At 41.4% G+C, this 101809-nt stretch overlaps 1 protein-coding gene across 3 annotated transcripts; it reads left to right on the plus strand.

The window, feature by feature from the left end:
• The first annotated feature begins 25556 nt into the window (after window positions 1–25556).
• Window positions 25557–78072, plus strand: ASPG (asparaginase). Of its 3 annotated transcripts, XM_054067488.1 has the most exons (16): window positions 25559–25785; window positions 32065–32194; window positions 35762–35873; window positions 38654–38779; window positions 40252–40335; window positions 41402–41528; window positions 49503–49615; window positions 51107–51292; window positions 54250–54363; window positions 56988–57107; window positions 60804–60899; window positions 61798–61961; window positions 68620–68706; window positions 74973–75072; window positions 75394–75452; window positions 77174–78062. In XM_054067488.1, the coding sequence occupies exons 1-15, from the start codon at window positions 25620–25622 to the stop codon at window positions 75445–75447; spliced, it is 1779 nt and encodes a 592-aa protein (XP_053923463.1). In that variant the 5' UTR covers window positions 25559–25619; the 3' UTR covers window positions 75448–75452; window positions 77174–78062. The 3 variants fall into 3 exon arrangements, with proteins under 3 accessions (XP_053923466.1, XP_053923465.1, XP_053923463.1); XM_054067490.1 differs by lacking the exon at window positions 68620–68706 and having other exon boundaries at window positions 25558–25785; window positions 77174–78072; XM_054067491.1 differs by lacking the exons at window positions 74973–75072; window positions 75394–75452; window positions 77174–78062 and adding an exon at window positions 62244–62406 and having other exon boundaries at window positions 25557–25785.
• The last annotated feature ends 23737 nt before the right edge of the window (window positions 78073–101809 follow it).

Genomic DNA, 101809 nt, shown 5'->3' on the forward strand with positions numbered 1-101809 from the left:
TATAACGAGGCAGTTTAAGTAGCGGCTTATAAGTTGTACTTCCTTAGACCCATTTTACTAATCCTTGTGAATTATAAAACATGGTACTTCATAAAATGAGATAGGTTTAACAGAAAAATTGCACCTCAGGTGGCTTAGACAACAATATTTCTCAGCTGAGTGTGTTGTATGCAGTTAACCATCTTGGGGGAAAAGAAACAGGCAGAATGGCAAATCTTTGCCATGAATGATGGGAATTTCTGTAGGAGATAACTTGGTAATACCAAAAGGCATGACATAAATAATGGAACTTACTGTGGTTCCTCATAAGCAACACTGAAACTAAGACTCAAGAGGAGCAGAATGTGTTTTCCATATTCCTTTTCAATTCTACCGATACATCTTTGGGTTTGTTCCTGGGCCTGGGCTGCCATCTGGTGGGGGGTCAGTGATGTGCCTCCTGTGTTGTAATGCTTTCAGAAAAGAAGAGCGACTCTAGTGGCTCACCTCTTCATAAGACAGAAAGGTTTCCTCTCTTGTCCTTAAGGTGAGAAGAGTACATAATGCTGACTCCCCCATAATAACCCGTAACTTGCCACTGGTCAGCTGGGAAATGAGAACTGTGTATTAATTCTTAAGAGCTCTCAGTTTTGTCCTGGATATGTAATAAGTCTGCAGACATGATACATGATATATTATACTTGAAGGCAACAGAACATCCTAGAAGTTAGCCATGCTGGGAAATGTTTATTGCCAGATGAAAATACAGTACTAAAATTTAAAAAGCAGCAGTTGTATTTTATTGTTTGATCTAAGTTTTAAGAGCATTGCAAAGTCACTGGAGTTTAAGATTAACAGCTTCAGGATTTCTCCATTCAATGTTAGTAGTGTGGCCCACTGGAAAAAAAAGAAGTATTGTAAAATAGTGTCTTTAATAGAATCACTAGGTTGGAAAAGACCTTTGAGATCACCAAGCCCAACCCTACCTGTCCACTGCTAAACCATATCCCTGAGCACTTCAACTATCCATCTTTTAAAACCTCTAGGGATGGTGACTCAATCACCTCCCTGGGCAGCCTGTTCCAGTGAGAACCCTTTCGGTGAAGGAATTTTTCCTCATGTTCAATATGAACCTCCCCTGGTGCAGCTTGAGGCCATTCCCTCTCATCCTGTCATCTCTCACTTGGGAGAGACAACGAGACAAGAGACCAACACCCACATTGCTACAACCTCCTTTCAGAGAGTTGTAGACAGTGATAAGGTCTCTGCTCAGCCTCGTCTTCTCCAGGCTAAACAATTCCAGTTCCCTCAGCCACTCGTCATAAGACTTGTTCTCCAGCCCCTTCCCCAGCTTCGTTGCTCTTCTCTGGACAGACTCCAGGACCTCAATTTCTTTCTGGTAGTGAGAGGCCCAAAACTGAACACAGTATTCGAGGTGTGAGGTCTTGGTGTGGTCATAGCCCTGAGCCTTGTGCCTTTCAGGGGTTACTTCCATAAGTAAAAGGCCATCACTGCTTGTCAAGATGCTTTTTATCTCCAGATATCCACCACCACCTAACAGAATCAGATTTCACTTACCAGAGTTTTTTAGTGATCATCCACGTTTATGTATTTCTTTAGTCACTGAGTCCAAGGTAGGAATATTTGAATCTATGATTGGTTAGATTAACCCTCTGGAAGGCCTACAGTAGTAATGATAAAGTGACAAGCTGTATTGATAGGTAATCTTCAAGTCTGAAAACTGTGCGTTCACTATTATTCATAATTTCCCCCATAGCTACAATGAAATCAGATAGCAGTTTTGGATCGAAAGGAAATTTTTTTGCTGTTACATGTAATTAACTTTAGAATTTACTGCCACAGAAACCAAATGCTAGATACCAAATATATAAACATACACAAAAAAGAATCGGAACTCCAGAGAAGGCAGATCGTTAGATAGCTGTAAAAATTGAGGAACTCAAACTCCCTACCCTACTGACTTCCAGAATCTGAGAAAGGACACTAAAGGAATATCTATTTTTATCCTTCCTTAAGCATTTCCTTCTGGCTTACAAGATACAAGGATGGAGAATATTATTTGCCTTTTCTTTTGAAGATGCTGTAATAAATCAGACTAATAATTCCACCTGCGATTGAAATAGTCTGGCATCAGCAATAGTGGAATTACATAACGTGGATGGTTACTAATAGAATGAGATGTCATTTAACTAAGTTTACACCAAAAATAATTGTTCAGAATACGCAGTCTGTGTTTCTTGTCTGTTGTCTTCTACCGCCTCATAACTCACTTTATTTAGGATTCTACAGGTGAAAGGAGGTGGAGGCATAGCTGGTGCTCTCTGCCCTCGGGTCTTCTGCAGGAAGTGTAGGACTTCCAGGATGCAAGCATACTATGCAAATACAGATAAGCCTGCCAAAAGGATTCCAAGTAGAACTTAAAGTGTATGCACCTCAGTAGCTGGATGTGATTGTCATAGAATGGTTTGGATTGGAAGGGACCTTAAAGATCCTGTAGTTCCAACCCCGACTAGGCCAAGGCTGCTCAAGACCACATCCAATGTGTCTTTGAACCCCTCCAGGGAGGGGGCATCTACAAGTTCCCTGGACAACCTGTTCTAGTGTCTCACCACCCTTATCATGAAGAATTTCTTCCTAATGTCTAATGTAAATCGTCCTCCTTGCAATTTAAAGCCACCCCCCTCATCCTGTCACTGTGTACCCTTGTTAAAAGTCCCTCCCCAGCTTTCTTGTAGCCTCCTTCAGGTACTGGAAGGTTGCTATAAAGTCTCCCTGGAGCCTTGTCTTGCCTAGCCTGAATAACCCCATCTCTCTCAGCCTATCCCTATATGGGAGGTGCTCCAGCCCTCTGATCATATCTTCGTGGCCTCCTCTGGACTTGCTCCAGCAGATCCATCTCCTTCTTATGTTGAGGATTCCAGAACTGGATGTAATACTCCGGGGGGCGGTCTCAAGAGAATGGAGTAGAGGGAGAGAATCACCTCCCTTGACCTGCTGGCCACGTTTCTTTTGGTGCAACCCTGGCCACGATTGTGGACTTCCTAAATCATACATCCTAAAAAATTACTCTAGTTATGTGATCAGTGACTTCTAATTTCTTCTGTAAATTAGTATCTGAAAAGAATTTCAATTAATTATGGGTAATTTGAGCTTACGCTAGATTTGATAAATAGCCCGGGTACTGTTGAATTTTTCATAGATTACTACTTACACTGTTTACATCTGGATTAGAACAAATAAATGAGATTCAGGGAAGAGATTTGCTTGGTAGCCTATTCATTTAGTCTTCAGATCACTTAATAATAATAATGACAGTATTAAAAAATGACAGAGCATGTGAAATGCAATTGATTTTCAAGAGATGCACTATAAGAAACCTGTGACTCTCAAGGAAATGTGAGTGGCTTGAAGTGGAGTGATAAATATGTTGTATCTGAGAGAGTTTATCAGTTTCTCTTTGTGAGGGAGTCACAACAGGCAGTGATGCGGAATTTGTCGGGCTGGAACAATTTTAGCCTTGTTTGAAGTCTGTTGTTCTTGCTCCAAGGGGCAATGGTAACATCGCTGTCCTTCAATGACAAGAAAATATGTTCATAATCTCTTGAGTTCTCTTAAGCTATTACAAACATACAGCGTTGGGTCAGCCTTAGCCAGCTGCTTGCATTCAGCAGTGATACCATTCTTTTTTCAAATAAGCACATTAATCGTTCTTTATCACTCACATGATCTCTGTATTTTTCCGATGTTCCTAAATGTTGCAGAGTAGGGTGGTTTCCAGAAAGATGTGTTTTGAGAGAAGAGCACTGGAAGGACATGAAAGCAAATCTTTTCTGATCTTAGTGTTATGGGTTATGTATCAAAAAAAAAAACTCCAAATATTTGGGCATTTTCCAGGAAATCTTCTCTATTAGAAATAACCAGTTTATAGTCTAGACGGGCCAGATTTCAGCATCATCTAGACTTGTGCTGAACAGACTTAGAGGATGTTTTGCAAAACATCATCTGTTTTATTAGTGCTCAGTTATAGACCCACAAAAAGCATGAGATGGAACTGCTTCACAGAGTCTGAAGGGCCACTGAGATGATTGAGGACTGGAATATCTCTTCTATGAGAATAGGCTGAGCGAGCTGGGACTCTTCAGCCTGGAGAGGAGAAGGTGCAGGGGGATCTTATGCACGGACATCACATATATACAGAAGATGGAGCAGCCAGGCCCTGTGCAAGGGCAAGAGGCAGCAGGCACAAACTGAAACACAGAAGGTGCCATCTGAACATCGGGAAACACTTTTCCATGCTGATGCTGACTGAGCACTTGCACAGGTTGCCCAGAGGGCTTGTGGGATTTCCATTCCTACAGGTAATTCAAAAGCTATTCAAAAGGACATAGACCTGGGAAGCAAGGGTGTTGGAGAAGATGATGTCCAGAGGTCCTTCCCAGCTCTTACCTTTCTGTGATGCTGTGATAAAGAAGCTTTTCCAAAAACATGTTAAGACAAAGCTGAAGCCACTTGTTACCCGTTATCTGAGAAATGAGTGCCTTTAGTGGGGAAACTGGCTCTTAAAAATGTTCTAATGTCTCCAGTAATTAAGTGCCAGTCAAGGACTGGGATAGCTTAGAGGACCGAAAGATCTCAAGATGAGCTTCTCAATGTATTTTATGTAAATAAACACTGAGATCACAGAATTACAAGGTTGGAAAGGACCCATTGGATCATCGAGTCCAACCATTCCTAACACTCCCTAAACCATGTCCCTAAGCACTTCATCCACCCGTTCCTTAAACACCTCCAGGGAAGGCGACTCGACCACCTCCCTGGGCAGCCTGTTCCAGTACCCAATGACTCTTACTGTGAAGAATTTTTTTCTGATATCCAACCTGAACCTCCCCTGACGGAGCTTCAGGCCATTCCCTCTTGTCCTGTCCCCTGTCACCTGGGAGAAGAGGCCAGCTCCCTCCTCTCCACAACCTCCTTTCAGGTAGTTGTAGAGAGTAATAAGGTCTCCCCTCAGCCTCCTCTTCTCCAGGCTAAACAACCCCAGCTCTCTCAGCCGCTCCTCGTAAGACTTGTTCTCCAGCCAATGTTGACAGAGATGACAATGGCATGATGTGTTTACAAATTAAAAGATGTTAGTGTGGTGAATCTACTGGAATCGCGCATTTGCTATAGGTGTCAAGTCTTAGAGAAATCATCAGTAACGCTTAAAGCACCAGTGCAAGTGCCAAGAAAAATCCTGGTATGACACAAAATAGTAGCAGAACTAGTAGGCAGGCTGCTCACGTCTGGGTTATTTCAGATTTCAGGTTGTTCATCCTTGCCCGTCTTCTTTAATTCTGCCAGAAAGCTGAAAAGGTTTGGCTATGTGCATCATTGATCACAATTTTGAGAACAGGGAAATCACCTCTTGAAGCTGGCTGTGTTGGCTAAGGCAATGGGTAGGTCTGTGGGCACTTATCTAAGAAACTACCCTGTTTCAATCTTGGACGCACAGCTCTAGAAACACAGTGATAACACACAGCGTGCCGATCCAGACGTGGCAAGTCTAGAGCGGCACTGAAATGCTAAGAAGTCTCTGCCATGCCTCTTTTTCACCTATGGGGTGTGAGCTGGGAGCAAATCCAGCACCTAGTTCTCAAGAACACAGTCTGGCACTGGGCTGTAGGCACTGGCAACAGTGCAGGCTGGGTATGGCTTTAGGGAAAGTAAGGTAAGTGGTTTGGCATCGGGAACTAAAATACAGCTGGAAGAAGGCAGATGGGATACATGAGCACCGAAGTGCAGCTAGAGTCACAGGCCTCACAGAGGCTGCAGGCAACATAAACTACTGCCATTTTTTTAAGTGCTTTAGAAAATGAAACAAAATTAACAGCAACAAACATCCTGAAACACAAGTAGGAAAAGGGAACAAGTGCTAAGGTGAGCTAATAAAGCATGTGCATGCAATCAAACCGCTGAGGACATGGAATGTGCTGTAACCAACACACCAGGTTGTTGGCAGGAGGTGAAGGCTGAGATAGAATGCTCTGTAGTTACAAGGTAAAATGGTTCCTTATTTTTGAGTATCTTTGACATGAGGAGAAAGTCTGAAAGGATGTACAGACTATCAGTCAGAGAAGAAACATCTGTGAAACATATTTTAGCTTTTGAATAACGAGTCAGAAATACCTTTATTGTTAGATTTTTCTTACCTGTCTTAGTGCAGCCCAAGCTGGACTAGCAAACCTATCTGCATTGAACTGGATTGGAGAAGATGCTGCCCTCTTACAGGAGTTGGTTTCCATCCACTGAGTTGTACAACACTGGTCCTCTTGTGCTGATCCTGCTGTGATCATTTTTGGGGTTGTCTTTCATCCCACCTTTCCACCCAAATGCTATAGCCTGTGACTTGTTTCCTTGGCCCTGCAGCCTGCCCAGCCCATATTTCATCCACTCCAAAGAGCCCTGGCAGCTGTGCCCTTGGACATGGTGATTTCTTTTGCTTCCTCCCTGTTCTGGAGAAATCACTACCAACGAACTGACTGAGAGGCATTGCTCATTTTCTCCTATTCATAGTTGTCTTAATCACACCACTACTACTCTTATTTTTGCTGTGTGACATTGGTTTCTTTGCTCATCAATTCTGCTCAGACTCGGTCAAAACACTAACATAAATAACTCAACGGACTGGCTGAGTCTAAGTTACAATAACAGTTATCATCACAGCAAGGTATTACTACCAGAAATGCATTTTTTCCCCAGAGTTTAAAATAAGCTCAATGTCATCTCTGTAAGTCTGTTTTCCCTTATTCTCACTTAAAGATCTTGTTGCTCGTTTAGCAAGTCATTTTTCAACCATATGGTATCAACCATATCTCAGGAATTTTCTGGAACCTCACTATTTCTGATTTTATGCACTGACACAGACAACTTGTTTCACTGTTTTTACCCTTTGTACAGATAACAAAGTCAGGAAGGGAGAAACGGGGAGTGGTGGTTTGGCAAATGTGGAGTTTACCTTTCTCTTGCCTGGCTTTCCTGAGCCTGCTTCTTTGCTGTATTCAAGGAAATAAGATCCTTCCTAAGAACCTCAATAATGTTGTTAAACTCAAGTTCCCTTCTACTCTTCTGAGAAGTCAGACCTACTTAAAAGTTCATTGGGGCAAACAGAAATGGTATGAGAGTGCCGATTAACACAGCCTGTGTTCCTAGATGCTTACGGTGCCCACCAGCATCAGAGCCTTACGCAGCATCAAGGACGGCCTTAAATGTGCAATCAGATGTTCTGGGAAAGTTCACAGTTCCTTATTTTCTGGAGGGCTAGAAAGAACCAGCCTCCCCTTCACAGATGCCCTTAAAGTACCGTACTTTAAAAAACAGTTGGGTTCTAGATTGACTGGAGCTCTTAACAATAGCTTTTAGTTGCAACTGTTAGAGTGCTTGCTACAGTCCTCAATTTGGGGGTATCTAGTTGGAATTCAGTCTTTTATTTTTGTTAGTTGATAGTTTACTAGCCACTGACACCATTCAGAGTTGCATAAATAAAAGACCAGAGTCCTTGTTGGTGGATCCCCATATTCTCCTGTTAGGTAACACTGCGTCACCTCTGCTTGAATCATGAAAATTCCTGCCTCCTGTCTCTTTTTCCTGACACTAAAAGGTAAAAAAATACATTGCAGCCCACCCCTTTATAGTGGAGGGTTATACCAGTTTCCCTTAGCTCCTAACTTTCTTTATAAAAGCCATGATAGAACAAGACAACATCAAAGGTTGTTTTTCTGCAAATGCCTACTAGCACTAACAGCTTCAACCCAAAAGTTCCTTTTTATTCCAATCCCATAAATCACTAATGCACAAAAAGATAAAATATACAGCATATCCCCTATTAACCCCCAGTATTAAGTGGAAGAAGAAGGGAATTGAAGACCACGGCCGGTACCTCAGGATACTTGGCTATTTTGGCCAAGTCTTCTACCATCACATTACAGTAATCGAGCAGTGGTGTATATTCTGGGATTGCTCAGATAATCCTTCTAGTATTTAGAGAGACTATGAAGAACAAAGTTTTTTTTAAAATAAAGTCTGCTGTAAACTACAGTCATTTACCTGCTTCCTACCCCGGATAATACAGCCCTAAGTCACAGTCATTCTGTGTTTCAGAACAGTTTGCAGTAGGTTTTCATTTACTTCAGATAAAAAGTAGTTTGGATTATAGTAAAACCAGTTATTGAAATGATTCTGAATGCAAAAACTTTTATCAAAAGGTAGCCAGCTCAAATTGACCATGCATCAGTACTTAGCGTGAGGTGAATACAACAATTATGTAATGCCGTGCTAGAAGACCTAAGTTAATTATAACTGGATTTATACTTTTTAGTCAATCACATGAGACTATATTGTCGTAGCAGAAAAATGCAGAGGGGAAAAAATTCAATGCTGTTTCAGTTCAAATAAATTGGAAAACAGTAGCTTTAAATCTGCAGCAATAAAATTAAGACAAAAACTTAGATTTTAACACGAAAATAACAATCATCATCATCAGTGAATGCTTTCAGAGGAATGACACAAAGTTTTGAGTTGAACTTGCTATCTTGCATGTATACATAGAGGAAGTATGCTGGAAGCCTTTCCCATTCTGTTTCCCGTCTACGATAGCGAAGTTTGCAACACAGTGTTACAGCACATCCATCTCCAGAAGTGTATTGCTGTAATTCATATACTTCAGCTGAAAGCATCCATTTAGCAAATGTGAAATCTTACTTCCAGAGGCCCTCATGTATTCTCTGGAAGCTCACAAGTATCGCAGAATGTGCCTCCCTGTGTAGATTCCTCATCCCTGTAGCCATGGCATCTTATGGGGTGGTCTCTGCTTATGTATTCACTTCAGCAGCTGTGCTAATTTTAAGGCTTGCTATCAGTAGCAATCACTTTGCTTTTTTTTCCCCAGTGTATTTTCTTCTGCTTGGTAAATAAAATCCGAGAAATAACTATCCCTTAGAGAACATGTAAAATAGATACAAAGCGTGTGTCTTCAATTCCCAACCTAACTAGTGATTGGGCAGGAGGAGTCTGTTTGCATGACTGCTATCCAGACCGAGTAAAACTAGTTCCGGAGAGAACTAACATTTTAAACTAAGGAACTCCCTACAGCTATTTTCTGTGATCTCTTGAATTAAATGCTGTGGAAGATGCTGTCCACATCAAGAATTCTAATCACATCTTATCTACTTTTCAATCTTTTAAATGTGGGTTTTCTGTCCTTATTAAAAAGATAGACCGAGAAAAAGCCCCAGAGATATATATGCATCCTCTGTGTTGTTCAATTACTGACTATGCAGTCTAGATTTTCACTACTAACAGATAAGAAAAAAGAGCTTTGTAAACGTTGAAATATTGCTGACAGCTGTACCGTTCCTTTTTTAAATACAAGTATCCAGGGAGAAAGTTGCCCTTGGGTATTTCATTCTCTGTTTATAGGAGGAAAACAAAATTAGAGAGCTGAAAGATTCAAAAACCCTCCATGGGGTGTGTGGAGGCCAAATACAGGAGGAGGAAAAGAAAGACATCACAGTGGTGTGTTTGCAGAACACCTGGCGCTCATCACTCCAACTAGCAAGGAGAGAGGAGACAGATTTTGTTAGTGTTGCATGAAAAGGATGTGAACTCATCCAGGCATGAGAGAAGTTTTGTTTGCAGTTTTTTGGGAGGAGAAAGCAGTCTCTACACTTCTTGGATGGCAAGGGGAAATGGATACCTGCATTTGGAGTGTACTGTTTACCTCCCTCTGTCTCCTGAAACATGCGGCATTCCCGCTTCTCTCTGTCCTCAGGTGACTCACTGGGAGGGAAGGACTTGCTTGGGAGAAGGAGTGAAGACCATAACCCTTGAGGAAGGCACATGGTGTGTGTAGCTCCCTCCTGCCCCACTCACCTCAATCTGCCTGCTGATGGTGACCCACCAGTCTGATGATGAGCCCCACAGTGAGCACCAGCACCCAAACTCTGCTCTCTGTGCCTTTGGAGAAGGCCCCACGGTGCCCCACCAGCTCAAGAAAGAGCCAAGGGCTCATCCCCACACCAAGAAACAGCTGCCAGGACCTCCTCATCATGGGGATGTGAAGACACTAAGGGGGTGACTCCCCTTCTTTGAAGGGGACCTCTGGGAGGATACTGTCCCTGTCATGCAGGATGGAAGAGCTCCCTCAACACAAGGGAGCCTCTGTGGAGTTTGATCTGCTTTGCTCCAGGTTCTTCCACAGAAAGGAAACTCTAGCTCAAACTATACATCCATGGGGGATTTTGTTTGTTTTCCTATTCCCTTTCTATAGGCTAAGGTAGATAAAAATCTTTTTGCTACCATGCACCTTGAAAATGTGCTAATTATTATCCAAAATCAGTGTAACTCCTGTCACATTCTATGCTAACACTTGTGTCCTGGTTTAAACTGTGATTCTGCTATTTAACCTAATTCATGTGGACTTTTTCTGACATTTATATGTAGACTGACATCTCAATTTAATCCGCTTTAAGGAGAGTGGCAATTGTACACAATCCTAAGCACGGCATGCTGCTTCTGTTTAAAAGATAATAGAACCCTAAGAATAGGCTGTCTCATATAAAACTTAAAATAGTTAAGTAGTTTCCAGGATCACCCCAGGCATCTCCAGAGCTACAGTTCTAAATTTATCCAGAGAGGCTGCCCTTTCCCTGTCGGCATTTAAGTGAAGGCTTACTCATTATTATGCAATAAAATAAAATTTGAGGGTGGGGGAAGGACCCTTAAAATCTCACTATTGGTTGCACACAGTGGCATTTTTCTTTCTTAAGATTATACAAACTCTCCACAAATCTCAGTTTTAAAGTCTCGCCTTCAGGTAGCAAGCAGCAGCATTTCTGCAGTTTCTCCAAAGCAATTATTCTCATGTGGACCATCATCTGTGAGCCTGTTCGAACAATCCTTTGTCTCACTAAGTTCTCATTCCAGGCACGTCAGAGTTATGTGGAAATGAGGTGGTTACTGTAAATAAACCTGAGACATCTGACCACAGGTTAAGCGAGGCAGAGCCTGTTGTGACTGCACTCATTGTGCTCAATAAAGTCACCCTAGGATAAAGTCTCTCTCCCTTCATTATTCAAATTCCATCTCCTGCCTTCCTTTTCCTGTTAACTGTCAACTCTCTCTGTGTCTGCACTGTATACAAAAGCTCATGTAAAATCCATGAGTAAGCGTCAGAAATAGGTAGTTCAGATGCCTACAACAGCACAACTGCGCTAGAAAAACTCAACGTTTCTAAAGTAAATATGGACTGACCTGTGCCACTTAAAATTATGTACAGCTAAAAAAGGACAGTCCTGTTTTCCCTAGAAATAAATAATTTAAATTTACATCCATACTCACCTTAATTTCTCCCCTCATGCTTCCTGCAGAATGCACAGACTGCCATTGTGCGAGTATCTGTAATCTCAGCAGGAAATCTATGGGGCTCATTCAAACCACCCACATCCGTACCAACACACTTTTTAAGGAAGGAAATGTGAAACCCCTAAACTCCGCTTTGTGATCAGTGTTGAATGATTGAATGATGAGTGACCTCATCTGGAGTATTGTGTCCAGTTCTGGAATCCTCAACATAAGAAGGATACGGAGTTGTTGGAACGGGTCCAGAGGAGGGCTACAAGGATGGTCCAAGGGCTGAAGCAGCTGCCACAGGAGGACAGGCTGAGAGACCTGGGCTTGTTCAACCTGGAGAAGAGAAGGCTCTGGGGAGACCTTATAGCGACCTTCCAGTACCTGAAGGGGCTACAGGAAAGCTGGAGAGGGGCTGTGTACAAAGGCTTGTAGTGATAGGATGAGGGGCAATGAGTATAAACTGGAGAGGGTCAGATTTAGACTAGACATGAGGAGGAATTTCTTCAATATGAGGGCAGTGAGGCACAGGCCCAGGCTGCCCAGGGAAGCTGTGGCTGCCCCATCCCTGGAGGTGTTCAAGGCCAGGTTGGATGGGGCCTTGGGCAGCCTGATCCAGTGGGAGGTGTCCCTGCCCATTACAGGACATACAGGAACTGTATGATCTTTAAGGTCCCTTCCAACCCAAACTATTCTATGATTCTAATTTCTACAAGGCAGGCCATACTGCTTTGAAATTGCTTGATTTCACAGCTACAGGTATATTAGAGGCTGGTATAACTCCTGTCCTTGATTCTTTGTGGCAGGCCCGAGTGACTAAAATGTCAAGAGTTGTTATTTATTGCTAATAATTGCATCCTTTTATCTTTCACTGTGTAAAGGTGTTCATCATAACAGTATAATTCTACTGAAATAACTGTAGGTCAAGTACTCTCAAGCACTTTAAAGAATCAGTGTAGGAGCCAGAGATAACGTTTCACCAATCTTTTGGCAGCCTCTATGTATTTGGGGTATCAGCTGGTATAGCTCATAGATATGTAATTTTAGGTCAACAGTACTTTGAAAAGAAGTAAAAACAGAAGGCGGAGCTAAGAAGAAGTCTGGGCAACCCAGGCACCATACGACTAGCAACGTTCTCTCTATCCTGAGATCCACGGCAGATTCTTTTCTGTTCCCCAGCAACTCTGCCAACTTCAACCAAAGTGCTTTATGGGTGGCCCTCAGATACAGAAACCACTAAGCAAAACCTTGAAGCTTAGCTATGGTGGTCAACCTCTGATCATTCCTTACCTTCCCCTGCCCTTCACCTTCAACCACCAGCTCAGGAGGACACATCCTTGCTGCTTTCTTAATTTTTCATCCTTTTCCCTGCCTTCAACACTCTTCTGGGTTCAAAAATTATTTTCTGCCTTCATTACCCATGGCACAACGAAAACCATTGCACTTCCCACAATCTCCTCTCAGGTCTATGAGATTCTCTCCCATTTCAACACGCATATATAAATTAGGTGCCTTAAAGTAAAAGCAGTCTGCCAGAAGTACAAAAAGGAAAAGAGAAAACAAGCATTCTTCCGGCTTGCTTCCGTTGTTTCTAAGCCTCTTCAACCTTCTAGACGACTACACTATGAGTTCCTTTAAGCAGGCCAAGATCATTGGCATGTGTGACAAGTCCATCACCTTCGTAAATGCTGGTTAAATAAATCAGAATTTTAACACTAGGAAAGGTCATCATGATACTGTGGGGTGAGCTGTAGAGCCCAAACTGGACAACTTAACTGACAGTCTTAAACACACATCACAAACATGGGATCTGCATTCACTTGTTCATTGTGGACAGGGCCACATAAATTTACATAGAATACACTGAGAAGCACATTTTGAGGTCTTTTGGTCCTTTAAGTGGTCTGAGTCCTTCATTGGTCCTTAACTAATGGAGGTATTAGCACTGTTCATTTTTAAGGGCCAGTTTCCCCCATTAAAGGCACTCCTTTCTCAGATAACGGATAAGAAGTGGCTTCAGCCTTGTCTAGACATGTCTGTGGAAATGCCTCACTGTCACAGCATCACAGAAAGGTAAGAGGTGGGAAGGACCTCTGGAGGTCATGTTCTCTTGCGGTTCAGGTCCCTGTCCAGATGGCCTTTGATTATCTCCAGGAACGAAGACTCCATAAGCTCTCTAGGTAATGTGTGCCAGTGCTTGGTCAGCATTAGAGTGAAAAAGTGTTTCCCAATGTTCAGATGGCACCTCCTGTGTTTCAGTTTGTGCCCGATGCCTTTTACCCTCGCACAGGGCACAACCAGAAAACCATTTTTTCAAAAGATAATTCTTACTATGTATCATAGTCACAAAGAAAAACATTCCACTTCATTAATTTATTTCTAACATAGATCTCAAAGCATTTTTAATTGTCTTTTTTCTCTTTCCAGAACTACTCAGAGTAAAAAAACCCATGAAAATCACATGAAAAGAATCATTAGATTTAATCTCTAAGGAAAGATCCTTTAGGTTCTGCAGGACTCCTTCCAGAAAGAACTTATGACTGTCTGGTGAATATGCTTCTGCCTGTCCCGGATCCAAACCAAAAGAACCATAAAATTGTCAACAGAAAGTCGTATGTGTCATGTAATGCTTTCTTGCACATGTCTGATCAAAGAGACCCAATTCAAAACATTTAAAGCTCTGATTTAGAAGGGAAGAAGACAACGTATCTTCATCGTAACAAACCTGAAGTTCCATTTGAGTAGGATTGCTGGAGTCGGTCAGAATTTCAAAATGCTGCTTTATAGAATAATCAGCTTTTGAAAACATTGCTGGGAAAAGAACAATGGGCAAGATATTTTTTTTTCATTTTTTGAAAACATACACCATTGTTTATTTACAGTTGTCTTTTCCATATAACAATATATTTTATTTAAAAAATCGAAACTGTGTGCTATTAGCTGCATACACGTGACAATCACTTCATATGCTGGAATACAGCATCCTGAATGACATCGCTGGATTAGACGAGTGATCTCAATTGCAAAATGGTGTATAGGAATGACTCATGACACAAACAGGTGGGCAGAGGACAGGAGACCCAGTGGCACTGTTCCCAGAGGAACTGCCTAAAGAATACACAGAAATAGCACATAAGTAAGAGGTGCTAACAATAGAAAAAGAAGCATAAAGAGGCAGCTCAGAGAGCTGCAACCCATCAGTTTCCCTGCAATGATGCTAAAGGCAGCAGAATATTACCTAAGAGAGTTGAAAACTCAAGTTTAGGACTTTCATTTCCAAGAAGAACTTATTCCAGCGTTTCTAATGGTTCAACAAAAGGCCCAGGATGTACGTCTTGGAGTGTAAGCCTGGAAGAAATGGAAGGATTTCTGAAAACTCAGCTGAAAAGGCTACATCAAAACAAGTGATTATCTGCAGGCAGAGAAGAACGATGGCTTTGGATGAGTTAACAGTCGTGTGGTCTAGATTTGTTTTGAGTTTGAAGCATTGAGTTCTGGAATCAAAACAGCAAAGTGATGTTTAATAAAGGGATGTAGTATTTAATGTTCTGTATCTAATATCATCCTGTATGTGTGAAGGAATACAAGAACACTAGCTGGAAGGAGTTTCTGCCATCACAGCAATTACTTCTCAATCTATCCATCAATACATATGAAATCATATTTTTAAGTGCTGTGAAGTGTAACTTTTTCTCTTTGGCTGTGCTTGACTGACAGCGCATGAGCAGCCATCAGATATTAATGACTTTTAGTTACCGTTTTGAAGCTGACAGACTAGAAATATCTGTCCTGACTCCTGAAGTCTTTGCTGATGTGCTGCTGCTACATTTTTCCTTAATTGATAGAGTGCCTGTGTGTTATAGAGTTGAAAGCTGAGCTGTCAAGAATAGGATGACAGGACTCATCTTCATGTTGCATTTTATAAAGGACATTTAAAACTGGTGAGCTATGGAGCAACAGTTTATGCCAAAGACAGATGTGGTGCTACCCCAGTGAGGAACACGTTTTAGCTAACTCCTAAAAAAGCAAAATTAGGTTTGGGGTTTTTTGTTTTCTTCCTTTCCAACTGCAGAAGAAAGCATAAATTGACACTGCTGCAGCCCCACCTCAAGTGCTATGTGCAGTTTTGGGCGCCACAGTATAAAAAGGACATCAAGCTACTGGTGGACGTGCAGAGGAGGCCACAAAGTTGGTGAAGAGTCTAGAGGGAAAGCTGCATGAAGTGTGATTGGAGTCACTTGGTCTGTTTAGTCTGGAGAAGGGGAGACCGAGGAAGGTCGTCATAGCATTTTCATGCTTCCTCACAAAGGGAGGAGGAGCAGGCACTGATTTTTCTCTGGTAACCAATGATAGGATCTGAGGAAGTGGTAGGAAGATGTGCCAGGGGAGGCTTAGGTTGGATATTAGGAAAAGTTTCTTCATTCAGAGGATGGTGGAGCACTGGAACAGCTCCCAAGGGAAGTAGTCGTGGTGCTAAGCCTGTAAGCCTGACAATATTAAAAAAGCATTTGGACAATGCACTCAGACACATGGTGTACATTTTGGGGTTGTCCTGTGCAGGTGTAGGAGCTGGATTTGTGAGTCCCTTCCAACTCAGGTCATTCTGTGATTTTGTGATTCTGTGAAAACGTCGGTTTCAGCTTCATCTTGTTACAAGTCTCTCTAGACTGTAAAAAGCAAAGAACATAGTGGGTCAGTGGTACTATCAACTTCAGGTACAGTTGTTTCATATGTGGTGTATCTGTTCTTTGGCCAGTTTAAATGATTATCACTATAGAAAATAGCCTTTTTGACTCCAAGTCAAATAACACAAACTACTAAAGCTTTTAATAATCAGACATAACCCCAAGAACATATGATCTCTGATGTGATTCCTTTGTGAAGGTGTCTGTCATTGCCAAGGCAACTTAGCTGTTAGGTTTGCCTTTGTAGGAAGGAGAGTCAAGACTAATGGGATTCTCTTCCTGTCTTCCGTTTCTCATTAAAGAAAGCTTAGGCTTACAAATGCATTACCTTCCCTAAGTTACTGTTTCCCCCTGCTGGCTCCTTTTATGCTTCGTGAACTCTATATCACTACCAAATGAGAATGGTAATTTTATGCGAACTTCACCTTGAAACTTATGCTGAAGAACTAGTGCTGCTGCCTTTACTGTAAGTTATGTAGTGTAATCTGTTTGCAGCTATTAGTGGACGTAAAATTATTTCGTTTTCATAGCTCCTTCACTAAATTACAGGGCTGGACTGTTGTTGTGATGTGCTAATAAAACATTTTATTTGACTGATAAAATACCTCTTCCTGTAGTTAGTTGGCTCCGTGGACCACCAGTCCCTTCAGCTCTGTATCATGGCACTCCAAACCAAGCAAAGTAATGCAGGGCTGCATTCTGGGAAAGACTGCAGTGGGCAAGACAACAAAACAGGTCCTAGTACAGGTCTCAAGGTAGCAAATATTTGAGTGTCATGTCAGCATTAGATAGCACTCCATCCTTGTATTCACCTAGCTTGCTGGGAACCACAAAACCAAAGGGTTATGTGAAAATTACTGAGTTAGTGGCTAGGTCTGACTGTATGGGTTTGTAGTTCTGGCTTCTTTTGATTTCTGCAAAACTTCTGTCATTCTTATTTAAACCGTGGGGGTTTTGCTTTCATAACGTAACACAGAAGCAATACAGTTGCTTTGTGGACGTGGAGCTCAGCTTCCCAGCAATGGTTAGAGACTCCTGAGACAGAACTTTACAGGCAAAAAGCATCATAGATTATCTTAACTTTACAGGAAAGCACATAATTACATGCTTTAAATCTTGGGGTCTTTTTTTCCTAAAATAGTCTACTGTTAAGCAATGGACATGCAAAACGAAAACAAGAAAACATAAAACTTAAACTCAGTCTCAGATGGGAAGGAAGTTTTGTTTCAATTTGGTATCAAAAATATATCACTTTGAATAGTACTTCTAATTTTTATCTACTGTCATATTATTGAAGTTGTTTTCAGGTGAACAGCTACTCATAATCAGAGGGCTGAGAGACAACAGTCTGACTTTAGCTGTGGGGCAATAATCTATCTACGTATACCTCAGTTTCTTCAACTATAAAATGTGGATAATACTGGCAAATCTTACAGGACTTGATAAAAATAAATACTTCTATATGAGTTTAGCAGTGAGAAGTAGTTCGTGAGAATATTCAAGTATTTTCACTGTAAAGCAGTTACAGTGAAAATCAATAAAGATCATTTAAAGATCAATAAAGATGATTTGTGTGCTAGATATGTTCATTAAAGACACTGAAAAATATTTTTTAGTTTAAAATGGTGTCAACCAGGAAGAAAAACAAACCTGTAAGCTGCATACAACAAATCAATGTACTGTGTATTACTTACTGGAAAAAAATAATGCAAACACATGAAAATCCTCTGCTTACAATTTATTTTTAGGGAGAAAACTGTCATGAAATACCTTTTTTTTATTAATTTGCTGATACTTGCTAAAAAAGCCCTGTGTGATTCTTGTGTTGCATTTTAGCAGTGTTCTTTGCCTGTCTATTAGGGTTGGGATTGTTTGGTTCTCTAACTCAGTTCTCACTTACACTCACTTCCCAGTCTTTCTGACCCAGTTTGACACAAAATGTTCAGAACAACTGTAACAATGAGCAGAAAATTCAGTCATTAAACTGTTTTTTTAATTCCCAGCCTAGCAGCTAAATGTCATGTTGAAAGATTGTATGGCTAGTACCTGGCTGTTGGAGACCTGAAACAAACTGGCTGTGATGGCAGAAACTCCTTCAAGTTAGTAAGTGTCATTGTATGGAACACCTTCCACACGAGGACAGGCTGAGAGAGTTGGGCCTGTTCAGCCTGGAGAAGAGAAGGCTCAGAGGAGACCTTATAGCAACCTTCCAGTACCTGAAAAGGGCTATGGGAAGGCTGGAGAGAGGCTATTCATAAAGGCTTGTAGGGATAGGACAAGAGGGAACTGGTATAAACTGGAGAGGGGCAGATTTAGACTGGACATTAGGAAGAATTTTTTCACCATGAGGGTGGTGAGGCACTGGCACAGGTTGCCCAGGGAAGTTGTGGCTGTCCCATCTCTGGAGGTGTTCAAAGCCAGGTTGGATGGGGCCTTGGGCAGCCTGATCCAGTGGGATGTCCCTGCCCATCGCAGGGGGGTTGGAACTGGATGATCTTTAAGGTCCCTTCCAACCCTAACTACTCTATGATTCTATGATTCTGTTCCTTCACACATACGGGATGCTATCAGATACTGAACATTAAATACTATATGCCTCTTTTAAATACCACTTTGCTGTTCTGATTCCAAAACTCCATGCTTCAAACTCAAAACAATTGCAGACCACACAACTGTTAACTCATCCAAAGCCATCATTCTTCTCTGCCTGCAGATAATCACTTGTTTTGATGTAGCCTTTTCAGCTGAGTTTTCAGAAATCCTTCCATTTCTTCCAGGCTTACACTTCAAAATGCATAGTCTGGGCCTTTTGTTGAACCATTAGAAATTCTGGAATAACTTCCTCTTGGAAATGAAAGTTCTAAGCTTGAGTTCTCAACCTTCTTGTTGAAAAGAAAACAATTAAAAATGCTTTCAGATCTGTGTTAGAAATAAATTGATGAAGTGGAATTATTTTCTTTGATACCTGCTAAGAATTGATGACCTGGTAAGAATTAGCTGCACATTTTTCATTCTTTTGAAGAAAATGGTTTCCTGAAGCAGAACAAAAATATCTGTCTACTCAGAAAGTTTTGCAGTGGATGTGTCCACACACCCAGTTAAACAACAGCGACTGGAGTTACTACTCATTTATGCCTTCAGACATTACTAGTTTTTGTTCAACAGCCTACAGTTTATATAAAACTTGGTAGAAAACTGCTAGCTGGGCAGTTTCTTCTCTACACTGTCACAGGTGAGCGAATACTGAAAAATTACAAGATTTTGTGTCTTGACAAATGCCTTTTGCAAGGTGAAGGGAAATAGCTTTCTTCTGTTATGCTGTATTAGGCAAGAGAAAAAAAAAGCATTTGTGCTGTGGGAAGTACCTTCCTTTTCCCATTCTTTTTCCTCAGTCGGGTGACTCCCTTGATTTGGGATGGAGGCCACAGTTCTGAGGGCATCTCACCCACCACAGGATTTGATTACAGACCTTCCCACCCTCAGCCTTTTGCTTCCATTGCTCTTCTTGCCGCTTTTGATTTTCCAGTATATCAATTAGTGGGGCTTTGCACTAAGGTGGCTCAGAAAACTAGCCCATGTTGAAAACACTTTGCACTTCAACCTTCTTCCTCTGGAATTATTTTTTAACCCCTACTGATTTTGATTGCCATTCAGTGTTCGGCCATCTGGACAGCTGCACGAGCGCGATGTGAATGAAGAAACCGGGGTAGAGTGGGAGGTCCAACAACCTGCTTAATCAAACACTGCTCCCTAGGGAACCATGACTTAAGGGACAAAATGTGACTAACTAGAGAGACAGACTTGAGGGCAAAGTTCAGCTGTGACGTGAAGAAAAAAAGGAGAGAGGGAGAAGCAGCAGTGACTAAGACTACCAGCTACTTGTTTCACCTAAACCAATCCATATAAATGACTAGTCCTTTTCATGAGACAGATGCTGTTGGCCCCTTTTCAAGATCCTTTTTCTGAATTATTACTAATTCTTTGGATTCCTATCCAGTGAAAAAGGCAATTATCTTATGCTGGCACTACTCTTGCTTCCCATTGCTTAAGCACATCTAAATTTCAGATAGCTTGATAATACTCTTAATTATCAATTGTTCATGCTAAAGCCCATTGAGAGCTCTATGAGAGATATGACTAGTAATGTGTTGGTGGAATGTACTAATTTAAATACATAAAACATCTGGGAAATACATGTTTCATGCAAACTGGTTTCTAAAGAGCTCTATATACTGAAATTAATTGAATGTGTAATGTCATAAAGCCATCTATTTGCAATTGTGTTGATCTTTACTTCCGAAAATTCAGTTTTGGTATGATAGTAAACTGGGAACTGAGCCCCTACTTTACCCTTACAGACATATTTTATGCTGTGTGTTGCATTAAGCCATTTATTTTTTGTCTTAGTAAAACAATCATCTCAAATTGCTTTCTGTTTCTTATGAACAGCAACAGTGATGGGAGACATTTTCCTTGTTCCTTCTGGGCAAAGAGAGGAACTTCCTTCAGAGCTTTCTGTTCAGGATCACAGTGAGGACTGCAATGGCAGTGTCATGATGGGTGCCTCCTCTAGGCCACCTCATCAAGGACAGGAGGTGGGCGAAGCTCCCTTGAACTAGGGGGAAGTCATCTTTTGATCACAGGTCCTGATTCTCACGGGGGACTCTGCAACACCAGTGTTTGGGAGGGCAGTGTGGAGGAGGGAGAAGCAATCCAAGAGATTTTATGGACATCAAGGACAATTTTTTGATAAAGGTGCTGAACGGACTGAATACAGAAGATGCTCTTCTGCATCTGCCGCTTACAAACAAGAGGGACCTGGTCAGAGAATAACAGTCAAGGGCAGTCCTGGCTGCGATGGCTGAGAGAGCAGCACTTAGGAACCTTCAGGAAAGGGTGCCGCTGTTATAACCGGGGAAGCAAGAACTGCCATGATGGAGATTTCTCTGAGACAGCAGGTGAGTGTCAAATCAGCATTGATTTATTCTGTGGCTACAAAGTAATCCATCTGTTACTAACTAAAAATTAAGCATTAATCAAACATCAGTCAAGCCTTATTAGATACATGATACATAAGTCTGATGCTGTGTTGTTGGCTACAATCACTGTTGATTTCAGTTCTTGGCTTTCTTGAAACTAAAGAAAGCAAGAAGGCATTACAAAGTATTTCCTACTTTCAGTCAGGCAGTTCTGTGGTGTATCTGGGTGCAAAGCAAACAGGACGCCTTTCACAAACAGCCCTTCATAATGCAGAAGCAAGGAAGACATGGAGTAGAATAAAGGCTTTGACTTTAGGGAGCAAACTTTGGCTTCTTCAGTGATCTAGGAAGCAAGATACCTTGGGAGGCTGTCTTGAAGCTCAAAGGAACCCAGAAGAGCTGCCAGATCTCTAGGAACAAACTAAAAGCAGAATACTGGCTCAACCTGAAATGGAAGGTGGGACCATAACAGGCCAGAGGAAGGGGCTAACAGGAACCTCATAAAATTCAGCAAATCCAAACACGTGGTCCTGCCCCTGAGGTAGAATAACTGCATAAATCAGTACAGGCTGACGACTGAAAAATTAAGTAGCAGCTGTGCAAAAAGCGCTTTGGGGTCCTATGGACAAGACCAGTATGAGTCAGCAAAGGGCCCTTTCAGCAATTAAAGCTAACAGAAAGCTGACAGGCTTGGCTGTATTAGCAAGACAATTACAGCCAGCAGATCAAGGGGAATGATTACTCGCCTCTACTTGGCACTTGTGAGGCCGTATCTGGAATTCTGTGCCAGGTTTCGGGCCACCCAGTATAAGAGAGATGACAATTCAGATGGAGTGCATTAAATTTATCTCTGTTGAAAGACTAAGTCACAGATATTGGAAGTAGGAGAAATTGCTTGGGGCATCCATAATATAGATTTTTACCTTGAAAGTGAGTTAAATTTTATTTAAAAGTCACAGCACTGGGTACAAATTCAGTCCATATCCATATCCTGTGTGAAGTCCTACTTTCACACAGGAAGCATATTCTCCCTTTGGCTTACTGGGTAACTCAGGCACTTAAGGAATTTGTTTTGCCTCAAGGTACTTGTGGGACAGCTTGTTCTCAGCTCACACTGGCTGTACTTCCGAGCAGCTGCTGTCCCCAGTAACTGGCTCATTAGTTTTTAGCTACTTTGCTAATTTTGGAAATAACAAATCTCATTACAACAGATCTTAAGACTTACCAGATTTCTTTGGAAGCAACTCCAGCCTCCTCATACTTGATCTCACACCTGATCCTCAAAAGAAAACACCCTATACCTTCCAAACATGACTCTTAGAAGTAGAGCCAGTATCTGAGTTAGATACCAGTACAGGTCTTAATACAGATATTTTTTATTTATGTCAGAGCTTAATCTGCCCCTCTTCCCACAGTTAACCTCTTCAAGTTTCAGAGTCTCTAAGGGACATGTCTCTAGCTTTTTCTGTAAAATAAATAGCATCACCTTTTTCATCATGCCTCCCCGCCTCCTTTACCTGCAAAACTGCCCCTATAATCCAGATGTATCAACTGTTTTTACCTAGACATGAAACCCTAAATTTGTATTTAGTTTCGAAGTTTAATGCTTCTATTTTGAGTAGAAGAAGGGCTTGTATGTCTAGAAGCTGTTAGGAAGGAAGACCATTAGAAGAAGATGGAGGAAAGTTTGTGAAACGCCTGGCACATCACTGGTAACAAGCATGTGAAATATAAACTGGAGCTTAATGAAGCCTGCAGTCTAAAATATGATGTAAAGGAGTCTACTGTGCCCTTAACTCATAATTCACCACTCTTTCAGTTATGGTATTTATTGCAAATAATAGCTCTTTTCTCACCAGTTCAGCTTTGTAGGTACTAAGGACTGGAGGAACTGCTGGTAATGTAAGACCAGAAGACATCACTTGAATTTCAGCATTACTCATCTGTTTTGATGACACTAGCAATTCTACTACAGCATTGCCACCACTAGAGCTGTGGGCAGTAATACTGCTGCCCTTCCTCTTGGAGCACTGAAATGAGGTAGATGTGTATACCTTGTTAATATTTCTTAAACCTGTTTCCTCTACATTCTTCTCTGCATCAGCAAAGACTCTCAAATATCCCTACTGCGTGGAAAAAGTCCATTTCAGGATCATGGTTATTCAGCTCTTGGCAATAACCAGCTTTCTGTAGATATGACCAAAATCAGTAGAAATTATCATCAGGATAAAACAAACATTCAGAACTTTTGAGGTTGAAGTTGTAAGCTTCCGCTTCCTCTTTATTCTCATTTCTTTTTCAGAGGTCCCAGCTACATGGGTAGAGACGGTATCATCATGCACATTACTGGACATGTCTGTTGACCATGAACTTGTTTTCCCCTGAGCACTTCTGGCAAGACTGTTGAGAAACAGAAGTTATCTTTCAAAATTTTATGTTGAATCTGGCTGTATCAAGAAGCATTTTGTGGTCACAGCCTCCACGACATACCAATCCTTGAGGGTGAATGTCCTCAAAGGGACAGAAGTGCTCAAATAAAGGAGTCTGTGAGCTAATATTACCGCACAGTCTACACGAGAGGGCTGTATATGGATTCTGGATTTCTCTAAGAGATCAGGCTAGATGGGTTGTGATTTTGCAGGCTGCTGACTGTTAATTATTCCACAGTGCTCATCTTTGCCTGAGGAGACCTTTCCAGCACAGCCCGTGTGTTCTGTATCACAGCTGTTAGCAGGCAGCATTGTCCACGTCTGGCCCAGGGCTCGATTCTCATCCTGAAGGTGGAAGCTCATGAGAAAACCTGGATGAAAACTGAGAGTCCTGATTAGGAAGCCGAGATGGAGGGCAGGGGTGGCTGCCCACACAAGGCTGCCTGCTTTTGGAGACTCCTGCGAGGTATGGGTCCCCTCAGAGGCCATGTAAGCAGAAGTTCCCACCTTCTTCCACAAAAGCCTTCTGGAAAAAAAACAGGGGATGATGTAGGCCCTCTCTTTTGACCCAGCAAAGTGCACTTGCCCAGAAAAGCCCAGAAAGCCAACTGTATCCTGGGTTGCATCCAAAGAAGTGTTATCAGCAGGGTGAGGGAGGTGATTCTCCCCCTCTACTCTGCTCTTGTGAGAACTCAGCTGGAGTCCTGGAGTCCTGTGTTCGGTTCTGGATTCCTTGGCACAGGAAGGATATGAATCTGCTCAAGTGAGTCCGGAGGAGGGCCACAAAGACCATCCAAGAGCTGGAGCACCTCCCATGCAAGGGCAGGCTGAGAGAGTTGGGCTTGTTCAGCCTGGAGAAGAGGAGGCTCTGAGGAGACCTTATAGCGACCTTCCAGTACCTGAAAGGGGCTACAAGAAAGCTGGGGAGGGACTGTTTACAAAGGTTTGTAGTGGAAAGACTAGGGGGAATGGGTACAAACTGGAGAGGGGCAGATTTAGACTGGACATTAGGAAGAATTTCTTCACTATGAGGATGGTGAGGCACAGGCCCAGGTTGCCCAGGGAAGCTGTGGCTGCTCCATCCCTGGAGGTGTTCAAGGCCAGGTTGGATGGGGCCTTGGGCAGCCTGATTTAGTGGGATGTCCCTACCCACAGCAGGGGGGTTGGAATTGGACGATCTTTAAAGTCCCTTTCAACGCAAACTATTGATTCTATGATTCTATGATAACAGTGGACAGGTATGGTTGGGCTTGACGATCTCAAAGGTCTTTTCCAACATAGTGATTCTGTGATTCTATGAACCACATTCAGCTGCAGACTCTCAGCATTCATATTTTTGCTGTCAAATAAGCCAATTCAGTGCATTTTAAAAATGCCTTACTCCTACTTATTTCCTCCTCTGACAGCTTGTTTTGGCTTATTGGTAGCTCATTTCAGAAAGAAAATCTTACTGCGCTCCTTAGTGGGGTTACTGTGATATCAGTCTTCGTGTCAAGTTTGTGCTCACGTTCCTCCTAGCTGTTGCCTTCGACAAGATCTTTTCCTCGGGCTTGTGGGCTGTCTCTCTTTCCTAGCTTTTACCTGAAATACTGAGAAAAACTCACCCAACAAACACAAGCAGGATCAAGCTAGCTCCCCTGCGAAAGATCTTTATCGAAGCAATTATTTATCATCATGAGATCTTATTGTAAACCTCTTGCAGAGGTTCTGCAGTTTGCCCTGCGCACGTGTGGCAACTGCAGCATGTCTTGGAGCTGTTGGACCTTCTTCACACCTCCGGGGTGCAGGAACGGAGGGTCTGTCTGTGTGAGTTGGGTGAGAACCAGATTCAGTTGCAGACTCTCAGGATTCATGTTTTTGCTGTCAAATAACCCAATCCAGCGCGTTTTAAAAATGTCTTCCTCCCGCTTATTTCCCCCAACAACAGCCCGTTCGGCTTAGTGGCAGCTTTTTCAGCAGCACGAACGCCCCGCAGCCCCTGAGCGAGCTCTGACCCCGGTCCTCGCTCGGTCCCTGCCCGGTGCGGGGCGGGCGTGCGGCTCTCCCCGCCCCCGGGGCAGCGCTGCGGGGCGGGGGGGAAGGGGCGGCCCCACGGCTGCCCTACAACTCCCCTTCGGCCGGGGTAGCGGTTCCGTAGGAGCGGGATGGAGGGGGCGGTGGGGCTGCAGACCTCGGGGAGCCGCTCCCTGGGCAGAGCCCTGTCCGGCACCCGCCTGCCGGAGCGCCCCGGCTGCCCGCCGCCCTCCGCCGAGGCGCGGGTGCTGGTCATCAACACGGGCGGCACCATCGGCATGGTGCAGGACGCCAAGGGTGAGACCTTGCGGGCTCCCCGAGGAGGGGCGCGGGCGCGGGGGTCGGGGTTCCGCCTCCCCCCGGGGTCCAGCATCCCCCCTGGGGTCGCGGTCCGGCATCCACCAGGAGCCGTGGATCCAGCATCTCCCCCCGGGATCTGCGGTCTAGCGTACCCCCCCGGGGTCCCGCCTCCCCCCGGGCTCCAGCATCCCCCCACACCCCCCCCCAGGGTCGCAGTCCGGCATCCACCAGGATCCGTGGTTCAGCATCCCCCCAGGGATCCGCGGTGTAGCATCCCCCCCCTCCCAGGGTCCCGCCTCCCCCCGGGGTCCAGCATCCCCTGCTCTCTCGTAGCTGGTGGGAATGCTTTCCTCTCTCTGGTCCTTCCAGGTGGCAGTTTCGGTGGCTTAGCTGATAGGCATCCTTCCATCCACGCAGCGAGTTAGTGCAGGCTTTGGCAGAGGGCAACGTGTTTCCTGAAGCGTGAGTCCTTCCTCCCCTCCTCCGTGCGCTGAAAATGAAACCACCTTAACCGTACAAGTCATACAGCTCTTTTTTTAGCCCCAAAAGGGCCACTGTCCCTGGCAGCCTGGAGAGCACGTGCCTCGTATGCCCACTGGGAAGAGCGTGGGCTGTTGGAGGTGGTGGCCACGTCAAGGGTTTTCAAGTGGTGACCTGACAGATGAAGCTGATGCAAGTGTGGCAGCGTAGGTCCTGCCAAGCGACATAGCGATTGAGATCAGATGCAGCGTCTGCGCTCACCTGCGTCTGGGCAGGCTTCTACTGCTCTCCTGCCATCTCTTGACTTCCTCCCAGAGATCATGAAAGAGTTCTGCTTTGCCTTACCACGAAAGGATGAGACTTGTGTGGATCAAAAGGGCAGTTGTGCCGGCCCCTCTCCCACCAGCTGAGAGATGTTCAGATCCAAACTGAACTCTGAGATGTCTCCGCATACTACCTGCATTTTAGCTGACAATTTCCAGGATACTTTCAGGTGCCCCTAAATGTCAGTTGGTAGGAAACTAAAACCTAACAATTTACCTGCCCCAGAACCCCATTCCCTAAGCTGGTTGGGGTGGCACCTCAGCACCACTAAACCCTCACTCAGTAGGCGCAGATCGCACAAGATGCCAGAAGCATCCGCCAACTAATGTGTCTGGAGAAAAGAATGGATTTTGGCCAGATCTGACTTCCCGCAGGGCTGTGGATTTCACAGCATTGTTATAAAGGGAAAGGGGATATTGTAGCAGAGCAGGAGGAGCAGAGAGAGGGAAGCAGTCCCATTTTGATAAACATCTATGACGTTTCCTTTTTCCTTGACCTGGGAGGAAGTGGAGCGTCCCAAAGCTTCCAGAACCTGTGTCTGTCTAGGTTCAGAAGTGTGGGTACGTCTGTTCCCTACTACAGAATTTCAAGACCCTGCCTAAGTACCACCACAGCTACTCATTTGTAGAGTTAAACCACCTCAGAGCTTCCTAGGCTAGATTTTTTATTTAATACATATCCCTCCTTCTCAGAAGATGGTGTGTAGCTGATCCTTCTTATTGTGGGGAAGATGCTTTAAGGGATTGTTCTGCTTTTTTTTTTTCTGGTTGTCATCTTTGTGTTTAATTTGTTTGAGTTATAAAAAGAGGTGTGTATTTCAAATGACATGTGGTGGCTTTCCCCTCTGTCTGCGTTGTTTATACTCAAATAATTCCCTACTTCTATTGTGTCAGCTTCTCAACCACTTTTTTTAAGCAAATAAATTAAAGTCTTGTCTCAATATTTTATAAATGGGCTCCATAACCTCTTCTCATCTTGCATGTCTTTTCTTTTTCGTTTTGCTTCACAAGTGCCCATCATTAAAGCAGGGAGTGAGTCAGTATCATTGGATCATATCTGTTAGATTGTTTGCACATCCTGGTGAGGGTTTCAACCTGCTTTTCATACACAGATCTGGCAGCAGAGCAGCCAGAGTACCTCTTTCAGAATGTTTGGCACTCTTTAGTGTTCAGACAGAAGCTGGTGAAAGGGCATGGGAAAGGCAGCAAGCTCCAAAGGAAAACACAATAGATCCTCATTTCTTTTATTAATCAATGGATAGAAAGTGCCTGTTTACAAGCATACCTAGAACTACAAGTGTTTTATTTCAGGCAAGGTGAACAGGAGTATCTTCCTTGAGCTGCATGAAACTTTTCATAGCAGCTACTGTTCAAATTGAAGAGGTGAAGCTAGGCTTTCACTTAACTAATTTCTGTCTTGGCTTACAAGCTTTTCTGTGGCCTTTCCAGTTGCAGAAGATGATTTTGTTTACAAAATCAGACAGTTTTGGTCGGCGTAATGTGTTCTGTAAGGAATGTGTTCCTGTGCAGAGCTGCCCCCATGTACAAGACTGATACATTCCCTGGGTTCATTGAACATGTATGGAGCAATTATTTATCATCATGAGATCTGATTATAAGCCTCTTGCAGAGGTTCTGCAGTTGACCTGTGCATGTGTGGCAACTGCAGCATGTCTTGGACCTGTTGGACTTTCTGCACACCTATAGGATGCAGGAATGATTTATGGAAGATGGATGGTCTGTTTGTGTGAGTTGGGTGAGGACCAGATTCAGTTGCGGACTCTCAGGATTCATGGTTTTTTTGCTGTCAAATAAGCCAATTCAGCGCGTTTTAAAAATGTCTTACTCCTACTTATTTCTTCCACCAATGGCCCGTTTTGGCTTATTGGTAGCTCATTTCAGAAAGAAAATCTTACTGCACTCCTTAATGAGGTTACTGTGATACCAGTCTTCGTGTCAAGTTTGTGCTCACATTCATCCTAGCTGTTGCCTTAGACAAGATCTTTTCCTTGGGCTTGTGGGCTGTCTCTCTTTCCTAGCTTTTACCTGAAATACTGAGAAAAAACCCACCCCACAAATACAGGCTAGCTCACCTTAGAAAGATTACTTGTCTTCAAATAGTCTGCCTGGGTAACTTAGTTAATTATCTGTCTTTTCTAGACATAGCGGACTGCCAAAGGACTGGCTGCTATAGTCCAGATCTTTTTCTGTTTGAAGCCTATTCACCTCATTTTTGAAAACTCCAAGTACTACAGCTGCAGAAATGAGTATTTTGGAGAATGCTTTCTGCTTGTCTGCCTTAACAAAATGTAGTTGTTACTGTTGGGATCTGGCACTGTAGACATATGTGCCATTTGTACTGATATTCCCATATGTAAAATCTGGTTTAGCAAAGTCCTTTGTATTCCTCAGGATGGAGAGTTCGTTAGGATTGGGGATATTGACTTTAGCAATGCTGATGTGCAGTATGCTTTTCCTCCCCAGTACCTGTGGTTCCTTGGGTGCAGATCGTAACTGATGCAAGATGCATCAAACTTTTTCAGCTCTCTGTTCTCTGCTGCAGGGTATAGGATATCTTGATTGATAAGTAGCTAGAATTATGTTATCTGTAGCACTGGAGTAAAAAGCAGAGTCCTCAAGTGTAGATGAGACAACTATGTCTGTTCTCTTTGGCCACAGTTCCCTGTTTGCTGTTCTGCCTTTGTCCATCTGCTTTGTGATGCTGAGGTTGGCCAGCTAAAGAGGGAAAGGACAGAAGTTGATGAGAGCTATTTGAAGAAGTTGCACAGCCTACTTCTTCTCCGCAGCGGTGAAGTTGCTTCGAATACCTGGTTAACAAGCTTGGCTCACAAAAGATTTTTTCCATGCATAACAAAGTCCAAGTGTTCTTAAAACAGTTGCATTTGAGTTCTCTTGTGTTTGCTTCTTGAAGCTGTAAAGCAGAAAACACTGCTAAAGGTGGATGCATTTAGGGAACTGCATAGGTTCAAGTGGGGCATCTCTGATACTTCTGCAGAATGGTCTAGGTTCAGTGCAAGCAACTGCAGAAAAATCCTGACAGATTTGTGATTAAGAGGAAAGATGAAGAACTGCCATTTATAAAGAAGGGATGTAAGAATATTAATGTACATCAGCCCCCCATTTCCCTACAAAATCCAAAATCTAAACGGTCTAATCCATTGTCAGTATTCAGAACCAGAATGAGCATTGGACAAACAGAAAAATAATCAGAAAACACTTGAAACTGGGTGCGTTTCGGAGCAAAAATTACTCTATGCCCGAGTGCAGCAGAAGTGGCCATTTGTGACTGAGCTAGGAACATTCTTAATAGGAAAAGCAGGGATTATGGCTGAATGAAGGAAACATCCAAAGCTTGAAAGTGTTAAGTATAGTTTGTGAAACAGAGTATTCCGGCAGGATTCCAAACAATGCAGTCAAATGCTGTTGCCATCCTGTGAGAAAGTTGCCTACAAAGGGGCCTGCTACTTCATTTAAGGCGAGCCAGGAGGGAGATTAGGGAGCTCTTTAGGATTTTTCCATCAGTTTGAAAAGTAAATGGAAGATGATAAAACTACTATTGAAAATACTCTCTGTATTTTGGAGTATTTTAAAGAAATTTTCTTGTTGAAAAGTGAAGGAAAAAAAAAACCCCAGATACTAACTTGGATGAGAATCATGTTTAAACAAAGAGAAGAACTGGGAAGTAGGAGAGAATTATCTGGCCTTAAATTAAAAGAATAGCATTGTAGAGTGCTTTGGGTTGGAAGGGACCATGAAGGTCCTCTAGTCCACCCCCCCTGCAGTAAGCAGGGACATCTTCAACTCAATCAGGTTGCTCAGAGCCACATCCAACCTGACACTGTTTCCAAGGATGGGGCCTCCACTACTTTCCTGGGCAACCTGTTCCAGTGCTTCACCACCCTCATTGTAAAAAAATTCTTCCTTATTTCCAGTATAAATCTACCTTCCCTTAGTTTAGAACTGCTTGTCCTGTCACAGCACACCTTGCTAAAAAGTCTCTGCCCAGCTTTCTTATAGCCCCCCTTCAGGTACTGGAAAGCTACTGTAAGGTGTCCCCGGAGCCTTCTCTTCTCCAGGCTGAACAATCCCAACTCTCGTAGTAGATGTGCTCCAGCCCCTGGATCATTTGCATGGCTCTCCTCTGGACCTGCTCTAATTAGCTCCATGTCCTTCCTGTGCTGAGGGCTCCAGAGCTGGATGCCGGAACAACTAGAACTAAGCAGGAGTAATGAGGTTTGAGAGTTTTTTTGCCAGCTGAACGAGTAGTATAAAACACATTTGCCAAGATTAAACTGAACAGTAGCACCAGTAGAATCTTGACGTCCTGAAGTAAGTTCCCTGAATAAAAGAAGTCTCAAAAAGTCAGACTTAAGAAAAACAGAGTGACCTCTGGCTCTAGACACCAGGACTGTTGCTTCCTGGACAGGGTATTGAAAGATGAGTTGCAAGTGAAATTCATGAATGAACTCAGTTCTATGATGATGGGGATTGTAATATCAAAAATTCAGGGGCCTTTCTGGCTAGCAGAGAATGGTGTGTGGATTCCCGTGGAAACACATGGTTGCAATCAGGGCACCTGCAGATTCAGCACACGCCGAATGTGGTTTAAGCCCTAACAGTTGTAGGGCCCCCTGCCACAGCGAGAAAGGCAATATCACGGGTAGGGAGAGGGTGAACAGAGCTAAAGATGCATCCGTGCTTTTGACTTTTTCTACTGAGCAGCTTATGCACCTTTTCTACTTGTGGTCAATTGAGAATTGAAGAGAGCGTGATTAGAACACTTTTAATTAAGACTTTTCTGGGAAGCTGAGGTTTTTCTATATCTGTTAATGCTCAATACCTTCTGTGGGGTTTGGTTTAGCTTTCTCTTTTATTTATTTATTTTTTCTCTATGGAAATGTTGTTGCCATTGACAGCGAGACATGACATGCAGCTTGCCAACATAGCTAGACCCGTACCTTGCTGTTTGTGCCAATACTGCTGTAGGAGAAGGAGCTTAGGTGAAAATACTGCAAATTCATAGTACAAACAAATGCTCAGTGTTAGGTAAGGCTACCAGGTATATAATAGCTATGGCAAATGTAAAAAAGAATGGTAGCTTTTTGCCACAGCTACAAAAATTAACTTCTTGCCCCTGATGCTGATCAGTATTTGCACACAATTGACAATTAAAAATAGGTGAAAATAGAAATATTTAATATGGAGAAAATTTGTAATGTTATTTCTCTTAAATAAGGGATTTATTTATTTCTAGTCAGGAAAATAATAACTGCATGGAGATTTATTTGTCTTATCCCATTTTCATGCTCTTGAACTGGCAATAGACTGTTTAAATTTAATTTGTAAGGATGGGCAAACAGCTGTGTAACTGGAGTTATTCCCTCCTGGCTGTGCCACTTGCTTCCTCCCATCCCCACTCCTTTGTTTACTCATGATATTCTTTATTTTTAAGGACTTGCTCCTGAGGCCAACAAATTAGTAAGCAGCTTGAAAACAATGCCGATGCTGCATGACGAGGGATATGCCCAGGAAACAAAACTGAACAACGTCCATGAACTTCCAGATAACACGTTGGTGCTCCCGTAAGTGCATTTTCCTTGGGGAGAGAGAGAGTTAGGAAGTATCGTGTTGATTTTCAGATAATTCAGATGTAATTATCTCCAAAAATTTACCATGAAGAATCCATTATGAGATTAACAAAAATGCTTGTATTGACTTAAAAGGAAAAAGCCTACCATGTCTGACACTATAGAAAACGTCTGGTTTGATGTATTTGCAATGAAGTGTCTTAATACTGCTTGAGAAATAACTTTTAAATTAGGCAACAAGTAACCATTTGGGAGAGATTGGTCCTGTGTTTTTTTTCTTGGTTTGGATATTGATTTGCTGCACAAACATACAAATACTCTGTAGAAGCTAAGAGAACTGTAGGTACAGCTCTGTAAATTATCCTCAGCATAGGTCTGAAACATTAGCATCTAATTAATGCATCTCTGAATAGGCCTCATGCTTTAATTCTGAAGGCTGCCTGTTTTTAAAAAGCCCTAAAAGCTCATTGTCTTTCCCAAATTTATGCAACATTATGATAATAAGCAGTGGGCTTATAATTAATTTGCATTGCTTCTTAACTGTTGGGCAATGATTAATAAGCTTATAGGTTTTATTTAGAGGGCAGTATGCTAATTTGAGATAGTCCTCAGCTGTGATGAATGACTGTACCCTTGTAAACATGTTAACTTCATGCAAAGGATTTTACACAGTCATTCAAAAGTAAATGGGTGTATAGCTGTAAAAATTGATAATTTTTTAATTTTAATTTTATATTTTTTAATCTTTAAGGAGAAGATCAGGGCATTCAAAGAAAATATAAGGTTTATTAATTTCTTTCTATTTTGTATTGAGGTCTGTGTGTAAAGCTTTTAAAAGTAACCATTTGAAAGGCAGATGGCAGGAAAAAGGCTAAAGAGAAAAGAAATGGACTCCCAGTAGAGTAGTATTGATGTGAACATACAGTTTGTGTTAAATGTGATGGTTACACTAAGAAAAATGGAGTTCTGTTAACGATACTGTAACTGAATAACTTTAAGGGATTTGAAATATAACAAAACTACATTAACATATGCGACGGTGTGAGTCCTCAGTATACTTCTCCTGGCACGCATTTTTTGTGAAGAACAAAAAAGCTTAAAACCATCATTCACATCAAAAATTGAGGCTTAAAAAACAATCTTTTCCAGGTTTTCTGGCACTGCTAAGTGCTGTTTCTGGAGATTAGTCATGGCGATTTGCCACTTTCTCTTTTGCACTAGCTGAGTGATATTTTAACTAGGCAGTTGAGAAATATTGTGAGTTTCTGAGCGGAGAAAATAGGAGTATTTTGTGAACTTTGTATATCTGTGTGATAACCTCAATGTAAGTGGAAAGATACAATCTCTGTTTAGAGAGAGGCATAAAAAGTCATAGACTAGGCTGGTCTCTGCTGTTGGTATGTCATGTTTTATTTAAAAAGCACTTCCTCAGGGGAGCTTTCTTTTCACAGATTTTCAACTGACTTCCAAAGTTGCTCTTAGCACGTGTAAATGTGATATCCAACAAAGCCATTCAAGTCTTAACTTCTTAGGTACAGTATGTCAGTTGGTTATGAATGAAAAGTACACATTGTTTAAATGCTCTCTCTGCTGTACGCAAATGTCCTGCAGGCTTCATGAGGGGAGTGGGTCTGCAGTTTTTATTAGTTGGTGAATTGGCAATGGACTCTTGGGTTTGCGTACTTTTTTTTAATTGCTGTAAATATATACGAGAATAGCAAGTGGGAAAAAAACACTATTGCAAATGCTGAGGGAAAGTAATCAACTTTTCTGTGCTTGAAGCACTTTATTTTTGGGAACTTCTACACATCCATGCAGTATTCTGGTCTTTTCTATAGCCTTTCAATGTCTTCTAGTGTAAATGTTGGATTATCTATCACACTTACAGCTGGCAGGGAACTTTCTGTCATTCCCAGGTAGTGGATGAGCATTGAGAATACACTGAAGATGACCCTGTTACATATGCTCCTGGATGGCTCTGCCTGGAAGCGCAAGTAGGGAGGACAGAGCTGGCCTGCTAGCAGTTCTTTGTTATCTGCTTGTTGGCCTGTGTGTTGCTAGATAGGAACATATCCCAACTAACTTAAGAGTGGGTGAAAATGGTGGAGATTCTGTCCTCTTCCAAGCTTCAGAAAGGTAGCAGAAAATAATAGTAGTAGGGTTCTTTTTTTACCCCAAATCTTAACTAGCCAAGTGGAATTCATGTGTAGTTGACTTTGCTCTGATGGGTTAGAAAGTTAGTGTGGAGAAATGGGCATATTTTGTGGAGTAAAACACATGCTCTGCATGCAGTCTGCGTGGCTGGCAAATCGAAGGTCACTGAAGGGTGATGTTTCTTGAAAAAGGCAGGTGGAAAAAGGGAGACGTGTGATCCTGGGAAGCAGGCAGAGCAGACAGAATGCTTAGAGCTAGGACAACCCTACCGTGATTCCATAGCTGTCATTGCTTTTGACAAGTCCCCTCCAAAATTAGGGTTGTGTAATTTTGTAAGATGTTTGAGTGCCTAAATGCTTTTCAGAAGTGTCATTGGTCTCCATCTGCTGGGCTACACACTGCATGATGCTTGCAAGTGTTATGTTCCTCAGCCCCACAGGTACTTTACCCTATTGCTTGACTGTTTGGATTTGTTTGTTTGGTTGTTTTTTTTTTTAACTTGCGTAGTTAGTTTGTCTTGGTTTTATTGTATTTGTAGCAGTCTTTTCCCAGCTGTCAAAGTTGCACTTGTTCAGTGGCCAATAATTGATCAACCGTCAGTTTATAGTCCTGAGGCCTCTGTTTTCTACCTAGGCCACTGTTTTAAGATCTTTACCATTTTGACATTGTTAAACTCTACATCATAACAAGAGACAGCTGGTATGAGATAGCAAACCATATAGCAAGGTGACAACAAGTCAAATAGGCTGGGACTGGGGTTTTACAAGGTTAGCCTGTTGTTAGCAAAGACAAGAGTTTACTTGAAGATCTTAATTAACCCAGAGAGATTTCCCCGAAATCTGAGGTCAGAGAAACTGAGTGGATCTTCTAAAGGTCAAAAAAGTGAATCAGAGTCGTAAGTCTCTTTAGAGACAATACCCTTTGTGTCAGAGAAGAATATCTATTCATTGAGTGTCTATTGATACTTATCAAAGCATAAAAAAGTCATTGCAAATCTTCTGTAAAGAGATTTTCTTTCCCTATAACCTTTGGGAACTTTATAGATTCTTCTCAATAGCTTATGAAATGTTTTTTTGAACCTTGAACCTTTGTATTGATTTTTGTTAGAATTCTGTTCCAAACTTAAAGTAACTCTGGTTTGTTCTTTGCTGTCTTTAGTGATGCCAGCTCCTCCCTGCCTCCTAAATTATATTTATTATTAAATTAAATTTAGGGATTTGTGCTTTATACCACATCAAGCCTTAAACTTCTAAATTTGACCCAAATTAAGACCATTTGTTTTTTGTCATAGACTTTGGGGGTGGGGAGGAAAAGGGTAAAAACTGCTGATTCAGAGAAAAAATAAGAAGTGATGAGCTGATATTAGCTCTAAGAACTCTTTTTTTCCCCAATTCTTTTTCCTCTTAGTGTCTCTAAGCAAAACAAGAGAATATTTTACACAATCCTTGAGCTGTCACCGCTGCTTGATTCTTCCAACATGACACCAGAGGACTGGGCCAAAATTGCAAAGAAACTTGAGGTACTGTGGTGTGAGATAAGAATTCATTTGTTGCTTACACAAAACCAGCACTATACCTAATATACTTTGCAAGATAAAATGATTCAATAGTGTATCTGTTTTTTATTTAAAATATAAATGTAATGTACCTTGTTTAGTTACTTGCAAATTCAAAAGTACTGTGCTTGCAAAGCCTGATAATTTTTTTTTTTCCTTTTGAAAATGTCACAAACTTATGAAAATTATATAGTTCCTCCAATGATATGCCATGCCATAATCCTGTACAAGAAAATAAAATAGGAAAATTGCAGGTCTGATTGAATAAGTTATGTAATATATAGGGTGATATGTTCTAAAACATTGATTTAAATTCACTGCACAAAAATGTTGAATAAAATCCCTGGGTGTAGGTGACTTAACCTAAGGTTGCTTAGTTACACGTCATTCAAGTGTTCAAGTAACTTAATAGTTGGCTATTGACATGGAATATAATTTCATGTCTTTATGCCTTTCTTACTCTGGACACAGATGGACTTGACTAGCTTTTGCTTTGCAGCCAGTAGAAAAAAATGCTGTCATGGTTTTGTTCCCACACTGGGAAATGTTTAAAGCCCTAGATATTTCTGTATGGATAGATAAACTCATTACATCCTTCTCTAGATTAAAAAAAAAAATCAGCATTTCTGTGCTCCTGTCTGTGTGTCTGAACTTAGCTTTGTGCTTTTAAGAAAGTAGGAATGTGAAACGTTTCAAATACTTCACACCAGGAATTCATACATAGCTGTTAGAAGTAAATAACCGTAGGCCTAGTAAGATATTGCACTTCCAATCCTGCTCACTCTGTGATAGTTGGCTTTATTGTGTAAATTTCCTTCTTCAGCCAAGCTTTAGTAAGGCATACAGGCAGTGTAGTAATGCAGAGAATAATACTGAACATTCAGGTAACAGTCTTTCACCTTTAGGTCCTGTAATCCTCAAAACACCAAAGTAGGGATGATGCTCCTCCTATCAAATGCACCTTGCCAGGGCAGAGATGGGGCTAGTGTATAGATGGAGAGCCTCTGGGATGGAGCAGAGATTTATCAGCAAAAAGCCCAGGGCCAAGAGTAGAAGGGAATCCCATGCTAAACAGGAGAGAATGTACCTTTTTTCCTTAGTAGCATATTAGTTTCATTACAAAAAAAAAAAATAATTGTTTGTTTCTTGTACTCAAAATGCAGCTTCTCAGTATATACGTATATCCAGTTCATGTAAGTGAAAAGTCCTGAGAAGGGAAAAAGAAACCCTTCTTCAACTATGGGACTTACCTGTAGACGCTGCCACTTTGTATTCATCTTGGTAGGGCCCTGACATGCTGCTGACTTTCCAGACCAAAGCATTCTACGATGTTTCTGTGGGATATCTCCTTAATTCCCAGCCTGATCTTTTACATTATGAAGCTTAAACCAAGCTAGGTTCTTTTGCATCTAATAAGGTTCATAAGGCTGAAAATACTTGCCATCCTACTAACTGAGGTAGAGACAACAAGTGGCTGTTGCTATGATCTTAGCCCGTCTTGAAATTTGCTTATCTTGTTACTACATTGGTGAATAACTACAGCAAACTTTTTGCATCATGCTCTAGTTTGTCCTACAGAAAGATCTTGCAACATTGGCTGTTGTTCTGCTGCCAGTCTCTGTAGCTTGTTAGAGATAAGCAGAAATCCCCTGAAACTTCCCATAGGTGGCAACATGTAGGCATGAGTATCAGTGAGGAAACAGCAAAAGGGCAAGTACAAATCTGCAGGTGAGTTCGCAGGTGACCTTATTATCGGAGATGCCAAGTGTGTGTGCATACTGTAGCATAAAAAGTGTAATTACAAAGAAATCCTGCTTAGTTCTATGGCAACTCCCCACTTCTTTTCCCCGTGCTGGCCCTTCATGTATCTGCTTAGACTTCAATGTCATCCATTCTGTATTACCAAATTATATTAGAGACATCAGTGTCTCTCACTACAGTGTTTACTATGTGCATCACTCTTAAAATAGGGGAACCAATTCCTTTTTCCTCCAAAAGCCAGCAGATGACTTTATTCCAAGATGAACCATGCAGTTCATGGCTTTGCATTAGTAAAAATTCCTGTGTGGAATTATATATAGATTAAAGTTATTATAAAATTCCCTTTTGCATCTGTACATGCCTGATAGTCTAAGGGACTTCTAAAAGACCGGCAAGGGTATGCATGTTAATGAACAATAAGAAGCCTCTTCACCTCTTTTTTTGCTGCAGAAATCACATTCTGCTGCAGAAAGGATGGCTTTTCAACAGAAGAGGGCACTCTTACACTGGCAATTTGCCTGTCTGCCACACAGATTAAAGGGACTCTTTTTTCTATATGTTATGATAGCCTTGGTTTGCTTAATCTGTTCCAGTAAATGATGTAATCCCTAAAGTAAAAGCAGCAACAAGAAATCAGACTATACGACTAATTTGCATATGTTAACATTCCTGTTTAAAGCCACTGCTAAGCTTTTCTTAATTAGCAATCTTCTGGTTTAAAAATGCTGCATTAATATGTATACATAGAAGAATCTCTTTGACTGTTCCATAATTAGAATTACTGGCTCTAATGCTTAGTGTCCTATTAATTCTTAATTGTATTTAAACTGAAAACAGGATAACTTTGAGAGGAATTATGCGTGTCGTACCCTTTAAAGTATTCTGCTGTTGCTTCCACCAGTGGAAGTAACGCAATATATACCTCTCTTGCTGATGCCAGTGCATTACTCTTAACTATGTGAAAACTGTCTCTCCGTCTCCAGGAGCATTATGAAAAGTATGATGGTTTTGTGATCCTTCACGGTACTGATACCATGGCCTATACAGCTGCAGCTTTATCCTTCATGTGTGAGAACCTGGGTAAAACTGTTGTTCTAACAGGATCTCAGGTAATGGACTTAATTTGAAGTTGAAGTCAGAAGCCTCATTTTTTATTTTTATATGGAAAACTAGGTAGTATCCTGATTATCACTAGTTTAGTAGTGTATGGTGAGCCTCTGGCCAGGGTGACCGGTCACAGTGCTGATAGAAATTAGTGAGAATTGACGGGCTCACCAGCTGAGGATCTGCCCCATAATTTTATCATTAATGACTTTACAACTCTGTACCAAATCAGACCAGTAGTTCATTATGGCTGGAGCCAGATGCTTCAGAGAAAGATATAAGAGCCTGTCATTGGCCATTGTGTATTAATCGGTTTATAAGAGAAGCATCTTTCCAGCCTCAGGTGGCTGCTGGTTGTTAGCTGTGTTTTTTTCTTTTAAGGCCCTGAAGCTTATTATTTCTTACTTCATCAATTATTATTGTGTTTTATGTTACTCATTGTTGCATTCTTCATAACTTCTTTGATAATCTCTAAGCATTAAATGCGTTTTTGATCAATACTGTTCTACAAAACGTCTAACATGGTCTGTTTCCTTCTCTCTAAAGTCTACGTGTATTAATTTTCATTCTCGGAGCTAGAGATCAGCCCTTTGCATATCCTCTGAGGGGGAGGGTTTGTCTTACTAGACTAGCTTGCTTGAGTGTAAAATACAGCTCTAATCACAAAAGAGAGATGAAACATCATGCTGTAAAATTCCCCTCCCCCATGTCATAACTTCCCTTTCATATGTGGTGTATTTGAAGTCAAAATACACAAGTCTAGGAAGGAATAGGCTCACATTTACTGCCTTGACATGGGGCAGTCTAGTTGTGATACATCGTATTCAAGGTTTTACTTTCTTTTTGGCTTTATTGCTTGGAGATCTGCCTGATATATGATCTTGCAATGGAGCATGTGATTTTTTTTTTTTTTGTCATCGCTGAAATGAGCTCTGCTCTCTGTTAATAAAGAGGCAATCTGAAAAGACCTGGAAGTTGTCACTCAGCAGACCAAATTTCTGCTTTTAATCTTGTCCTTTTCTGCTGGTAATAACCTACTGGCTCAGTTTTTCTATACTGTGGGGAAAGATGGTGCAAGAGAGCTGTTGTGAAGCCAACAGTGGCAGTTCTGCAATTCTGTATGATCTGGGGCTGCTGCTTTTTCGCTGTACAATTACTTCTCCCATGCTCAGTCGCTTTAGCTATGCCTGCCTATTTTTTATATTTTTCCTGAATGAGTCTTTTAATCTCTTTAATCATACTAGAATCATCTTTATATTAGCTTGTAAGCATTTATATTATAAAAGTCTGTTAAATACAGAGGGAAGCCCTGCCATCTGCTGCAGACTACAATAGTTTGGATGAAGAAGGAAACTTTGTCATAAATCATTGTTACATACATTATTCATGTATTTATATTGTGTAAATTGGACTCTTTTTTTCTGCTGTGTAGGCTTTACATAAGGGACAAGGTGTAATTTCAGTCTCTGCTCTTTAGGTGCCCATATATGAGCTGCAGAATGACGGCCGAGCCAACCTTCTTGGGGCACTCCTCTTTGCTGGGCAGTTCGTGATTCCTGAGGTCTGTTTGCCTATGAAGACTGTCTCAGAAGCTGCTTTTCTCCCTCTAGCCAGAACGCATACTCACATGCTTAAAATATCCGGTAGGCAGTAAGGAAGTACACTTGAACAGGAAGATAAATGGATTCTGCTGAGGTAACAAGCACTTGCATGGCAAAGCAGGTGCCGTTTTCTCAGAAGTCATATCCTATTTTGCCCATATGCAATCTATAAAGACTGCCAAGTCTGGAATGTAGCTTGCAGCAGGCTTGAAATCAGATTCCTTTGCAAATATGTGGGATCTAAAACACTAAGTCAGTTTTTTTAACTGAAAGTTACTTTCAAGTTCTAAAATTGCTCTGGAACTCATAGGAGTGTCTTCTCGCTCTAGTTCCTGAAGACTGAAGTGTCCAGGATAATATACCTAGTGGACATGGAATTACCTCCAGAGTCTCAGCACTCTGCCTTTAAAGATGCTGTTGCTGTGCAACCCAAAAATCCAGGATAAAACTGGTCATGTTGCACCTCATTTCACTTCTGCTGTGCTCCCAAAGGCAGATCTTGTAAACCAACAGCAATAGCTGACTGGCTAAGATCTTCATAACTAATGATAATTTTAAGGTATCTCTCTTCCTTCAAATTCCAACTGACAGACTTTAAGGGACTTGAGAAGGAACCCAACCTTTTTTCTGTGGTAACTGTTTTGAAAGTTATGCTCGTTTTCGGTAGGCCTTTTGTTAAGGTATTAGCAAGTTAGGTATAACTGATGAACTTATTTAAAAGTCCACACTGCTTCTTTCCTCTGTCTCTGAATTGGAGTCAGGCAAATTTGCTGTCTCCTAGACTATGCCTCATGAGAGGATTACGAAACTAGTTAGCTCTTAACTTGTTTTGTTCTTAAATTCTTAAACCAATATGTGACAGATGTGCCAACTCTTTGAAAGGGTAGGAGTTGTAAACATCTACTAGCCTCTGAGTTGCTTTAAAGATTTAGAAAACACTTTAAAAAGGGCAGACTACAGTATTTATCTACTGAATCTTTTAATTACTGGCTTATTCATAGACCTGTTTCTTTACTTGTCTTGCAGGTGTGCCTGTATTTTTATAATAAACTGTACAGGGGAAATAGGGTGACTAAGGTGGATGCTGGGAGTTTCAATGCCTTTTCCTCACCTAACCTGCCTCCACTTGCAAATGCTGAGGTTGATATTACAAGTAAGCAACATCATCTCTTAAGCCTTGTAATTTATGCCACATGCAATACAACTCTAGCTGAAAAGAATCTGTCTCTATGTAGTTGAAATGCTGTTTTTAAACTCAAAGAACTTTGAGAGCCCTGTAGCTTGACTGCACTTTATCTGCTCCGAAACTGTTAAAATATTAGTAAGGCTGAGAATTTGTGACTCAATAGCATTTATCTTTTGAGTATAGATGTAAGCTAGACTGACTGACTAAAGATCCAGACTAACTAGAGGGAATGTTGCCCCTGTGTCATGAAAATGCTTGCTCTGAAGATAAAAGTGAGGCAGCAAGGACTGAAAGAACAAAGACTTTAATTTCATTAATGACTACGCTGGGCTCTGAAATCAGGCAAAAGACTCATTGCAGAGTACTTGCAGCTTCAACAGATTCTCTATTTGACACATGCGTTGTGTAAGATACTTTACTGGATGTTTGGACCTGTCTAAAGTGCAAACAAACTGAAAACAGCAGACCTAGAATATGCTTTGTGAGTTTTTTTCCCCATCTTACTCAGAGTCCTTGTAACTTCTGTGTGTCTGTTCTTTTAAAGTCAGCAAAAACTGCTTAAAGATTTCAGTACCCATTTGCAAAGTCATTAATACACTGATGTCTGTTCCTGGATAAACTCTTTCATTGGAGAGAAGAAAGAGACATTTGGAGTCCCATCAAATGAGGAGTTGCCAAAAATGTACTAAGGGACAGTTAAAAAAAAATAACATATTATGCAAGCTGCTTTTGGATAGGTTAGGTCTATTAAAGAGGAGTAGGACTTGGTGACAACCTCCATTATTTTCAAAAACAGGAAGTAGGAGGGGTTCCTGAATGCTTTTGCCAAGTGCCGTTAATGGCAGTAGGAGCTCTAGCCCCGTGTTGTGCAGCATGCCACTCTGAATGGCTTCTACTACTAGAGAGAGACATTCTGCAGTCTGGAAAAATAAACTTATCCCACCTAATGGGTGGGAGTTACTTCACAAAGTTCCAGGGTCAAAGTGCTGTGTTTGTAGCAGCCAAATACAAAATGAGGCAGCCTGTGAAATATTGCAGTGGTCTGTAAGACATCTCTTGAGTGGAGAGTCTGCCACTCTTGTATTACTATGCTGTGTCAAATACAGTGCCTCTGAAATCAAGAGTTCACAGTTGATTGTTGCAGTAAATTGGAGAGAGTCTTCTTTCTTGTTTTTTTTTTATGAACTGCATCAAATAGGTTATAAATAAATTCCATTTACTGACTGATCAATAATGAAATCAAGCTGCAAAATGCATGCTAGTTCTCTCTTGGATTTGAATGACCTATTTTGTGATTCTTTTTCTATAGTAGAAAGTTATTAAGTACTTCCTTCGGCCTGTATTGGGTCCCATTGTCTTTTCAGTAGAATGCCCCATTGAGATCAGCGGGGATTTCTGATTTAGAAACTAATGGTGTGATAGGCTTTATTTTTATTTGTTTCAGTTGATTACCCAGTTAGAGTAGCATCATTTATCCAAGAGGACAGTGTCAGTATTGAAGGATTGTTTCATTTTGAAAAAACATAGTTTATAGTATGGTCAAGCTACAATTGCTGCTTTATTTTGCTTGAAGAAATTGTTTGAAACATCGCTGTCTCCTTTGAGTTTGCTTCTACAATCCTCATATGAAGCTTTCATGGAGACAAGGAACCACCTGGAACTTTTAAAAACAAATCAAACAAATCTAGCATCTTTTAATTTTTTTTCCAAATGATTTTGTATAACATGTCTTAATCCTCCCGTAGAAAGGGCTGACTCCTACTGCTTCAGCATTTTGGAGAGCAACCTGAGGATGCCAGGAGGAGTAGGCTAGAAATTCTGCCTCAAGCTTCCCAGTTTTGTTAAAGCTAGGAATGAAAACTCTGGAGAAGCAGTGGGGGTGAGGTGATAGGATGGAGGGAGTGGGGAGTGTAATGGGATCATGCATTTGTACACAGGAATGAGAAGACATGCTGTTCAGGGCTACACAATGATCTACTTCAGAGCCAGAGTGGAGAAGGAGACACAGTCCTTGTCCCTGCCCTAGGTGCAGCTCTCTTCTTAATTTTAATATGCATTCTTCACCCTATTCCCTGTTCACTACGGCTCCCAGTGGATTTCTGATCCCATCAAGTGGCTATGTTCTTGGTCAGATCCTTAACTGTGTTAGCAATGCCTAAGAGTCCTGTTATCCAGATTTAGATGAGCAAGTGTGTCAGCTTCCTCAAGACTTTCAATTTAGCACAAGAAACGACCTTGAGAACTACCGACCTGTCAGCCTCACCTCTGTGCCTGGGAAGATCATGGAACAGATCCTCCTAGAAGCTGTGCTGAAGCACATGGAGGACAGGGAGGTGATTAATGGCAGCCAGCATGGCTTCACCAGGGGCAAGTCCTTTCTGACCAACTTGGTGGCTTTCTGTGATAGGGTAACCGCAGCAGTGGACACAGGTAAAATGACGGATGTGATCTATCTGGACTTCTGTAAAGCCTTTGGCATGGCCCACCACAACATCCTTCTCTCTAAATTGGAGAGAGATGAATTTGATGGGTGGACAGTACGGTGGATAAGAAACTGGTCGTATTATAAGAGTAGTGGTCAATGGCTCAAAGTCTAGATGGAGATCTGTGGTGAGTGGTGTCCCTCAGGGATCTGTACTGGGACCGGTGCTGTTCAATATCTATATCAATGATATTGACAGTGAGATTGAGTGCACTCTCAGCAAGTTTGCTGATGACACCAAGCTGAGCAGTGTAGTTGCCACACCAGAAGGACAGGATGTCATCCAGAGGGGCCTGGACAGGTTGGAGAAGTGGGCCTGTGAGAACTTCGTGAGGTTCAACAATGCCAAGTGTAAGATCCTGCACCTGGGTTGGGGCAATCCCTGTTTTCACTACATGACGGGGGATGATGTGCTTGAGAGCAGCCTTGTGGAGAAGGACTTGGGGGTGCTGGTCAATGAGAAGCTCAACATGAGCCGGCAATGTGTGCTCACAGCCCAGAAGGCCAACCATGTCCTGGGCTGCATGAAAAGAAGCATGGACAGCAGGTCGAGGGAAGTGATTCTGCCTCTCTGTTCCTCTCTTGTGAGACCTCATCTGGAGTACTGTGTCCAGTTCTGGAATCCTCAATGTAAGAAGGATATGGAACTGTTGGAATGGGTCCAGAAGAGGGCTACAAAGATGATCAGAGGGCCGGAGCACCTCCCATGCGAGGACAGGCTGAGAGAGTTGGGCTTGTTCAGCCTGGAGAAGAGAAGTCTCTGAGGAGATCTTATAGTGTCTGTCCAGTACCTGAAGGGGCTACAGGAAAGCTGGAGAGGGGCTATTCATAAAGGCTTGTGGGGATAGGACCAGGGGGAACAGGTATAAACTGGAGAGGGGCAGATTTAGATTAGACGTAAGGAAGAATTTCTTCACCATGAGGGTGGTGAGGCACTGGAACAGGTTGTCCAGGGAAGCTGTGGCTGCCCCATCCCTGGAGGTATTCAAGGCCAGGTTGGATGGGCCTTGAGCAGCCTGATCTAGTGGGATGTCCCTGCCCATGGCAGAGGTTTGGAACTTTATGATCTGTAAGGTCGCTTCCAACCCTAACTGTAGTGTGATACTACGAAACTCCTGTAAGAAACTGAAAAATTCTAGTCTACTCCTGGGATAAGAAACCCAATGCCAATGGGGAATACTTTTGCAGCAGAATCAAAAATCTCTGTGTGAAATGAACAATATAAAGTAAGAAAAATATTTCTAAAATCTCAAAGCTTATAAAATAGAAAACCTCACCTTATTTCTCCCATATTCTGCAAACAGGAGAGACCAGAAGGACTATTTCACTTGAAATGTGTGAAGAGTCTCAGTATATTTCATAACTGATTACTCTGTTTTCTGTTTCCCTAATGAAGCAAATATAAAACTTGCTTTGTTACCAGGGCTGGACTTTCTTCATCATACATGCATGTAACTTCTGGGAGTGGTGCATATGCACAGGGCCGTATGATGAGGACTGTGTAGGGGATGAACAAAGTCCATGTGACTGTGCGTGCAGAGGTAGTGCAGCAGCAGCAGGCTGGAAGGCCTTTTTGAGCTCATCTACTCACCAGTCTTATTAGAAGCTAATTGTCACCTGCTGAGTCTGTGTCTTGGTTGGCAGTTCTGGTGATTTGTAGTAAAAAGCACAAGTCATTTATGTATTAAAGCAAATGCCAGCTCTCTTCACTGAAGTGCTTTTGGTCCCCCTGCCTCTCTTGTAAGTATGTATGTTGATTCTTACAACACCACCATTCAGTTTAAATACTTATTTCAGAAGGTGTGTGTTGATTGTTTTCTAACAAACTGCCAAAAATGGGCTCTATGTTTGTTAGCGTCCTTCAAGGATTTGCACTCATAGGTTGGCCTGTGCTCCCCACCCCTTGGCTGCCACCATGAATTGTAATGAATGCTGGGGCAGGTGCCTATATAATCGTAGGGCTTGCCCTTAGCCCTGCAGAGAAGGATGAGAAGAAAGTGTTGCTGTTTGTCTGGAGCTCTGCAATCACGAAAAGCTGTATTTCTTGTTTGATTTCATAACTTGGAGTTCAGTCACCACTCCTAAGGGAGGTGTCGCTCTTAGTTGCTGCTCTGCTATTATAAGTTGAAACCTGCATGGGTGGTATATCTGCTGTATAAAAAAAGAGGGTTTTTTTTTCCTGCTTTCTAGGCTGCAGAGTGCTGCATCCCTTTTTAACTTCATTTTCAAGTCAGGTTGACATTTTTTCCACATTAACTCTGTCATCATAGCTTTGTGTGTGTGAGAAAGAATGATACTGAATAAGATAAGGATGTATTTTTTGAGCTGTAATTTTAAAAGCTGTAGTGTTTGGTAGGGAGGGAGAGATGGGAAGTAGCAGGGTATTGTTTATGTGATGGTTTTGTTTGGAAGAATAAACAAAAGGCCTTAATATCTTGAATGCTGTCTCCTTGAATAATGCAATCTTTTCTATTCCAAGCCATTTTGGATACTGTATATAAACACCCATTACCTCTTTATTTAATGCACATTGCTTTAAAGACTTTCTTTTTGCTCTACAAGACCAGTAGCTAGCTTATGTTTGTTCCTTAGCTTTGTATCTGCACTTACATAATGAAGCACACTGTATTAGTTAAGCTCTTGACAGGCACAGACCGTCCAAGTCAGAACAGGTTACTCTTTTCTGTGTTGTGCCAAAATTGAATATCTGCAATTAGTCACTCTTATCCATAGGATAAAATACTGTTATGAACACTGATATATACAGCTTTTTATACCTCACCTGCTTGTATATGAGTTTCTTAATTAAGAACTATTAGTCATTCCTCAAATTTATTTTAATTTTTTTTTTTGAACAAAAAGAAGATTGCTGTGTGGTGTGACTATAGACTGCAAGACAGCTGACAGTGAAGATGCTTGAACTTAGCTATGCAACGTAAATATTCTTCCTTTTTGAGGGCGTAGTCTTTGAGGTGGAGGATGCAAAGGGTGTGTTCTAATTTTTTTTTTTTTCCTCTGCATGGCGCTCTGCCTCACTTAGAACAATTCTGAATAAATATGAGATGAAATTGTGCTTTCATGTATATTTGTTTGTCTTTGGCTCTTGCATCACACTTGCCTTTTGTTCTGCTTTTTAGACTTGTTTGTCTAATGGAAAACTGACATGTGTGGAGTCTGCAGTGCTGAGCAGTTTATGTAGGCTGCTGAGGATCTTGACCAAAAGAATGCTAACTCAGGGACAATTTTTAGTTCTTTTTTTTTTAATATAGTTTGGAATTACATCACTGTACTATGTCTGCATGCATTACATTTATCTTGAAGATTATAGTTTATTTGCTAGAGCATACTCCAAGAGTACAGGTATAGACCTGGTGTAGGCCTGACTTCTGAACCTGTCCTCTGATCTCTTTCCTTGGTCTTCTACTTTTGGCATTATCTTAGTGATCCATGCCAAGACAGGTTTGCTCAGTTCATTATTCAAGTTCATTACAGGCATTAGGGATGCTGATAGTTGCCAAACTTAACAGTATGCATTTGTGAAGTTTTGGCAAGGACTCCCAGCTTATGGAGGGTAAAGGAAAGAAAGCTCTGATACAATTTTATTGCCATCCATTTTTACAGAGGAGGCTGCTTTTAAAGAAATAGTCTGTGTGTTAGAAGACTGAAAGGATTTGATTTATTGCTAAACACTGCTGCTTCTTACAGGACTGTGCTCATGAGTGAATGTAATTAGCCAGGCCTATGAACCTCAAGCAGAACAAATTCACAGCTTTCTGTACTCACCGGTATACCTCCTATAAGTCTCTAAGTCGCTCTGGAAGCTCATGGAGGCCTTTGAGAGCTACCTGGCTAACTGCTAAATCCAGACAGTTGGCTTCTGAACCATGTTGGCCAGCTTAGCACAAAGAAAGAAACTGTAGAAATGGTCTGTATTTCTATTCCCCCATTCCCAGGGCATTAGGATTCCAAGTGCTGAAGTGTGGCTGGTTGGACAAACATGATGCCAAGCCAGCTGCTTGTGGCCTGTTTAACTTGTCCTGTTTCTTTAGAAAGACCATACAGAGGCTCTGGTTGCTGACAGGGCAACACAACAGGAAGGGAGAGTTCATGAAGTCTTAGAGGTGACTGCTAATTTCTCGCCTGAGTTAATGGATTGTGTATTTTGTAGTATCTCTGGTAACGGGGCCATGGAATAGGCTTCAACAGAGGCTTTTAAATGTATTCTGAATTTTCTTGCAAATGGCTGTCTGCTGATTGCAAGAGATTTCAACAGTAATTGGCGTGAGTAACTCCCCGCATGGCTGAGAGCAAGTCGGTATTATGCATGCAGATCTTTTATCTGTCTTGCTGCATGGGAGTTCCTCCAAAATGTAAAAAGCTTAAATCATGATGTGGAAACAGGGAGCTTTACAGCATGGTCTACTTTCATTGAGGCGTGATGCTCTGAGCTGTTGTCTGCTGTTTGTTAAACCTCTTCCACTGTCTTGTAGGAGCCATCAGCACTATGATCGCTGAGCTCCTACACTGAAATAGTCCAATTTTGAAATCAATAATGCATGACTTGGCTTCTAATAATGCGACACAAACAAACTATTAGTTAAACAGCTGACTTCTGGCTCGAAATGTATAATCAGAGTTAATTGAATCCTTGCTATTTTATTTAATCATTATTAACTACCTAATAAACTCTGGAGGTGATTAGCAGCAACAGTAACTGCATTTGTCATCTCTTATGTCTGGGGAGTTGAAAATCTGTTTTCTAAACATGAATCCAGCCTTGTATCAGGCCAACTACCTAACAATGGAGTTAAGTCAGTGTGTGACAAGTAAATATCTGACCTATGCTAGACCTGCATGCTGCTCCGTTGGTTGAGGCTTTCTGAGCACTCTGCACTGGGAGAGTTGGCCCTAACAGGGCACGTTCAACATCATGAACCCGCCAGGTCTAGTACGTTGATGCTTTCCCCGGCTATTAGACTTCTCTTTTGAAGAGGCTATAGTAGAGGTACCCAGTTTTGTGTCTGATAGATCATCCTGTTTACTAATGGTAATTGAACTAAAACACCCCTTTTGGAAGTCTTTGCTATAAAATGCTATTTAATTGAAGTATACATTTTAAGTATTTCTTTGAAGGGCACCAGCATAGAAATATTGACGAGTAATACTGGTTTATCTCAGAATCTAGACTGTTTTAGAATTAAAGCTAAAATATAACACAGTTGAGCCTAACCTTGATGTGGATGTGGCCTTGAAGACATATAAATAAGGTGTGTTTGATCAGGTGCTGTGGCTGCTCTCCTGAACAGGCCTTCATTTCCTCTTTTCAAAACTGTGTTGTCTTTCATGAATCCCTTGCATAAGGAATAGTTTTAAAGACAATATTGTAAGTGGGAAATGCTACCAATGTACTTAATGTTATGTTGTAATATTAAATTGAAAAGGCCATTTCTCTTTAACAGTAAACTGGGAAACAGTGTGGCGAGCCAATACCAAAAAAAAATTTCGAGTTCACACCAATATGAACAGGAATGTTGGGCTTCTGCGAATCTTCCCAGGAATCACTGCTGCTGCTGTAAGTGTCAACTCTTCATTTTGGACATGGGTGAAACAATGCTCAAATACTTGACTAGTTATCTCAGAAGCTGTCTTGTCGTAGCAGTGGTTAGGGTTTTGGAGGGAAGAGTTAATATCTGTCATCTTCTGATAAACATTTTTTTTTAATATCTGAGCATTCAAAGACTATTTTCATATGCCGTAAACTATTGATAAGATATTTTGAAATATCTTTTGTTTAAACTGCCTGGTCTCTGAAACTTAAAATTAATTCCTATCAGGGCTCACAAATAGGTTAAGTGTACTTTTCTAGAGAGGTGCTGGCTACAGGGACCGTGGAAGTACTCTCTGGCTGGACACTGGGGCATATTATTAGTAATAGATACCTTGTCAAATAATACCCAATATGATGTGTGGAGGGGAGTGTGACTCTTTCTACAACTCATGCTTCTTTTTTGAGGTTAATTTTTTCCCACTTGGGTGGTTAATATGACCCTCAGCATTCATACAGAGGTGAAAATGAGAAACGGGATTTTTTTGCCTTTAGAAATTATTCTGCAGAACTGTGATTTTAGGTAGATTTGTCTTTAAATTTTTGTCTGATACTCTTTCCATTAAATTGACAGGTCTTTTGTGGCTCTTGCCATCTTAAATTGAATCCAGTAGTTTAAGCAGCACTCCTCAATTATATTGCCATTCTTTTTAGGTTAATATGAACAGATGGAAAGGCAGAGGGGTGGTATATTTGCAATAAAACTCCAACTGCATAGTTGGCCTCATGGGAGGTTACAGTGTATTGCATTTAGCATATGTAATCAGCAAGGAAACGTCTATGTTGTTTAAAATACATCTTTCTAGGAAGAGGAATTTGCTAGGCATTGTCTTAGCAGTGAGGCACAGTAGCTGCCTCACTAACAATTGGCCCAGAATGAATTAATGCCTTTTTTTTTTTTTTTTTACCTTGAGTTAAATCAATTGAGTTTTGAGTTAAAAGAACTCCAGACTCCGTTAGAATGTTATTGCCTGAAAGATGAGACAATCTCTCTATAGGTTAGGTGGACATTTGTTAACAAAACTCTTTAGTGAAGTAACAAATCTGGATGGGGGGGGATTCTAATCTCAATTAATAATTCTGCATTTATTTCATAAGTGTAAATCTACCCTTTTGTTCCGCCATGGTGCAACAGTATAGCCTGTTAATGGCAGTTGAACAATAGCATCCTTTTTCACACTGAGGTCATGACTGTAGAAAATAGTTTATTATAAAATCTATCCCTCTAAGAATTTTAAGGAAGCTGAAGAGTGAACTTCTCATTTTTTAAAGCTTATTCTACAGTCCTAGTTCTTGCAAATGAGGTGCATAAAAGGAGATGAGAAGATGAAAAGGCATGAGAGCCTGTAAAGCTATAACAAGAATAGACCGTTTTTAAAAACTCTGTGCTACACATGAAAATCTTAATGTAGCTTAAACACATCTTTTATCTCTTTTCTCTGTCTTGTTTTTAAACAGGTAAAAGCATTTCTTCAGCCTCCAATTGAGGGCATCGTACTTGAAACCTATGGAAGTGGCAATGCCCCAAACAACAGAGAAGACTTGCTGGAAGAACTGAAGAAAGCAACTGAACGAAAAGTAGTGATTCTAAACTGTACACAGTGCTTACGAGGGTCTGTTAAAACAGTCTATGCAACAGGGCAGGTAAGTGTCCTGCAATGGTTTCAGGCCCTACTACTGGGTAAAAGAAACATCCCACTGATAGAACTTGATTGTATTCTCGTAGTCCCAGTGTATAAAACCAGATTTGTTAAATTCTAAACATATTGCTCATGAAATAAGTAAACCTGAAAAATCCTAGAATGGAAGCATTTAAATGTGTATCCACAAACAAGATCCTGTTACTCCTAGTCTGAATGGTCAAACCAGTTCAAATCTCAAATTAGTGATTTCTTGCTGTTGTCGTGTGCAGCGCTCCAGGGTACCTTGCGTTAGATTGGTAGTATCTGTCCCTAAGGGGTTCCACAGAGCTAGAAGCTAGCTTAAAGGTCAGATGATCAAATAAAGTAGTATTTGATAGGAGAGCAGTTACTTAGCTACAATGTAAGAACATCAAGAAAGCCGGCAAATCCAAGCAGTATTTCAAATCCCATTTTTTTATTTGACTGGAAGTACAACTGAATTCAGTGAGAGATTGGAGAACAGCATGTAAGGAGGAATCTGTCTTGCAGAATGGAAATCAGTTGTGTTTAACCCATGAATGCTAGGTTAAAGCAGACTTTGTGTAGACACTGTTAATATTCAGGACATTTTATAGTAAGTTTCTCAATTGTGTGTTAAGACATGACATTGCTGGGACTAATAAGAACTCAAAGCTGTGTAAGAGTATGTGTTACATGCGGTAGTGTGAAGAAAGCTGGTTTAACTGGCCTTCATAAAAACGCTAGCCATTAAATAGCCAAGAAGCACTGCCAGAGGGTGACTCCTTCACTGTTTTAGACAGCTGGTTTTGTTGGGAGCAACTAACCATCTGGCCCAGCCAGCCTCTTCGGTGACTGTAAGACAAACCTAGATACTCTAGTCTAGTGCAGAAACCTGTCCCTCCTAACATAGATTTTGACACAGCTTTAGATTATATTTGCTTCAAGAAGACATAATCTCTTTTGTGGAGAAAGAAAAGGAGATTCTAGGAGTTTCTTTCTACCTCTTCAGTATCTGAACTTGGGATTGTCTAATATGGGCGGTCATTTGGGTGTTGGTAAAATGTTTGTATAACTTAATGGAGATCTTTGAGAAGTGTTAACTTTTGCAAAGATCCCATGCTCTGTAGCAAATACAATAGAAATACATGGATTATATAACAGTTCACGTGGAAGGAATAAAGCAGTTAAATCAATAACAGACACCAAACTTGTATTTGAAAAACAACATGAAAATGAAGCCAAGCTCTTATGTGATCTTCTGCTTGAAATGAACTGCTAAAATGTATAGAAGGAATAAAAAGCCCACCTTTTCTATGCTCTAGTTAAAAAAATCTCCAAGTAAACACCTCTGTGTGGCTTTTTATGCTCTGATCCAGACTGTTGGTATACAGAATGGAAAGAATCTGCTCAGGTCTTACTGAACCACTGTATGGCTGTGTGGAAATGTTTTTAATTCTTGCTTCCACTTTTTATATTGAGCATTTGTTCTGTTGCTTTAGCATCCATTGATGGAGGATGACCTGTTTCTTGGCATCTTTTGAGAAGAAGACTGACAGAGACAAGTCCTACAGAATTACTTCCTGCTTGTTCTTTCATTGCCTTCTCCCTTTCACAGGGAACTGTTCAGTGGAGGAAGTATAATGGATGAATGTTGGAAACTTGTTGTAATGTTGAAGTTTCTTCAATTTTTCTTAAAATCTTTCAGAGGTCTTTGCATATGGCTAGGTCATTTTGTTCACTAATATAGGCTAGCCAGGTGGGTCAGCTGAGTCCCTGGTTTCCCTTGAAGTGTTTGTTTTAATTAACTGAACGTCTGGCCTCTAATCCATCTGCACAGTAGAAACGTATAATTGAAGGGACTTTAGGTGTAGGAAGAAAGCTGGGAAATCCCTTCCTCTCCTTTTTCTTAAACCTGCTGAAAAAGCCCTAACTGTTCTTTGGCTCAGTCTGCAGTGAGAAATACTTTCTGTACCTTCTCGGTATATGGTTTCCCATGGGACTATTAAAAATGTTAGTCTGGGGCTCTCGGAGATGATTAATGAGCTGGTTAAGGCTCTGTATCTTGCTAAAAGTATTAGTTAAGCCACAGCAAGTTTCCAACCTAAAGTTTATATACAAGGTATTGAAAAATAAAATGCTGTGTAAAGAACTTGCTGTAAGATGCTTAACTGTTAAGCATCACGTTGTTGCAAAGATGATGATCTCTGGTTTAGAGAAGCCTGAGTGTTTGCCCAGGTACAATTTAGTGAGAAGAGATCTGAAATTTTTGTCTTTGCTGTCTTGCTCACTGTACGCATATGCGGCTTGCTGACCGTAACAAAGATCTTTCTGCTTTTTGCTTTGGTTCGGGTAGTTTATTTTTCTTTTAGCTACTAGAAAGATAAATCAGAAAGGTAATCTATTTCACTTGTTCTCGTGAGAACCGTGTACAGTTATATGTTCTAAATTGTACACTGCTAGCGCAACCTGAAAGGATCTGAAAACACTCCTGCTGTGAGTACGCTATAGTGTTGGAATTCATCCAAAGCAATGCCCCGTAAAAGAATGGTAAATATGTCTGTGTGAGAACAGCCTACTTGGCAATGTTCAAAATGCCATTGGGTTAAAACAGAGGAACAGCAGCTTTTCAATAAAGGGAATCTGACAACTCTGCAGATAGCTGATATGGACCTGTAACCTTTCCCTTTTAGCATAGTAAGTGACCGTGGCATTCTTCAATGTTATTTCATGAAAAGGAATTTAAAGTAAAAGTCATCTTTATTCAACTGGCTCTAATATTTGCTCGGTATTTGATAACTAAAATTAGAAAAATTACAGTGGCAGCAGGAGGAGCAAGAGAGTGGAGGCACAGCTGCATCCTGTATTCTGCGTAGCTACTCATCATTCATCCACATTTTCTGTTCATGCAGGTATTTCTGAATGCTATGCTAATTGGAATCATTATTCCTTTTTATTCAGACTCTCGCTGATGTTGGAGTAATTCCTGGAGGTGATATGACACCAGAGGCAGCCCTAACTAAACTGTCATACATACTCAGCAAGAGTAAGCTTAGCTGGGAGGAGAAGAGGCAGGTAAATATTTCAGTGTGACCTTGAAAGGCTTTAACTTCCTCATCTGCTATGCTAACTTCTGCTTAGCTGAATGCCTTGAGCTTCCTGCTTGCATTTAAAAGAAATTGGTTCCATTACATGCTTTTTTCCTTAAGGAAAATACAGTTAGGCAGTAATGAATGTATGTAAATTTGGAGAGAGAAGAATTCTCTTCATAAGTCAGGTGAAGTCCTTGACCGAGCCATAAGAATGCCATCCTTAAATGGCAGTAGTCTACCGTGGACATTTCTGTACTTAAAACTCATGTATCTCTGAACTAAATAGAGGAGCAGAAATCTGCAGGAATGCATTTGTTTCGATGTTTGTTTGCAGTGAGATCATAATCCTGACACTCCAAGAGATGACATCATGATGAGTCACTCTCTAGACTTAAGCACTGCATGCACATGTGTATCTTATGATGGTGTTTTGTTTTTATTAAAACCGAAACAAATTTGATTGTTGTTTCATGCTCAATATCTCCCAACCAGTGGCAGCACGTGAGACAAATATATTTGGATACCTATGATGAGTGGGGTGGCTGGAAGCACCACTTACAGTGCTTAGAAACAGTTTCAGACTCTGAGCTTTCATTTGTTTGCCAAAGCCCTGGCTATGAAAAATGAGAGGAGGAGGAGCTATGTGTTTCTTCGATGAGGATGGCAAGAACATAAATCTGCACAAGCACATACTTGACATGCTTCATGCTGTGTGAAGAGTAGTGGTATTGCATGTGTTTGTGTATATACACTTCAGAAACCCAGGCTCTTCACCGATGCCCCTTTGGTACGCTCACTGACCCTGGAATGTACATATATTAGGCTGTTATTTTTAATACAGACTTTAATCTTCCTGCACGGATGATTATTTGACCTGCAACAGGAGAAACTTTCCCATCTGGCTTCTTGCCTAGGCGTGTGAGTTAGAACTTAATTTGAGATCCAGGTTGATAAGGTGAGATAGCTGATTTACTCAGGTCAGGACTTGGTGATAGGACATTCTAGGTACCACTGGCACAAGATACTCCTGCATCTTCCTGGCCTTTGGAATGCACTACACGTCTTTTGTGTGCTAGTGCTGGTACCTCCTTTGTATGGTTTGAAAAACAAAATAGCTTTTGCAATTTCTTCGAGTTAAGCAGGATCGTTTTCCTTATTTGACTCATTGTACAGACCCACAAACAATTCTGTTGGCACAACTAAGGGAGCAGCACGCTACATTGCCTGGGCAGGAATGAGTGCTAAATATCAGGAGAAGAAAGCCTGGAAATATGTTGTCTGTGGCAATATCTTCAGCTAAACATATCACCAAACAATAGTCTCCCAAGAGACGGAAGCTCTCCTGAAGCTGCCGCGGTTATTTTAGGATTCTCTTTCAACATGAAGAAGCAAGGAATGTGCCCCCAGACACATGCAAATGGCTGCTGAGCTAGTAGGAGTGAGTAAGGCATGTAGGGCTTTGCACTGGGTGCATTTAGCACAGGTGCCAATTGCTAAGGTTACTGGGCAAAGCAATGATCTCAACCTGTCAAACTCTAAAAGTACGCCAAAGCAGTTGGTGTCCTCTAAGTTGCATCTATATGGGACTCTTCCAGCAGACAGGTACAGTGTTGTCAGCACTTGGAGTTTATTTTTTTTTAATACAGGGCATGCCTAGACATAGGTAAACCTGGGGCATTCCTCCTTCCAACATCACATCTGTTTCTTGCAAACTTTCACAATCCCGCTTTTTAAAATTCTAATTGAAATAACTGCGTGCTTTATAGCTGCATCAGCAACCTTTTGTGAAAGAGTGCCAGTATTTAAAATTGTCAGAATTGAGGAAACCAGTTGGTTTTTCTTAATACCTGGCTTCTCTCTCCATTCTCCAGATTTCCCAGAACCTGTCTTGGAGTATTTTCTTTTCGTTATTGCCATGTTCGAGCACTTCTACACATGAATTGGCCTACTTTTTTTTTTGTTTGGTTGATTTTTGTTGGTTTTTTTTTTTCCTGATTGTATTGGATGCACTCATCCTGCAAACTGTGACACACCTGCTTTAATATTGAGTGACCAGTACTACTGGAGACCTTTGTCATTCAGAGCTGGCTCTATGGCCAAATTTTAACAAAATCAATCCTAGTGGAGCTGTTTGAAAATCCATTGAAATACATCACCGTCTACAGGCAGCACTGGGATTTGTTTTGAGGCCTACGTACTCAGTCCGTTTTGGAATACTGATGTTTGGGAATGCTGGTAAAAGGCAGGATTTCAGAATATTCTGATCTTCAGCCTCACTCTGCTAATTACTTACTATCTTTGTGTTAAGTAGGCTGCAGCTTACCCCACTAGGGAACTTTTGTCTGCATACTCTAAAAATTGGGGTGTTTTGTTATGTGCTTATTTTGGTTTCTTTACTTTGGAAGAAAGTTTTATTTGCCTGTCCCTTTTTTCCCCCCTTTGTCTTTTTAAACTTGCAGTCTTCATGGGACAGTAACTATTTCTTTAATCTTTTGTCTGCATTCAATAGTTTCCATAATTCCTCCAAACAATTTTTTAAGGTTTTCTATTAGACTACTGCCATTTTTTTCCCCCTGTTAACAAAGGATTTGATTGCTTGCTTTTCAGATGCTGAGTGAGAATCTAAGAGGAGAAATGACTCTTGTACCCACGGGAGCCAAGATCTCGCTGAGAGATAGCAAGTTTATTCAACTGATTGCCAAATCTCTAAGTATCAGCAGCAAAGAGGTATCTACTTAAATATTTTAAATTGAACTCATACAAAGCTGTAAAATGAGTTAAATGAACCTGCCTTAGAGATGAACAGCAAAGCTGGGAAAAAATGGAACTTTGGACCTTTTGCATTATTTTTATAGTACTGAGTATCCCAGCTAACCAGTTGGGTTAGGGAGAAAGGACACAATGACAAGCATAACATGAAAATGTTTTTAATTAAAAACATATTAACTTTTTTTTTTCCACTTTGTAGCCCCATCTTGAGTTTATTGTCTTGGCTGGCTGGCTGGTTGCAATAACGAGCCTCAGACGGTTGCTGTAACTCAGGGTATCAATGATATGAAAAAGTGCTTTGTGTTTTTGTGGTCAGATATATTGACAGTTTGGAGCAACACAAATAATAATGGGTAAAACAGCTTAATTGTACCTGCAGTCACAGAAGGCTGATACTAAGGAAGCTTTACACAAGCATAATTTGTGGTGTGTCATATTATTCCCTCACAACTGGAAAATCAGAAAATATAGTTTTTGTTGTAAGGTACAGGTATTTACTTTTCTCTTGACTTGGTTTCAGGGAAGATGAGATTTTTAGTAGCTAAAGAATGCTGAAAGTATGGTTATTCTTTAGCTAGCATGAGAAATGGGAGGATATGTAGGGGGCCTATGGGGCTTGTCAGTGGATGTTTGGAAGTACAGGTTACATAAATATCTAAGGAATTACATGAATAAAGGTATCCAGTCTTGAGGAGACTGGGCTATATGGCCTTTTCCAACTCCTCCCAGTGCTGTTTCTCTTACTGATATGTAACTTTGGCATTACAGAGATGATAATTAGTGCATGCGCTTTATATAGATAATCAGATAATTGCTGTGTTGCCAGGGAGGAATATAAATCTTCATGGATGTGAAACCAACAAAATGTAAAATAAATGTGAGACTTCTTTCCTTCCAAGAACTAGGCACTACCATTTTTAAATAGCCAAATGACTAATTTGGAAACTTTACATGAAAGGAAGGGCAGTGTTTTTATGACTTGGACGTCAATCATATTAGAGGCGAGGCTGATATTAAGTCATAGAATCATAGAATGGTTTGGGTTGGAATGGACCTTAATGATCATCCAGTTCCAACCCCCCTGCCATGGGCAGGGACATATCCCACTAGACCAGGCTGCCCAAGGCCCCATCCAACTTGGCCTTGAACGCCTCAAGGGATGGGGCAGCCACAGCTTCCTGGGCAACTTGTGCCAGTGCCTCATCACTCTCATTGTGAAGAATTTCTTCCTAGTGGGAAGAAATTTGGGACCTGATGAGGTGCATCCCAGAGTCCTGAGGGAGTTGGCAGATGTGGTTGCCAAGCCACTCTCCATGATATTTGAAAAGTTACGGCAGTCAGGAGAAATCCCTGGTGACTGGAAGAAGGTAACGTTGTGCCCATTTTTAAAAAGGGTAGAAAAGATGAACCTAAGAACTACCGACGTGTCAGCCTCACCTCTGTGCCTGGGAAGATCATGGAACAGATCCTCCTAGAAGCTGTGCTAAAGCACATGGAGGGCAGGGAGGTGATTAATGGCAGCCAGCATGGCTTCACCAGGGGCAAGTCCTTTCTGACCAACTTGGTGGCTTTCTGTGATAGGGTAACCGCAGCAGTGGACACAGGTAAAATGACGGATGTGATCTATCTGGACTTCTGTAAAGCCTTTGGCATGGTCCCCTACAACATCCTTCTCTCTAAATTGGAGAGATACGGATTCGATGGGTGGACAGTACGGTGGATAAGAAACTGGTCGTATTATAAGAGTAGTGGCTCAAAGTCCAGATGGAGATCTGTGATGAGTGGTGTCTCTCAGGGGTCCGTACTGGGACCGGTGCTGTTCGATATCTTTATCAATGATATTGACAGTGAGATTGAATGCACCCTGAGCAAGTTTGCTGATGGCACCAAGCTGAGCGGTGTAGTTGCCACACCAGAAGGACAGGATGTCATCCAGAGGGACCTGGACAGGTTGGAGAAGTGGGCCTGTGAGAACCTTATGAGGTTCAACAAGGCCAAGTGTAAGGTCCTGAACCTGAGTTGGGACAATCCCCGTTTTTTGTACGTGATGGGAGATGATGTGCTTGAGAGCAGCCTTGCAGAGAAGGACTTTGGGGTGCTGGTCATGAGAAGCTTGCAGCCCAGAAGGCCAACCATATCCTGGGCTGCATGAAAAGAAGCGTGGCCAATAGGTCAAGGGAAGTGATTCTGCCCCTCTATCCCTCTCTTGTGAGACCTCATCTGGAGTACTGTGTCCAGTTCTGGAATCCTCAATGTAAGAAGGATATGGAGCTGTTGGAACGGGTCCAGAGGAGGGATACAAGGATGATTGGAAGGCTGAAGCACCTTCCCTACAAGGACAGGCTGAGAGAGTTGGGCTTGTTCAGCCTGGAGAAGTCTCCAAGGAAATCTTATAGTGACCTTCCAGTACCTGAAGGGGGCCTACAGGAAAGCTGGAGAGGGGCTATTCATAAAGGCTTTTGGTGACAGGACGAGGGGGACCGAGTATAAACAGGAGAGGGGCAGATTTAGACTAGACATTAGGAAGAATTTCTTCACCATGGGAGTGGTGAGACACTGGAACAGGTTGCGGCTCCCCCATCCCTGGAGGTGTTCAAGGCCAGGTTGTATGGGGCTTTGGGCAGCCTGATCTAGTGGAATGTTCCTGCCCATGGCAGGGGGTTTGGAACTAGATGATCTTTAACGTCCCTTCCAACTCTAACTATTCTACTATTCTAGTGTCTAAATCTTCCCCTCTCCAAGTTAAAGCCATTCCCTCTTCTACTGTCACTGCATGTCCTTGTTAAAAGTCCCTTCCTAACTTGTACACCCCCTTCAGGTAATGGAAGGCCACTATAAGGTCACCTCAGAACCTTCACTTCTCCAGGCTGAACAGCCCCAACTCTCTCAGCCTGTCCTCATAGCGGAGGTGCTGCAGCCCTCAGATTATCTTCATAACCCTCCTCTGGACCTGTTCCAACAGTTCCATAGCCTCCTTTTGTTGGAGATTCCAGAACTGGACACAGTACTCCAGGTGGGGTCTCATGAGTGAGGAATAGAGAGGCAGAATAACCTCCCTCGCCCTGCTGGCCACACTTCTTTTGATGCAGCCCAGGATATGGTTGGCTGCCTGGGCTGCGAGCATGCATTGCTGGCATGAGTTTCTCATCAGTGAATACCCACAAGTCCTTGTCTGCAGGGCTGCTCTCAAGCACATCATCTTCCATCCTGTACTGAAATCAGGGATTGGCCTGACCCAGGTGTAGGACCTTACACTTGGCCTTGTTGAACCTCATGAGGTCCACACAGGCCCAGTTCTGCAGTCTGTCCAAGTCCCTCTGGATGGCATCCCATCTCTCTGGTGTGACAACCGCACCACTCAGCTTGGTGCCATCATCTGCAAACTTGCTGAGGGTGCACTCGATCTCGCTTTCTATGTCATTGATGAAAATATTAAACAGCACTGGTCCCATTATAGAACCCTGAGGGACACCACTTGTCACGGATTTCCATCTGGACGTTGTGCTGTTGACCACTCCTCTCTGAATGCAAGCATTCAACCAATCCCTTCTCCAGTGAACAGTCCACCCATCAAATCCAAATCTCTCCAATTTAGAGAGAAGGAAGTTGTAGGGGACCGTGTCTAAACAGTGGTTAATTTTATTTGTTTTTCAGGAGTTGGAAGCTGTAAGAGATGCGTTAATTCCACCTTTGTCTTGTGCTGCAGCTAAACTGGGTGACATAGATGCACTAAGAGCCATAGCAGAAATGGTAATGTAAAATTAAAAGTCTGTTCAAAACACAAATTTTGAAATAGTGCTGTAAATTGCAGGAGGAAGCTATGCTTACTGAGAAGCAACTACCTAAGTCTTAGAAACAAAGTATTTTGACTAATGCAGTTGGTTTCTAGGCTCCTCAGTCTTTGCCTTTCAAAATGGCTCTGTTCTTTCCCCTATCTGGTTCTCAGCTCTTTATATTTTCTTTTGAGCTGTGAAAATACAGGTAGATTAAAATTCAAGTTCTTATCTGCTGACTTGGAACACTTTAAAATAGTTTGTGCTGTTTTCTTTCACTTACCTTTCTTTATGCATATTCATAGTATCCAGCTTTTGGATGTAAATTTGTCATGATTAAAAAAAAAAGAATGTGAAAATTATATTTAAACAAAATGCAGTGCAGTGCTAATTCAGGATTTTTGCCTCTCCCCATAGCTCCAGCTTTGGCTGTACCCGGAAAAAGAAACATTTTCCCTGTATCATTTTCTACACCTATTTTTCTTTTTTTCTTTTCCATTTTGCCTTGATTTACCCTACTCTAGAAACATTGTTAGTGGACCTCAGGAAATGATAAATATATCTTGAAAATAATAATAAATTAAGGCAAGTGAAATTACTAGACTATAGGCACGAAACTGCTGTATGGCGCACTGCAATAAAGGGCGTATCTGAAGGAGCTGTAATGAGAATATGGGGGGGCGGGGACATGCAGAAAGTGGAATAAATATCTTTATTAGTGTTGAAACAATGCTACAAGATAAACTTGAAGTAAGTTGACAAGCTTAACATTTTTGTGGCACAATTAAAATGTGGTGTATGCCTTTACTGTTGTACCAACAACTTAATCTGCAGACATTATCTTTTTAACATGTGAAGGATCTGTCCTTTTGCAGGGTGGAAACTTGAGCTGTGGAGACTATGATGGCCGAACTCCACTTCATATTGCAGCCTCTGAAGGGCATTTAGCATTAGTTGAGTATTTGTTGACATCTGGCGCAACTGTTTATGCGAGAGACAGATATGGATCTACTCCACTAATGAATGCGATCAAGTTCAGGTAACAAAATAATTTATACACTACTCTATGTAAAGTTTATAAACTATCATTTTCGATTTAAAGTCCATCCCTGTGTTTTGGCCTTGTTTTGTCTCAGCAGTCATGTGTAAATGACAGCAGTTAAAATAACACAAACCAGCTTCATTTCAAAGGGTGTGACTAAATTAAAAGATTTTTTAAAATAATATGAAATGAAAGGAAACAACTTTGCTATGCATGCAGAATTTTAGCATAAGGTAATTTATTGCTGCCTTCCCGCCAAGACTTTGTCCATACTTTCAGGACTCCACTCTTTGTTATGAGGCTTCCTTATAAACTGGAGCCAAACCGATCACTCCTTTTGACTGTCAGAAGTGAGAGTGCAGGACCAAGGGCTGTCTGTTTTCTTTCTGCCCGCCCCTTTCTCATCAAGACCAGACTGTTTCAATTGGCATAAAATATTCTGGTAGGTCAATATATTTTAATCTTTCCCTTTCACCGGTGCTTTCCTGAGTCTCTTGCTGGCTAACTGGTTTTTTTGAATTTTCCCTTCCACCCACTCTTAATTATATGGGTTGTCTGCATGGCTCTGCCTGCGTTGTGGACTTCCTCTTCCTGTTGTTGTGGATGTCAGCAGTTTTTGAACGGTAGTCATGGACTGGTCTTCTCCATGTTGTATAGTCCTAAGGAATGGCCATAGCACAGAGTATAAAAGTTATCAGATATCAAAGTTTAATTTTAAAACACTTAGTTTACATAGCCTGGGGATTCGTAGAGCCATTGGTCTTCTAACGTGTTAGAAGCTGCAGCCCCTAATCTCTTCATGTTTCTTTGATCCACTTTCAACTCTTTATCTCATATTCAGTCTGTATAATGGCAGGAGAGAAGCTTTTTTTCTGTAAAGAAGTTTGGAGTGATAGAATTTTCATGGTCTTCATGGATGTCTGTCCCCAAATATTCCTACAGTTTTCTAACGTTGACAAGTTCACCTGGTTTGTCAGGCTGGAATTAGCTCCCTGGGAGGTCTGACAGTCCTGGTTTTGCACTGGCTGCAGGAGTAACTTGAAGTCTTTTTCTGTCTCAAAGATGAGATGTAGGAAGACTAACAGACTTTATTAACTTGAGATTTGAAATCCTGTGTGGTCACACTGTGCTATTGCCATACCTACTGCATGGTCCCCTATGGCTTTGTATTTGATGCTTTATCTCATGAATTTATAAGCCTTTCAGTGGCAAACCCTTAAAGTCATAAAGCAAAAACAAGCCCAACAGCAAATCAAACAAATAACCTTGCAATTGAATAGAGGTGGCTCTGGTCCAATGTGAGAAAATGCTAAAGCATTAGATACCATTAGATGTTCCTGCAAATCAGGCACCTACTTTTTTTCACCGCACCCATCTACTGCCTGAGGAATTTCACATGAGCTTGTTGTTTGGATTCCTTAGCATTGCCACTCCTATATTAGACTCCTACTATGACTCTTAAGCTCTTTAAAACTGCTCACCCGTTTTGATATAGGGAATTGTAAAAGGAAACTGCACCATAACCATTTTCAGTTTCTCTTTTTGTTTCTACTGTTGCAATGAGAGGAAGAGTTGACTAAGACCTAATCTCATAAATGTGTATTTATGATCTGCTGTGTATTCGCACTGCATTTCACTCTGATAAGCATGTAAAGAAGAATGGTAAAGATCAGATAGCTGTATATGTGTGTAATCAGATACCCACTAAAAAGATTTCTGCTACCGAAATATTTAAATTCTGCTTATTAAGCAGTTGTGTGCTGAAAGTGAAGAGATAGCCTCATGCACTGTTCAGACTGGCAGAGAGGGAGGGGGGAAACTGATTGCAATGAACAGTCAATGCTTTAAACTATTTAACATTGAAACTTTCTCAATTTTACTGAATATTGCATCAGCCTAATCCTATTTTCTGAGAATTAATATTTGTTTAATTGCCTTTTAACTGCAGTACAGTATCCACTCATCTTAAAAACAGCTTTCTTGCAGTTTTATGTGGCACATTTCTCAGTGGCTTCCCTTTTAACCTACTGTGCAAACCTTTATAATGATGACTAATTTCTCTTTTTCCATTTCATAATTCATAAAGATGATCAGGAATTATGTCTCTTAGAAGATTCTTAGCATAGCACTGCCAGCTGGTAGACCAGCAACTTGATCTATATTGATGATAGTTTCTTAAATGTTTTGACTCTAAGTGACTCTTTCTTTGTTTCTTTAGATGGTAAAATGTAGAGTTACTTTCTAAATAAGAAATAAGCTACTGCATTTCCTCTTTTTCTTTTGTAACTCCACAATTTGCATATAGTCTCATTTATTTTATGCATGAAGCTAAACAGACCGCTGTTAATTTAGGCCAGTTGCTTGACATATCAAAATTAGTAGCATTCCTTTAATTTCTTAGAGTACCCTCAAGGGATAATTCATTTTCAAAACAATAGAATAATATTTTTTTAATAACAGAAACTCTCTAAGCAGGAAGATGTCTTGAATAAAATCAGTGTATATTTTATGTAGTAAAATCCCTTCCATTTACTTGTAGAGCAGTGCTAAAAGGTTCAAAATGAGAAGTTGCTCATACATTGCTGTGAGAACATCAGATTAGAGGCAGTAAAATTACCTCCCACGTAAATATGAATTTAAATACTGGATATTTTGCAAGGTTACATTTATATTACTGTAGGAAATCTAAGGCAGAGTGAAAATCTAACCACCGCTGACTCCAGAAGTGCATTGAAGCCTGTCCTTACAGTATTTGAGCTTAATATTCCCACTTTCAGTGCAGAAAACTGAACAAGTGAAACTAGGCTGATTGTGCCATAACCATTCCAGTTGCTAGGGGAGCAAGCATTAAAAAGAATGAAGCCAATCAAGTTTGGATATACATTACACCTGCATTTCTTTAAAGACAGTTGGTGCAAGGTGTGCACCCTAAGGCCCCACTCCGGCAAACACTTACATGTGTGTTAATTTCACATGTGTGATTCATCCCTTTTGAAGTTGATTCACTTTTAATAAGTGTCTGCCAAATCAAGGCCGAATATGATACGTACTGTACGGCACTTAGGTTGCTGTGAATCAAGAGCCCTCGTGAAATAGTAAAAGTTCAGATGTCTTTATTAGGAATTCAAACTTTGTTCATAGCAGTGAATGTTGAAGGCCAGACTGAATGATTTATTTTGCTATTGATTCATTAAAATATTAGTATACATTGGGGTTTTTATCTCTAGTATTAGAAATAATGGAATCTAGTGCAGAGGAGACACTGGAAACACTTTTTCTCTTTTTGTTGTTATTTTTTTTCCTTCAGAGAGTAGATGAATGACAGTGGTAGCATCAAAAAGTTAACATAAGTAGCATATTCAAAATAGCATTGTTTCTGTAGGCTATGTCTGATGAAGAGCATGGTTTGGTAACGGAGAGCCCTAAAAAAAGGGAGAGTCAGGAACAGTTTACAGGTGACCATAGCTCCTCGTGGTTTTGCTTATCAGATGGGGCTAGATTGGACAAGCAGCGGTGCAGCCCAGGCTAACGTGGTAATGTTGGCCTTCCCACTACACCCTGAACTTTCGTTGTCCAGCAGTTGCTCTGCTCTTGGGTTGTGTTGTCACCTTGGAATGGGAGTTGCATTTGAACCATTCCCAAGAAGTTCCTTGCTCATGACATCAGCTGAATTTCAGATCAGCCAAACTGTGATGCTTGTGAGGCTTTTGTAAAGCCGCAGGAGAGCAGCACTTAAAGCAACAGCTTCTGAAGACAAACACCTCTCATGTGCGGAAGACATCACAGTAACAGAAATATCACAGCCAGCCTCTTGAAATATGAATAGTGCTCTTGTGGTAGGTACAAGGCAGCAGAAGTGGTACTCTGGATAGGGCTTCAGTTTCTGCAGCACATAGATACTGCTTGGGTGCAAGTATGAACAAGCTGTACTGTGACTTACCTCCCACATAGTTTTCATATTGAGTGATGGGAATGTGAGAGGTGGTCCATTTGCTTTCTTGCAGGGATCTGCTTTTCATAGTTACAATACTAAACACTTTTATATAGTACATTACTATTTGTCCCTATTCTTCTTCTCCCTTACTCTTCCCTTAACAAGCAGGGGTATACAGCACTTCCTCTTCTTCCATCCACACCAAAAACCATGATTTTGAACAAATCCCAGTCATCCGGATGGTGTACTTCTATTTAGACGTGTTTTATTCTAAGCATTTATTGTAAACACTGTTAGTTTCAATGCTTAAAGATTTCTTTTATTTCAAACCACTTTTTTTCTTTTTAATTTGCTGTATTAAATGCATGGGGAAAATGCTCCAAATCTGCCTGTATCAAAGATTTGTTAAGTCTCCCTCAGAGTAGTAATGGCTGTGTGGCATAGGTGAGACATGAAGTGTTTTCTGGAGGGAATCTTGCTTCCAGTGAGGTGTAAATAGTTACAATGAGGGAAAACAAAAGCCTGGCTCTTCACTGGAATCCAAAGGTAGGGACTTTGTAGGGGAAACACACTGAGGGAAGACACTACATGGCATTACATGCTTTGCTGCCTTTTATCTTTTAGTGCTGTCCTACAGCAAAGCTTTTATGTAAAAAACTGCCAGTTTCATGCTGTGATTTCAAATACAAGGTGTGAAATGAGGAATACTCCAGGGCAGTTGCTGGAAAGTAAGCAGACACTCCCCATGCTCAGTTCTGTACCGAAGGTGAGCTTGAGTGAACAAACATGTTCTACTTTAATGTATGTTAGGTCGAATTTCCTCAGCTAATTTTCAGTTCAGTCTTAAGCAGAACAGTAATTTCCTACATGCAGAATTTATTCCTCAGTACAGGTTGAAAAATAGGAAGCCGTGCCATTATTTGCCAGCTCAAGGAGATGTTTGTGGATGGCTAGCCGTGTTGTAAGGGACCCACCTGAGAAAATATTTTAGATAACTGAACAAACTTGTGATGTGGGTTGTTCCAGCAGTGCTTTGCTGTGAAACAAAGATAGATTTATTTATTTATTTGGCTGTCAGTTGAAACGAAGTACAATTTCAATAAATCTGTCTGCTAGGTTAAATAACCTATGTTTGGAAAAGCAAAAGGATTCTTTATAGCAACTGTAGAGCTCTTTGTGTAGTTTATATATTAAGATCTTATATGAAACATATAAGCTCACATAGGCTTGGTATGGATAATGGTAAAGTAACTTCTCATTCACAATGGAGTTTCCTAAAAAGCAGAGGGTTTAGACAAGCAGTTTAGTCCACTTCTTAAATGGAAAGGCCCACAGCTACCTCCAAGAAATTGTAAGTGATTAAGCAGAATATGTATGTAAGCTTATTTTTTATTTTTAATTTATATAGAGGAGTTTTAAGTGATGGGCTGGGAAAGCCCATGTATTTCGTATTATGATGATATGCCTAGCTCTTTATTTTTAAGTGTATAGCGACTTAGTTCAAAGACAAATATGAAACTATTCCTGATCCACTGCTGTCATCATTTTCTTTCTGAAGGACCAAACCCCTGTGTTTGCATTCATAAACTGGGTAATTTGTTAAGCAGAGGAACACACTGTCACCTCTGTTTTGAACCTAATTCTAAATTTTTCACTAGGTCTCTTGTGAAAAATGTATTTTGCACAGTTTTTCACCTGTCATTTTATTTTTACCCACGACAGTACCTTTAGAGACCAGCCTTTTCCATAGATTTTCTCAGGTGTCTTACTAACTAAGGTACAGGAGTTGACTGGTAGTGCTTAAATATCCCAAGTGATAGGTGATAGGCCCCAAGTGATAGGCAGTAGGACAAGAGGAAATGGCCTCAAGTTGCCTCGGGAAGGTTCAGATTAGACATCAGGAAAAATTTCTTCATTGAAAGGGTTATTGGGCACTGGCAGAGGTTGCCCAGGGAGGTGGTTGAGTCTCCGTCCCTGGAGGTATTTAAAAGACGGGTAGATTAAGTGCCCAGGGCTATGGTTTAGTAGTGGACAGCTACGGTTGAACTTGATGATCTCAAAGTTCTTTTCCAACCAAGTGATTCTATGATCTATTTGTCCCTTTATCTCAAAGAAAAGGACAAAGAAGTCCTCATGAAAGATTCCAGATGAAAATAAATAATAAAGGTAGTGGGAGGAAGAGTTTAGGAAAAGATGTGCTTTTGTAGGAGGTTCGTAAGAATACTTACCACAATTTTGAAGCCCTAAAATCCTGATCAATTTCTACATTAACCCGAAGATTCATTATTTATCTGCAAGGCATATGTTTTATTTAAGACTAAAACATACAGGCACTGTATTCTGTAAAATACAGGAATGATGCTGTGTCATAGATGTCCTTGCTGATTCCATGTATTTCAATCACTAATATTTCAAGTGTTAAATTAAACCAGCACAAAGGTAAGGGACACAGAAATTCTTTGAAGAGAAAAGGATGCATCCCTTTCGTTTTCAGAGCTGCACTTAACACTTCTATGTGCTTAGTATGTGAATGATTTTTTGATAGGGAGAGCAGATCTGTTTTTTGCATCTGTCACCTTGAAGAGGATTCGTTGGTTCTGTGATGGTGACAAATATATAAGAACTTTCACTGACTATGTATATGAGTGATGCTGGATTTAGGGGAAAAAACACTACTTGTCAAAGCACTTTCTCTGGTTTTTTTCTGTTCCTTTCATAAAGGCACATACAAGTGATTAATTTATTACGAGAAACAGGAGCGCACCTTTCAAGCCGTGATTTGGAGAACATCGGAACAATACTCTGCAGGTAAATGTGATATAAGGTGAGGTGGCCTTAACACTGGGTTGGAGAGGAATGGTGTTTCAGAAGAGACTCTCAGAATGGAAGACATTGTGTAGACAGCTTCCAAGAAACAATTGGGTCCCTGGCATAGGATGTGGCTATTTCTGTGCTAGACTAATAATGAGGAAGCAAGTGAAGTGATGAAATTAAGAACCAATTCTGTGTTGGAGCACCGGGAAAGTAGGCAGTTGTGGGGATAAGTGAACTGGAAGCAAATATGCCCCATTTATTCCAAGCACTTTCACTGAGGAAGGGTGAAGAGGAAGCTGTGCAAGGTAAGATTTAATAACATCTCTCTTTGAGGATAAAGCTGCACATAGTGCACCATTTCTGTTTTCCTAAAATCCACTTTTCACTTACATGGGAACGGCTTCTACTCTAACTGGCATATAACATTGTTCTTAAAACCAACTAAATTAAATAGACATATAGATTTAACCCCAGAACTTTTGAACAACTACTCATTGTCCCTATATTTAATTTTAAGACAGTCTATTCCTCTGTTGAAGTGGTTTTACCATACAGTTGCGTTTAATATACAAGGTGGTTTAGTGATATGGCTGTATATTATGACAAGAAATAGATACTTGTTTTTTCTTTTCCAGTACTGGTCCTGAATTATTATACAAATTGAAAATTGTAAGAAGGTTTCCTGTATTTCCAGAAATTACTTATAGTTTTTACTTCATTTCTTCTTCTCTAAACCAAACAAAACCACTCTGAATATTGTCCTTTATATTAGGACTTGGCAGGAAACCATGAGATGTGTGGGGAACAGCAAGTGCTGTATATTGTCTTCAGGAACATAAGGTCATGGTAAAGCTTATATGTGTTCTGTATAGAGACTGCACTCTGAGTAGTTCTAAAATCAAGAAATACTAGCTGTAGTGTTTCTGTTGTTGGAACTCACTCAGAGGAGAATGGACAATAAGACATTTACCATTGAAGTAAAAATGTGTGCTTCCCAGGGCACTGCAAGTGATAGGACAGAAATAAACCCTTGGTTTGTGTAGTTTCCATCTGCCAATAAAGTCTGAGGAGTGGCTTCAGGAAATGACCTTTCTCTCCAAATAAATTGGCCCCTTACTTAGCTGTGGTGCCACATGCAGAATCAGTTTGGCTAGCTGGCCTGGGAGTAGTGTGTCCAAAAAAAAAAAAGAAGATAAAAAGAGTTCTTTAAACAAGAAGTGGTTCTGAGGCAGTTTGTTACAACATTCTAAGGAGGATTGTGTACCCTGCATCCGTATTGCATTATCTCCTGTTGTTCAAAGCTGATATTTTGATAATAAACATTTAAGATACTTAGAACTTGCATTGATCATAATAAGTTTAGTATAAAAACAGTATAAATCTTCCAAACTGAAGGCAGGAGTGCATATTCCTGCTGAGGCTGAATGAGGACTCGGAGCGGAGTGGCATACTCGGGGTGCGGGTCAGGAGTCAGGCTCTCTCCCAGTGGGCAGCTGGAGTAGTGGCCACAGCCGGAGACAAGCATCACTGCATGGTCTGTACCGGGAGCACAGCCAGCCTGAGGCAGTGGTCAGGCTTCAGGACAGCCCTGAAATGTCTGTGAATGGTGGCTTTTCTGTATGCTGCTCCTGCAGAACTGAAGGGCTTTCCCTCCTCTTGCTGTCTTAGAGGGCCTGGCATAGTCTTTTGCACCAAAGTGGACTTTTTCCACAGAATATTACTCAGATGCTAAAAAGTCATTAAATCTGAGGTGCTGGTGCTTGTCCTCCTGCCAAAATGTCTCAGATACTTCTGGAGTATCCTTAGATGACCCAACTGATACACTAATTATTCCAGCATACTCAGGCTGACTTCTCTGTCCTACCTCTTACCTCCTCCTTTTAAGCCTTCTCTTTGCAGGCACTGGCACCTTCATGGCAGTCATGTTCACATGGTTAAGCTGCTTATAGAACACGCTGTTTATAACATCTTCCCTTTTTCTAATTTGAACTATTTTCCCACATTTCTTCTATCTTCCAATGTGCCTTAAGCTGCAATTTGTACCAATATGAATTTATCACCAAGGCAATGTATCAACTTCTGGGGATTTAGAAGGACAAAGCTGTTTGCTGATAAGCTCTGGGTTCCTATGCTTTGCTAATTTAACTTTTTTCTCTCGTGTATTTCTCTCTGAATTTGAAGCTCCTTGCTTTCCCTCCTTGCTACTTACCTATCCTCAAACTGGCTTTCATAAAAGACCACAAACAGTGATTTTTGTGTTCCAGTGCTGTCTGCTCAGCTTCCTTCTGCTTATGATTTTAGAATAGAGTAGTTCAGTTGGAAGATTTGGAGATAAAATAAAAGTAAATATGCTCCTTTGGCATTGGTGATGTTTGAAAGCGAACAAGTACCAACCAGAACCGAGAGTTGGACAGCATCAGTGGGAACTCTTGTGTAGGAAGTGGAGATGCGCATAGTGCAGCCAAGATGATCTAGTTAATAAATCTTTCACGGTTTCATTTGTTGGTTTCTTTTTTTTTTTTTTTTAAGTGAGAGGTGTTAGCCTGATTTTTAGAATCACTTTGTTAATGTTTGATATGTGGTTCATGGCTTTGTTTTAAAACGAGAAAGAGATCTCAGCATTAGTAATCTGTTAAATATAGCAGAATCTCTTCTCATATATCAGTAGTATTGTCATCTGTCTGCAAAACCAAACCATGATGAGATAAATGACAGCCTTCAGACTTATTCTGAAGACTAGTTGAGTTCTGGAGCTAGTGAAGAGTTGCTTTGTCTTTTTTTAAAGGAGAAAAGCCTGTACAGAATTAAGATACTCTGTTCAAGTCTGTGCTTTACAAAATTAAATGGGGGCATAAAGCCAAACCAGCTTTCTCTTTCATATTCTTAGATTTCATAAAATGATAGGATATAATATACAAGGATGCAGCCTTTCCAAATCAGCTATTTTCAGAATAATATGCCTCTTGAATTTAATATAAACCTGAGGGGTAAGACTGGTGGAGGAAGGATAAATGTGCCTCTGCAGGAATTAGGACCGGAGCTTCTAATGCATGCTATCTTTCAAAGAATTCTGTCTGTCTCAACTGAGAGAGATGTGGAGGTACTAGCCAAGAGCAGCAGCGCTCCCAAATGTGTTCAGGATAGAACAAACCATGCCTTGTGCTGGATTTTTAACTTGCTTTTTAAGCATTTAATTTTTTTTTTTTTAAAGAAAAAGGGAAAAAAAAGAAAGATTTTCTCTTCTGTCAGGGAGGGTGATGATGCAACTCCAACCCAAAAGAAAGTCTTTCCTGATTGCTTTATACAAACAGTGAAAAAGCAGAGCTTTATGAGCCTAGGAAAGATGAAATCCTAGTACCAGAGAAGGCAGAAGGAACCCCAAGGTATCATTTCATTGTACTTGTTCTTTACCAGACCTAGAACTGGATTGACACTTGTCCTCCTAAACCCTCTGAGATCTGAGCAGCTTTGCTTCTGGTACCTTGACAGTAACAGAGCACACCTTAAACAGCAGCTCCTGTAACTGAGTTTGCTTGATGCTAATGTGACAGGAGGCACAAAATCAGAGTACATAATTGCTTTTCTTGACATATTAGCTCTGTCATCATCGTGATGTCATCATGGGTACATAATCATCTTTACTAAATGCAATACTAGGCAGCATACCTGGGTTTATTTGCTGTAAAAGATATCAATTGGAGTTTAGTAAACTGTTCAAATAGTTCTTTGTCAATGGAGCACATTAACATTCTGATAAGTGTATACTGAAGTTATTTTTATTTCATTTCATGATATAAAAATGGAGGACTTGCTTCTCAGCGGATGAATTTGTAGTTGGAATTGCTGGCATGAATGTCTTTGAGAAAAACACACAGCAAAGATCCCTGTAGTGTATGCTGAGGAGTTCTATGTATGTATTTGATTAAGTACCCTTGCAGTGTTTAAAGGGAATATGGGTACGTATGTCTTGACTACAGAGATCTGGAATTGGAGAAGATGTTTTGTGGTGTTCTTTATTATAACCAATTTAATGAATAGTAGTCATCTTCTGTTTGAGATACCTAAATTTTCCTCACAGGCTGCATTACTTTATTCTCTGGGTCACAGTTCCTGTAGAATACATTTCTCACTTGGTGATTAAATGGCTGCTGCAAAATTGAAGCTACTGTGTGTTTGGATTGCTGCTATGTCGCAGAAGGAGGCCACTTCACAGTTTTGATGTCTGGCAGTGTGGGTTAAACTCCTCTTTCAGAATAGGTGCTATTAGGCAGTTAATTTTCAAGTGAGTGTAGTAGTCCTTGTTTGTTGCTTACAGTGACTCTGACTGAATCTCCCTGGGTACATAGGTTGGTAATATTTCTCAACATTCTTGTCTTTGTCCAAAGTGGTTTCCGCTTTGCATGTGGCTGAATTATGAGGTTCTGTCTGGCAAATACAATGCTTTCCTGTCCAGTGTTGGAGACACTTGTAACTCTCATTTGCTAGGTAGGCTTTTTGTTTGCTTGTTTGTTCCTTAATTCTGTGACCTTCCAGTGTCAGCGGCAAAAGACTTGTTTCTGTAAATAAAGATAATTCTTGTGTTCTAGAAGTTGTTGCTAACCAATTTTTTCTCTGCTTTACTAATGCTTATACTTTTTCTTTATTAGTGCTTACATTTCCCTGCAGTTTCCTTAGAGACTTCCCACTGAGCTTCCTGTTAGACCTCCTTTGCCTTCCTCTGTTTCCTTATTGCTTCTGAGGGAAGTGTGATGGCAGTTTCCATTAACGATTTATTGATCCTTTTCTTCATGATGTCACACTGAAGCACTGTTAAACCTCATCACCCCACTGCCGCTTCTCTGTCTCCCAAAGGCCCTATTTGCAGGTCTCCTGCCCTGCCTCAGGGTTGGTGGGGTTGCATGGAAGAACGCAGACAGAGACCGTTTGCTTTCCCTTTTCTTGCCCAGCCTCTGGGACTGCTGCAAGCAAAAGCCTTTGACTTTCTCCTCAGACTGCTGCAATTAGAGGCTGCCACCCCCTTGAAAACATTTTTGCAGGTACCTAAGAGATTTAATCAACAACAGAAGTGACTTCAGCCTGGACGAGAGTGAATGTTGCAGCCCTGCTTTCATGGTTTCTTCCATACGCTTACCTGACTGTCTGCATCTTCCAGCCTTCTCCCTTCTCCCAGGTCTGCCTGGCTTGGTTGTCTTATCCAGGAGTCTATCACCATCCTCCATCCCTGCTGCCAACAGTATGCTATTCCCCACAGCAAGCACTGTTTAACACAGCAAACTCTGAACTTAATAAGTGTAGGGAGGTTTCCTCCTGTCTTAATGAGATTTGGCCTCACTCGATGATTATCAGTGTGGTTCTGCTGAAACAATGCAAGCTCAGGTCTGGAGCCTGACAGATGTTGGTATCTCAAGAAAACTGAAGGTAGTCCTCCTAGCCTGTCTGCAGACTTGATACGGACAATTGTGCATTTGCACGTGTAAAGGCTGTCAGCCCTCCTTTTACCAACATAAAAGTTAAAAACGAACTATGAGTATTATGTATGAGATTACCAGCAGACAGGCAAAGAAATACAGTGTGTATTCCTCTGAAAACTTTAACTCACTTATTTGCTTAATTTTTGATCCTTTCTGTTGCTCGCTATACATGGCAGATAGAGGTCATCTTCAAAAAGCTTTTTTTTTTTTTCGTTGCTGACTATTTAAATCTTATAAATTATCTTATAAAACTAAAATAATTATAGCTGCATTTCTCTCCAAATGCTATCATGTAAATCTGCTGTCATAACTTCTGATAGCAAACATAGCTAGGCAAACATGTGCAGGGGGTTCCTCGGTGGTTTTAAACAAGGTGTGCTGGTTGCTAGCACATCTGCTTGTGCTCTCACTGACTGAGCCGCATCTTGATTTAGCCATTGCCCCCCCCCCAACTCATTTCATGAGATAAATATTGTGTTGTGAAATATGAAACTGCGTGAATTTTTTTTCCCCTTTGGTCATAGTCACACCCACTATGTGAAACCAGCCTGTTGTAAGTACTTATAGCACAGCCTTATTAATTTAAGGAACTGATTCATCAAGCTGTGTTGCTTGCTCAGCTATTCAGAGCTGTTGTAACAGGGTTCCTTTACTCACCTCTGCACCCTGGCAGCCATGTCGAGCCTGTTCTGGTTTAGCATTTGCCTGCTGAACTAATTGACAGGACCCAGGAGCACACTAAAAATGGACTGAAAGATGTAGAACCAGTATTAATTATTCTTTTTCCAGCCTTTCAGCTAAAGGTGATGTGGATGGGCTGTATGCCTGGTACCTAGCTGGTGCAGACCTGGAGCAAACTGGTTATGATGGCAGGAATCCCCTACAAGTAGTAAGTGTGCATACAGCTGTACTCCATATAGCGTGTTCACTGTGTGAGTAATAATGCATGCTGTCAGGTAATATAGTTTGGGAAAAGTACGTGCTACTTTGGGGACTATAAACCAAGTTAGAGTTTGTTACAAACTCAAGTCTGGTATTGTTCTGAAGTAATAAACTATTGGAGCCAGATTTTTCTCATCTATCTCAGAGAAATTGAAATTTAAATTGGATTTTAATTATTTTGTGATAACATATTCATACTTCCCACAAGTAAGTATTTGCATGTCCTGATACACAGGATGGCAGGATTTATTGATGTTTTTACTTACAGGCAGAAGCCACAGGGCATAAGGAGGTTCTTGACTTCCTTAGACAAAAGCAGTAAAGAAGGTAAGATCTCATTTTCAAGGTTCTTGCCTTCCTTAGACAAAGCAGTAAAGAAGATAAGGTCCCATTTTCAAGCGTTAGATTTCTGAAATGTATGGATCAGCATACACATGTAGGAAGGAGGATTTTGTATTTAAGCCCTAGTTCACCCTAGGGCATCTGGATTCAGCTGCTGTCCCTGCCTTAGTTTCTGATGTGACTCTGAATACTTTAATCCTTCTTTGTAGAGCGAGGCTAATGTTATTCCTCTTTCTGCCTGAGCCTGAAAGTGCTTTTTTAGGGTACGTTGCACAGTGTGGTTCTGAACTTGGTTGGGAATCTAAACACTACCAAAGTAAAACCACTGAGGGCAGCACTGTCTTGTTCCATTGGCCCATTGCAATAAATTACACCTCTGTCTTGGCCATATTAGAGAGGAAATTCCTTTTATTGGGCACTTTTCCAGATCTGATTCTCAGGGTGCAGTGCCCACAGCACAGGATACCTTTCTCCATTTGAGCTGCAAGGCCATCACAGCCATTCAGCGGCACAGCCTCCCACTCCAGAGGTGCCACTACAGCATTTCCACGTGTGCTCTCCCTCTAGCTTTTAATGGAGCACCTTACACCAGCCCATCTTCTACTGTAATGTTGTCAAACACCATGGGAAACGTGGGGCAGATCCGTAATAGACAGGAGTTAGTTGTGCTACACAGACAGACTGCAGAAGGCTCTCTTTCAGCAGAGAGCTCTGGCAAGGGGTTTGCTCCCCATCCGGATGCAGGACAGGATGGGGTTCTGTCCTTCCTCTTACCCAGACCTGAGCCATAGCTGCCTGGTTGTCTCTGAGACAGGCTCCCTCCCAGCATGAGTATCTTTTGTGCTGCTAACACAGGTCTGTTTCCCTAGCTGTGAGACAGGCGTGAGCATCATGTTCAAAGCGTCAGAGCTGACAGGTCTCTCAGTAGGAAACTTGTCTGGGCGTTTGACCTTCTCCAGTGCTGTGCTGTAACTGGAAACATTGAAAACGCCTTTTATTTCTCAGAACTCTTTTCTGATGCAATAAGTTGTTGATTTAGTTATCTTTTCTTCAGTATACTGGCAAGTCTAATACCAATTTAAATGTTGGGAAGAGATGATCTCCTTTGTTTAATAAAATTAACACAAATTTTAAGTTAAAGGTTTTGCTGCATCCATGGTTACCTTGCCAGTTGTGTGTCTCATTTGATCAATGTGAGTAAATTCAAGTGTATATAAGTTGGAAACCGCAGCTGGAACCAGTAGTATTTTTTCATCACTGTGTACTGGTCTAAATGAACATTGGACAGAATCACGCATTTTTTGCTTTCCTGTAGAGTTTTGGGGTTTTCTTTGGGTTTAGCTGATGTAGAAGAATTAGATATAATCACAGCCTTGGGCATTTAAATTGAAGTTTTCTGGTGTCCAAGATGAAAATGCTAAAGATACCTTCAGAATATGGGTTATGATACAAAGGAATTTCCATTTTCAGTGAAATATGTCTGCAAAAGTCACTTTTATTTTGTATTTGGGGAGTGAATATGTTAAATCCTCAGCTCCTACATGGATCAAATCTCAATTCCTTTGGACTGAGCCACCAGAAGTGTAGGCAGTCTGATGGAAATCGTCAGTACTGCATGAGAACTTGCTTAGCAGGCTACAAGTTAATCCTCTCAGGAAGGTTTGGGATGCTGCCCAGTTCTAAACATCCATTTTCTCTTTCTCCAGAGCCTGTAGAAGATGGTCACTCTTCTTCAGAAATATCAGCATTGAACACTAATGGTGTTCAGCAGTTACATGAGGAAGAAAGGAAAGGAAGAAAGGTAGCTGGACTTGGAGCACACAGGAAGGCTAGAGTTTAGAAATGTTCTTTACTTAGGATCACATTAAGTTCTTACTGATTTCTAAAAATAATTTGCTGCTTTTATCTTTTAAAAACTTGTTTTGAAAATAATTTTTTATAAACAAGTGAGACTGGAATGTATTACCTATACTGTACGAGTTCTGTTTTAAAGAGACCTTTTGAATGTTCTTATGCTAAATCAATGAGGATAGTATTGGAGGTGTAGCAAACAAACGCTGTGGTGAATTTGTACCAAGGAAAACCAGCAGATTGTGCATTTCTGGGTTTGAACTAATAAAATCTCTGAGGAACAATGTTGGTTTCACTTTGTCTGGTGTTTTGCAATGGCTTGTATCACTTCAGTTGCAATTACAGCAATTGTGAGTGTCAGTGCAAACAATTGAATCAGTCATGGGCATCTGCCTGCAGTTGTGTACTAATCTTCACCGATGTATCACTATAAAACCTCGCTTAAAATGAGTAGGAGGCAAATGCCATAAAGCATGTTTGTGGGACTGTCTAAGTGAATTGATTGTTTTGTTTCTAATAGCACCCTTCCCACATCCTGACCGGAATATAATTAAGATTGCTACATGCTGGACACATAATTATTTGGACTGTAAATGTGATCTCAGTATTAACAGACTCCAAGTATAAAGTCTCAACACTTTGAGACTAAAGAAAAAAAAGCAATATATATCTTTCCAGCTGTGTCCGCCCTAGAATATGTAAATGTAGAGAATACATATATGCAAGTGCATATATTGGAGACAGCAACTTTTAATTTCACCTACACCTTCTGCAATAATCTATGTGGATTTTGTATCTGCTTCATCTGAAGGGAATCTTTGAAGTGCAGATAGTTGAGTTTTTTTTTTTTTTTCCTCTTTATACTCTTCAGCCTTCCCACAGCTATTGTTATCATGGAGAAAAGCTGTGTGGACTACTTGCTGAGCCTGCTGGTATTAAAAGATTCCCTAGGTATGTCATGTATCAGATCCCCCTAAAACAAGGTAACTATGCATGAAGTCTGAGGAAATGCTGTGTACGCTCCAGTTCAAAACAAAAACATAAAATTGCCTGATTTTTTAATGTGAAGATTAATGCACTTCTTTGCTGTAGTCACAAAAATTACAACTATGCTGTCTCATTATTGATGTTATGTGGCAATAAACATGGTTTAGATTTTATAAAATTAATACGGAATTAAGTAAATGAGATCTATCATAAAATATCAGGCTTCAAATTCATCACCTTTTCGGTGCCTTATCTGTAAATGACCTTATCTGTAAAGGCAATGTATGTAACAAAGTAATTCTTTTGAAAATGTTTAGGATCAGGAGAAAAAACATGCACAGATTCTACTTCCTGCAGTATTTAGACCTATAATCTTAACTCTTGCCTAGTCAGTAGTCTAAAAGTTGATACACTGAACTAAGAATTCCCTTGATAAACTTCTCTGCAAGTGGCTTCCTTGGGACTGAAATATTTGTCTTTATTTCAATGATTCTTGGATGCAATATTTTTCCCATAGCATTCAATTCCTTATTTCTGTACCAGAATGACTGCAACATGTACAGAAGCATCAATATTTTCCTTAAACTTGCCCATAAAGGCTCATCTGATCTACAGAAAACTTTCTAAATGATAACATTCTTATATTTCTAAAATACAGCATCCTTTGAAAGTACAAAACATATTTTCTTTTTCTTTTGAACAATGTTACTCTGGTGTGAATTACTGAAATAATAGGTCTCAACAGTAAAACTAGAGGAGAGCGAAGAAGACAGATAACTGTTTTCTTCCTGCATGTGAGCCAGGAGAAGACATGAAGGAGCATTTAGAAATATGATCCAGTAAGAAGACTTCCAGTTAGATGCTTGTAAAGGTTTGGGTCACATTTACAGTGGGAATAAAGCAGTATTAGCTTCTTTCTGACAAACCTTTACAGAAATATATTTCCTATTAACGTTATCTTGTTTAAAATAGTGTTTGTACAATTAGCTAGAAAATCTAGTTTTCTTTATAAATAGACCAATATTTAAAAAATCTTTCAATGGTGAATGCATGAATGCAAATTTAACACATCTGAGAAAGAACGGGATCTTTTATATATGTGAAAATTTCATTCAAGCACTGTAACAGTCTCCAAGCATTAAGAAAAACTGTATGTAGGGATGCTGTTATTAAAAAAGTGGCAAGAATCACCCAGTCAAGGCCAGAAACTTCAGCTCTTCATTTGGTGTCGAGGATGAACTTCAGTAAAGTTTTCAAGATCCTATGTTGATCTGGTTTGTCTATTAGACCCTTTGCTTCATGTAGTGGATTTAATAATCAGAATTATACTCCCTGTGATAACTCCCTGTCTTATGATGAATATTTTTGTGTAGTAACCCTTAAGCTTCACATTGTTATTGGTCAAAATCAAAATCTTGAATGAGAATTCTACATATTTGTTTCTACCTATTTGTTTTAGGTACTGAAAGCAGCTGAGTGTCTTTCATTAGTTGAAGTATGCTAGACGTTCCAGGGGCAGCTTAATTTTTTTAAACATACTAATTTTTCTCCTTCAGATCGTCCCTGAAATGATCATGTACATTCTTCTTTCTGTCCAGCCTTCTTCTTCTTGGCAAAGATTTGCAGATTAAGCGGTGGTACATTACTAATGCGAACATGCTCTTTCTATTGCTGAGACTAGCAGTGGGTCCATTTCATAACTTCTACAACAGCTTTAACTCCAGTCACCCATGATGTCCAGGTAGCCTTTCATGTTGACATCCAATGATGGTTTATTGGATCTTACACATACTGCAAGGATCATCTGCATATCTGTGTTTGATATTTTATACACAGTACACATTGGAATAAGATGATAGAAACTGGCTGAAGTTTGTTTTGCATTTATTTTGAGCAAAAAAGCCTGTGATATTTTTTAGTGCTTGTGATATTTTTAATGCTTATTGGAACATAAAGATGACATTGTAGTTTCTGTTAGAAAATGGCAGTGGCTCCCATTCTTTTTCCAGCCTCACTCTGACAATATAAGTGTTGGGGCTGTTGCTTTCCTTGCCCTGCAAAAGCACCAGTGAATGAAATGCTGTGCCAGGAACATGCAGAAGCTCCTGAGACAGCCTGCCAGTGTGTGAGTGTCAGAGAGGCTGCAACAGGTCTGTGACCATCCTGTTTGTGCACTATTTCAGCAGTGACTGTGAAAAAAGAAGAGTCAATAATCTGAGACTGATAGCTGCTGCACAAATGTTGGATTTGTTTCCAGTGTTGGATCTTTTAAGTTGCAGTGATATTCTGGGAATGAATGCTGGTGCTGAAACCTTTGTTGCCTCACCACAGAGGAGACGCCACATCAATTCTACAGCTTTCTTCGCTTGAAAGGCAATACCCAGCTTCCACTTTGTTTCTTTTTCCTAGTGATCCAGCTAATATTGCCAAGGGATAGGGACTATTTGGCCTATGTCAGCACTTCCCCATCACCGAAGAAAGAAGAGGTTTGCACAACTAACATGTCGAAGTTCTGGTCTGATTTGAGTTACAACTTCTCTTTCCTGAATGCAAGCACTTTCTTATTGACTAATGTCTGAAAAAATTAATTTTCTGTTTGGAGATTCTCTTATAAAACTTTTGTGATGGAAGGACATTCCTAATTATTTGAAAAATCAGTACATGCTTGCTCTCTTATTGCATGTAATCTTCATAAACTGTTAACATCTGTCAAGGCTGGCTGACCCACTGACAAGATTGACTGTCTGATCAGTACTTGCTGAATTAAATCAGCTGTTCAGCAAGGCTTCAGTATCTGCTCATTCATCTTAAATTGTTAAATAACTCCAGTTCTGCACATCTTAACGTAGAATTACTGTACTGCAGCATGTCTCAGTTGTCTCATACAAGGATTGTGGTGTTCAGCAATGAGTGATAATGAAATCTCTCATCTGGAACTAAACCCTTTTATCTTCCTCAAATCAGATCTTCTTTATTCGCAGTCTTCTGAGTGGTGCGATCTACTGGGATTCTTCCAAAAAGATGATCTAGTTGGAAGATCCCTCCATTTTTAGGGTGGGTTGAAGAAGTGAAATGACTAATGAGGAAGTGTATCCTTTGTACATAGAAGACAAAATGCGCCCAGTTCCACTGCCACACAAAACATTATTGGACTAACACTGTGATCAAATTGAATCATGCAATACTCTTCTCCAGGTACCTATGCTGATCCTTGCATAGGACCTAATATGGCAATGTAAGAAATAAAACACTTTTAGTTTTCAGAATCACATTCTGTTAGATCACTGAGATAAACCTGAAGTAATTGCATGATGGGTGAAAACTAGAAATTAAAATGCACCAACCAAATGTGCATGCATGTGTCATCACAAGCAGCGCTGATATATTGGTGTCTCTTCCAAGTGGACTCTATCAGCAGTATAATCATCTTCTAGACTAGTAAGACTAGTCTTTCCACGCTTCTTTTAACAATGGTTTATGACACTGTGGTGCTTGATTGCATGGTTAACAATACTTCTATTTTAGTGACTTTTTTAGAGAAGCTACTAACGTAGAAAGCTTATAAGATATGTAAAATACTTTAATGCACCATACAAATGAATCTGTGGGACTCAAGTGTTGCCATCTTAGATAGTCCATGAGTCAGAATAAAATCTGGTACTACCAGATTTATTATTTGTGCAAAGTGTCTACCTGAAAATTGCATTAGAAACTTCATTAGACATACATTTGTTTACCTGTGATCAGGTGAATGGGAAGAGGCAGAAGCCTGCATCTCAGAAGTGCAGCAGAGACAAGTATCCTGAATCACAGCAACTGAATGAGATGTCTAGTGTAAACCACACAAAACAGCCCTACTTGATGTGGCTCTGTTTGGAAGAGTTTATACAAATCTCATGGTCAAAGGGTTTGGGCCTTGATGTCCATATCAGTGTTGATGTCTGCCAAAAATTGCCATACAACAAATGCGGACTGTGACTCCTCACAGGCTCCATTGGCAGGGAAGAGGCAGTGCCCCTTTCCCCCTCGCCCAGCCCTTCCCAGGCTCACCTGTTTGGACACGCTCAGCTGGTGTATATCTTGTACGCTCCCACCGGCATTTTGAGCTCCACACCGGCACCTCCCTCCCACTCCAGGATGCTACACATCAGAGGAAGATGTCAGCCAAATCCATGGGAAGATGCCAACCAACAACATTCTGCAGCTTTGCTCTGCAGGCCTCCTGCATACACAAATGCTGCCAGGCTTTGACAATATGTGACCTGATGCATGGCTCATTGCATGACCAGAAAGGAAAAGGCCATGAGATTGTTCTCTGTCTTGCAGCAGCGATAAATATCACAACAACAGATAACCACTCTCTTAAGCCACGGTATTCCTTCACATCTTATCAGCTTCAAAATAGGACCTGAAGAATGGTAGCCAGGGGAGATGCTACCTGGCCAGAACTGCCTACTGAATAGTGTATACAGCACTTCTGAGTACAGATGAGACCCGCTAATTGCATGTTTATGGGCACAATAAGTGTGTTTCTTCTGCAGTGCCACTATTGTAGATCCTATTAGGCTCTTGTACTTGGTGTTCAGCAGTCACAGACCCTGGTTTTAAGAGCTTACAAGTGAAATTAGATGAGACTCCATGCAGTGAAAGCTGAAAAGAAAGGGGCAAGAGAATGACAATAATGTTTTTTTTAAGTCAGCTGGTTATTTCTACACCTTGATTGCCAATTATTTAACTTTAAATGATTAATTATTAGCATAGAAGGGGAATGACAGTCCTGGCAATTCAGTAACATCAGTCATGTACAGCAAAGAAAAGAATTTCAAGGTAAAGAAAAAGGAATCTTTAATGGCAATCTTTTGCTGAGAGATAAGGAATTATCGCAATTGGAACAGAGAGTTGTAAATTAATCCTGTCACATGCAAGAAGCTGCTGTGCTGGTGAGATTCTCTGGTGGTGCTTGTGCATTAATAATTACACTTGCATTTTTATGGTGTGTGACTTTCTTCCTGGATATATTTTGCTGAGGATCTTTGTGACCATGGCCCAGTGAAAGTAGGATTTTGGTGCATCAAATCCTTTCTGTGGCACATCTGAATTTCCAGTTTGCACTGAAGGGTCAGTTTTGGGTGACACGATTCCCAGCAACTGTGGGGCAAGACATCCAGCAGGATCTCTGCTGAATCCTGTGGAGCTCCAAGGCTTCAGGACAAAGATGCCTGCCTGTTCTCTCTGCCGACTGACAAGAGTGTAATGTGAAATACGTCGGTTTATTTACTTGGAGCACTTTGACTGAGCTCTCTGCCCACAACTATGTCACTGTTCACTACTGTTGTTTGGGAAGTTCTACATTCAAGGACATAAAACCAGAAGTATGGGATGTTGCTAGAAATTACCAGGCTGTTTCAGTGCAAAGTCGCACTCTGATTCTCTATCTTCAAGGGTATGAACCAGCAAATACTTGGGAAATCACACTAGATGGTCAAATCATTAGTAATGGCTTCCTTTCTGATGGCTTTATGGTGCAGGACATGTAATTCTGCTAACCCTGAAAAACCAGCTGGTCGGTGAACGTGAGAAATAAAGTCAGTGCAAGGTTTGTGGTGGCTATCGCAATTAATCATTGCAATCCTACAAAGTTAATAAAGCACACAGTGCACAGCAGCTAATCTTAAATATGAATTGATTGGCTGAAATGTTCAGAAAAAGTTAGTGATTTCAAGTGTCAACTTCCAGGGTCTGAATATTAATGGTAGAATAAAAGGTGGCTGGCATTTTTTGAAAGTGAGCTCCTCTTGTAGTCTATAGAATTGGGCACCTGGGAAGTGGGGCATTCAAAATTACTGATCATGTCAAAGCCATGTTCACTGTCTGTTTAATTTGTATTTTTTATTTCAAATTAAAAAATTCCAAACAACACATCACAAAAAGGAGGAGAATGGAGACTGGCTTGTGAGGAGAGGAAAAAAGGAACCAGGAGACCAAACTTTACTGAAATTTGGTAAAAATACTACAGAGCTTGTTCATCCAGAATTGATTTCTAATCAGTGGATTCCATTTCTCATACTCACATCTCAAAATGTCATCTCAATGGCACCCTTGTGGCTCTTAAGTGTCCAGTGGAAAGTCATAGCAAAGGATAACCTGCACCAGGACTGCAGTATTTTCTCATTGTTTGCAATATGCTTTGCCTAATGGTTTTTTTAGGGCTCCTATGGTCAGAGTGGAAGCTTCTCCTTAATATAAAGCTCTTGATGCAGAGGCTGATGGATCATCCAGGACACATCTTCTTCACAGCTCGTGGGTCATCTCCACAGCACAAGGATTGTTTTTCACACACACCTCCCCCCCTCAGGTACTGATGCCCTGGTAATTGCACCCACTGATCCAGCATCAAGTGTGCAAAGCCCTGAGGTCTCCTTGTTCTAGACAAATTGTTAAAAGAGCTGACATGTTTAATAATTAAATGGAAAATTTGAAGTAAAAACCAAAAAAATATATGGTTATTTACTGCTGCCTGTTGTGCTACTGTATACAGACAAAGCTTGGCTTGATAAATTCTCTCAGAAAGGAAAAAAGTACATTAATTTGTATAACATAATTTGCACAGTTAACCTCTGGAATGAACATCAAGAAGTAAAACGGTGAAGAGCGGTATCACACTAAATTGTTACATAACCTCTGTAGGGCTCAGGAACAATGAACTGCCTGTTTAGACAGAGCACACAAGATACAAACCCCTCTCCTGCTGAATTGATAACTTTAGATTTAATCAAAATTTTGTGCATACAGTGGTCACATTTTCCAATAAAATGTGTATTATTAACTTCACATGAAGATATTATCTGTATTTTAATTTCTATCATGTCTTTATGAATTTAACTACTGAATGGCAAACCCCTAATCTTTCTAAAAGTTCTTGGCTGGAAAAACATCCCACCTCACTTTATTTCTCTATGAATCACTTGATGTTATTTAGACAATAATCTCAGAAAGCTTCTATTTATGAGGAGGCATTAGGCCATCACTCAAGATGTTTATTACTGCAAAACAAGGTACCGTCAAGCCATTATTATGTTCACCTGTGACATGTAGTGGGCTGCTGTATTGACAAATGAGTTTGAACCAAATAAAGTAAACAAGAAGTTGCCCCATCAGTGTTTGCTGTGAACATGTGGAATGCTGATTTCCCAGGGTGGGAGAAAATCCACTTCCACCTTTGCTTAAGAAACTTCCAACCTAATTTTAGGTGAGAAATAATGAGCAAGAATAGCAAATCAATAGGGAAATGATGCAGAAGGTAAAGACTATAAGCCAAGAAACAGTAAGCTCCATGTCCAGGCTTAGTTTGCCTGATGGATTGATTTTAAATTTAGAATTGTTGTGGTACAAGGGACAGTCCTTCAGGTTGTCCTATGCCCTTCCACCCATGGAATAAGGTATTGGTAGGAAAGTACAGGGAACTTCTGCCAAAGTAGTGTGGGAATATTGACAGATAATAATGACAGTACCTCCCAGTCATTTTTCACATCATTTTTTCATGGTAGAACCTCCTTGAAATACATTCTTCCTCTCATTACCAGAGCATTCATGATCTTCCATATTCTGCCATGCAAACAGCACACCCTTTTATGTCCTCCCACAACTTTACCCTTCATCTTTTCTTCCTCCCAGGCCAGCTCTTTGTCTTGCACAATCCTGCCCGACATTATGTCTCCTTTTGTGCTGCCCTCTTTATTTGACACTACCAGCTGATTGGTGTTTGCTTCCCCCTTCCAAAAAAGCTCTGCCTGTTATACAAGGTGCTCAAGCACCATGTTCCACCTTATAGAGTGCTGCTCCTCCAGGTTTCAGGAGTGTCAGCTCAGTCAGATAGCTCCTAACAGCTAGTGGAATGAGTCCACGCTGGTTGGTAGTATAGTAGTTTTTCATTGGGTTTGTGCTCTTGGACTGCAAACACAGGGGAGAGATACCTGATGCTTTCTTAACAGGGCCACTTATTGCACTGTGATCCCTTATAAACCAAGCACAGAACTACTGTAGTCACATCTATGCAGGTGAAAGAAAGGAGATAAACAATACCTAGTTTAACCATCAATAGAAATTAAGGACTAATTACTATTCCTTCTAATACAACTAAATTGTTCCCTCTATTATGTTTCAGAACTAATTTGATTGTTTTAATGATTCATCAACTTTTGTACCTTCACAGAGGAAGAACAATTAATATATGGCTTATCTGTTTTGTAGTGCTCTGTCCACTTCTGTTGTTGGGCACCTCTACTCTTCTACCTTTTCAAGCCTTCAGCCTATTCTGTGAGACCCTACCAAGCCCATGGAGGTAGCAGGATGTTCTCTTTCTTACTTTTATAGTTGAAGGTATACAGACAAGAAACAGAGCTTATGAAATAATTACACAAATAAATTAATTGTACATTTACCCTCTGCTCTCTAACATGTACGTTTCTAAAAAAAGAACATTTTTCATACCAGTGATCTAAAGGAATTCTTACATTGACTGGGTGCATCCCTTTAAGCCAATAAAGTTCATTCTAGCCACCCTTTAAAGAAACACAAGAGACTTATAGTCTCTTTTGTTATATTGTTCCCCGGAAAAAAAACCCAAACCACCAACATTTATTAAAAAAAAAAATCCAAAGCAGAAGATGATTCATTGTGCCTAAACCCCATTCAGGTACTTCAGTTACCCCTGGATGCTCCAGACAATTCTCCACATAGGGCTCAGGGTCCTTCTTTAGGGCCCATCCGCCATGTGTGTCTGAGGTGGCAGCAGAATAGCGATGGGATCTCTGGGGATCATATATCTCACCAGTGCCATAGTGGGTTCTGACTGGTTTGGCTAGAAAGGGCTTTTGCACCCAATTAGTATGGACAGTTTGGGTTATTATTTAGCTGAGTGGTGGTGTGGAGCTGTGGGTGTGGGCGTGGGTTTGTGTTTGTCAGAGGTAGGCAAGAGTTGGCCGTATAGTTAAGTGAGGGGTTATACAAAAGTACAGCTCATGTGATCATACTGTGCGTGCTGTGTACATCACCAGCAGGAGTGGGAGACCTAGGACACTGCCATAAAACAGATGACTCTTCTTACAGGGAGTAAAGAGCAGCCTTGCTTCCACAGATTTCTACTGATGCCAAGGACAGAGGTCCCCTTTAAATTAACTCACAAATAGTGCAACCTCCTCTATCCAAGGCAAGCAAAGATCCTTTTGGGAGAATGAGAAGATCCAGAAAACCCCTACAGATTGGGATATCTGGAATAACACACAAAATTAACTTCTGGTTTGAGTCTGAGAGGACAGGGCAGAAGAGCAGGAGCTGGTTTTACCAAAGGGGACTGAAACTCCTCCGGCCTAAACCCGGGGAGCTTCCTGAGCATGAGGTTTGCATAAGCTCCCAGAGCAACCTGTCTGCTCCTGCTCCTGGCGCGAGCAATGCAAGAACAGCTGCGGCAGAGCCATAAGGGCTTCTCCCTCCCCTGCTGCTCTGTGACACCTGTATGAGCAACTCGTCCAGGACCGGCTTGAGTCTCCTATATTTTCTTAAAGGGCCGAAGATCATAGGATCTAGAGCACCAAAATTCGTACACAGCACTTAGACAGTTCTTCAGACACTCAAAACACTATATAAACATTAGTGAAGCCTCATAAGATGAGGTAGGTAAGCATTATCTCTCTCTCTCAAGGTGTGGTGAAGTGACTTGGCTGAGGCCATAGGTTGAGTCACTGGCAGAGCAGGGTTTCTACCCACATCTTTTTGAAACGGTGTCTCCTCGGCTGACTGGCAGGAACAGAGAGTGCGGTCAAGGCCATGCAGGCAGCCCGGCTCCACCAGTGACCAGCACCCCTGCTGCCACCTTGGGAAGCTGCTGTTAGGTCACCAAAAATTCCATCCTGAGGTGGCTGGGTGTGAAGGTCTTTAGCTCACCCCAACAACACGGTTCAGAAGCCTCAGTGAATTAGGTTTCATTGCTATTCTGTCAATGAAGAGACTAAAATAGAGAGGAATTACTTGAAGAAGCCCAGACTCAGAGCTGGTTGCTTCCGGAGTCGCAGCTTAAGGGCATGACAATGAGCAGGCAGCCTAATTTTTGGAAGTTCAGGATGACCTCCCAGTTGTCTGCCAAACACTTCTGAAAATCAGGCCCTTCTTCACAGTTCTCAGTCCTGGTTTCTTAGCCCTTTTCTTTTGAAATGAAGTAACATTATCTCCTCAAGGCTGAGAACTCTCAGCATCAGAAAGCCAGTTCTGAAAAGGCACCGTGCTCACCGACGGTAACTCCTCAGATGCTTCACTCTGGGAAACAGCAGCAGGGCTGTGGGGAGTGAAAGATGGGTCAAATCCAGCCCCATGGGTTGGGTTCGGGAAGATGGGGCACACAGTGGGTGGTTTCTCACACCATTTCTGAGCTAAAAACCCTCACACTCAGGAGAATAAAGCCAGCAGTGAACACTTCCAGGCTGGAGTGGGGTACGTGGTGCTACCCATCCAGATGTCAGGGCAGGGCCTGGATACATCGCCAGCCCACGGAGGGATGCCAGGAGGCTTCCGCACATACCCACACCTCTCAGAATATTGGCCGGTGGGCAAGGAGGGGAGACCCTTCTCCAAAAGCTGAGGAAGGCAGCCAGGAGATCAGACTTCTCCACTTCAGGCCTTCCCCAGGAGCAGGCTGGGTGGGAGGCTGCTTTCTTTGCCAAGGCACGACGCCACAACAAGGACGGAGCCTGGACCAAAGCGGGCGATCACGCTGCAGCAATGAAATCCCCCAGAGAACGCGATGGGCCGGCTTAGGGCTTTTTTATTTTGTTGTTTTGGTTTTGTTCCTTTACGGCTGGCAGGCGGGCGAGGGGGGAGCAGGGCAGGTGCCTGCCAGGAGGGCTCAGGGTGGAGTTTCTTACTCACCTCCCCGAGCCACCTCCAGCGAAACCTGTCGAGCAGTTTCCCCACCGGTGGTGCCAGGGCGGGCGGGAGGAAACGCACCGCCTTTGGAACAGGTTTGTCCTTTCTTTTTCTACCTGCTGACGTTTGGCTGCCCCAGATGATGATGATGATGATGGGCTGGAAACAAAACAAAAAAAAAAAAAGAAAAAGAAAAACCGCCCCGTCAGTGCGAAGGCAGCCTGGAAAAACTGGTCGTGTCAGGGGCGAGGGCTGCATTCCTGGCGGAGCAGCAGGGGACGGCTCATCCACCGCGAGGTACTGCGCGGCTATAAAAGCGCCCCGCACCGGCACCGGCGGCAGAGAGAGGGGCGGGCATCGCCCCGGCGGGGCTCCCGGAGGAGAGGCAACGGGGGGTTTGTTCTTGCGAGACTTTTTTTTTCAGTTCTTTTGTTTTTTTGTTGTTTTATTTATTTTTTTTTAAAAAAAAAAAAAAAAAGAAAGGTTGTTGCCTCCAAGCTTGCCAAAGCAAAGCCGGGGGGATGCTCGTGGGACGGTGGCCAGGAGTAAGTGGTGGCGGTGGAAAAGGAGCGGGGCGGGCAGCGGGGGGCACCGGGCAGGGGACACGGCAGGGCAGGGGGGACCGGGCAGGGGGCACCGGGCAGGGGGGACAGGGCAGGGGTTATAAGGCAGGGCAGGGGGTACAGGGCAGGGGGTTCAGAGCAGGACGGGAGGCACCGGGCAGGACAGGGCAGAACGTACAAGGCAGGACAGGACCAGGCAGGGGGTACAGAGCAGGGGGTATAGGACAGGGCAGGACAAGGCGCTCTCCCCGCATCGCCGGGGTCGCGCATCGTTCCCGTGTATTTTGTCTCGTTCCCCAGGTGCGCCGTCGCGAGAGGAAGAGCCAAGCCCCCGGGGCTAGGAACGAGATGGGAAGGGAGTCCCCCCGCCCCGCTCCCCCCTCCCTCCTCAGCCTCCTTGGTGCAGTGGTTCTTAACAGTTCAACAGTTCTCTATCATAATTGTGAAATGTTTAGGACCACTTGACCAGCGAGGCCCGGGCATCGCAAAGGACGAGGCAATCCCTCCTCCCTCCCCCGGAGCGACCGGGGACGCCGCATCGCATCCCCTCGGAGCGGGGACGGTGGAGAGAGGGATCCCGCATCGCATCCCCTCGGAGCGGGGACGGTGGAGAGGGGGATCCCGCATCGCTTCCCCTCGGAGCGGGGACGGTGGAGAGAGGGATCCCGCATCGCATCCCCTCGGAGCGGGGACGGTGGAGAGGGGGATCCCGCATCGCTTCCCCTCGGAGCGGGGACGGTGGAGAGAGGGATCCCGCATCGCTTCCCCTCGGAGCGGGGACGGTGGAGCCGCACGGTGGGAACGGCCCGAGGGGGAGCGACCCCCGCAGCCCGTCCCCCCGCAAGAGCCGCGGCTCCGGCTCGGGAGGGCAGAAAGAGTTAATGCCAACACTTTAAATGTTTTGCTTGTACTGTGGGAACTAAGGAGTTTCAATATCTTGGAACAGGTAGGATGAACTCTGCTGTGATCCGGCTCTGTTGGGCTGTTCTACGTGCTGGGGGAGCCGTGCGTTCTCTCCTTTGTTCCCCCCTTACATCCAGACGCACAGATTAAAAAAAAAATCAGATTATCTTTGTCTCTCCAGACCGAATTCTTCTAGAGGCTTCCCACCGGTATTACATGCAACATGTATTCAGTGATATTTATTTTTGACCGAGGAAACTTAGCGAGCTTGCCTGTGTGTTTGTTTTAAACATACACATGGTGCACTTTGAGCGCTGTTTTATTTAGGGCAGTGCACCCTTGATGCTGTGCTCTTTTATACTGTATTTTCTATGTATATGCTTCCTGGAGGCAGTTAAAGGATTATCCAGACTTTCTGTCCTACCTTCATCAGAACGACTTTAGTGGCTTTATACTTTTAAGACTTGTGTTGATGGCTTGTTTTGAAGGTCTGTGGATTAGTCAAATTGGATGGACCTTAGTGAAAGTGCTGGATCTTTCAAAGTGCAGTTGAAGAATTTTGAGCTTTTAAAAAAAGGAGGGAAAAAAAAATCTGGAAACAGCAATTCTGCCAACAACTTATTTTTCTTGTGAAAGAGTAGCATCATAAATGAGAAGTTCTTCCTTCTTTGTGCTCATTCTCATCCTTACCCCAAGTATTGAATGGAACTAGAAATGTGTTAGGTTTCTTTTTTCCTTTTTTTTTATTTTTTTTATTTTTTTAATTTGCATCTAAATAAAACAAACAACAGATCAGTTTATAAAATGGAATTTTACTTCTTTGTATTTGACCAAGGAAACTTAGTGAGCTTGCCTGTGTGTACGTCTTAAATGTTGAAAACTAACAAGGTATGTGTATTCTCACCATCACCTCCATGGTATTGTGTTTGCTTCAAAAATATTCCATCTGGCATAAACACAAGGTGCGTGAGTATATTTGCAGGTGATTCTGGCCTCACTGAAGTCAAGAAGAGTTCTGATGTTGCCAGCAGTCGAGCTGTAATCTTCAGAAGAAGAGCTTCCAGGAGAAGCTGGAAATATTTGAAGAGTAGGCAAGCCTGATATGTAAAAATGCTTCTCGGGGACAGCCTAGGAAAAGCATGATTTTTACCTACTGCTGTAACTCAGAACAAGTTAGGCAAGGTTAATTACAGCATAATAGGGTTTAATTTAGCTGGGAATGAGGGTACGGTGGCTACTAGCAGTGTTTCTCAAACTGCAAGGCTGGCCTCCTTAGGCAAGCTTACACAAGCCCAAGGCAAATGGAAAAACACACTTTGTCTGGGACTTGGCAAAGGTAGAACCCCCACATCTATTAATGATGATTCCTCATTTGCCAAAATTGAAATGTTCTGCTACTTAAGGGTCTGATGATTCAATTCATTCTGTCTGGGTTCTAATATATGGCGCTCATTATCACAGTTTCTGAGCACCTCCCAAATATTTAAAAAGAAGTAACACTAGTGTTCTGTGCACACACAGTTCTCATTAATTTCAGTGGGTGTTGTGAATGTTTAAACAGAGCAAAGCCCTGAAGAGCTGAAAATAGACTTGCAAAACACACTGTGGGTTAGATCTGTGTCTGGCTTGAATGGGCACAACCCTGATAACTTGAGTGGAGTTATACCGATTTACACCAGCTGGGATTTGACCTAGTGTTTTTCTCTCCTGCCCCATTTCCAGCTGATACCTCTGATCCTCTCAGCTGGTTGTATCCAAGCCGTCCGCTGGCTTCAGTGGGAGTATGAACTGTGCAAAGTAGGGTTTCCTATTTCCAGGGAATCCTCTTTGCTTTTCTTAGCATAGCTCAAAATGATGTAATTGGCTTTTCCTGTGTTTGAGTGCAGTGTGGCCTCAAAATATTTGAAAAAAACCCGCTGTCTGTAAGAAGAGTTTTGTTTTCCTAAGTCATTCTGTAAGAGCAAACCTGTGGGGGAGGTTCTGCCTACACAACAAAGAAAACCTTAATGTTCTCGTACTGGGTTGTCCATATCAAGGCAAACCTGTACTGATTACTTATAGAAACTCATGCTTCATTATGATCCATGGCTAAAACTGGGGAGCATCACAACATTACTGGAACATTTCTTTTATGTGTGTTCATTCCCTGACATTTTAAAGGTATGGAATCAGGTTGACTTCTAACCATTGTTTTTCCTCTCTCAGACTGGTGAACTCCTGATGACAGGCTTGTAGCTTTCATAAGCTTGGCAGTAAACTATGTGGATGAACAAACAAACAAACAAAAATCCCCAACAAATACGCAGTGAAAACCTCTGGGCAAAGAGCCCTTCCTTGTGATATTGTCTAAGCTAAGCAAAAGCCTGAGGGGATGAAGACAGAAGACTGCCAAACTCAGTGAAATGTTGCCCTGCAGTTGCAGAGCATGTCTTTAGTGCTTACTATTAACATCTCAGACAATATTCCAGTTTATCACTGGAATCTCAGTCTTTGGATAATAACATGTAATTTTCTTTACTCTCTTTTAAAATGAATAGCAAAGACATTATGGCCAGATTGGAAGCATAGGTGGATCTGGTTCTAGACTAACCCCTGGACTAAGAAGGTGTTTCTCATCGTCTGCTCTGCCCAAGAACAGGAAGCAGAAGCACATTCCTTCTTCCTCGCCCTTTTCTGTAGGCTGCTTAATGATTTGGCAGCATCTGATAGTTTCAGTATACACACAAATACATTGGATTGAGATGCTGATTGGTCAGAGACTCAGGTGGCAACACCTAGTAAAGTATGCATTCAAATTCATGTTTGAATTAAGAAAGGTGTGTTTCAGGTTGCTCTTTCTTTGTCATCCACTAAGTAATGCCCCTCTGCATAGGAGCAATCTAGATACTGGTGGTTCTCAGCTATTGAGTAATGCCGTAATCAGGGCATCCTAGGTACTGTACTTGGACATTGTACTCAGACATCATATTTAGGTTCTCAAACAAGAGGCAGTTGTGTCTCTAGAAGTCATTAAAAGTAAAAGATCTTTTATGAAAAGCTAATACCAACCCACACTATTTGTAGACATCAGTAGTCAGCATTTAAAGGAGATTCACACTTAGCTTCTGGCATGGTACCTGCAATGTTCATGGAATAATTTCTGTGCTGAGAAACTTTGAGCATCAGAAATTCTTAGGCTTGATCTGACCATTTGTTTTATTGACCTGAGTTCAGAAGAGGCTCACCCACTGCTGGCAGCTTCCAATCCCTTAGACATGAATTAATGACCATGCTTGCAGCCCACATAAATTGGCGTATTGTCTTCCAATTCTATGTAGCTATACCGCTCACCCTAACTGAGGCACAGGCCTTGAAATTTCTGTCTGAAAGCGATTTTGTGCTCAAAACCGATGATGGAGAATCAAGATAATTTTTGAGAAGTGCATTTTTCAAGTACAGTTAATTGTCCATATCAGCAGTAATAGCATCCCTATGAGATAAATGGGGTAGGAAAGTCTGTGCTTGATTACAATGAAGGTGGGATTTCTTTGCTAGCTGTTTCACTCCTTTGACAAAAAAATTATCTGACAACTGTGATTTTAGAACTTGCATGACTTTAATTTTAAAGGTGTTCATAGTATCCAGCAATTTATACTGGTAGCTGTGGTGATCATCTCTCTAACTAGCTATCTCTGTCTGATACAAAGACCAGTGGTTTACATCTCCCTTTAGCTTATGTGGATTCATGTCATTTTTTGATGTTCTTAGACAAAGCCATCTCTCAGATAATTTTTTTTTTACTGGTATCTAGAAATACCAGTAAAGGGAGTGCCTTTTGAAAGCACTAATTCCTACAAGCATTTCCAGCAAGTTTGTTGTATCTGCTGTTTGAGCTTATTTGTTTCCCTCCCTTTTCTGTGACAAATTTGGGTCCCAGGGCACGTGGTGTGGTGTGTAGCAGTATTTGAAGCTGGAGTAGTGTCTTGCCAATTTACCTTTCATTTGACATTTGAGTATGATTTACCTGAAAAACACTGAATATCTAGTTGCCTGAACTAACTTTATTATTAGTGTAGACATTTGGCTATTCTCAGGTGTGATTCATATCATCATCTTATAATGGATGACTGAAGTAAGTGAGGCTAATTCTGCCCTAAAAGTACCTATCTCTCTTAGTTTGCTAGGAAATGCGGCAACATCACTAAATCACCCACAAGACTTATACATTGTGGACTATGTCCTGGTAGACACTAAGCTGATGATGAGCCAGCAATGTGCCCTCATGGCCAAGAAAGGCCAGGGTGCGTTAAGATGAGTGTGGCCAGCACAGGTTGAGGGAGGTTATCTTCCCCCTTTACGCTGCCCTAGTGAAGCTCCATCTGGAGTACTGTGTCCAGTTCTGGGCTCTCCAGCTCAAGAAGACAAGGAACTACTGGAGAGAGTCCAGTTTAGGGTCACAAAGATGATGAGTGGACTAGAGCATCTCTCTTATGAGGAGAGGCTGAGAGATCTGGGTCTGTTTAGCCTAGAGAAGACAAGACTGAGAGGGGATCTTATCAATGCTTATAAAAATCTAAAGGATGAATGTGAAGAGGATGGGACCTGATTATTTCTGGTGATGCCCAGTGAAAGGACAAGGGGCACAAACCAGAACACAGGAAGTTCCACCTGAATATGAGGAAATACTTCTTTATTGTGAGAGTGTTGGAGCACTGGAACAAGTTGCTCAGAGGTTGTGGAATCTCCTTCTCTGGACATATTCAAAACCCACCTGGACATGTTCCTGTGCAGCCTGCTCTAGACAAACTTGTTTTAGCAGTGGGGTTGGACTGTGTCATTTTCAGAGGTGCTTTCCAACCTCAACAATTCTGTGATGCCATGACTCAAACCCCCTTGAGGCTTTCCCTGGAGTCTTAGTCCAATACAAACCCTCCAGCCACATAAAGCTGCTAGGCTCCATTGGTCAGATCTATCTTGTTTCTCAGCTTCAACGTTTATGTGAATCACCTTTTTTCTTGCTTCCCAGAGTGCAATGAGAAGCAGTTTTTAGAACATCAGGCACTAAAATTAGAAATAATTCAGTGACACTTTTATAGTAGATGCATGCAGGAGTACTTGTTCCGTAGTAGTTTAACCTTCACAGTATCGTAAACCAGATGTAGAGCTGTTTTTGGTGTCAAGATGAAATAATTTATAATAATGTTTAGTTAACACATTTCATGAGTCTTGCACAGAGCTATTTTTGCCAGTAGCTTTTTTCCTGACTCTGTAAGAAATCAGGAATGAGTGAACTGGCCTCAAAGCCAAAGCCCTAGCTGTTTTTTTTTTAAGTATGGGTTTTCCTTTGGTTATTTTTTTCCCAGGAACATTGTGCATAGTTGATTTGGATTAATACCCAAACTATAGTATATTGGGTTTTTTTTTCATTTTAGGCAATTTTAATCTGTTGTAGTGAGTCACCTTTTCTGAGTCTTGCAATATAGCCAACCTTATGAACCTATTTGGTATCGATGGTTCATTAATTGCTCTAATGCTTTCATCCTAAGTCCCTTGTTAGCTGATTTTGTTCGTTTTTAGCTTTTTTGTAAGATCTTTTTGCCCCAAGGCTTCAGCTTCAGGATTCACATGATTTAAGGATAACTAAGTAGCTTTATTTAAGATGGTTCCTAGCTCTCATTGTGGCAGAAAAATTTGAAATAGTAATCTGACAACACAGAAATGCTCAGAAACTGGTAAACAAATGGAATCAAAGCCATTTTTACTCTCGTGATCTTTGTTATAGGGTGGGGATGAATGATTCATTATGTCCTCTTTTTTATTCCTTCATTTTCTTAATGCTTGGAATTAGCAATACTGCATTGTAAGAAGCCTCTAAAGATGTTCTCTATTAATATTATGACACCCAAACAGAAAGCCAAATCTTTTCTCTTTCACATGGGCTTAAAACCAGGAAAACACCAGTTATTTGTGTACACTGATGGAACAGAATAAACAAACAGAAAATACTAAAACTGCTATAATGATCTGTGCATTTGTCATTTCAAGTAAAACTAGTGATTCTCAATCCCAAATGCTGTCTGGCCCAGCCTGTGTTTTGCTGCTTTTATTACCAGGTCAGAAGGCTTGTGAAGCTGTATTGGTACATGTTAAAAATCCATTTGGTGAGCTGTTAAGAAAGGCAGTTTAAACTCTGGCAGCAAGAGATCTAGAAGGAGGTTCCCTTGGTGCCTCTGTTGCCCAAGGGCAGAATTAATAAGCAATTGGCTCCAGGCAAAGGATGATTTGGAGTATGAAGAAGTGGCTCTTTGCACTATAGCCTTTCAGTGTCTTGAGCTTGCTCTTACAGGGTTCCTCTCAGAATAAGCAGCTTCCTGTGGAGTACGCTGATGTTTGTGGATCATGTTCCTGGGCACCTGCTTCCCCCATTGATAGACTGGGACCTAAAAGGTGATTTAGAATTAGAAGGAGAAAGTCTGACAGGATTTTTATTCCAACATGTTTCTTGCACTCTCATTGCAGCTCGTATGTAAACTTGCCTCATCAGACCATGCTCACATTCACAGAGCTTGACATGGCCTCTGGAAAGTTGTGCAGGTTTCTTCGGGGACCACTGTTGGCTTCACCTCAGCAGCACATTGCCAAACACTAAAGGTCAAAGTGGTGGCATCCCAGGCTCCCTCTAACCAGATGCAGATGTGAAATTGTAAAAGGCAGTTTTGTGCTCATGTCAAATTAAAGAATAGTGTTTTGTTGTTTTCAAATTTTTTAAGGCCAGAAGAGGGTATTCACATGACACTAATTTTAGATGGCACGTGTGAGAGGCTTATCTTCCCAGGCAACTCCAAAGAGAGGACAGGGGACTGTAGTGAGGCTCCTGGACAGACTCCTCTTTGCTGTAGAGGGAGTATAGAAGACAGGTTTAAATCAAATGCACCTCAGGAGGCAGTGTGAATGCCTTCCATTGGGATAAGCTAGTTCCCTCTCTTGCATAACACAGATAATAGGATGCCCCTGGAATATTTATGGTTTGGAGTGGAACACTTCTTTTACAAAGACATGTGTCTTACAATTGAAAAAATAAGGCATTTTTCCAGACTCTCTAAAATAAACAGGAGATCCATCACATATAATAATGTTGTTCACATCTTCCCTCCCTATTTTTCTTTCCCTAGTAAATACAAACATATTTTTCCTGGCTCTTCTTATGCATTCCATTTTGTAATAAGGGTTTAAAGAAAAACAGGGTGACCACACTACTTTAAAAACAGGCACTGGATATTTGTGTTTGTGCAGGCTGTGTATTAAGCATCTAATATCCCAACAGAGGCCATCATCTTTCAAAGTCATGCCTTTCCAGCTCTAAAGCCTAAACTTCACTCCCAACTCCACATTTAGACTTAATTGTAAGTGGTTTAGAAGGTCAATATGTAAGATACTGCATCTTTCAGCCTGTCAGCATCCAGGAATATGGGCATTGCCAGTATTTGCTTGCTGCCCAATACTTGTCACATCTGGGCTGGTGTCAGTCTGAACACACCTCGCCGTGAATTCAAATGCTGTTTAATGATATTAATACTATAGTGATCAGTGAACGGTGTTTCTGTCACAGAAGTTTCAGCCTATATATATATAGCTCCATGGAGCTATGAGTTGTTACCACTCTGTTGAGCAAAACCAAATTCAGAATGTGTTTGCATAAAACTGTATTTTTTGGACAGAAAGAGAGATAATTAACTTAGCTTCAGGTGGCTTCCTACTGAGAGCAAATATCAAAAGTCTTCCATGTACTATGAATTCCAGAAGGGCATAGTTTAAGACTGCAGTTAGCTTTTTATATAATGTCTCTTGAGAAATTTTGTGAATATAATAGTAATAACAAAAAAGTTGTTGCACATCTTCCTTTAAGATCTGACTTTTCAGCACAGCCGAGCACTGTACAAGAGACATTCTTTATTGCTGGCAGCAACTGCTCTGTCCTGGGACAGAAGGTCATTCAGAGACATAAGGACACAACTGTCAGACCTTCATACCTGTAAATGTTTTTGCCACATTCAGCTACATCAGCATTAAAATAACTGAGGCGGTTAAGAAAAAACACTGTCGGCTGACATAAGAGTAATGGTTCACCCTCCACTCCTGTGTCCCTCCTCCCCATGTGTGAGATGCTAGTTAAAAAAAATAGGCAAAGGGACATTTGCTTGGTGGCAGCATGTGCCATGTCACCCTATGTGTCCAAGCTGTAGACAGTACAGAACTGTTGAAGTCCTGGTGTCCTAGGCTCCAAGCCTAGTGACTTAGCTCTGTCACTGGGGTGCTTTCAATCATGACTTTTGAGCCACTCGTGTTGGCAAAATGGAAACTATCATCATTGCAAAGGTAAGTTCAAGCAGTGTAGCTGAAGACTTTTCTACTGCTGTCACCACCCCTGTAGCTGTGCCTTCGACTTCTGAGTGGCTGGGAGGCTGGGGTTAGCATGTGCGACCTTGTATAAACTGCAGTTATTCTTGACCGTGTGCTGGAAACAGACTAGATCTATTAAGAAGAAGAAAATAATAGGCTATTGTTGGGGCAGAAGAGCCGCTGCGTTGCCAGAGAAGCTGGGAGCTCTTGCTGTTCATGAAGTAGAGAAATGGTGGCTTGGTGGTGGGTGGATGGGGTATCTCGCTGTGAGATCAGCATGGTGAGAAGCTGGCCTAGGAAAGCAGCCAGCCAACGTGTTTGTTGTGCTGTGTGAAGATTACACTTCTGGGTGGGTTTGATAAAAGAGGTGAGTTGAAATGAAAGCAAGAAGGGGGCGAGTACCCTTATGGGGGAAGGAGAAGGGTTACATTGGGTGTGTTAAGAACAAGGTAGAAAAGACAATGTCTTAGGCATTTTTTTATTTTGAGATCTTTTTCAATGAAGTTTTGACCTCTTACCTCTCTTCCAGTGAGGTATCTACCTCTATGTAGGAATGTTACTTTTTCTGGACTTTTCTTAGCCTTCTCTTATCTTCTGTGTTTCCTTCTCTCTTCCTTCTTGCCTTCTTTCATCTTCATGCATCTTCTTCCTGACTACATTTCCAAACTGACCTCTTCCTCCAGTCCCACACGCCAGAAGGATCATCAGAGCAGAAAGTAACCTTTGTTGCTCAAAGCTTTTGCTAGGTTTTCCAGGTAAGTCCCTGTTAAGGTTTAGCTAGTAGTATCAGTGAACCAGGGAGATCACCTCTTCCTCTAATTGCTTTAATCTTCTGAATTCTTTCCTCCTCCACTGGAAACAAACTTTTCCTTTGTTTGAATGATAAATTTGCATCTGGTACGTGATGGACTGTTTTGTCTTGGTGTGTTCAGCAGAGCTGGCTGAATACTACTCAGCTATGCAAACAAAGCAGATAAAATTTAATACGCTGTCCTATAAATAAGGGAATGGGCCAGGTGTCTTCTGCAATTAGAAGGAAAAATATTGGGGGAGAGACTCTGACTTGGTGTTCCTACTGTTTTTGGGGAGATGTGAGTGAGAAGAAGAGTATGAAAAAATCAGAGACGTTCCTGTTTTTCCACAGCAGGAGCCGTAGCTTCCAGACTGAATTTCTAAAGCTCTGGCAGAGGAAATAAAGGCACTGGTGCTCATGGACATTTTACTATGTCTCATTGCCTGTTGCTGTAGGCAACTGCTTACTCTGGCAGTAGCTGCAGCTGGTCCTGCTCTTCATTTCCTCTATGTTTGCTGCCTGCTGGTTTGGGATGGCCCAGAGATATGAATACAAGAACATTGGTAAATCCACAGGAGCCTCATGTACCAGTGTAAGTATTTGTATATTGCAAACGGGTACAAGTGGGTACAGAGGGAGTGCTTTTCCAGTGTAGTGAACGATTTGTAGTTTTAAGTGTCATATTATGCAAGAACTTGTCATCACTTTTTGTGTCATAGGCTCTCCAGCAATGTTTTCCATTTGCAAAACCGATGCTCTCACCCCCTTTCCGCCTTGTTTCACAGAAATCTGCATTAATTCTCCTTTGCCTTCTCATGCTGATGGAGCCCTGACATGGGTTCAAGTCTTCATCCTTTCTATCCTAGGAGAGCGAATAAACAATATACAGTCAAAGTTCAGCACAAAAGTTGAATAATTAAAAAAAAATTTTCTGAAGAAAAATTGATGAATTGGTTCATCTAGTCACTTGTTTTAAGACTTTCTTCAATAAAGCAGGACAGGGCAAGGAGGTAAGAAAGAATGAAAGGAGACCATTGATGGTCCGCTGATTCATTTTTCTCTTCTAATATGTGTTTTATTGGGAATTTTTCTAATGTGCAAAAGGCATGGCTAAATTCCAGCAGCTGCCACGCAGGTATTCCCTGGTCCACTCGACTTTAGGTTCTCTTGACTGCCACCTTTTCTTTGGTGCCTCGCTTAACTCCGGAGCTGAGGTGGTGAGAGCCATCCTTGCAGCTGCAGAGCAGGGAAATGTTCCTGGCCGAGCAGTGCCATCTGCTGAGAGTGGGAAGCACAGACGGTGCACTGCTGGGCGGTGCCAGGACTCCGGGAGGCTCTGGCAGGGCTGCTGCTTGAAGGCTGATAAACACTCTTTGTTTTGTGTTTCCTTGAGGTTTGGGATTCAAGCTCCTCTGGTGTACTTCTCAGGATTACCAGTATTTTCCATTCAAGAAGCTTCTGCTCGTTTCTGTGAGTGAAGTCACTAGACTGTTGGAAGATAATCACGTGCTCTGTTCTTTGTCTCTTACTGACAAAACAGCCACATTTTAGTTGAAATATACACGTTTTTTCTTTCAATTCAAGCATGTTTAGCTATTGAATTTCGAAAATTGAATCTTTCTGCTTGGTTTAAGGATTAATAAGGCACTTGGCTTTGGCTGAGGCAGTAAGAAAAACGCATTCAATATCCAATGTGGTGAAGGTCTTACTTCTCCAGTAAGACAAGTCATTGGATGAGCTTATAGGATATACAGGAGGAAGCAACACCAAGCTCTCTGAAGCCTATTTGCTGACTTTATTCCTTACAATATAATCTTTGTTGGATAGGGTAAGACAGGAATAGGGATCTGTATTTCCAAGGCTGTGCTCACTATGTTCTCAAGTCACAGAAGCTGTAAATGCTTTGGCTGTGTGTGGCCAGCAAAACTGAATCTTTCTGCTGCAACTTC

Source organism: Cuculus canorus, chromosome 5 (assembly GCF_017976375.1).
Source record: "Cuculus canorus isolate bCucCan1 chromosome 5, bCucCan1.pri, whole genome shotgun sequence".
Taxonomy (NCBI): domain Eukaryota; kingdom Metazoa; phylum Chordata; class Aves; order Cuculiformes; family Cuculidae; genus Cuculus; species Cuculus canorus.

What these genes read in the sequence shown, in the direction of transcription:
- ASPG (XM_054067488.1), top strand. Translation starts at nt 25,620, where the DNA reads ATGGAGGGGGCGGTGGGGCTGCAGACCTCGGGGAGCCGCTCCCTGGGC. An exon ending in TAAGAGCCATAGCAGAAATG is followed by an intron (nt 60,900 to 61,797) that starts GTAATGTAAAAT and finishes GTCCTTTTGCAG; the next exon opens with GGTGGAAACTTGAGCTGTGG. An exon ending in ATCGGAACAATACTCTGCAG is followed by an intron (nt 68,707 to 74,972) that starts GTAAATGTGATA and finishes TTCTTTTTCCAG; the next exon opens with CCTTTCAGCTAAAGGTGATG.